The sequence below is a fragment of the Callorhinchus milii genome, unplaced genomic scaffold (genome assembly GCF_018977255.1).
Source record: "Callorhinchus milii isolate IMCB2004 unplaced genomic scaffold, IMCB_Cmil_1.0 Scaffold5, whole genome shotgun sequence".
Lineage (NCBI taxonomy): Eukaryota > Metazoa > Chordata > Chondrichthyes > Chimaeriformes > Callorhinchidae > Callorhinchus > Callorhinchus milii.
This window is the reverse complement of record NW_024704746.1, coordinates 11,004,653-11,148,831: the sequence shown is the minus strand read 5'-3', so window position 1 is coordinate 11,148,831 and position 144,179 is coordinate 11,004,653. Positions and strand designations below refer to the sequence as shown.

The 144,179-nt window shown below is 39.5% G+C and overlaps 4 protein-coding genes across 10 annotated transcripts in view; 3 read left to right on the top strand and 1 right to left on the bottom strand.

Moving 5' to 3' along the window:
- The window catches only part of LOC103180040 (regulator of G-protein signaling 5-like), a 22,396-nt gene extending 8,306 nt beyond the window's left edge, over nt 1-14,090 (bottom strand). The window contains 2 exon segments of the mRNA NM_001292127.1: nt 1,969-2,079; nt 14,023-14,090. Of these exon segments, the coding sequence (NP_001279056.1) occupies nt 1,969-2,079; nt 14,023-14,066 (155 nt within the window). The 5' untranslated portion in view covers nt 14,067-14,090.
- A 35,151-nt stretch (nt 14,091-49,241) lies between these two features.
- Nucleotides 49,242-64,802, top strand: uap1 (UDP-N-acetylglucosamine pyrophosphorylase 1). 2 transcript variants are annotated; one of them, XM_007895651.2, is made up of 10 exons: nt 49,242-50,065; nt 55,483-55,687; nt 55,888-56,063; nt 56,290-56,462; nt 56,941-57,134; nt 58,515-58,655; nt 58,756-58,944; nt 60,968-61,015; nt 62,636-62,702; nt 63,080-64,802. In XM_007895651.2, the coding sequence occupies exons 1-10, from the start codon at nt 49,792-49,794 to the stop codon at nt 63,170-63,172; spliced, it is 1,560 nt and encodes a 519-aa protein (XP_007893842.1). In that variant the 5' UTR covers nt 49,242-49,791; the 3' UTR covers nt 63,173-64,802. The 2 variants fall into 2 exon arrangements, with proteins under 2 accessions (XP_007893842.1, XP_007893843.1); XM_007895652.2 differs by lacking the exon at nt 60,968-61,015.
- A 3,475-nt stretch (nt 64,803-68,277) lies between these two features.
- ddr2a (discoidin domain receptor tyrosine kinase 2a) lies at nt 68,278-116,131 on the top strand. Of its 4 annotated transcripts, none has more exons than XM_007895648.2 (18): nt 68,278-68,417; nt 72,126-72,236; nt 94,527-94,641; nt 97,085-97,187; nt 97,833-98,061; nt 98,593-98,740; nt 99,436-99,541; nt 102,264-102,450; nt 104,319-104,562; nt 104,794-104,865; nt 106,533-106,669; nt 107,281-107,488; nt 108,229-108,452; nt 108,970-109,097; nt 109,954-110,151; nt 111,180-111,414; nt 112,704-112,853; nt 114,499-116,131. In XM_007895648.2, the coding sequence occupies exons 3-18, from the start codon at nt 94,563-94,565 to the stop codon at nt 114,643-114,645; spliced, it is 2,595 nt and encodes an 864-aa protein (XP_007893839.1). In that variant the 5' UTR covers nt 68,278-68,417; nt 72,126-72,236; nt 94,527-94,562; the 3' UTR covers nt 114,646-116,131. The 4 variants fall into 4 exon arrangements, with proteins under 4 accessions (XP_007893839.1, XP_007893838.1, XP_007893840.1 ...); XM_007895647.2 differs by having other exon boundaries at nt 72,071-72,236; XM_007895649.2 differs by lacking the exon at nt 72,126-72,236.
- Nucleotides 116,132-123,526: 7,395 nt separating this feature from the next.
- hsd17b7 (hydroxysteroid (17-beta) dehydrogenase 7) lies at nt 123,527-131,355 on the top strand. 3 transcript variants are annotated; one of them, NM_001292109.1, is given in 9 exon segments: nt 123,552-123,773; nt 125,287-125,490; nt 126,286-126,378; nt 126,481-126,595; nt 127,179-127,373; nt 127,812-127,916; nt 128,015-128,071; nt 128,735-128,833; nt 129,492-130,055. In NM_001292109.1, coding segments are annotated over 9 exon segments (1,035 nt in total). In that variant the 5' UTR covers nt 123,552-123,708; the 3' UTR covers nt 129,594-130,055.
- Nucleotides 131,356-144,179: the final 12,824 nt, after the last annotated feature.

Below are 144,179 nucleotides of genomic sequence, written 5' to 3'. Positions count from 1 at the left end.
GACACAGGAGATGTAATTCCACACTAATGTGTTTACACGCAATGCTTTAGGGGATGTTGCCAAATGAACTGGATTTTAGTCGCCTTGATGATTGAAACACAGGCTCGCCTTGAGGCTACATCACTCCCAGTGAGTAACAGGACTTAATTGAAGCTGTTTGCCTGGACCTCAACACTTTAATAATTTTATAAGCAAGTCCACACAGAATTGGGTACATTCACTCCCTTTGACATCCTAAAGTTTGATATGTTTTATCATTTTCAGGACAAAGAAGCTCACAGCAGAGGAAAGAGGAAAGTGTGAGGACAAGCCACCCTGAGTCATTTTATGCACTGACCCAATGGCTGGCTGAAGGTTGGTAATGGATTAACAGCCAGTTGGGTTCCCTGCACTGCTAGCTAAAGTACATTGCCATCATGAAAGGCTGCCATCTGGCAGCTCAGCAAATTGCTGCAAGGCACCCAGTAAGCCTGGGACTAAACCTTCTGAGCAGCGAGAGGATTGGCTCCTGTACATTTCTTTCATTCTAATTGTAGACGGAATTGCTTTCTTCTCAGTGTTGGGTATCAAGAAATGATTTTGAAGGTGTTTTTTCTGGAAATTCTTTTAAGAACTACACAATAACAGCTGGACTCAGCACTATACTAAAGTCTGCTGGATCTGAAATGCAACGTAAATAGAGTAAATCTGGACCCAGATACATTTTCTCCTACATTGTGTTGTGGAAGTGGAGGGGGTGCATACGGAGGGTTAGATCTGAGAAGAAATTAAATAAGTTTGTTGAAATAGCTGAGATAGTTACCAAGAGTAATAGCATCCAGAGAAATGTGCACAGATACGGCCCTGCTTGCAGTTCAATTTTCAGTCATTTTCACTAATTATTTTCTGGCAATGATCTAAGATGGGAGGTAAAGGAATGAGCTTCCATCTCCGGCCTCCATCTCTAATTGAAATTAGACGCATGAGTGCAAAGTGCCCTGACATATCCCCAGAACTGAAATCAAAGAACCTTGTTAACCATAAAACTTCAAGTGGACCACTCACACTCGAGCCATTAACCTATTTAACTAAATAGAGTAATTTGCTAAGTTTCGTTTGTGTAATATGTAATTGCGCAGGTCAGTATGGTCGAGCATGAGCACAGCATGGAACCTATCAGTAAAATGTGCCAGTACTTCACCATGGTATGAAACCCTGAAACTTGTTGATCTAAGAGCAGACACCTATCTACACAGAGGGAATTTTCCAATCCTTTAACTCCTTCGAGGCCAGGGATAGTTCAAAGAAATTCTGAAGAAAGGAACAGCAGGATATATTGAAAACAAACTGATTTCTCCTCCTCGAAATGTTGTACTTTAAGAATTGAAAGAATTTTGATTCAAGGTCCATTTTACACAAAGGGACATATTTTATTCACTTCATGTGTGAGAGACAAATGAGCTCAAAAGTTCACCAAACGATTGTCTGTGTAAATCCAAGGCCAGTTTCCCACATAGCTTCTGTGTTCACTTGCTTACTGTAAAAGGTGTAGCCTGGTGCATGCAGTGCTTGGAACCCTAAGTGGTTTGCAGATCAAAAAACACTTGTATCTGTTAGTGTTCTTAGCAATAAGTACTGATGGAGCAGTGAATCAAACTGCAATGGCTGAAGGGGTTATCAAGGCAGTTCTGCAATATTATATGAGGCAAGCAGACAGATGGCACAGTAAAAATGACATTAATATTCTCAGCAGAGATGTTATCTGACAGTGTCCTGATCTGGGTGGAGAAAAATGTTATAAGTGGTTGTCCCTGCTTGGTGCAGAATGTGTGTTTCTCTAGTTCGGTTTCATAGCACTCATATACAATTAATACAAGATGACACTGATAGATGTTTTCAGCAATAACAATTGCACTCTAAGATGTGACAGATACCAGAGTGCCTGCTGTTGACTCATTAGAAGAAATGTTCTCAATTACGACCCATTACCTCTGGGGCTTGCTGAACTTCTCCGGTTTCTCAGAGTAGGGGATGATGTAGTCATTGATGTTTTCTGGCTTCAGCAGCAGGATGCCCAATTTTGTCTTTATCCCTTTGGCTCTGGGAAGACAATGTGGAAAGGTTAGCAATGTCCATTTAATTGTATTTAATTGAAAGAGGAATAGGCTTTTTGTGACAATAGGCCCCAAAGTCTGGTGATTTGTCTTTTGGTGGGTTGCCTAAATAGTTGGCAGAAGAGATTGTGTATAAACATTGACTGGTTCAAATATTGCTCAGTCTTCTCTTATGACCGTAAGTCATATTTCACACTTTTTCAATAAATGGCATAACTAGCAATTTTTGATATTGGAATAGCACCTTTTACATCAGGATGATGTCTCAAAGTGCTTCACGTGATTTACTGTAAAGTGGAGTGACTGTGTATTTGTAGGTGAATGCAGCAGTCCAATTGCAAACAATAACAACAAATTGCATTTGTATAGCACCTGTCATATCAGGAAGACATCCCAAGCTGCTGGGCACACAGCAATGTCCCACAAACAGCCATGAAACAAATAGCCAATTGTATTTGGGGCATTGTTGGCCTGAACTCCAGGAGAAACTCGTCTCTTAATGAATACTGTCAAGCAGTGTGAAATATCCAACTGAATAGACAGATGGGACGTTGGTTATTATCTCATACACAGGATGGCAGCTCTTGACAATCCAGCATACCTCCAACATCATCTTTAGACTATGTGAGTTCCAGTCCTTGAGCCGCCAACCTCCTGACTCAGAGGTGAGAGTGCTATCAACTGAGCCAGGCTAACATTATTCTATTTAACATGTATTCTATTTAAACCACAAACTGTATTTAGACATGTTTACAAATATCTGTAGTTCTATTATCATGAGAATGGAGGAAATTTTAGTTACCCTGCGTGAAGAGCACTATATAAATGCAGTTGCCAAACCAGCTACGACATGGTAAAGAATATTGACATTAATTCTATACTTACATGCTAGCTGCTCAGACGAAAACACTCCGTGATAAAGTTGAAATTTTCACTGACAATTAGGCTGATGCTTTACATAAAAAGAAACTAATAATAAAGGCATGTATATTTGAGCGCTGTTTAATGGTTGACAGGGATGTGCAGGATTGGAGAGTCAATTTGTATAATCCCTAAGATTGAAGGGAGACTGAGACATCCTCTCAACATGAAAAACCTTATATCAAAGTCAGGATTATTATTATCAAGTGACTCCTGCTGGAAAGTAAATGAGGATAGCTGAATATGATTAGGCTCTGCTCTACCCATGTAATTTCAGTCTCATCTGCTGTATAATTCTATCACAGCAAAACTCAGAGAGTTCTGAGTGTTCACAGCTCCCTTTAAATGAGCTGCATATTCGCACAACTGAGCAGTGTGTAAAATGTGTCAGGGCCCATTTCTCTCCTTCTTCACACCACCCTCATTCCGTCCCACATTCCGCAAGTTAATGGGTAGATTTGGGATTAATTCCTTACCAGAGAGTCTCTGCATGTTACCACTCCAGAGTGGAAAACCTACTTATGGATACTTAATAATCCTGGCTAGTTGAAAGATAAACAAAAAGGTTTCACTGTACAGGAGAAATTGTAAACCCTGTGGGATATTTTACTACCTTTAACCAGATCTGCCCAGAATGCTGAAAGGACGTATTTTAGTTCATGTTTCCTGATTGTTAAGTATGATATACAGGCTCCACTTGCTAAATGCTTAGGGGATGAAGAGTATGATACAATACAAAATTACATTTGTATAGCGCCTTGCACGTCGGGAGACATCGCAAGGCACTGATGAAGATGAAGAATGGAATGAGAAAAATAGCAACATGTGCATGCAATTGGGTCATATTGACTATGTAACAAACTTGGCAAGACATTTTTTGTTGAGATAACAAATTCCATGGTCTGCTTGTATAATGTGACCATCTAAAAAGTTCTGTGCCTGGAGCTTAATATGGTGACACTGACTGTAACAGAAAGACTTTGTTAACTGAATATTAATGAACGAACCCAAAATTCTACTTAGTCTTAACCTTGAGGCTATTGTCTTGAAGTTTAATGCTGTGCAGAATTTTTGAAAATTCTTTATTTCAGCCTCAATTTGGAAACCAAAGTTATGAAATTCTTAAGACCAATGCAAAACGGGTTTCCAAATTAAAGCTGAATTTAAAAACTTTCTGAAATTCTGCAGGATCCTAATTTTTCAGGCAAAAGTCTTAAAGCTAAAACCATGTTAAATTTCAGCCCTCAGATCTTTAATAAATAGTTACTGGAAAGCAAACATTGACTGACAGATAGGAATTGTATATAATGCCAGGTAGTGTGTAATGGAGACAGACGGGAAGCGATTTCAGTTCATGGGAACTCTGTGTTTGGATCGAGCATCTGTTACCAAGAAAAAAAAATTAAATTCATAGTGTGTACCATTAACTTTGCCAACAGCTTATAGGGATGACGCAGGAACATGGCCTCGCTACATGCTGTACCATTTATTTGCTTTTGTCACATAGTGTTAATCTTGAGCATTTTGTTAATGAAAGCCAGAATCAGCTTTGTTTGTATTTTTCTTAAACATTCTCATACTCTCAAAACTATTATTTTCCTTCAACTATGTAACAAAAGTGATGGGAGTAACATGCATTACATGCACACTATGTAATGTAGTACACTAATGATGAGCATGTGCCTGAGCATGTCCTGTTATCTGAGAATGTAGGAAAACTGGAACAGGCAGGGATCATTCAGCCCAATAAGCCTGTTCCTCCTTGTTAGACCTTGGCAGATCTTGGTAGCTCTGCCTTTTTGCCATACCTTTTAATACCTCTACCTACCCATGCATCTGCCTATCTGTTACCTTTATCCAGTGCTTATATGGGGACTAATTTGCCATATTTACAGACTGGATTCTGTAAATTTAACTGGGAAACAGTTGCTTATTTTGCTCCACATCCTTTTTGGGGGGACTTTACTGACTGGGAATTTGCCAATTCATTGCTCGCAAATTTCACAAACTAGAAATTGTGAGGCAGTAGTAGCAGCAATTAACACAACAATCTACTTTGCGAATTATGTACATTCAACCCCCTCCCCTACCATATATATATATATATGTACTGAAGTTCTGGATGACTATTAATTGCTTCCATTCTCTCTTGTTCTCAAGAGGTATGGCAACCATGAGAAAATAAGCTATTTTCTATTCAATGAAGGAAATATCTTTTCAGGGTAAGAATAGTTACCAAATTCCCCAGTTACTAGATTCAGTTAACAATCAAATGTCAGCATGAAATGGAAATAACATTTCAAAATGACTTATTCCGAAAAATGTATTTAGTAGGTAGGTTTAGTAGGTTTAATAGATCGCAGCTGTCCAATGAATGTAAAACAAAGGAACAGTGTTTTTTTTTAGACAAATGCACATGGAAATCCATTTGTATAGACCCTATTGAAATCCATGGCACAGAACTTTTTTATTCTCAACTGTTTGTTTTACATCAACTTTTTTAACAGATCACTACACATGGGATAGTACAAAAGAAGAAATATTATATTTCCACAGACTTGGGAACATTTGGAATGATTTTGTATCTAGCACGGTAACCACCAATTCCCAAAATTCATTCCGATTGGAGAACAATAAATTCCTTTTTTCCCTCATCCACAGGAAACTGAAACGTTTTTTACTCCTAAAGGAAACATAAATTCTTCCTTATTTACTTACAATAAAACCCTCAAAACCTGATCCGAGTGAGACAAGATTGATTCTACCCTAATCAAACCTGACCAAACAAAGTTGGATTTATTTTCTCTGCTATCCCAGATTTATGATCTTACCCTACAACATTTCATTTGCTTGTCTGCTTGCCTGAAAGCTAACTAGGCTAAGTACTGAAATGTGGTATTACAAGTAGTGTATTCCCGTACTTTTAATTGATATAGTGGTAACTTAAAATGTAATTGGAGTTGACTACTCTTCTAGTTAATTCTGCATATTCCAAGATTATTCATTATAAGTAAGTAGATTGATTGAAAGGCAAGATTGGAAATTGTGTTCATCAATTCACCTATTTAAGCTTAATTCTTGATCAAGCATAGACTTGATATCAGTTGATGGTTGATCTTATCAGCAGCAAGTTTGGAACAATTTTTATCCCTTGTTGATTTCAACTGGAATGGAATACTGAATTTATGGTTTCTCCTTGGTTGGACATACTCTATTTCTTAAAAATAATTGTCAGTATTGTGAATCCTCTAATCTAATTCTAATGTTCACCATTCTTCCTCTAAAGAAGTAAACTTGTGTTATGTTCATGCCAACTTGTTTCACCTTTAACATTCTATCTGTCCTTCAGTTGCTGGTTTATCGTTTGGCCCGTTTTTTTCAGTCAGCTCTATTTTCTCTTTACCTTGTTCTTTCTCTACATCATTGACCTCCTAGACTCGATCCTTATGTTTGCTGATAACTCACCTCTATGTTCATCAAAGCCTTTCGGACTGCATGTCCTCTATGCACAGAGTGAGCCTTAATTCTTGGAGACTAATGGGTGAATTATTAAATCTCAAGCTCCTCTATACCATTCAATGTTGTTTCTTTCTAGTCCTCAGACACAACTTTTTATATCTCTCCCAAGTCTAACCAAACAGCTGTCACCTCTTACATTTGTGAGCTCCCGTCCTTCTCTTTCCTCTGCTACTCTTTGCAGTTTAGGTGGTGTATTGCACAATGGGTCTAGTTCCTTCACTCACGCTCTTATTAACCAAATATTGTAGGTAATCCTTACACGATTCTAATACTTAGCTCAGCTTCTCCAAATGTAAATACTCTCCCTACTCTGTGCCTAGCACCAGCTCTGTAAATCCCTTCAAGATGCTAAAGGTGTTATATGAATGCAAATTGCAGTTGTTAAATAATAATAATCCTTGATTTAATACAGCGCCTTCACGTCATGAGGACATCTCAAAGCACTTCATGGGATTCACTGTAAAGTGTAGCGACCTTGTATATGTGTGAACACAGTAGTCAATTTGTGCCCAGCAAAGTCTCACAAACAGCCATGAAGTAATTGATCAATTTTATCTGGGGAATTGTTGGCCAGGATACCAAGAGAAACCCTTATAGAAGAGTGATGCCTGAATACATCTTTGATCTGCACTTTTATGACTTGATGTCTCCTCCACTCGCCTACCAGGTTTCAGAAAGCATTTAAAATTTTAATTTGTTTAATTAATATTTCAGTTCAGTTGCTGCTTGACAGGAGTATTGACTTCTGGAGTATAGAATCATAGAATTATACAGCACAGAAGGAGGACATTCGGTCCATCGTGTCTGTGCGGCTCCTTGAAAAGAGCTATCCAATTCAATCCCACTCCCCCACTCTCTTCCCATAGCCCTGCAAACTTGTCCTCCCCAAATAATTATCTACTTCTCTCTTAAAAGCTGTTAACAAATCATCACCCTTTCAGGCAATGCATTCCAGATCCAAACAACTCGCTGTGCAAAAAAATTTCTCCTCGCCTCCCCTGTTTCTTTTAACAACTGTTTTAAATCAGTGCCCTTGGGTTACTGACCCACCCGCCAGTGGAAATAGTTTCTCCTTGTTCACCCTATCGAATCCCTTCATAATTTTGAAAACTTCTGTTAAGTCTCCTCTTAAACTTCTCTGCTCCAAGGAGAATAACCCTAGCTTCTCTAGCCTCTCCTGATAACTGAAGTCCCTCATTCCTGGTACCATCCCTGGTAAGTCTCCTTTGCACCCTTTCCAATGCCTTGACATCCTTCCTAAAGTGTGGTGCCCACAACTGGACACAATACTCTAGCTGAGGCCTAATCAGTGTTTTATAAAGATTCACCATAATTTCTTGACTTTTGTATTCTATGCCCCTATTTAAAATGCCTAGTATCCCATATGCTTTTTTAACAGCTTTATCTACCTGCCCTGCCCCCTTCAAAGATTTACTTATATGAACCCTAGGTCTCTCTGTTCCTTCACCTCTTTTAGGATTGTACCATCAGCTTATATTATCACTCCTCATTCTTCCTCCCAAAATGCATTTCTCCACATTAAACTTCATCTGCCACGTGCTGCCCATTTTTACCAGTCTGTCTATGTCTATTTGCAGTCTGCTAATATCCTCCTCACTGTTTACTACTTTTCCTAGCTTAGTATCATCTGCAAACTTGGAAATTGTACTACCTATACACAAGTCCAGGTCATTTATATAGATGAAAAACAGCAGTGATCCCAATACTGATCCCTGGGGGACATCACTGAATACTTCCTTCCAATCAGAAAAACAACCATTCACCACTACTCTCTGCTTTCTGTCTCCCAGCCAGTTCTGGATCCATGCTGCCACTGTCCCTTTAATGCCGTAGGCTTCTATTTTGCTTACAAGTCTCTTATGTGGCACTTTATCAAATACCTTTTGAAAATCCATATAAACTACATGAACTGGACTACCTTCATCCACTCTCTCCGTTTCTTCATCAAAAAACTCTATCAGGTTTGTTAGACATGATTTGCCTTTAACAAATCTGTGTTGGCTGTCCTTTATTAACCCATATTTTTCTAAGTGAAAATTTATTTTGTCCCAGATTATAGTCTCTGGAAGTTTCCCCGCTATTGACATTAGGCTGACGTCATCACCCTGAGCGGTATTCAGTACAGAGAACTGGTTTGTGAGTGTCACACTCTCAGGGGATTTCTGCAATGCCTGTCCTGTTTTCTTACCATACCGGGTGGTCACCTACTCACTCTCCTTCTGAACCCTCTGTGGCTGTGGGGTGACCACCTCCTGAAATGTTCGATCCATGAACTGTAGCGTAAGGACATTGCCGTATCTACTGTGGAGCGTTTTGTAGTCAGGCGAGAACAAAGCTGTGCACATGCTATCTTGAATACCAGAGAAATTTCTAATGTAAAAAGAAGATCGACCTGTCAGCTTCCCCTAAGTTTAAAAACATAAGGTTTGGAACTTTAGTGTGTGCGTTGTGGTACTGTTGGAGTATAATCTGCTCAAAACACATAGCTTGCTATTATGCACACATGCACACAGTCTGCCAGCTTCCTCCTGCTTTTCAGCGCCTTGAGACGTTCTCCTGACGTGAAAGGCGCTATACAAATGTAATCTTGTTGTTGTTGTTGTTGTTTCCAGCTAAGACTCTTCTTCCGATTAGAGCTTTAGCCTGCAGGGTTAATCGAGACTGAGTGGGGACACTCACAGGGACTCACAGGGACAATGATTCTGCCCCTCCAAATTAGAATTTGTCTCTCTGACCTAAACTAACTGATCCATCATCATCAGTTCCCAGGAGTGCTGCAAACTTCTCCGCCTTCTTCTACCTCTGCCACATTGCCTACCTCTGACTGAACCATACCCCAAATGCAACCCTCATGCATGTGTTTGTCACCTCCGGCCTGGATTACTCAAACGCACTCCTGGCTGGTTTCCCCAGCTCCACTATTCAAAAAATCCAGCTCATTCAGAACACTGCCACCTGCATACTTACCCGGACCAAACTCCGTACCCATATCTCACCAGTTCTGGCCAGGCTCTACTGGCTCCCCATCACCAAACTGATCGACTTCAAGATCCTCAAACTCGTATTCAAATCCATTCAATCCCGGGCACCTCCCTATCTCTCTGACTTTCTCACTCCCCAATCCACCACCTGGCACCTCCGCTGGACTGGCACCGGCCTCCTGCTCATTCCTCGCACCCTCCGTTCCACCATCGGAGGTCGCACCTTTAGCCACAACGCCCCAAAACTCTGGAACACTCTTCCTCCATCCCTCCGCCTTGCCCCTCTCTCCCCTTTTTCAAGTCCCGCCTTTCAACTATGCTTACGGTCACCTCCCCTCCCCACTGGCTCGGAGTCAGGCTCCGCCACTGTTAAGCGCTCTGAGATGCTACCCTGCGTGGATGGCGCTATATAAGTGCAAGCTGTTGTTGTTGTTGTTGAACCCGCCTGGCTCAAGAACCAGACTACCAACACGACCACAAAAGATTGATTCAATTCTGATATTCCATTCCCAAGCAACCTTGGAGCCAGCTCTGCTCCAAGGGGACCCCACTTACTCCCCCCCCCCCCCCCCCCCCCCACCCCACCCCGGAGGCTAAACTGGTAGAATTAAGCTGCCAAATCAAATTGATATTTAACTGAAAATGTTTAATACGCACTCTCTCCCTGGATGACCTCTCTATAAAGTGATGAATGCAATTATTGTCTTCAGCCTGAAAACAGTGAATTGAGTTTCTTCTGCACTGGTTCAGTCATCTGTATGAATGTACAAACATCTGCCGATTTATAGTCTTGTGCTTTCTCTCTCCCTTTCTATTTTTCGCTACATCCAACACATCATCCTATGTTTAGGGCTCTATATACATACATGTCCTAGTTTACTTGTACTTTCTCCCATACGTGTACTTGCTCCCATTTATTTCAGTATTATCTTCTCCTGAAGATCACTCACACCAATCATTGGACGTCACTGAAGACTATATTAAAGGATAGGAGCTTGTTACCATAAATCCAGTGATAAACACTTGCCCAACAGTTTCTATGCTGCTAAGAAATCCATCATGGATTTGAGAAAATGAGCCACTGTATCTTTGCACAGGTATGACATGGAGATGCACTGTGCAAAGTTAATATTCTACTTGTGAGCAGAGTTGGTTCATTCGTATTCTGAAATGGTCCAGATTAGATCAATCTCTGGAATACTGAATAAACCTAAAATACACATCTGTCATTTGAGATTTACAAGTTGTTTTGGTGCTGAACCCAGTAAATCAGGTTACCTGATGGTTCATTTTGTTTTATACAACATTGAAAAATAAAATACTCTTTCAGCTCATGCAGAATCCATCTAATACAAATCAGAAAAGCTCACAGGAACTGTATTCTTTATTTTATAAAGCCTTAGCTTTAGAACTGGTTTCAGTAATTGAGATAAATCCCATTCTACTTTATATATCTAGATGGATCGACAAGATACCTGTCTCCCCATTGCTTATTGTCTGAGGAGTAAGACATGGAACTTATTAAGGGATGTGCCTTATGATGATTACATCACAAGTTTAAAATAAATACTGGGTTGAATAAGTGTTTAATTACGTTCTGGTACAAAAGGGTACATAAAGAACAATTGTTTTTCTAAACAGTACATTTTTGGGAGCAGGTAAGAAAAAAAAGGTATGTCTGATGTTATTGTAGTTTCTCCTGGGGACCAGCTAACAATCTCCCAAATAAAATTAGTCACTCACTTCATAGCAGTTTGTGGGATGTGCTGTATGCCAATTATCCCTCGCATTTTGCTTACCAACTACAGTACAGAGTCACTTACTTTACAATGTATCCTGTGAAGAGTTTGAGACAAACTCCTGAAGTGACAGGAACTATACAAAACGTAAGAATTGTTTTTATAAATAAACAACATAATAATAATAAATGGCCCAGTACCCGTTATCACCAGTTACAACCATTCTGTACTCTGGACTATAGATTTAGATAATAATAATAATAATCCTTGCATTTGATATAGCGCTTTTCACGTCTTTTCAACCTCTCAAAGCGCTTCACAGAATAGACTGTAAAGTGAATTGACTGTATATTTGTGGGCGAAATGTGGCAGCCAATTGCGCACAGCAGTGTCTCACAAACAGTCGTGGATTGAAATGACCAATTTATTATTGTTTTTTGAGGGATTATTATCCCTCAAATAATCTAAAATCTAAAACATTACCAATTCATTTGTTATTTGGTATGTGCTATCCAGTTTTCAAGGCGAAAAGTCAACTTTCCAGGATGATCTTAACATCTATTATCAGTAACACAATGGGATCTGAGGGCAAAATTCCTTGTGTTCAAGATCATGAACGCTGATAGTACCAGCTGATTAGTTTACACCTATGTTTAGAAAAGTCATTTAAATCACCTATGTGTTCCTTTATCTTTCAGTTACAGCATAAATAATGTTGATCCAGAAATAAATTAAAAGTCCTTGTGGAGTCCTGTAGCTTAATGCTTAGAGCACTCGCCTTGCAAGCGAGAGGACCTGGGTTCGATTCCCGGCAGGGTGAAACTTTGGGCAAGTTTCCTTACACCACACACCTCTGTTTACCTAGCAGTAAGTAGAACCCGGTTAATTAGTCGATTGGCGGATCGTTTTTCTGAGGATAATAATCTCTTCAAAAATAAAATAAATAATAATAATTTAGTCACTGCTGTGTGCAATTGGCTGCCACGTTTCGCCCACAAAATATATAGTCAATTCACTTTACCGTATATTCTGTGAAGCACTTTGAGACATCTCGAAGATGTGATAAGGCACTATATCAAATGCAAGGACTATTGTTATTATTAAAAGACCAATATGTAGAATCCCCAGATTATGCTTCCGTTGACAATACACTCAGATGATTCATATTTGAGTCTTACTATATTTTTGCAGAAATATTGTTACCTGACTCTCTGATTTGGATTGTTTGCAAAGTTTAACAATTAAAGCCTTGATGTAGTTCTGTTACATTACTAACCATACATTTTGAAGATCTTTGATCTTCATAAATATAGCTGTGCAACAAAACTGAAATGCCCCAGTGTTTGTCATAATAATGCTTATCTGCATTGATACAGTTACAACAGTCCAATCTTCAATACTGTCTATGTGTTAATTGGCAGAATTAGCCAGACATTGATCTCTACACTATAAATGACTAGACTGGTGCTGTCAATATGCAGCAATGGTAATAATGATAAAATAACCAATATTTAAGTGACGACAGTAAGTGTTTAAATTATTCTGATGACTGTCTATTTTAGATGTTGCCGTCTGTCAAAATACAAGATGTTGGTATGCAGAGGTCTCATTTCACAGTATGACAGTCTGATTTGCAAAGTGAGACTGCTGGAATGAAGGACTATTATTCTCCATAAATGTTTAATAAGACCATGCGTAGGAAGATAGGAATGTTCTTGTATTATAATAAAACTGTGGACTGGAAATTCTACCTGGGTCTAGATTGACTCTATTGAGAATATTTGGCAAATTCTTAAATGACAGGCTTAATTTGAAACCAGTTTTCTTTAAGTTCTTAAGCAATACAGAAAATCAGCTTCAAAGGTAAGGCTGAATTAACCAAAGTCTGGTGCTCTGAAATGCTGTGTTAATAATAAAAGTAATAATAACCCTTGCATTTGATATAGCGTCTTATCACGTATTCGAGACATCTTCACAGAATATATTGTAAAGTGAATTGACTGTATTTGTGGGCGAAATAACATAATAGAGTCAATCCACACCCAGGTAGAATTTTACCACATATCTTCTGATGTCTCAGGTTTACGTGACATTTCCAGAGTATGCACTGGTTTTGAAGAGCTGAGCATTTTACTTCAAAATCTACAGCATAATCAATCAACACTCACAGAGGAATCATTGCTTCACTTCAATTACAAAGAAGGAAATGAATAGTAAACCCGGAACCTCAATACATTTCAACATCAGCAACCATTTCTAGGCTACACATTGGCTGTTGTGTCTGAAGTAAATTGCACAATTCTTTTCATATGCTTGTCACAATAACAAACTTCCATTGTTCCGAGGCGATTGCTCAGCTTTGTTCCAGTTTAGAAAATACAATCCTTTATACAACAGATGTGTTTTATACTCATTGGAATTGTCTACTACATTGGAATAATTTCATTACACTTTCAATGATTCAAGTTTAAAACACAGTTTCCTATGATCATCCTTCCATCTGACATTCCACACTAAAGATGCTTCATTCCTGCTAAAACAAGCAGGAGATTTCAGTTTTTGCTCAAAACTTTAATTTGTCTAATATTTTGAACAGTGGGAATAGAAATTGCATTAACTGCTGAATAAAGTGTTTCTTTTTGATTTATAACCTAAATGCTAACAAGACCCTTTTTCTTTTCTTACTGTGTAAAATAATCCAAAACATAGTTAAATAACCACACATGGCTTAAACTGGCCTTTGCTCACCTTTCAATGCATGTTGCTGGTAGCCCAGCTAAGCCTTTGCACATTTTGCCAGCTGCTACTCCTCTGGTTTGTAGACACAAATCAAAGTCTGTAAACTTCAGCTCCTTCTGCAGTCCCCCTGTTCTGCAGTGGGATTATATACAGACTTTGCTGGATTGGCGCCAGCCTGTCAGCCAATTAAATTATTCAAAAATAATTACAGTCCAGGGAACACATCTATGCCTCACTGTAAAGAAGAGCTGCAGACCACAGCCTCCAGCAGCCAAAATGAAAAGGTCAGTCAGTGGCAGAAAAATCATCTTTGCAAATATCACTTTCCATTCAAGATCAACCTTTCTAGCTCTTCCTAAACCTGTGTTTAGGATAAAATCTGGTTAGCCAAAATGGGGATTTCATTTTATGAAAGTGATCTTCAGCAGAGATTTACTGTTATTTAATAACAATAATAATAATACTTGCATTTGATACAGTGCCTTATCATATTGTTGAGACATCTCAAAGCGCTTCACATGAATGTACCATAAAGTGCATTGGCTGTGTATTTTGTGGGCACAACAATGTCCCACAAACAGCCATGGAGTGAGTGACCAATTTTATTTGGGGGATGTGTTGACACTGGGAGAAACGTCTCTTTTCGAATATAATGGTCTCAAGTACTGGCTCTTCAGTACTTTGAAAGTTTTCAGAATAAGCTCCTGCATTATTAATAGTAAATAGTAGTGATGAAGAAATTCACAAAGACTTGCAAAAGATACAGCTGGTAATCTTTTTAAAAAAAGATTAAACCTCACTATCTCTAGGTAACCCTGGAGAAACCAACATCTTCACAGCACGTTGCTTTCTAATCCTAAAGCAATATAGCCAGAGACAATGTAATAGGAGGAGTAACTGTCCGTGAACAGAACAGTGATACAAAAGAATAATAAGTTGAAGAACAATGTTTTCTAGTGGTTAATACACTAAGTCTTAGACAATGGAGTTTTGTTTATTATCGTGTAGTTTACAAGTGATAAATGATAAATTGCTTGTTTCATCTTTTTCGTGGAGTGTAGAGGGAAATGCTGGGTTACATCATTGAATCTTGTACTCTGTTATTGTACACAAAACTATCTAGCATGGTAATAATAAATAATAATAACCCTTGCATTTGGTATAGCACCTTATCCTCAAAATGTCTCAAGGATTTACTATAGATTGACTGATTGTGGATTTTGTAGGCAAATGCGGCAGCCAATTTGTGCCCACAAATGCCCCACAAACAGTTGTGCAGTGAATGACTAATTTTATTGTCTTGAAGTGGGTGGAGGTGGAGGCAGGGTAGACAAGAATTTAGCCTCAGTGTGAGACCTACAGTTGACCCTATGACTTTCTGGTTTGGGTTCAGTTCTGTCTGTCACAACTGTAGATCTGCCAGGCCACCCAAAAGTTATGGTTAGTATTAAAAATGTAATTTTGATTAACCTTGAGATTTGCACGTTTATATACAGTGACGCCCTGTTGTAAGAACATCCTGTTTTCCCAAGAAAATTGGTTCTAGAAACAGGGTGTTTATCCAACAAGACATTACTGTTAAATAAGGTTATTTCACAGTGGACCTTTAAAATGACAGAGTTAAACACAATTAATTTGAAGATGCTTTAAAACAGTGGTCAAAAACAATATGTTATATACCAACGTAAGAAACCATCCAACGAGAAAATGTATTTCTTCCCAACAACCTGGCTCCCTGAAAAACAATGGCTAATCCAGACCCTCAGCCACTCTGTCTCCTGGGGATTTTGTATTATTGGTGTTCCTTGATCCACAAAGGGAGTCAAACTAAAACTCCCAGAACATTCCTCCACTGCACAACTCCGCTGTTCAATTCTGGCCCATTAACACAACAATAACAACAAAATTACATTTATAGAGCGCCTTTCACATTGGTAGGACGTCCCAAAGCGCTGAACAGTCAGGTGTCGGGGCCGAGCATGGGGGAGATGGGGGGTTGTAGGGGTGAGGGAAGGCAGAGAGGTGGGAGGGAGACAAAAGGCACGGTCGAAGAGAAAGGTCTTGAGACTGACCTTAGAAACTAATGTGCTGTTCTGTTGCTTGTGCCCTCTTGTTCTGCTGTTCTGGGCTCACAATCTCAGTCAAACAGTTTGCTGACATCAATATGCCTCTCAACATTTTAAAGACCTGAATCATATTCTACTGCAGTCTTTTTTCCTAATGAATGCGAGTTCAGCTGCATTGAGTCGTTTTGGTTTTAATCAATAAAGATCCAAATTCAAAGTGCCTAACTCATTTTCTGAGCATTGTAGATCATAGAAAGGATCAATAATAAGCAAGCCATGTTCGTATTTGAACAGCCTAATAAATAATAATAAAGAGTATGTCCTTGGCTATTAGTACCACATTCACTAGGCATGTCTGCAAGAGGGAATTCATATCACATTCACACTACTGCTGCTCAAAAATGTTTCCTTTCTAATCCTTAATACAGATAATTGGGCAGAGTTAGCAAAATGCACAATGAATCCCTACATTCAGTAACTTGGATCTAAACTGTATTATGAACCAATAGTTTCAAAAAAAAGGAGCGTGCCCGATATTTGCCAATTCTCTATCAAATCAACAGAATAAAAAGGCTGGATTATTCATAGGTTGGCAAGGTGACTCACCCAACCATCAAGGAAGAGAATTCAGTGGAGTGTTGGATACCAGGGAGCAATTACATGAAAAGACTCAGACAGTGTAAGTAGCAAGAGCAAAATGTGATCAATATAACCTTTATCTAAATGGCCAGTAAAGATCACAACCTTTACTTCACTCCCACATATTTGTGAGTTTTTCATGGAGTATATTGTAAAGATTAAGAGGACAGGTTTTGTGGCCTGTAATAAGCAAAACTGTGCATGCGACAGCCGTTCTGCTCTGTGTAGTCCATATGTCATTGATGTCCACAATGAAGGTGTCAGGCCATGTTTATTAACTGATGGTTGTTTGCCATTAAAGATTTTACTAGATGTTCCCTAAGTAACTTATCACATCAATTAGTAGAAGATGGCTTGGGTCTGAGAGTGCATGCAGTGCCTCAACTCAGTCAAGCCTCAGTTTTATAAGCATGAGACATCCTAAACAATCCCTGAAAGAAAACGTTTTGTTCAACTCACGTCACGTTTATATAAGCATGATGGATAAATTATCTTTTAATGTTTGTTATCTTTTCCATATGTTTAAATTAGGCAGATCAACATAGTTTGCTTACTTATTGAAACTGACATATTTCTGTTTTGGTACTGACTCCGCTTGATGTATCTTGTTCAGTTTCAGTAAGTTGTAGAAAAGCAAACAAAATCTGGTGAACTGTTGCTCAGTACTTATATAATCTTGTGAGTACTAAAGGTTGTTTCTGATAAAGTCAAGTCTTTAAAGCTTTAACACATCCTAGCACTATTTTTTTTAAAAAACGGAGTGATAAGTGAAACTTGTAGGTCAGTCTGAGCATGATCATTCTGATTGTTATCAGCATAATAAATGATGTTGTTTGTCGTTCTCAGCTCTGCTGATAAACATCGTAAAGCTGCTCTCGCAAGAAGTGGTTTCTGCATTGCGTGTCCCAACACTTTCTACTGCACTGGCAGCTCTGTGATTATTTTAGAGAAAGGTCACTTTATGAGGTTGGTTTGGAGTTAAACCAAAGTCACGGTCAAAGAAGAAGGTCTTGAGATAGGCCTTGGAGGAGGCAAGGAAGGGGGTGAGACGGAGGGGTTCCAGTGGAGTTCCAGAGGGTTGGGGGGCAGAAAGACTGAAGGCTCAACTGCAGATGGTGGAGTGGGCAGGCAGCATGGAGTAGACAAGTGCCCACCAAGTGGAGAGGTTGGTAACATTTTAGTAGATCACGGAGGTAGGGAGGAGGAAAACTGTAGAGGACAAGGATAATCTGCATCTTGTGGAGGGAAGAATTGGGAAGTCCGGCAAGCAGGGAGTTAGCATAGTCAAGCCCGGACTTAATGAAAGCATGGATGAGGATCTCGGCAGCTTGAGAACATAATGCAATGAAACTGCGTAAATCCAACCATCTCTCCCAGAAATGTTTTCAATTTGCTTATAGCAGACGACAAAATGTAGTTCAGCTAGGGATTAGGTGTGATTAGCGAAGTTATAAACCGTATCAAAGCATTCAGAATAAATGATGCCTTCAGCTTGCATTGTTTGAGTTCATGTGGGAATTGAAACCACAGCTTAGCTGGCTGTGCTTTTAACAGTCCCATCAAGCATGCCTCTGTTCATCTGAATGAGATTCTGAATATCAGATTTTATTTCTGGGAGGAGGGAAGGTGGGTGGAAAATATATTTCAATCTAAGTTTATATAACAAATGAGCCAAAGGGCCTTCTTCTTCCATACCTCTCTTGTGGCATTGTAAAAATACCATTCAACCTATTTAAATACCCTTCTTCCACAGACCTTATCCATTTCATGGAATCTACCCCTCCATTTACTTAATCACTGAGGGAAACCGCAGTATTAATAATTAATGAGATGTTAACCGAGATCTTGTCTGCTTGTTCAGGTGGACGTTAAAGATAATAATAATAACAATAATAATCCTTGCATTTGATATAACGCTTTATCACGTCATCGAGGCGCCTCAAAGCAATTCATAGGATACATTATAAAGTGGATTGACTGTGTATTTTGTGGGTGAAACACAACAGCCAGTTTGCGCACAGCAGCGTCCCACAAACAGCGATGGAACGAACTGCATATACAACATATAAAACAACAAAATATGTGCTCCAATTTGGCCAGCGTTATGAAAAATATTTATTGGTAGTAATTAATATGAAAACAATTCTGACTTGGCTGAATGTATTGCAGGTTGAGCGTGCAAGATTCAGATAACAGCTTTATTAACTTTCATTGAACAAAACTTCTGAACAAACAACAAATTTAGATAACATACTATGATGCCGAACAGCCTCTTACCCTCAACTGTTCCCCACCCTTGCTCACAATAGATTGGCTCTGTATTTGGATTTTTATTGTAAGTGATGTCAACAATGTTAGATCCATTGGCACTGTTTGTAAAGAGAAGGGAGTTTCTCCCAATGTCCTGACCAACAATCCCCCAGATAAAAATTGGTCATTCACTCCATTGCTGTTTGTGGGACATTTGCTGGGCGCAGCTTGGCTGCCACATTTGCCACAAAAGCATAGTCACTCCACTTTACAGTATATCCTGTGAAGCACTTTGAGACATCCTCCTGTCGTGAAATGCTTTACCAAAAGCAAGGATTTTTATTGTTTTATTGTGTATCTAAAGTGTTAGTGTGTGTATGTATGAGTAATTCTGTGTATGCAAGGTTTCCCAATTATTTTCACATATTTTTTAGTTATGTACGATGGCTGCACTCAATTCACATTCTGTGCTGTACCAATATTTTGGTCGCAAAGTACAATATGGAGTCCTGTCCTTTGAGACATCTAGAAGATGTGATAAGGCGCTATATGAAATGCAAGAATTATTATTATTATAAAATTGCCTGGTGGAAACTTGGTTGATTCATTCCATAAGTTGACCACTAACTAACTTGCAACCTCATGGAAAATTGAGGCCAAGAAGTTCAATTCACTGCGGGACATTCTGCATTTTTGCTCAGTCATTTTAATGCATGAATCATTGTAGGTTATTAACAAACCCATGGAAGATATGAACCAGCTTTAAAAATCGAAACCGCTAATACTCCAGAAACCAGAAAAGCGTCTTGTATTAGAGCAGCAATCTGGAGACTAACTGGAAGCCAATTTTCTGTGCTCGGTTTCTTCTTTGATGTTTCCTGTTCCTAAAATATCAATGTTGCAATCATGCATATGGATTTTTTTTATCTTGGTTAAGTTCTTTCTGAGTATACTTTGTAAAGGCAGTTGAGGAATTTGGGCACCTCTCCTGCAAAGTACGAAATGATTTGGGCAGGATATTGATTGACCAAAGCATAAACGCAATGCCCGACCACTGTATACAGTCACGTTTGCATACAAAATATACAGTCACTACCCTTTACAGAACATCTGTGAAGTCTCGTCCCCCGATGAGAAAGGAGTATATCAAATGCAAGGATTATTATTATTATGTTCAATTTGAACAGAGGGCACTCCTCAGTTTGCACAGTACACTCTCTGTGTTGCACACTGTGGGTAGTAATATAGCTGGAAAGATAACGTGTAATGGATACCACATAGTTCACAAGGTTTCTAGACTTTTTGCTTCTTGTAGTGTAGAAAGTGCAAAATGACAAACAAAGAAGCCAAACTCATATTAACCATTGTTCTAGTGACTATTACATTTTATCTGAATAACATCGCCTGTGAATTGGATATACAGGGGAATTAAACGATAGATTCTGCCTCTGTTGTTATTGTGGCTCTGGCCTGTGATCAGACTACAAAAACAAGAGAAAAAATGGAGCAGAATAAAAAGAAACATCTGTTTCTTCTGAAAGCAATTTATTTTGTGTGATTAGAAAGGAACGAATTCCATGATGGGTTGACTGTAAATGAAGAAACTAAATTTAAGTTATTTTTTTATTATGGGATTTAGAAAAGGTCAATTTTCAGTCATCTGCCTGAAAAATTTAACTTGCGTTGAGTGTAATCTTTGTGTGAGAAATGTTTTGCATTGGTGCACATTACCTTTGACCAAATTCTTGAGGAAAAGCACTAATGATGTCATCCAACCAGTACATCAGTAAAACACATGCAACTCAATCCCATCTTATTTCCTGTGAGATTGATTTCCTTTCAGAATTTACCAACTACAACCAAAAGCAGTTAGAGTTCTCAGTCTTCTCACTAGTCTGGTGAAGGGCGCTATATAAATGCAAGTTGTTGTTTGGTTGTTTTCTTTGAAGAACTCAAATCAAACAGTGCCCGAGTAAAAGCTACAGGAACTGATATTTATGACATTATATTGATCCTGATTTTTTTTAATGGGGTGGGAGTTGGGGGAAGAAGTGGAATAGAGGGTTGGGGGGAAGAAGATTGGTATAAGGCTGCTTTTATACTTACCTGCCTGGCAAAAGTGAGGAGTATCTCTGCAATAATGCCTTACTGAATACCCGTCAAGTTGTAATTGATGCATACACAACCTGCTGTTTCCTCTGGAATTTGCAGTTGCAGTTGGCTAAACATATTCAATGATAATATGAGTTGCCTAGATTCAGTGTGTGCGTAAATCTAATGTGTGTATGTGCGTGGGGGTAAACCTAGAACTGGCCTTTTGTCATCTGCGTAGAACTATTTAAGTGTGCAAAGTGGTGTGATGATCCTCTGTAACACAACTTGGTGTAAAAGCTTGTAGTCACAGTGCAGAGAAACACCAATAAGTTTCACTTAGTAGTTCGTCATAGTGGGTACACAAGTGCAATTTCAGCACCATCTTCACTGTCAAGCTGGGAAAGGATAAAAGCAGAGAGACTCCAGAGGGAAGGGAAATTGAAAAGTGGATTAAACTTCATTAGACAGGACACCTAAACATAGAGTGGGCCCGATCCATGATGATTTCAATATAATCGTATCTCATGGTTTAATCTGAATCTTGAAAGGAAGGACCTGAAATATTCAGCATCAAAATGGAGGTTCAGTATCTTTTAATGCTAGAAATCAATATTTAGACAATTTAACATATGAGACTGACAAGCACAGACAGGGTGGCATCCGATCTCAGAGTTGATCATAAAGAGCAGACAAGGAAACGTTGATCTCATCCAATTTACAAGTAATATAAACAAAACAAAACTTAAGATATGACAGACTTTCCTTTTATCTTGGAATCAACGATAACATGGCAGAACTGTAAGTTGGTATAAAGCACAAGTCACAAGGATAAGTAAAATCTGATAAATTGGAAAACAAACATTTCAGAACACAAACATAAACAAGGATACAAAATAGCATGAATTGTTCAAGTGACCATCTATTTCAAAGCAGAATATCAGTTTACCGCTGTGGTAAACCTGAACCTAAAACTTTATAAAATCATGAGGTCTAATTTGCTTAATAAGGAATTTAAGCCACAGAAAGAGGGGCTTCTTCCAATAACCACACTGGTCACACTAACCCGCTCTGTTCTGACATAATCTGCTTCCAAGGGAAGTTCCCACATGTTGATTCTAATCAGATTCCTTGTTAAGGAACACCATTAAGAATTACTGCAAATTAGACCCCACTAATATTATATAGCAACAGAAATGAACTACATGCACACAATATACCTGGCATCCCTGATGCTTTTGTTGCTCCTCTTCAACCTCGCCTACGGTCACCTTCCCCCTCCCCCTGGCTCGACATCGGGCTCTGCCGTTGTTAAGCGCTCTGAGACGCCGCCCGGTGTGGAAGGAGCTATATAAATGCAAGTTGCTGTTGTTTTGTTAATGTTGTATTTAGCAAGTTAACTAAATTGGGCATTTAAACACCATTAATGATAGCTTATGGATCTTTCTTGATGATGACCCTGTTTTAACAATATGAGAGAATACCACACTTTCTACGTAATAACTGTTTTAAGAACTATATGGTCTGCAGTTTTCCTTCTGTAAAATAAAAAAACCTGAATTTGTTTTTGCTAACAACTCTAATCCGAATTTCTTGCTCTCTCCTGTATCCCTGTGTTTTCTTCCTATTAAAATGTTTATTCAATGCCCTTTAAATATTGCTCTGGTCTCAGCTGCAGTAATCACGTGTTGCAAAACATTCTAGTTTATGCTAACCCTCTGCATGAAAACATTTGTTTCAACTTCCCCCTGAACTCTTCCAGTGATATTCCTAAAGAGCATGGCCCTTAGTTACCCCCTTGCCATATGGAAATGATTAACAACAGTTCATCACTGAATTTATATGAAAAAAAGGGATAGAATTTAACTTCTACTGTCACACTGTCCAATGGGCATGTACTGGAAATGCAACGCTACTTGTATAATGCTGTACTATTTGTGGCTGATACAGACATAAAGTTTTCGATTTAGCTTTCACCTAAATTCATCATTCATGCCTTTTGTTAATTCGAAACTTGAACGCATGGAATTCCTCTGAGACTCCCTGATCCCTCCCTACCTATTTGCACCATGCAATGCAGACCTCTCAAATCTTGCAGACGTGCTGTGACCTGAGAACATCGAAGCAGTTGTGTTCATCCAGACTCGCTGGAACCTTGTGTGATTAATTTGATTTGAGGGCAGAAAATGGTGAAAAGAATTTCTTTGAATATCCATTCAAGAACGCAATTCTGATTCTGTGGAAATTTCTGCTTATCATTACAGTTCACACAAGTGTTAAGTACTGAAGACATTATAATTACTTGACTCATAATCCATCTCAACCACCATTACTGGGCTATGGACTACCAAATATATGATTATAATCCTTGCATTTGATGTGGCAGCATGAGACGTCTCAAAGTGTTTCATAGGTGAAACTGTAAAGTGATGTGACTGTGTGCATTTCATACCTGCCAACCTGGCAAACAGGACCTTGTTTACTGTCTCATCCAATGGACAGAGCCTGAGACAATGCAGTATACCTCCTGCACTACATTGGAGTGTCGGCAGAGATTATATGGAATCCAATTCCCAATGTGAAGCTTTTCTAAGCATTGTGATGGGAATCGAAAATTGAATGTAACCATGTTTATCATTGATGTATAATGTCATGAAAGGTGGTTTTCAATGTGTATTTGTACGATCATGTCTACACATGGTTCAAAGCTCATCGATTTTTAAATCTTCCTGTCTTTCTCTTCCTTAATCTCTTTAGCAACCCTGCTTTAGTATCTTTCTCCTGCTTTCTAATCTTGTCCATCAATAATTCCCTATCTTTTTCTCAGCTCCTTGATCTCTGTCTTTCTGATGCCTTCATGTTTTTTCCTAGACTTCACACAATCTTCAACCATCTATTCACCCACCCCCTCACCTACCCCCAGAGAGGATCCATTATCAAGATAGCTACTTTATACTTGTAAACCAATCAGTTGCTTACTTTGATGGTTTGTTTAGGTCCTTAGGACTCAAATGTAAACTGATGTGTAACAAAGCACGTTTGTGCAATTATTTTACTCTTGACTGAGGCCTCACAGTTAAACATTTTGGAGTGATTGTGCCAATAACATTTCTCAGTTATGTTTTTAACCACCTCCAAAGATAAAAGACTGTTAGGAAAAATTACATTGTAAATGCATTCTTAGAATATTGTACAAACATCACAACATAATATTTGTGTCTGAAAGACATTGTTTACCTCAATAAATAAATCTGATTCTATTATTCTCCAAACCAGCTGCTGTGGTCTATTATTCCCATAGTTTTGATATATTGAAAGTATTCTTTTACCATAATATTCCTTCAAATATTACTCATTTACAAGGATAAAGTCTGTCAGTGTGTCCAGTGTATCTTCTCAATGACTGAGGTCATCTTCTAATTTAAAACTGGCAAGTATTTTCCAGCTGCTGCCAGCTGCTTAAATTAGAGTCTCAGAGGATTCATGTTGGAACATTATTAAGTACTGCAGCTCAGTGCTGTTTTGATATGTTTGCAGAGCAAATGTATAGGAAAGATATATGGATTAAATTTGACTTTTATTACATTTTCGGGCAAAGTAAATAATGCATCCAATTTGGATCAACACCAATGTAGTAGCACAGAGACTCAGGAATGATATTTTCCATCTGTTGACTGGTTATTATTTTTATAATACTTTTACATATATAAAAGCACAGCAGAGAGAAAGATGCAATACCAGTGATCCTAATATGATTTTGATGCCAATGTAAACCTCAAGACTGAATGAGCTAAATACATCTTACATGAGGTTTTCTATTTTTGAATATATTTTCTTACCTAGTCTGCATACTGTATGCTGTATGCTGATCTATCTCATTTACTTAATGTATGGGCACATCCTGGTATATCTTGCTATGCAATCATTTTCACTGTGTTAATTAATATTTTTTTGTGATGTATTTTGCCATGCAGCATCAAACATTTATGGGACATTTTCATACGCAAATTGCTGCCCTCTATTCTCTTACAAAATATACAGACTCACCAGTATATCCTGTGAAGCGCTTTGAGACGTCTTGAAAATGTGATCAAGCACTACATAAAATACATGAATTAATATTATTAAACCCTATTTACACTGAGGATACAACTAGTATAAACCCATTTATAATTTTCAGTTTCCACCTCAAACCTCAGAATTAAAGTGTACCTTAGGTAAAACTTAGTTATTCGGGGCTTTTTATACCTAAAGAGTGAAAGGGTGCAGGCTCAATAGCTATACCTCCAGTTGCTCTTTGCTTGCAGTTTCTTTGATCTAAATTTCCAAGTAGAAATAATGTTCTAGATATATCCTTACAATTATGTATTTACTTTACTTTCAGAAGATGATTTTTTTTCTCAGGAAGACAATCCAAAACATAAGTAAACATTTTGGGTTCAAAAGTTAGTTTAAATCTCAGAGGATCAAACAAAAGGATTTCCTCTTAACATTTGGAACTTTCAGAGCCAAAAGTCAGTAGAACAAATTCCTTGCTTCTAAGACTAAACAGGACTGAGTTGCGTACGTGCAGTTGTCCTTGATTTGATTTTATGGTAACACTCAAAATCTGAAGGCATTTGTTGAGTGTGGTGTTTGGTTTTATATTGCTACAAATGTACTGGAGTTAGCTAACCAGCTCGCTACATTATTCAAGTCCTGTTTCAGAAATTGAACTAACTGTTGTTTGTATTTTTCTAATTCACACCCATATCACTTTCCCTGCTCAGTAAGTCATCTGGTTCCCTCAGAAGTACCCAAACCAAGAGTAAATTTACTGTATGAGGAGCCAGTCTGTTCTGTAAGTCAGTAGCAAAGTAAATTATTCCTTACTTAACTATGATCCTGTGCTCTGAGTCCTCTGTCTGCATTGTACAAAATTCCTTTCAATGTTCATCTATTATAATAATAATCCTTACATTTGGTATAGCTTCTTTATTGTCAGGAAGATGTTACAAAGCACTTCACAGGATTTATCTTATTATTTTCTAAATTAGGATTATATCCTACAACGCCATTTATTCTTAATTTCTAATATGAACAGGATTACCTTTTCAGGTTTTCTTCCTAATTCAAAGATCAGAATTATTTTTGACCCTTTCTAAATCCTTTTCACAGTTGCTATGTTTTTGCAAACGTAAAGAACACAACTGGATACGTAATGCACGGTACTGTCATGTCAATCTGTCACAGTACTGTCATTAACAACTTGTAAACTAACCATGTTGTTAGGACAGTGAAATATTAGCTTCACTCTACCTCTCATCTGACCAGCAGGCAGGGAGGTACAGTTGCCGACACGTAGTACAAAAATAAGTGGAAAAATATTTAGTTCTTCAGCTCTGGCATTCTTCACACTAATGAGCTCAGAATTGATTTTAAAAATAAAGGCAAAGAAATAAGCTTTTGTTATAACATTTGTGCTGTCTAAACACTGGGCATATTTTGGCATATGGTTATACATTATTCATATATCCATATAGAGTTCTGATGAAAGGTTTATCGACCTGAAACGTTAACTCATTTTCCTCTTTCCATAGATGCTGCCTGACCTGCTGCATGTTCCCAGTGACTTCTGTTTTTATTTCAGATTTCCAGCATCTGCAAATTTTGCCTTACGTTTTTCATGTTTTACAGGTCTAATTCATGGCCATCTGGTGGACTATTGAAACTGATTTAATAGGAAAATGGTGCATTTATTTTGTAATTTCTCCACTACAGTCAGATACCAAGGCTGTCACTTTATTGAGGTTAATAGTAATTGTGCATGTCTGCTTAAACTATTCCTGGTGGATACTGACATTGTCAGATTAATGAAGTGTGACATTGCCTCATTACAAACAGGGCCATTCATAGTGCAAGTGGAAAAATATACCTTTAAATGCTTTTAACACTTCTTTCTACTCACAATTAAGAGATTAATAACCTTTTTTTCAAAATCATCCAAAACCTTTTATTGAAATGTTTAGACATTTTTAGACTTGCCGTGATGTATTCATATTTCGCTTAGTTCAAGTTTGATTTTCATTAGAAAATAGGAGATGCAAAATATTGGGAAAGAAATATAACAGTGGAGAGAGATTTGTAATTCCAAACAAATTCTGTCTGTAAGTTGCCTTTGGGGACTTTTAATTTTAATAATAATTAAAACGCTTACTTTTGATATAGTATAATGCTGAATGTTCCAAAGTGCTTCACAGAGTTTCTGTAAAAATTTAGTCACTGCAAATTAGGCTGTCAATTTGCGCATAGCAATACAACCTTTTTTCTCTTTTCAAATTTGAACATCCATCTAAAAAGGTATACAGGACCTCAGCTTAATGTATCGTGTGAAGGGCAATACGATACTCCCCAGCACTAGTTTGAAGTTTTAGCCTAGATTGTGAGTTCAGAGACCGAACATGGGGTTTGAAGCCAGAACCTTCTGACTCATAGACAACAGTGCTACCAACTGAACCAGGTTGACACCTCAGAATGATAATTTTTACAAATGGCCCTTGAAAATAACAGTGGGTGAAGCACTTCAATATAAATGGTGTCCTTCATAGTTGTTTTTTTCATTAAAATGCATTAACCAACATGCTTGGGAAATACAGTAAATCAGTTTGGTCTTGAGTATTGTTTTTAAATCATCCTTTTATATCTTTGGAAAGGTATGGCAGTGCCTCCTCCATTCTTCGAATAGACAATGGCATGATTTTCTACTGACAAATGAGGAATTGGGGTTAAAAAACACTGTAATCATTCTCTCCCTTTTATCATAATCCAGTTCCATCTGACTATTTCCTCTATAGACACACAGAATGGAACTTTCAGGATGAGAACCCCATTTTGAGAGACTAAAGCCTAATGTGAATCAGGAGGTATAATTTGGGATATTCCAAAACATTTGATTTTTCCACTGAAGGAGCAGGTTGTTGTGTATGCTTATTGTGTGCTGTTTTAAAGATTCACACTTAAAACTGACATATGGTTGAATGATCCATGAAGATGTGGGAAAGGGGGAGATGACTCTTTTGAAGAGAAGGTACAAAGCTTTTCACTGTGAAGAAAAAGATAGCAAAAATGGTTTTTGCTACAGAAAATGTAATTTTTCATGTGGTGAAGTGGAATACTGTGATGCCAGGTGCTTTGTAGCCTCAATACAATTACTGATAATGAATCTTCGATTTATATTATAAGAGCACAATCATGGAGCAGAGCGTTACTCAGGCAACGGGTTGATTGAAGCGCGTGATGTGTATTGCAGCCAGTTCCCTGAGTAAGAATATTACAGGCTTTGTATTAATTAATCTTCACCAAAAGAAACATTTATTTTTTAAGTGAATGAAAAGCTTTTGCTAAATAATAACAAGAATCCTTGCAATTTATATTGCATCGTTGAGACGTCTCAAAGTGTTTCACAGAATATATTGTGAAGTGGATTTACTTTGTATTTTTGTCAGCGAAATGCAGCAACCATTTGCGCACAGCAGGGTCCCACAAAGATTGGTGGATTGAGTGACCACGTTTTTTTTAGACATACGATGATGTAAATTCTGCCCAAATGTACTAATGGGTCATTTCCATGTAATGTGTTCATGACAAAATGTCGCTTTGCATAACCAACAAAATGTTTCACAAAAATATGGTGCCTTTCCCATTAGAAGGATGCATCATAGGACATATTGTAAAGTGTTGTGTCTTTACCATCTCATCTGAAGAATGGCACCTCTGACAATGCATCATTCCCTCCCCCGTACTCCATTAGAGTGCTTCCAGTGAGCTCGGCTGATGTTGTTCCTTTAAGTATTCGCTGTTGATCTGGCAGAGCAGAATCAAAATGCATCAAATCCAAACCAGCACCAATGTGCCTGGTTGGAGGAAAATTGTGCACCACCGTGAGACATTTTCTACCATGAATTACCATGAATTTGGATAGTAAAGTCACAGTACTTTGGATTATGACCTGTTATGCATCCTTCTGATGGGAAAGGCATAATATCTTTGTTGAAAACAGGATGCAAATTTGCCACACAATTGTTTGCTGCCCTATAGTTTAGAGAACTCTGGCTCTAGTTTTGATATCCAAGTAGTTGAACATGTGAAGTGGCACTCCGAATTTCAGAGAAAATTTGATAGGCCAGAGTGCTGACCCCTCTGAACATTTACATGAATTTAACAAGACTTCCAATTTGAGGAGTGGTTCAATTTGCACCTTCCATACCTTTCGTAACAATATTTTGTCTTGTATTTCAATTGATCTGTATACCAAGTGGAGCATTTTGCAGCATTGCAATATTTGAATTTTGTGCAAAATTCCAATTTTAACAAAACAAAAACCAAATAACATTTATACGGTATTCTACATTTCCTTTCTGAAATGGTGAATCAAAAGTATTTCTGGTGGTACCTTTGTGTTTATTTTAAAAATATATGAAATAATGGAAGAAGGATATTGGAGTAGATTAAAAATGATTCTCTCCAACATCTAAAATTGAATTAGCTGTGTAGACTTAATGTCTCCTGCAGTCATTAACTTCTTCCTCTGATCTTTCTTTGCAGATCATAATAAATACAATTTTCCACAAATAATGCAATTACGATATTTTAATCATTGTACCATATTCCAACGTACTGAATATAACAAACTGTTTAAACTTATTGCAACACATTTATATATCTGAGGGAATATCCATGATTGAATGAAGTGAAACAGTTAAGATTGAGAAACATCTATGTTTACAATCAATGCTGAATAATTGTGCAAATATTATGAAATTCAATTATTTTAATTATGTACTAGAATTAAACTAAAGTATGCCAACTTTTATAACACATCATGTTTGCGTGCAATTTAAGATAAATGGAGTTGATGTGAAATGCCAAGTGTTCATTATTTATAAATGTTACGAATATAATTTAAACACAGTACCTGTCAAAATGATTTTTTTAAATGACCCTCAGAATTTGGTTATGTTGGATTTGTTGCAATGCTCTTAAACTTATGATTCAAACTATGGGCATTTCCAAGGGACAAAACTGAAATGAATTAAATTCATATTAGGATAAGATAACCATTGGGGCAGATTGAAAGATTAATTGTTTGGTTTAATTGGCATCAGAATCACTATGTTCAACATATTTAACTGTTTGGGAAACTATGTTAATAATCCGTTTACAAAACGGTATTAAGACTGGAAAGTTAGATACAAGATTCACTCTTCAGGGACATGATGTTGATTAAGTCCTAATATTTCATTATGCTTATTTTTTTAAACGTTCTAATAATCATGTATGAACCTCTCTTGAATGCTCAAGGATTTTTGCATTAACAAACTAAACATTTTGCATCAACAAACTACAATTATACTGGTAAATCGTATTTTGATGCCCTGCTTATTGTTTTCCCCTGAGAAATGTTTATCTTTAAAAAAATTACAAGTACAGTACTGTATCTTCAAATTCCACGTCTTGTGAAATTGTTGCAATTTAAGGAGGGAGTTACTGTCAATCTCCTCTGACACTCCAGCAACAGTTCTCACAAGCAGAATTCATCTCTTGTGATCTAGGAACCAGTGCCTATGTGTAGTGGCCCTACCAAGTATTTGCACAAGGAAATAACAATTACCCAGTTCTAATTTGTCTGCGTATTGGTCATATACGATGCTGACAAACTTTTGAAAAGGGCAGATATTAACTGACCATCAAAAAAGAAATGAATAGGCTAAAGAAGATATTAAATTTATTCCCATAATATATACAAAACTAATAATTTCGATACAATTTAGTATCATATCAAATTGAAAGTAAGTAAATCATAATTTATCCATTTACCTGGAGCCCATTTGTCATTTTAAAAACACATTTGCATTGCAAAGAACCTTTTAAAACACTCAGTAGTTTAGCTTTTTCCCCTTCTTGCAGCATTTGTCGGTATTGGATATGGATTCTCCTCAAGCCTGTATCTGGCACTTGCTAATTTTGGATGATTTGCTACTACTTTTCTGACAAACAGAAACCAGAAAACTATCTATGCTTATGATTGCACCTTTCGTTTATACCAAAAACATTCCAACAACACAAAGGGGTTGGCACATTTATCAAGGCAATATTAACTGTTAGAACTCATATAAGTTAGAAGATGCCACAGATCAGTCAGGGTTGTCTGTTTATTCTTGAAATTAAGTAATAAATCTGCAGGTAGAAAGGGTTCAAATTATAAACCATTCCCATATACTGTAGTTTATCATTGTTGTGCTTCAGAGAGGAAGGAAGGATATTTGGATCCATGGTCACAATAATCTGAGTCCTGTAGCTCAGTGGTTAGAGCACTCGCTTTGCAAGCGAGAGACCTGAGTTCAATTCCAGGCAGAGAGAAACCTTGGGCAAGTTTCCTTACTCCACACAGAGCCTAATAATAATCCCTCCAAAACCAAAAACAATAATAAATTGGTCATTTTCAATCTACGACTGTTTGTGGGACATTGCTGTGCGCAATTGGCTGCCGCGTTCGCCCACAAATATACAGTCAATTCACTTTACAGTGTGTTCTGTGAAGCGCTTTGGGATGTCCTTCCGACGTGAAAAGCGCTATATCAAATGCAAGGATTATTATTATTATTATATCCATTCAATGTTAAACAACAAATTTATAAAGTATGTACATTTTTAAGATTTGATAAAAACACCTCTTTAATCAACATACTATTATAGAATACAATTCTAATATTTTAATGGATTTGTGTTTCTAATACAGCTACATTTCTACGAAACGTCATCTATTTATTTGGAGGAACGTTTCATTGATCTTATCAAGACAAACATGTTGGAAAAAATGTTAGTCTTAGAGTAAGCAATTATGTGAAAACCATAGAGCAACGTTGTTGCACAAAGGATGGTTACTGTAATAAACCACTTCCTTTCACATCCTTCTTAAAATAGCAAAAACACATTAAAATGTCTTGTTTCTGTATATAAATGTTATCTGTTGAGTATTTAATGAAAGTTTAAGGCTATTAAAACCAGTACATGAATCAACAGAGATATCTGTAATTAGCCTTGTGTTTGGTATTGTGGTAAAACAGTATTATAAACTGAAAATGATAGGAATTAAATTACAAGATAGTAAACCTTATTTACACTCTTCACCTTTCCTCCACATTTCTCCTGGGCTCAGAACTTAGATAACTACATGAATAATAACCGCTTGAGCAGGGTACTTTATTTTCGCTATTATCCCTGGAACATTATCCCAGCATGTGACTCTGCCTTCAGGAAAAGTGAAAGTGAGACATCATTAACACCATTCAAAAACCATGGACCAGTTATCATCTAAGTTTGACCATGTGTAAAGTTGAATTCTCCGATGTTCAACCCTGAACATGAGGCTTCACAGAGAGAAAGTCTGGCCTAGATTATTTGTGATCTTCTGATTTCTTCCCACCACTTTGGCAATAGATATGTCTGCAGGTAAGAACTGGTTTGGACTTTTAGTTTTATTTTTACTTTATTTGGACTGCTCCCACTATTGGATTACAAAGATTATCAAGATTACAAAGAAGAAAAATCAAGAGGCCCAACAGTGGGAGCAGTGCCAAACATTTTTAAATCTTCATAGAGCTGATTTTCAAATTAATTAATTTAGAGCATGCTTTACTGGTATAGATGCAGTGTATACAATATTTATACTTTTCAATTTTTAAAAATTCTTCAGGACAAGCTGTTCTCTAAACAACAACTTACATATTCAGTATAATAATAATCTTTGCATTTGATATAGTGTTTTATCACGTTGTTGAGACGTCGCAAAGTGCCTTGTCTTTCTAGTGCCTTGGGAGGTCCTTCAACATCTTGGGACATCCTTCCGACATGAAAGGCACTATAAAAATGGAAATTTGTTGTTGTGCACAGAATATATTGTAAAGTAATTGACCGTGTATCTTGTGGGTGAAACACAGCATCAATGGATGTAAAACTGAACATTTGGGATAATTTGTTATATTTAATATAAAAGATAGAATTGGCATCTTTCATACCAATGCTATATTGCCTTTTAATCAAAAGATGAAGAGAAAATATTTTATAAATAGAACAGCTATACCATTGAGACTATGCATAAAGCAGAGCATTGAATCAGTTTGAAAAAATCAGAGCATCAGTACAATTGTTCACAATTAATTACATTTGACCGTAGTTTAAAAAGCACACGCAAGGTTCAGAAAGAATTTAAGTAAACCTTATCTCAAGATCCTTAGTTTTTTGATGTGCATAAAATCATTGGCAATGGCCAGCAAAGTTTATTTCAAAATGAATTGCAACCAGAAAGGAACTGTGGAATGCATCACTGTTGTTAGGATAGGTAATTGCCCATGCAAAACCTCTAAAACACTTAAGGACCATATGGTCCAGATAAGCTGTACTTTTAATAAAAGACCATCCATTCGGCCCCTGTTAAATAGCGATTATGATCAGTGTGTTGGAACTTGGAAAACCACAAATATGAATTTTACTCATTTCCGAGCCTAGTAAAATTTGGTTTGTTACAATTGATAACATCAAAATTGACAATCACTAGCCGAGACATGCTTGATTATTTTTCTCTCTGTCTCAGGCCAGAAGGGCTGAGCTACCCAGCAGAGAGTCATCCCATTCAGCTCATGTTAACCCGGCAAACCGAAGCCTGGACAAGCAGCGGGAAAGCTTGCCAGACATCTATATCAATGGCAAGCTATGCGGTTTTAGCTGGTTAGACTGCAGCAGTTACCCCAACGCACACTCTGGGGTCCCCAAGCATTGGCTGTGCCTAATACTTTCTGGAGTTAGGCAAGCAGGATGTGTCCCTCCAGGGAGAGAGTGCCCCATTCTATTCCAACAATCTATCTGGAATTTCCATGTGTAGGTGGGATGTATGGAATTCCCAGCTTGGTTTGGATACTCTTAAGCAATGGTGATGGATTTCCATGTGTCAGACACCCAGCTGACCAGAAAAATTCTGAATTAGCCTTACCATTGACCATGACCACACTATTGAATAGCCTATCGGTGCTCTCTGTATTGCTCAGATATGAAGAATGGCTTCATGGCTGAGGTATCAGAGAGCAAAAAGAAAGAGCCTTCAGGAGCGGACGATAATCAAGAGAAAGAGAAAATATCAGATTTAATGGTTAACACATGCTCTTTCAGGAGTCGTGGTTAATTATAGGGGAAGAAAAGAAACTGGTTACAAACATGATAAAAGTTGGTAATGGAAGGTGGTTCAATTTGTTTTTACAATAAAAACATTTTGAAAAGAAGGAAAAAACAGTATTCATGTCATAGCCAGTTTTGTCACTATGGCAACAATGGAGCTGCCTAAACTGTGCCCTGAATCACGTTTTCCCTCCACCATCCCAACAGGCAGATGTAACACCTTTAAGTGAGAGTGGAATTTGAAAAAAGTCAGCATGTGGTTTATAGCTGGGACACGTTCCTTTTGAGACCTGCAGTGAGTGCAGTGGAACCACTGACCTTTCTCACATTGCATCTCAGAGACCATGCAACAAAATACACATCAAATCCTGTTTTTTTGTATTTTGTCTTCAAACTAACCACAGTTGAAGAGATTGCTTAAAACATTACTGAAACTTTATATTTGGTTTGAGTTATCCATATTTTAAATACAGTCCAAGTTTCATGCTACTATTTAAGTCTGTTATTTCCTGCCTGATGCAAAGTATTGTAACTCTTGTTCGTTGCAGCCTTTAGTATTATTCTTTACGGCTTCCTGTTGAGTACTGCGAGTCTCCTTCGATTGCAATACAGCTTCAGAGGAGTCAGAAATGAAATCAGAGCTGTACCAGGTCAGCCTGAGATGAATCCAGTTAACCTTTGTATGAATTTTGCATTTTAAGACCATGTGCCATTCGTTTACTGTAGTTTAAATGTCCATTCTGCATCAAGTGCTTGCCTTTTTTTTCATTATTTTTGAATGTTTTGAGTTGTCAATCTCTTCCCTGAGCAGATAATAAAAAAAGCATTCAGTGTTACAGGAGGCTCTCTTCAAACAGGCGCATTGGCACAAGATAATAATCTGCAGCAAAATCCTTAATGTCATTTTTGAGGTTGTGCAAATGTGACTATCCAGAACAAAAGAAAACAATTAACCCAACAAAAGCGCACAAATGCCCATCTCCATGATTAAGAAAGCACAATCAAGGCAGATTTTAGTATAATGGTATCATCCGAGGAACTCCCTGCATTTAAAGCTGCCTTAAATGCATAGATTAGCATTTTGAGTGCAGGTAAAAGATGGTCATTAAGCTAGAAGAGGGCATTTAGATCCTGCCTTCAGGACATAAAATTCTACTTATCCTAGTTCCCCAAATTCTAAAGATTGTGCCGTGATGCTGATTGAAGTGGAAGTGTTATTGAACTTGGAAATAATTAAGGAACAATAATAAATTATTGGCATTTCATAATATATTGAACGCATTATAAAATACCACAAAATTCATCAGTTTATCGAAACTCCCTAAATCACAATACCTACTTATCTCACTTGTGAGAACAATTATGTACTCAAGTAATTACAGTGGTGAAGAACTACCTCCAAAGCAACTTTGTTTTACCATTCCTCCTGGCGCTTCATTAATAAACTTGGTCGGAGGTGCTTGCCTGAACCACAAGGGCTAACACTAAGTTCAGTCTGCCATTCACAGCTCTGATGGATTTTGTCAGGTTTGGATTGTTAAGTGAAAGGGCCATTTTGTAGCCATTGTGGAGTCCTGTAGCTCAGTGGTTAGAGCACTCGCTTTGCAAGCGAGAGACCTGAGTTCAATTCCAGGCAGGGCGAAACCTTGGGCAAGTTTCCTTACTCCACACAGAGCCTAATAATAATCCCTCCAAAAACCAAAAAAAACATTAATAAATTGGTCATTTTCAATCTACGACTGTTTGTGGGACATTGCTGTGCGCAATTGGCTGCCGCGTTCGCCCACAAATATACAGTCAATTCACTTTACAGTGTGTTCTGTGAAGCGCTTTGGGACGTCCTCCCGACGTGAAAAGCGCTATATCAAATGCAAGGATTATTATTATTATTATTATATCTCTCTTTGAAGAAAACATATCTGCTTGGGTTATTGGAAGACAGATAAGGTGCACTGTAGCAGTTTTAAAAGGCAGCATTTTTTACTGCAGAATTAATGTGTGCTGAACATCATTTCAAAAGAACATATACAGCATATCCTGTGGAAATGCTACTTTACTGCATTCCCTTCTGCAAACCCAGAGGTAAATTTCACGCTTGTACTCCTCCCTTTGCAATCGCTTTCACAGGGATAAACAATAAAATAGCTGTGACCAACTTCTACATCAAGGATAAATTTATTTACATTGCTGCTTCAGACAGCTGGGATTATCTGGTAAACAACATCAGTTCATTGACGGTTTTATGGGTGCCTGAAGTTAGTGTTAACAGAGCCACGTTTTTCAGAGATGGTGCATGCAATACTTTATGGCTTTCTGACGTACATTGATTGCATAATCCCTTGTGTTCAACATCCCATATCTCAAACCTCGATGGTTTGATTCTTTTGCCGTGGAGTCAGTAATTTTCCAGGACATGAAGCTGTAGATGAACTTTCCTATGCTGCTGTAAAGCAAAAAGATTATTTAGCTTTCTGTAACATTCATGATTTACCATGAAAAGGTAAAAGTAATAACCAAGAAACTTTTCGAACCTCATTTTTAAATAATTGTATGTTACAGTATTAAATATACAATCAGTTGACTTTATAGTATTTTTGTAAAGCTCTTTGAGACGTCTATATCAAATGCAAGGATTATTATTATATATTGTATACAGTGTAAGAAGATTCAGCATTCTATTAGAGTTTCTCCATTAATTACCTTTTGAACTCATCCATTGTCATATCAGATAGACTTTACATGCAATGCAAATTAAAAACTGCATTCTTTACCATGCCTCAACTTGTCTTGTTAAATGTACTTGTGTAGAATTCTGATTATAGAAAATATAATTTTTTTTATTATTCTTTCAGAATCTTTACAAAGGGAAAAGTGGGAAAGTGAGGCAGAAAGGGAAAACAATTCTGACCAATAACCTTTTGCCTCACATTATTGTGTACTGAAACACTTCATTCTGGCAGCTGAAATGCTGTGTTTGAAATTCACTTACGCAACTAACAGTCTTAAAAATTGTCTCTGTATTTTGTTTGAGGGGTTCTTGAATTGTTTTTATTTCAGTTGTGCTTAGGTCACACAAAGCTGCACAGATGTGCAACTTGCCTAAGTATAGAAGAAAAGAAGATGGTGCTATAAATCCTAACTTGAATGTGTGCTTACAAAACCACTTGGTTCTTAGCGATATAGCATGGTGCAGTGGGAGCTTGCTCTAATTCAGTACGCCTGCTCCACAGCGCTGTGAATTAGGGCCGATAAAAATGTTTAGTTTTGACATTCTGTACAAGCATAAGAACTGAGTGTTTTAATATTTTTGACTTTACTTATGCCTCAGGGGCAATCTGACCATTCAAAGGAAGTGGGATCCATTTTGTTCAAAACTGGTATTGATTGACTTAAAAATGTGGATCCAAATGATAATTTTCCATCAATCGAGAATCCAGACTTGTATTGGTTTATAGGGACAACCAGATCAACCTTTGACATATTTTTCATCGAAGATGATGGTCTCAGTAAGACAACTGCGTTTTGATAAGACAAAGCTGCCAGTAATGCCTCACAAATTACCATGGATGTTTGCATGCTGGAAGCATTTTGGCTCAGTTTGTGCTTTCAGTTTTTATTAGTCATTTATCATCATGACCAATAAAAACTGAAAGCATTAAAAAGAGACTGTGATAGATCAATTATTACAAATAGTCAGTTTGAAGACCTTTTTCTCAATTTGTGTGCTGAACATTGCAATTTGCTTGCATTGTCAGCAAACATCATTATAGTACAATCAAATTGAACATGCTCTCCACTTAAAAAAACTATCATTCTTCTGATCATTGGTGGAAAGATTCTATATTCTTCTCACTACAATGCATTTTGTAGTTTCTAAACAAATTCTAGATAAGAATCATTTTACCAGCTCGCTGAAGGACTGACAGAGATATAAATTACTGCTGTGTTTATACTGTTATTTTGTTGTAAATGATAACTCAATGACTGTACTGAGTTCCGCTTTGTGATAATGTTTCATAAAACTGGGTTGTTTATGAATAAAGTTACTGCTCACTTCTCCAAGGCTAAAAGAACACACTGTACTGTGACTCAGGTGATCCAATACTGATTTGCACGTCACAATATTGCAATGCTGAATGAGGGAAGGATGTGGGAGGAAGGAAAATCTGCTATTTCATTTGATTTAAACAAACATCTTATGTGAAAAAGAACACTAAATTCAATACATTGCTGTGAAAAATGATTAGTTTATTGAAGAGAGATGATTAATTCTAAAGACAATGTCAGTGATTTCTGAGTGCTACTGTTATGTGCATTACTAAAGAAATGTAAAAACTGAACAAGCTATTCTAGTCACAGATGTCAAAAACACTGACAATTCTAAAGCATGTAGTCTAAACTGTTCCTTTAGTTGTGTGAAGACCCACCTCAAAATCATCCTCTTCAACCGTGCTTTCGATCTCCCTGCTTCCCCCCCTGCCCTCCCCCACCCCGACCCTCAGCTCGGGTCCGTAACTCTGTCTGTCCAGCGCCTTGGGACGTCCTCCCGACGTGAAAGGCACTATATAAATGTCATTTTGTTGTTGTTATTTTCCAATACATTACGTAGAACTGAGAGGTAATGTATAAAGTATAGCTGTGAGGCTAAGTTCAAGATCTAAGTGTCTTTTTTTAAATTGCGTACAAGTTAAAAGAGAATTAAACAGAGTCACTATGCCATGTCAAAGAATAAAAGGAACAAAGTTGTTTATTTTACTAAAAGACATTCTGCCAAATTATATTTCCGTATGGAGATTGTTCAAGTTAATTCTGCTTGTGCTTTCTTAAGTGAACAGATATGGACCACGATGAACATGATTTGACATTGCAGAATAGGACAAAAACATCCGCAACAAGTCAGATCACTTTGTTCTTCATACAGCAGTATAATTTGATTTTCTAGCAATCTAACATAATGAGCATTAAATATGAACAGTGGATGTGCAAGACTCTAGGAATCTGATCAAGAGATTAAAGTGATGTTTTAAGGTACATCACCCTGACCATTTCCCCCCTGCTCGGGTCCCGACCCAATTGTCCAGCGCCTTGGGACATCCTCCCGACGTGAAAGGCGCTCTATAAATGAAATCTTGTTGTTGTTGTTGTACAAGAATAAAACAACAGCAGTTTAGATTCCCAGGCAGGACAAAACTTTAGGCAACTTTCCTTACTCCATATGCCTCTTTACTTTCTAGTAAATAGAAACCTGGTTTTTAGTCGATTGGCAGATCACTTTTCTGGGGATAATAATCCCTTCAAAACAAGGATTTGGTCACTCAATCCATGACTCTTGGTGGAACACTGCTGTGTGCAATTGGCTGCCGTGTTTCATCCACAAAATACAGTCAATTCACTTTACATTATATTCTGTGAAGCACTTTAAGGAGTCTCGAAGATGCAATAAACTGCTATATCAAATGCAAGGATTATTATTGTTATAACATTCATATAAATCCCTGGCTACCTTGAAATCTGTTAAATATTAGTTAAATTTGCATTAATGGTGTGAAAGGTAATATCTGTAATCTGCCAATGTAAATTAAATAAAAAATTACTTAAACTTGCATGAATGAGTGTGAAAGGTAATGTCTGTTCAAAAGAGCCACAAAAGAGCCATTTAGGACAGCTATACGAAGAGTAGAAAAGTTACCTCACACGAAGGGCGCTCTATATATTCAAGTCGTTGTTGAAAGGTGCTATAGAAATGTAAATTGTTGTGATAATGGACGTGCTTACACAATGTATAGTAATTAAATTTAAGAGAAAACATTAAATAATTTCCTAAATTTATGATAATCCTAGCAAATTGATGTTTTAGAGTTTTGAACAAATAGTGGAAGGATGTTATTGTTTTAATATGTCAATTACAATACGTCAATCATCATGAAATGTTCAATAATCTGTTAGTCCTGAATGTAGTTTCAATTTTGTTGAACTAGTTTGTTTTATAAACAGTAGAAGCAGAGATACTAAGGACAGTGTAAATGCAACTTTAGGATGCAATGTTTCCTTATGTCTTTATAAACGCAATGTTTACAAACTATTTATGACCACTCAAGGGAGCACATGCACTTAGGGATAGCTTTCAAATGAAAAACTCATTAAGCTCTAATATTGTGCAAGCTTTATCAACATAAGGATAAGTAATAAAGTCATTTTGAAGTATAGAGCTTACAGAACGTAATCCTATTAATGTAGCACCAAGTAGATCTTATTTTTTGGTGATAAGAATTATTAAATTGCTTCACAGTTCCCTGAGCTCTTCTGTCATTCAACTCCCTGAAAATTGTTAAATTAGTGTTAAATCCAAACATTGTTACCATTTTTTAAAAAACCTAATAATGCAAGAGTTCATAAGATTGCAAGATTGTTCTGAAGAAGAAGGCTCTCATCCTTTAAGAAAACCCATCTTACCATCTTCCTATAACGGTATTTCCTTTCAGGACTGAGGAGCCCTAGCTTGACTAATCATTGCTCATAGCTCATTCTGCTAAAATAAAGAAATATCCTTGTTGCTCTTTATGTTGCCATGACCAGGACAACTATATTGAGTACTTTAAGTGCGGCCTGACATATAGCTTGAGTATGGCACCTGCATTTCTATGGTACAAGGAAAGCAAGAGTATCCAGGTTGGTATACAGCAGTCAGTGGGGGAAGAATACTCCTCAATGTCCAAATGCTAAAACTACTGAACAAATCCCCAAATTACACAATTTGAGCCACTCAAAATGTTTAAGCTCAATTCGGATGTCATGTCTACTCCACTATTCAATCAACTGTTGTCCCTGCATACAAAGTGACCTCAGCCGTAATTACTTTCCATGGTTACATAAGTTAATATTCTAGAAAGGCTTGCTTTACAGTGCCATTTATAGAAGATTCTGTGGGAAAACGAAAAAGAAATCAGTCCTCTGGGGTACAATCTGCTAGTGTTATCTTGTATCTCTCAGGGAAATAAACGGAAAACTCATGGAATTCATTAAAGCCAAGGTTGAAGAATGATCTCATTGGACTTTTGATTTAAAAAATCTTTGCAGAATTACATGTTTTGGCATTATTAAAAGATAGTTAGGTCTCAGGGTGAATGTAAGACCTGTGAGAGTTCTCGGAAGGAGAAATGTAAGAAATAACTTTTTTGAGAACAATAATTCAAGTATAAACTAAGAGTTAAACTTTATTTCAAAATGATCTTTGATCAGCAGTAAAAGCTATGAGATTTTTACAGATAAGAATTAAAAGGTACATGGAACGTTTTAAAAGGTTATGTTGATTAAAAGGAATTTGTGAGGGGGATATTGGGGGAAAGTAATTTCAACCAGATGCTTATAAACTTTGTCATGCCACCTAGTTAAAATTGAATTTTACTTAGAAATGTTTGGGTATAATTTGGGGTAAATTGATTACTGAAGTGCCCATCTTTGAAAATGAACATGTTGATGAAAGATTCAAAGCATTTCTGAAAATATTAAAATAACCCTGGTCATTACGCACTTTTGTGTGAAGTTAATCTTGGCCTGCAAGCTTTTAACTTCTAACTATACTTCGGTTTTAAGATTTCAGAAAAAACTTTGGAATTTTTTTTTACTCCTTGAATGGACAACGGTATGCCTTCATTATAGTGTCATTTCAAGTGTCATTTATGCAAATTACTATTGCTATTGGTTCCATCTTCTTTATTCTTGTGAAACAAATCTTAACACAAATCAAGAATATATTGCAGTAATGCTTTTTTTAAGGAAAATCCATAACTCAGTTGGTAAAGCCACTGCATGGAGTGAAACTTAGCCATACAATAACTTGAATTCATATAGCACCTTTGATATAGAATAACGTCTCAGAGCGCTTTAGAATGATGGAATTGGTTGCTGAGCAAAGGAGAAAAGAGAGGGAGAGGAGGTGGGGAGTGGGAGGTGACCATAGGCACAGTTTTAAAGTAGGATGTAAATGCAGATTTGTAAAGACAGATGGTGGGAGCAAGATAGAGGGATAAATAATAATAATAATCCTTGCATTTGATGTAGCGCTTTATCATATCTTCAAGACATCTCAAGGCGCTTCACAGAATATACTGCAAAGTGAATTGACTGTATATTTTTTGGGCGAAATGCAGCAGCTAATTGCACGTAGCAGTTTCCCACAAACTGTCAATGAGGGAGTTCAAGAGTTTAGAGGCATAGTTGCTAAAGGCTCAGCAACAAATGGTGGTGCAGAGGGGGTTGAACATATGCAGTAAACCTGAGTTAGCCATGCAGAGGGGGCAAGCAGAGGAGTGGGATAGAAGATTACAAAGACAGAGTGCGTTAGGGTCTGGAGAGGTGAAGGTATATAATCAGACTGAAAAGAACCCGCATTTAATCCCTAGGCTGTGCACAGTCTCAGTTAGGTGGCATTAAGGTGACTAAAATTATATTCAAGGAGCCCGGATTGGAAAATAAGTGATCCGTCTCTTGGTCACTTCCAGTCCTAGCCACTATTCAGTGAACTTTCTTTGAACAGTACTAAACAACTACACAGGGATCACCCAACACAAATCGGCAACTTCAGAAAAAGAAAAAAAATCCTTATTTCTAAGACACTTGAAAGCACAGTTATGTAAAGACTAAACAGAAAACTATGCCACATTTTTATAGGATGCATCAGAGTAGCCCCCCAAGATGCTACCCTGAGTGAAGGGTGCTATATAAATGCAAGCTGTTGCTGTAAATTTATCTACAAGTGACACTAATTTGCTGGTAACATGAATCAAAAGAAATATATCCGTTTGATATATGGCAAAATCCTTTCTCGAAAATTATCTGTGGGAAAGAAAAGAACTTCTGAACAGCTGTTTTACATTACAGTTTGGTTAGTAGACCATTGACCTACATCATAAAGAGGGCAAATTGGTCACTTCATCTGCATCTATTATATGCATAACATTTATGCCAATACAGATCTGCCGGGATTCTGTTTGTGTAATTATAGCATTAATTAACCTAACAATTTATAGCTTTTGCATATTCTACATTTCCTGGAAACCCCAGTACAAACTAAAAATGTATCTGAGATGATAATCTGAAGTGTTTACTAATTTAATAGAAGTTAAATTATGGGCAAGAAATTTCTCATGCTAGTAAATGTAGGGACATTTATACTTAGTTATACTGCTGAGAGTGAAGTGGGTTCCCTCTGGTAGTACAGAATAGAGTTATTGAGAGGGAAGCTGAATGTAAACTGCCTGGTTCACATTGTTTTCAAACAAGCGAGGATCCACCCACCCCTCCCCAACATCTTCCACACATACAATTTTAGTTTTCCATGGACATTATTAAAGACTGACTCTTTAAAAGTGATGAATGATGTTCCATTTAATGTTCTGGGCCATTGAAAACTTGAGGGCAGGATGTGATTCACGCCTATTGCATTTATGCTGAAACCACCTCTTCCCAGTTATAAGTTGTAGAGGCAGAATAAACAGGGATGTTTAAATGAGAGATGGTCAGGTACTTATAAGGGATGTGGTAAAAGGCAGTGTGCTGGGATTAAAAGATTTGCCAACATCTAATAAAATTGTGGAAGAGGCTGAATAACCTTGTTTATTCTGCCCCTACCTCTTCAACTCCATCCTGAAGTCTCCCTCCCTGACTCCCTCCCTACCTTTAAAACCCATTTTAAGACTTTTCTTTTTGACCATACTATTAGTTATCTGTCTCCCCCCAGCCCCCACCCCTTCCTCAGCTTCCCCTAACCGCTGATTGGGCTCTCAGCCAAATCTGTGAAGCGCTTTGAGGTATCCTCCCAACATGAAAGGTGCTGTACAAATATAAGATTGTTGATAGGCTAAATGGTCACACCAGGTGTGCCTGTTTTCCTTTGTTCCTAAATACACAAGAAATGGCTATTGACCAAGGAAGTGATCAAGCATTTTCTATTGCATCATACACAATATCTATACACAACTGATTTAATCTTAAGGAGTTGAGTAAAATATAAAATATAAAATATTCAAGAAGCTGTAATTGAAGTAAGTCAGTACCAACTGGGGAAAAATTACCGATCTAGAGATACTCCTTCAATGTTTGCCATGAAAATAAGTACAATATACAGGCAACAAGATATGTCAGTATGATACTGCATAGGCATTGTACTTCTGTCATTGGGTTTCATCATTCGAACACACACAGCTCATATTGTCGATAGTCCTGAACAACTGAAGCAGTACTTTACAACTACAAAAGAACCTGATTGCGATTACGTTTGAGAAAAATAAATGATGATCATCTTAAGCAGAATCTGTGTTTATCCTTTAGGAACAACTTCAGCTACATCAACAGCTGCATGCTTCCCAATTAGATAACTGAAAAACTCAGATGTCTTCCTGCTTCAGACAGTGCTCAGTGTTGGAACTTTAGATACATCACAAGAGTCCTTGTTGCATTCAGTTTTATTTCTACAATTCCACACTTTTCAAAACCTGTACAATTTCCATCATGGATGCATACGTGGGTGTACTTATCTTGGCAATATTAAACGCGAGTGAATATATATGAATATTATTAATCATTATTTTCACAAATCATTTTGCTGGAGCAGTGGTGCCTGAATGCCCCTCGACCCATTGCTGTTACCTGATTATGTGGTAATATTGTAGCATCAAATTATTTCAGCTATTCCAAAATCAGTGCATATACTGCCATCAAGTGGTATTTTTATGTTTTGTGCCTTCATTGCAAATGTCAATGTGCTACACATTATCAGTGCACTCCTGATTACTTGTCCAACTTCTAGTACTGACCATAAAAACATGAAGTTCAGGCTACATGATTATTAAATATTCTCAAGGAGTGAAGAGAGTGCATATCCAATGATCTGACCTGTTGGTACACAACAAACTAGAGATTGGAATACTATGAACTTCCATGGCACAATTTTTAAAACTGCAAATAGTATTTTTAAAATTTATGTTGTATCATTTTAGTAGCTAAGAATATAGAGCTTTTTATACAGCAAACATCAGGTTCTTTCTGATACTAGTAAGCCATAGTCTAGTGGGGAGAAATTCCACATGGGTTTAAGATACCTCATGTAGTATATTAGGGCATCCCTAATTTTACAAATTGTTGAATGTGGATTTTATTAAGTGCTTGCTTTCAAAATTAAGGCTGCATTTAAGAATTTGCCAAATTCTAGATACTGATATTGAGACACAGGTAGAATTTCTCCCGATAGATTGATATCACATTTTCGAGATGTCTCAAAGCTCTTCACAGAATATATTATAAAGTGAATTGACTGTATATTTTGTGGGAGAAAACGTGTCAGCCAATTGCACACAATGGATTGAGTGCCCAAATTATTATTTTTTTTGAAGGGGTTATTTCCCCCGAAAAAGCGCTCCGCTAATCGACTAAAAACTAGGTTCATACGACCTGCTAAGTAAACAGAGCCATGTAGTGTAAGGAAGCTTGCCTAACATTTCGCCCTACCTGGGAATTGAACCCAGGTCCTCTCGCTTCGGAGGTAAAGGCTCTGACCACTAAGGTACAGGACCTCAAAAAGTCTTAAAAGTTAAAAAGTACAATATTCTGTCACAGGGCACTAAATTAATATTTTGGGTTGAATACAATCTTCAATTTCTTCCAACACATCTCTAGCTTTACTAGCTTTGCATTGGCAGTTTATAAATCCTGAAAAACACAAGTTGCACTTTGAGTCTCAATTCCGTTTACAAAAACAGGAGAACATTTTCAAACATCTCACCCCACCTCCTCTCACTGTGAAATCAAAATTGAAAAGAAGATTTCAGCCACGTAAAGCAAGTTTGAAAGACTTATTAAACATTTATTAAATATATATTGTCCACAAAATACACTGTCAATTCATTTTACAATATATTCTGTGAAGCTCTTTGAGACGTCTGAACAACATGATATGGCACTATACCAAATGCAAGGATATTGTTATTTAAGCAACCAGATGGGATGATCTCAAAGATACAGAAAGAGTGAAAGATACTGTAATAATAATCCTTGCATTTGATAGCGCTTTTCACGTAATACTGCTGGGAGCAGTCTTTTCTATAGTATTCCTCATTGGATACTAACTCAAGCTCTAAGCACATAATGAAAAAATTATTGTAGCTTGTGAATAATGCAGATAACCCCATCATAACCCCCAATATACTTAAAAGTGAATTGACCGTATATTTTGTGGGCAAAACATGGCAGCCAATTGCAATGGCAGTGTCCCCCAAACAATAATGGATAGAATGAACAAATTATTATTTATTTGTTTTTTATTTTTTGAAGTGATTATTACCCCCGGAAAGCAACCTGCTAATCGATTTAACCAACATGCTACAGGACTCCAAAAAGTCCTGTAGGGTCCTGTAGATAATTAGATTCAATTTGCCAAATGTAAAGTTGACATAAAAAAATCCAATTAAGATGTTTTCTTCCAGCATCTTTGGCCTTTTCATTGAAGCTATGCAAGGTATTCTTTTGACATAGAAAAATCATTTAAAAAATTGTCAACTGACCGATGCCCTGATGTCCTCTGGCAGAGGTGTTTAACCATAGTGCTTAGTGCCCTAAAATGTCCTCTTTTCCAGAACCAGAGTAATGAACCTGGTGACAAAAAGGAGACTCTGTGAGAGACTGAAAATGAACATAATAATAATGCTAACAATTATAGTGCTCAAAGTGAATCTCAAAGTGCTTCACCCTATTAACTTGAAAGTGATAATATTTTGTAGACATTTGGGGAACCAATTTTGCGTCCCACAAACAGACAAAAAGAATGACTGGTTTTATCTGAGGGATTGATTAAATACAAGGAATATTATTATTATTTGCCTCGGAATTTTAAGGAAGGAAATTATATGCTGTGCGAGTTAAGAATGAGGAAACTAAAACTCAGTCAGACCTGAAATACATGTTTTAGATTCTGAAGAAGCTACAGGAGGGATTTGCAAAAGAATCGGTATCAAGGGTGTGTGTGTGGTAAATTGTGAAATGTCCACAATGATACATTAGAATGGCTGCATCATGTGCGTTTAAGATTTCAGGCAATTTATTTCATCCACACTCAAAAGTTTGATTGAACTGAAATGGTATGAACAAAGGCTCCTGACCATATTTATTAATGAACTGCTGAATTGAGTTGCTGTCCTTGTTTTTTAAAAAAAACATTGAGCAGGGTCCACTTTTGACTTCTTTCCGAAACCAGTGTTCTTCTTCCCCTCCCCACACTGAAAAGTGATTTGTGGGTTATGCCACATTGAGGACAGGGCAATGAAGATGCAACAGACATTATTTCAGCAAAATGACTGGGGTTCCATTTAAAGTGGTACACATTGTGTTAAGTTGCTGATGAGCCTGGGGAATCAACGCAACGTATTCAGTGTCCAGGCACACGATTATTGAACAGTAAGACAATAATGTTACGAGGATAGTCAGACCAATTTGGGCCTATAATAATAATAATAATGATAATCCTTGTATTTGATATAGCGCTTTTCACGTCGGGAGGACATCCCAAAGCGCTTCACAGAACACTGTAAAGTGAATTGACTGTATATTTGTGGGCGAACGCGGCAGCCAATTGCGCACAGCAATGTCCCATAAACAGTCGTAGATTGAAAATGACCAATTTATTATTGTTTTTGGTTTTGGAGGGATTATTATTAGGCTCTGTGTGGAGTAAGGAAACTTGCCCAAGGTTTCGCCCTGACCTGCCTGGAATTGAACTCAGGTCTCTCGCTTGCAAAGCGAGTGCTCTAACCACTGAGCTACAGGACTCCACAAAGGTAGTGCTTTAAAACCACTCTGGTTGCACCACGCACCAATTTCTCAGACTGTGGGTGGGCTAAGGGTTCATTCTATTCATACAGACCATATATATATAATTCTCTAGAATATAGAAGAATTAGTGGGGATCTTATAGAAACCTATAAGATCAAAGGGCATAATAGAGTAGATAGTGGGAGATTGTTTCTCCTGGTTGGAGAAACTAAAACCAGGAGTCACAACCTTAAAATCAGAGGCCACAACCTTAAAATCAGAGGCCAGCCCTTTCACACTGAGTTGAGGAAAAACTTCTTCACTCAAAGGGTGGTGAATGTATGGAACTCACTACCCCAAAGGGCTGTTGACGCTCAGTCGTTGAACATATTCAAGACTGAGATAGATAGATTTCTTATTGCAAAAGGTAGTAAGGGATATGGGGATAAGGCAGGGTCAGGTTATTGGCTGGAGTCAGATTAGAAGATCAGCCATGATTGAATGGCGGGGCAGGCTCGAAGGGCCGAATGGCCTACTCCTGCTCCTACAAGTTAAGAGATTTCTCAAGATTAGTTAAGACAATTTAGTTACATAGGAAATGTGGGAAAAAAACGCATTAAAGCAATAATCTCAAAAAACTCAAGATTGGCCCAGTTTACTACTCTCAAAATTCACACGTGACTTGACGTTACACTGTCGAAATTGCCCGAGAAGATTAAACTTTTACATTTTCCGAGATTATAACGACAAATAAGCCTCGCGTGCGACACGCCGCCTCGTCGCGTCTTCGAGAGAGGCACTGTACACAGGATATGCAGTACAGTGCACGTTTTGCGTGGGCGCAACAGCGATGAGACGAATGACCGAACCGGGAACATTTAGTCACTCCAGGCAAAAAGAAAACCAATGGAATAATGTGAAATAAATGTATGGTGGTGGGGGGGTTGTAGAGAGGAGGTGGGGGTGGGGGGGGGGGGGTGGAGAGGAGGTGGGGGGGGGGGGTGGAGAGGGGATGGGGGGGGAGGTGGGGGACACAGTGTAACGTGTGGTTTGATTACGCTACAAGGCACCACCACCACCACCAACCACCCTTTGCGGAGCTGCTCGGGTTTCGTCGTGGTGGGAGGCGGGGCACTCGGAGGCTCAGAAGCCGCCACGTCAGGGCATGGGAGAGGGAGGGAGGGAGAAGGCGGGGAAGACACGTTGCGCCAAGTGGGGTCTGGTCTGTGAGTGGCTGCCGCCGAGAGGCTCGGCTTTTGGACCGAGTGGCTTTAAATTAACTCACTGTGGGCTTGAAAACCCCACCGTTAGAGTGAGAGAGAGAGAGAGAGGAGAGGAGGTGACACCTTTATGAAGCCAAGTGACAGTGACACTGCTGCTGTACTCACTCACTCACCGCGGATCCGGGGCCTAAGGAACGGGCTGTTGCGGGTGGGTTTACACACAGACGGAGAGAGAGAGAAAAAAAGAAAGAGCGAAGATTATCTGACATTATATATATATATTTTTTTTTAAAAAGTGAGAATAACGCGTCTCGACGTTCGCTGACCCCCCCAATTAAAAGTCTTCGGGAGAGGAAATCCATCCAAACCGTATTATTAGAGAGGGAACAGTGAGCTGACGCTCGGTGTTGGCCGCCGCGGGTTGAGGTTTGGTCTCGAGGAGCGAAGGTTCTGGAAGCGGCGGTTTAACGGCTCTCCCCCCCCGGGCGGCGGTTGGGAGGATGGAGGCGCGCGCGCTGCACGAGCGGCTGGCGCCGGACGGTCAGGATCACCTGCTGCGCTTCTGGGGCGAGCTGAGCCGGGCCGAGCGGGCCGAGCTGCAGACGGACCTCGGCGGCTGCCACTTCCCCGACATCCTGCGCTTCTTCACCGAGGCCGTCAAGCTGTCCGGGCGCCAGCGGCAGAGGCTGGACGACTGCATGGCAGCCGTGCCCAAGGAGGCGCTGGGCAGCGTGACCAGAGACCGCGAGCGGCTTCGCGACTGGGACAAGGAGGGTGAGTGACTGACTGACTGACTGCAGCCCGACCGTGCCGGGGGGGGGGGGTTAAGGGGGCTGGAGGGGTGTGTGGGGGGGGTTAAGGGGGCTGGAGGGTGTGTGTGGGGGGGTTAAGGGGGCTGGAGGGGTGTGTGTGGGGGGTTAAGGGGGCTGGAGGGGTGTGTGTGGGGGGGTTAAGGGGGCTGGAGGGTGTGTGTGGGGGGGTTAAGGGGGCTGGAGGGGTGTGTGGGGGGGTTAAGGGGGCTGGAGGGGTGTGTGTGGGGGGTGGTGCTCCCCACGGGACATCGGTCCGAGTTTACTCCACGAGCAGAGTTTATGGCTCCCAGTGAACTGCAACCATCTGACTCTGGGATTTCCACGTGGAGGTGGGATGCAGGATGTGGTCCTCAGTTTGGTTTGGATACTCTTTAAGCATCGTGATGGGTTTCTTCATGTGTCAGGACACACATACACACTCCCCCCCCCCGCCCCCCCCCCCACCTCTCCAAAACAACTTGCGTCCTCTTAAGAGCAATTGCTTTGAAGCACTCTCAGAAAATATGCTTTTGGAAATTAAGTTAAATTAAATTTGACGTTGTTAAATCAGCGCTGGGTGGGCGGGTGGGTGGGAGGGGCGGCTGTGGCGGGTGGGTGGGAGGGGGCGGCTGTGGCGGGTGGGTGGGTGGGAGCGGGCGGCTGGCTGTGGTGGGTGGGAGGGGCGCCTGTGGCGGGTGGGTGGGAGGGGGCGGCTGTGGCGGGTGGGTGGGTGGGAGCGGGCGGCTGGCTGTGGCGGGAGGTTGGGAGCGGGCGGCTGGCTGTGGCGGGAGGGTGGGAGCGGGCGGCTGGCTGTGGCGGAGGGTGGGAGCGGGCGGCTGGCTGTGGCGGGCGGGTGGGTGGGAGGGGGCGGCTGTGGCGGGAGGGTGGGAGCGGCTGGCTGTGGCGGGCGGGTGGGAGCGGGCGGCTGGCGTGGGGGGGGTGGGAGGGGGCGGCTGTGGCGGGAGGGTGGGAGCGGGCGGCTGGCTGTGGCGGGAGGGTGGGAGCGGGCGGCTGGCTGTGGCGGGAGGGTGGGAGCGGGCGGCTGGCTGTGGCGGGAGGGTGGGAGCGGGCGGCTGGCTGTGGCGGGAGGGTGGGAGCGGGCGGCTGGCTGTGGCGGGCGGGTGGGAGCGGGCGGCGGCTGTGGCGGGTGGGTGGGAGGGGGCGGCTGTGGCGGGAGGGTGGGAGCGGGCGGCTGGCTGTGGCGGGAGGGTGGGAGTGGGCGGCTGGCTGGCGGGAGGGTGGGAGCGGGCGGCTGGCTGTGGCGGGAGGGTGGGAGCGGGCGGCTGGGGTGGCGGGAGGGTGGGAGCGGGCGGCTGGCTGTGGCGGGCGGGTGGGAGCGCCTCACCCTCTTTCGCCTCGTTCACGTCCCATCTGAAGTCCTTCCTCTTCGACCATGCCTTCAGTCAAAGAGCTCGGCTGAATTCCAAGTCTTGAAACTGAGTCAGCTGACGCCTAAATGGTCACTACATGTGTATTTAAAATAATAATTCACTGAAATCTACAAATTTAGTTTAAATAAATCCAGTTTCTAGTGACCATCTAATGCTACCTGAAGGTTTTTGAGAACAGAATCTGACTTCTGGACATCTGGCCAAGATGACTCAAGTGCATAGTTGCACTAGACTCTCCCAGTCTCTTGAGTCCATTGTCATACATTTTGCAATTTAAAATTAATCCATTCTGAGGGTAAAGCAATTGCTCGGTCATCCAAGCTTCAATTTTATTTTTTTTAAAACAACATCAATTAACCACATCAGAGGTTGATTTGATTAGTCGGTGGCAACAGGATTTGGAGACCACAGAAGTGAGTGCAATGACAACATCTGGTGTCTTTACAGCCAACGTACATAGAGCTGCCTGAGGGTTTATTTTGTTTTATTGTCTGTCTGTGTAGCGAAAAACTCCAATAAAAGTGCAGTATCTATTCCTGTCCAGTGGTGGTTTGGTACACTGTGCTCTGATTTATGCCTCCATATTCGTGCCTCCTGATTGACTGACAAAACCATTAAAATGTGCAAGTAGACTGCATTTTATAAAGTGACAGATTTAAGAATGATTTCTTATAAAAGAACCATTCCAGTCACAGCTGTTATAACACCCTTACATCTGAGGCACGAATGAGCAATGCAGTTAGCACTATGCGTCATTGCCTTGAATCATAAATCTTATTATCAGGGTGTGTCTTGAGTGTTCAAAGGTGGTTAGGGACAACTTGATATAACACTAATTTTAACACTACCTCTCCCCTCAGGCTGCTGAAACTCTTGTTCATGCCTGCTCCCCCTTCAGGCTGCAGATAATCCAGAACTCTGCACCCATGTCCTCTCCCATACTCCGTGACCCCATCTCCCCCACTCTCACCCGACTCTACCGGCTCCCTATCCTTCAGAGGATCCAGTTCAAGATCCTGGTCCTCACATGCAAAGCCCTCCATGGCCTCGCCCCACCCTAACTCTGTGACCTCCTAACCCCCTACCATCCTGCCCGTTCCCTCCGCTCAGCCAGTTCTGGCCTGCTCCACATCCCCTGACCCATCCGCCCCACCATTGGCGGGAGAGCCTTCAGCCACTCTGCCCCCAATCTCTGGAATTCCATCTCCCAGTCACTCTGCCTCACCACCTCCTTAGACTCCTTCAAGACCCTCCTCTTCGACCATGCCATCGGCCACCCCCCTTCCCCTCCCCTCCCTTACCTCCCCAACCCCAGCTCGGGTCTGAAATGCTGAAACTCTGTCCAGCGCGTTAGGACGTCTTCCCGACATGAAAGGCGCTATACAAATGTAATCTTGTTGTTATTGTTGTTCTTTAATTAAAATTAACATTTCTTCATTGGCACTAGTGCAGTAGTTGGGGGACTGAATTCTACACTAAAACAAGTTCTTTTTCAGTAATAAGTTTCTTAGTTAAAATGTAGTCAAAAACGATTGATGAATTTCTCCTCTGGTTGTTGAGTTAAATGAATCCTCAAGTAAACTTTAGTTCCCTGTGTATATGGACTTAGCGACTTAGAGAACAAAATTGCAAATGCAGTTGATGTTGGCATCAGAATGTTTTACTGCTGATGTGATGAGTTTGTAAAGTCAGTTTTTAAAAACTACTCTGCAGGTTTAGCATTTTGCTCTGCTATTGATAAAACTATCATTTTATAGTGTTGAGCCAGGTAACTGAAATTCCCAACTCCTCAATTCCGTATTATGGCTATACAGGCACAATGTTAGCTTTAATAATGTAATAATCCTGAACTGTTAAGTAGAGGGTTACAATAAAACCCTCAACTTTACCTTTGCTTGTTCTTTCATCGCGTTTAGCCATTTTGGGTACAGTAGAGCCCCACAAACAACAATTCAGTGGATAACGGGAGAATTACTGGTCAGGCTACCAGGAGAAACTCTTTTTCTAATAGTGTCACCAGAATCGTTATCTTCCATCTGAACAGGCAAATGGGGCACGCAATTTAACATGTCATGTCATCCAAAGTAACGTATCACCCAATGCAGTACTCACTCAATCTTGCATTGGAGACTATAAGCTCAAATCTTTAGATAGGGATTGCATCCACAGCATTCTGACCTAGATGCAAGTGTGCTACCAACTGAACCAGACCTGACACCATCCATATATATCCGGAGGGTTGAAAATACATCCTCCACAATGCTCCAGTTATTGACTTTGAATTAGGTAAGCATTCCACCCTAAGGGTAAATAGTACAGTTCCTCCTCTGTAAAGTACCTTAGGTTTGAGTGGGGAAAGTTTTTTTTAAAAAAATAACTTTGTACAATATGCGATTATCATGGTGAATGCAGTATTTCAAAGGCTACTTGTAATTACTGGTTAAACCCCACTGTGTTACTGTATGATCATAAGCAGAAAGATGGAGACATTTTTGGCCACTCCTGACTGGTTTTGCAGCCTTTGCTATTTGTAGTGAGGAAAAACTGGTCTTGAGTATTGTAGAAACCCCAAAAATGTACTAGTGTGCTATCGTTGAATAGTGAGATGTGGGATGAGCCTTATTTCGTCACAATGAATTGTAATTCTACGTGGTCATTAATCCTTAGACTAGAAGCGAGTTTGTGGAAATTTATCTCTCTTTAACTTTTGTTTGTTTTCACCTTGTACATGGATGTTGGAAAAGGAAAGCCAAATAGGAGAGAATCTTTTGCTTTTGCTGTTTTGTTAAATATAAAATTGTACTTTGAGTCACAATTTGAATTAAAGCCCATCAAAACGTCTAAACAAAAGTTTTAATACATTAGTTACAACTGGAAGGTCACACACCAGGGTACTGGAATGCAGTAGGCTTATTCAACTCCAAAAACTCTCCCTGGAGAAACTGAATTGCAACACTTGATACTGAAAAACAGAAGTGTGCCTTGATAAATCTCGTCAGCAAACCAGCCTAGTTTTTATTGAACAAAGCTTCTTTTTTAAGTACGTGATGGGGTGACTTGGATAAATCATTGGCCTGTACAGTCTAATACATTATGGCCCAAAAGTCAAACATTGCATTGCCAACAATTTCACAAAAGTCGTCTCATTTTCTTGGTCACTTTTTTAAGGAGGTTTACGTCTTGAAAGATTATTTATTACCATGAAATTTAAAAATGTATGATTGCATGTATTTTGATTATACTTTATTAACTGCTATAGTGAATGTGATGTTGCGCCTTGGGACGTCCTCCCGACGTGAAAGGCGCTATATAAATGCAATTTGTTGTTGTAATCTGATTTTTGAGATTTGTAAATGTTTAACTTGAGGAATTCCAGGATTATGAGCAATAATTAAATGTAGATGAATGGAGGGACACTCAATAAAATACGGTCCAAACATTTACACCTTCTGCCTTGCCTTACTGCCCAACCCTGCATTTGTGACATTATCCTACAGGAAGGAGCAATATAACAACAACAAAATTACATTTATAGAGCGCCTTTCACGTCGGGAGGACGTCCCAAAGTGCAGTCAGGTGTCGGGGCTCGAGCATGGGGGAGGGGTGGTACAGGGGTGAGGGAAGGCAGAGAGGTGGGAGAGAGACCAAAGGCACGGTTGAAGAGAAGGGTCTTGAGACCGGCCTTGGAGGAGGTAAGGGAATAAGCGAAGCGAAGGAACTGCGGGATGGAGTTCCAGAGTGTGGGGGCAGAGAAACTGAAAGCCCAGCCACCAATGGGAGACATGGAGCAGGGAGGAGCCCGCTGAACAGAGGGAGCGGGCAGGTTGGTAGGGAGTCAACAGTAATCATGTAAAAATAAAGTTGTTACATGATTAAGAGCAGTTCAAGTAAAGGTACAAAGAACACATTCTATTTTGTACAGCTTTTATTCTGCAATATCCATTTGTGCATTTTGCTGATGGTTTACTTAAAGCTAATATCTTTATTTTTCCCTGTGCATCTATCTTAGGCCTCTATCAAATTTCTGAAGGGAAAGTAGCTGTCCTGCTTCTAGCGGGTGGGCAGGGAACACGTCTTGGAGTTACCTACCCTAAAGGAATGTATGATGTTGGTTTGCTGACACACAAAACTCTATTCCAAATTCAAGCTGAACGTATTCTGAAACTACAACAGATGGCTTCAGACCAGTTTGGAAGGAAATGCACTATTCCATGGTAAGCACTGTACATCTATTTCAATGGGTAATCTATTGCATTATAAATGTAAGAAAAACCTATGTGTATAAGCAAATATGTATAGCAAAAGTCTAGTTGTATTTTTTTAAGCTCAACTTGCAGTTATTTCATAAATGTTAAGTCTCTTTGTATTATAATTTAGAAATTAAAGTCTTTTTTTAATTTATCCATATTCCTAGGTATATCATGACCAGTGGTAGGACCATGGAATTTACAGAAGAGTTTTTCATTAAGAATCACTACTTTGGTTTGCAGAAGGAAAATGTTATCCTTTTCCAACAGGGAATGTTGCCAGCTATGACTTTTGATGGGAAAGCCATTCTTGAAGGAAAAGGCAAAATTGCAATGGCACCAGGTTGGTATCATTTAGTATTTTTAGAAAAACAATCTTGCAGGAGGTCTGATCTGGATAGAAAACTACTTCATTATCATTTTACAGTATGGAATATTAATTCCAACCTTGTAGCATTTTTGCATTTTGTTAAATTTAAAACTGGATCGACGTGCAGAATTTACGTGTTTTATAGTTTTACTTCGTATATTTTTAAGCTGCTCAGGAAAATGACATTTGCTGTTCACAGACGGAAATGGGGGGCTTTACCGAGCACTTGGAAACCAACAGATTTTGGAGGATATGGAAAGCAGAGGAATTGGTTATATTCACGTATACTGTGTTGATAACATCCTTGTTAAGGTGGCAGATCCAACCTTCATTGGCTTCTGTGTGAAGCAAGGAGCTGACTGCGGAGCAAAGGTACATGTATGCTTTCATGCTGTTTCAGTATCATGGCATAAAATGATTGTAAACATCATAATTTTGACTTTCTCAGCTATTTTATAGCTATCATTTGGTTAAAGAACTCTATAAAGCATATCATTTCTCTGTTAGAGAACAAACATTTCTTAAACGTCAGATTTAGTAATATTGGAACTGCCATTTTCAAATGAATATAAGTAGGAAATTTTTGAAATAAAAATCATTTTGGTATAATTTGTAGTTCTGTGATATGGAAGTATGTTTTTTTAACGTAAAAGTAATCAAATTGTTAGCATTACCATGACCTAAACATATCCTCCAAATTCAATAGCTTTGTGTTAAAGTGCTCCTGAGTGAGTTTCATCCATTGTTGAAACTAATGGTGGAAAGTAAAGCTGCCTATTGAGGGACCTATACATTTGAGCACATTCTATGAAATTCTGGTGTTCTAACATGTTTTTTGGTTAATCATCAGGTGGTAGAAAAGACAAATCCAACTGAACCTGTTGGTGTCGTATGTAAAGTAAATGGCCTGTATCAGGTTGTAGAATACAGTGAAATCACCCTGGCTACTGCAGAGAAGAGGAATGCTGATGGACGTCTAACATTTAGTGCAGGAAATGTGTGCAACCACTTCTTTACACTGCAGTTCCTAAAAGATACTGTTAAGTAAGCATAAAATACTAATTTTAGTTAAATTCATTCTGTAAAACGTGATTGTCTGGTGCATCTGTTTTGTTGAGGATTTTTGATCAGACGGTCTATGAGACGAGATTCATAAGAACATAAGAATTAGGAGCAGGAGTAGGCCATTCGGCCCCTTGAGACTGCCCCGCCATTCGATAAATTCATGGCTGATCTTCTGACATAACTCTTAATTACCTACCTTATTCCCATATCCCCTAATCCCTCTATTTTTAAAAAATCTATCAGACTCAGCCGTGGAAGTGTTCAAGGACTGAGCATCTACAGCCTTCTTGGGGTAGTGAATTCCATAAATTCAAATTAATAATAATAAAAATTATGTTTATAAAAGTTGCTCCTACCTTCCAAAATGGTTTAATGGCAGTTGGAAGAAAGATGCAAATCTAATTTTATGAGGACTGAATAGCAGAAAGTAATTGAATTACAGAAAAGACCATATTGAATAGAAAATTGGAACAAAACTGTGACAACAGACAAAGCTGTTTGAAAATGTTTGAGCTGGATAAATTACAGTAAGGTTGTCTATGTTTGTTTACTGCAATACAATTTATATTGCATTTTTCCCAGGATAAACTCCTTTCACAGGAGTAACTGTATTTTGTGGGCAGCCAATTTGTGCACAGCAATATCCCACAGGCAGTATTAAACTACAAGTATTAATTTTTTTTGTCAGTCTCGGTCCATGAGCTGAAAATTTACAGAACCATTTGGCCAAAAGACTACAGAGCTGTCAACAGCACACTCCATTGTCAAGACATTTTGCATGTTGTATTGGGTGAAATGGTCTGTGTTCCAAGGTTCCTCTTGATCATTATAATTTTTTTTAAAATTAGTGCAGTTAAAATGAATAGATTTTCACTGAAATCTATGTCTCTACAAAAGAGGTGTAAAGTGCTTCTAATAATTTATACAGCAATATCGATCATTTTGTCAACATGTACTTGAGTTTTATTGCCACTCACTTAACTAGCACTGCAACTATATATATTAAATGAATATACTCATCTGCACATCACTTTCTATTACAAAATGCAATGATAAAACATTGAAGTGCCATTATTTTTTCATCAGGTAATAGGTTTTCTCGTTTGTACTTGCAATCAAACTTTACATTGTACCATAATCGAATGTGACGAATGTGTTTTTGAGTGAAGAAATTTGCCAGCATCTTAATCATTTGAGTGCCATGTTTTGTCTATTCTGCGTGATGCTACTGTTGAGTTAGCCAGTACGGGATATATTTAAATGCAATACCTATCCTTCCATTAATCTCCACATAGATATTTTCTTGAATGATTTGTTCCTTTACACATTATTGAATCTTTTTGTTTGTTTTTCTGTCAGTATTTACGAGCCTCGGTTGCAGCACCATGTTGCTCAGAAAAAGATTCCTTATGTGGATGACCGGGGGCAGATAATTAAACCAGACAAACCTAACGGTATCAAGATGGAAAAATTTGTATTTGACATCTTTCAGTTTGCAAAGTAAGTTCTGTTTTTAGTTAAGCTGCCCATGTTAAAAGGCAAGCTAAGCTTGCATTCACAGTTTTTGCATTGCAATACTGATTAAAGTTTACATCTGTAGGAAATTTGTAGTGTTTGAAGCTTTGCGAGAAGATGAGTTTTCACCACTGAAAACTGCAGATAGTCAGGATGGAAAAGACACTCCCACCACAGCACGTCAAGCCCTGATGTCTCTGCATCATCGCTGGATTCTTAATGCAGGAGGCCACTTTGTGGATGAAAATGGAACCAGGATTCCTGCAATTCCCAGGTATCCAAGGGATAATTTCTGCTGTAAAATTCTCCTTGATATCGGTTGATCTTTCTAAATACAAGATTAATTTCTATCTACTGTGGAATCTGTTTGATCCAATGCTTACCATTTGAATTAAACTTTGGACAGGAGAGAGCTTGGTCTGAGTCTCAATATCTGCGATTCATTGATGCTGACTTGGATTGCCCAAAACTATGCACGTAGTAACAGTACTGGATCTATATGTTCTTAATGTTTCTGGAACAGTTGAAAATTAGCCCATAAAGATTTGGTTTTGGAAGCATTCTATATTGAAAAGAACAATTATTGTCTAATATGACTCTGCATGTGTATCCCTAAACCTTATCAAAATGTTTCTAAAGTGCCATAATAACTGCATAAGCAATTCACTTCTGTGCCTAAAATATGGCGACTATGTTTACAAAATTTAGAATGACATTTGTAAATCACTCATTATAAATTATAAAGTCATTATAAATGACTTAGTAACTGGCTGACCATTAAAAGGCCTTGAAAATATTAAGCGCCGCAAACATAATCTAACAGAGATACACAGTCCCGGCTGATCAGGCCCAGACAGTGAGTGGGGTTTATTTAACATCTCATCTGAAGTATGGCACATGGAGTCCTGTAGCTCTCGGTGGTTAGAGTGCTCGCTTTGCAAGCGAGAGACCTGAGTTCAATCCCAGGCGGGTCAGGGCCAAACCTTGGGCAAGTTTCCTTACTCCACACACAGCCCTAATAATAATCCCTCCAAAACCCAAAACAATAATAAAATTGATCATTTTCAATCCACGACTGTTTGTGAGACATTGCTGTGCGCAATTGGCTGCCGCGTTTCACCCACAAATATACATACAGTCAATTCACTTCACAGTGTGTTCTGTGAAGCGCTTTGGGACGTCCTCCTGACGTGAAAAGCGCTAAATCAAATGCAAGGATTATTATTATAATAGAGCAATTTGAGTGATTTACAGATTTACCAATGGCATTTTAAAACTACATTTTTTTTTAAAAAATTCACTTAATCCACAACTATTTGTAGGATACTGTTGTGCACAATTGGCTGATGCAGTTCCCTAAAAAAGTAGGGAAATAAAAAACAAATAAAAAAAATTCACTTTGCAGTGTATTCAGTGAAGTGATTTGAGACGTCTCAAAAACGTGATAAGGTATTATAGCAACTGCAAGTATGTTTTTTTTAACTTGTCTATCCTTAAGTTGCAAACTTTTAATTTTATAATTAATTTTTCACTTTGTTAGGTCCATTTGTATGCCAGTTGTGACTTGTGTAGATGGCAACTCTACATCAGTGAGAGTATATATTACAGTGTTCTACAGATGATCAATTATGTTCCCATTGTCTAGGGGAAATGATTTATTTATAGTTATTTTAACAACCTCCTATTTAAGATGCATTACCTTGACTAATATAATACATTTTATTAATGTAATTAGTGAGCTAATGTGCAATCCAATATAACTTCAACTGTTTTCTAAATACTTTATGGGAACAGTTGGTGATATTTAATACAAGTGACAGAGACTGTCACACAAGTGAAAACACCATTTGTACCATTTCATACATCGGCTTAACTGCCACCATTAAATAAACACAAAGTGACACCAGCTGCTAGTAAATTCTGACTGTTCATCTGTTAAACTTTTATAACTGCTGAATGAGCGCTATCATTCATTGTGCTATCATTAGTTATTTGCAACTAGTTTCACAATTTTTTTGTTCTGTTTGTGAAATGTCTGTTTTATAATTCTGATTATTTAGAATGTCACCTTGTCAATCCATTATTCAAGTTTTACCCTGTTGAAAAATCACAGTTTTTTTTTTTCAGGGGAAAATCAGGACAAAACTTCTAATATAATCCATGTTTGTTATCCATTATCTCTATTTTGGTTTATGCAGTATTTTGAACCCTCGTTCACTGAGTGTAACATTATGATCTTGTTGCATTTTTATTTAGTTTCCATTTCCATTAATTCACTCTTTGTTCCTATGTGGCAGTTCTACAACTGGAATGTCAGAAGCAGTCACTACTGATGTCAATGACAAGTAAATATTTTGGGTCCAATTTAATGCATGGTGTTGGGTCTTGCTGCTTTGGTGCTAACCCATGATAGATTGGAGTGAAAGGCTTGCATCGTTTTACTGCCAGTGAAAAGCAAACCAGATTATAAATTGCTGTTTGTGTATAATCCTAATGGCATTAGTTCTCACTTATGAATCCTATGCCTTGTGGTAAACATTTAAACAACACTCTTGTGGATTATTTAGGGCCCGTTTGTTTGTGAAAGTTGATGTATTGTGGTTCCAAGCATCTTTCTAGAATTTGTTATTGAATGCAGCTGTGTATATCCTCCTAGATAGTAGGAGAGTTGAGAATAAAATTGATCTCTTTAAAAACGCAGGGGGTGGTACGTAATCAGAATTTTTTGTTCTTACAAGCAGTCCATTTTCAGATGGCTTGTTTTGCTATTGAATCTTTTAAAGTCCAAACAAATGTTTCAAAAATGTTTCCTCTAATAAACTGGAGCTTTACCAACAAGAGAGCTGTTTACTTAGTACAAAGAAAAACTGACTTTATCCCCCTGCATTCTGAATGCCAACAAACTAAAATAGAATTACTATTTAGTTTTGTGTGCTCAAGTACACATTTTTTTTATTGCAAGTTATTACATTATCCACAATTCATTTTGTTCATTCCACTCAACAATTGGATTAGGTGGAGTCCTGTAGCTCAGTGGTTAGAGCACTCGCTTTGCAAGTGAGAGACCTAAGTTCAATTCCAGGCAGGGCGAAACCTTGGGCAAGTTTCCTTACTCCACACAGAGCCTAATAATAATCCCTCCAAAACTAAAAACAATAATTAAATTGGTCATTTTCAATCTACGACTGTTTGTGGGACATTGCTGTGCGCAATTGGCTGCCGCGTTCGCCCACAAATATACAGTCAATTCACTTTATAGTGTGTTCTGTGAAGCGCTTTGGGACGTCCTCCCGACGTGAAAAGCGCTATATCAAATGCAAGGATTATTATTATTATTATAGGCAAAGCTGTATTTTACAATTATATCCATTTTTCTTTCTGTCATTTGGCAAATGTGATTTTTTAATAAAAAATATTAAAGCAAAAAATCATGGTATACTAATGGAAGGGAAAGAAGACCTAGATTCTTGTGGGATGAGAATGCTGTATATCCATTTTTTCCACATTAGTTAATTAACAATTAATAAATACAATTTGTTGTGCTTAAACACTGGCAGTTGTAGGTAAATACCGGCTTCATTAGACTAGTGGTGAAAATGACGGGCACTAACAAAGGATTGCATGTAGGAAAGCAGTTCAGCATGTTAACTTGGTCTGGGTAACTGATAAAGAATGGTGATGGGATTTTGTTTGGGTGGGGAGGGGGCTGGTCATTCAACAATGTTATGTCTATCCATGTGTGTATTAGAGTTGCTTTCGAGTTGAGTAGGCAAGAATAATAAATTAGAGTAATTGTTATCATAATGCCTATTGTTTTAAATTCTGTTCATTTAGCTTAAGTTTTTAAAATTAAAATTTCCTTTCAGGCTTTATCCATTTTATACAAGGTGGTTACAGTGGTGGAGAGGGGTATCTGCTCATTTTTTGTTTTCCGGATTGGTTAATAAGTTGTGTTTTCTTTTCAGCCTAAAGGAGCTGACTGATATTCCAATTAAATGTGAAATTTCTCCACTGGTATCGTATGCTGGGGAGGTGAGTTCTGTCTGTTTTAATTCCACTGTAGCCAGTAGTAATTGTTCAAATATTACTTATATTGCAAGCATTTTGCTAGTCATGCACTGAAAGTTGAACTGATGTTTGCACGTAAGTGCAGTAGAGTGAAAACAGCTTTACTTTAAGGCTCCATACTTCATTTTGCTCTAGTTTTATTATAAAGAAAACAACAATCCATACTAAATGCATTCTGATAATATTGGAAGTGTAAATGAGTTCAATTTTATTTAACTCAGAAATTGAAGACAATCTCTATTTGATTTTATAGAATTTTGTTATTAACTGCTTTATTTCAATGGACCTTCAGCTCAAACATATCTATGGTTTGTTAAAAATTAAACTGATTTGTATTTCAGGGCCTGGAAAAACGTGTTGCAGGACGAGAATTCCGGCCTCCGCTGATTATAGATGAGAAAGGGGTCCATGAGTTGACAAAGAATGGGATATAAAAATGGAGAGATGTGATTGATGCAGCAGACACTGCAGTTATATGAAATTATTATATTTTTAAGTCAAATTTGTGCAGCATGATTTAACTGGGACCATGTATACACAATTCCAAGATTGTAGATGGCAGTTAATGTATATTTCTCGAACCATGATTTAAAGATTTGTTTTATTTTCTTCAAAAGAAAAAATAGTAAACTATTTTATAGTTTTAGTATTTAAATAATTTGCATAGCTTTAGAAACTTATTTTTTCAGTAGAACCTATTCCGTGGGTGTTGCATTTTTGTAGTTTTCACTTTTGGCATTTAGCACCTGAATATTGCACATTAGGCTGTATGTCAAGCAATGTACTGGATTGCTTTTTAAAAAAAACTTTTTTTTTTCAAAAATATTCTGTTTGGTGGCAGTATAAGCTGATCATCAATTATAAAGACTGTCATAACAAATTGCCTTAATGGCACTTGTAGTTGAACAATATATTGTCACACAGATTCTATGTCCTATATTTACTGGTCTCGTGAAGGAAGAAAAGCTGAGGGCAGTTCCTCTGTGTGAAGTATATCCCTCAGAGAGTTCTCAAATATTTATCACCATAGAACTTGGGTAAACAAATCAATAATATATTTAATACCATTATCTTTATCATAATGATGCTAGCCTTTTGAATTTCTGCTTCTTTAGTCTGTGATGTGGTGGATGTTACTCTGCAATAACATCTCAAGAGAAGCTTCACTGGTAATGTTTGGCCCAAACTAGGATTGATCAAAAGTCACCGGCTGCTTATTCTGCTGATGGAAGGCCCTCTACGGTTATATGAGACCAGAGTCAGTTGTAGCCAATTTGGCTTTAATTAAAATCAGCAGAAATACTGTCAGATGTTTTAACTTATGTGATTAGTTTCTTGAGGAAGCGGAGGTGAAAACTGATAGTCTCTGAGAGGGTTAAAATGAGGATATTTTATACCAGGATAATTAAGTACTTCACACAAAAGGATCTCCCTCATCCCAAAGAGCTTCTTCTCTAATATTGTACACATGATGGTTTTCAATTGGTACTTAGTAAGCATATTTTGTATTTTAAACTGAATGTTTATTATCTAGTTCCCTAAACTGATAGTACTGTTAAAAGATTTTTAGTATAACTTTTTTCTATTTTCTATGACTTGTCCTGCCTGACCCATTCTCAACTTTAAACGATAATTTGGTCGATGAGGTAAGCGCAGTAGCATAAGTTAATTTTTTCTATTGTAAAGAGCTTTCACTGTAAAGAAAAATAGATCAGAACCATCACCATTAGAAAAATGAGGACCCTTAGGAGGCTGGCTCAGCAATATTGTTGAACCAGACCTTCCATGGGCTGTCTTGTCTGATGTAAAGTCTAAATATCACTAAGGTAACTCTGACCATCTTTCATCATTGTATTGGTCACCTTATAAAACTGAAGGGGTGCTTTTGTACTTTTATCAATTTATGGTACGTTTCTTTAACTATGAATGTAAATCTTCAATCGTGCCGAGATGCATTCTATACTTTGATACATGGCTTTTGCAGCAGTATCAAGTTTAAGCAGATATTTGTCCATTTTTGGTCATCTTTTAGTGAAATTGTCAAATAAAACCAATTGTAATTTTTGTGTGTGTGCTTACTGATTTTTGTTAAGCTGTTTCTCACTTCTGAAGGGAATTCATTTTATAGTTGTCTCAGTTGGGAGCACTTTATGCATCAAGATCAGAAGGGTGTAGGAAATCCCACACCATAACTTAAGCTCATCATGACATTGCAACACTGGGGGAGGGCTGTTATTGGGTGAGATATTAAAACCAGATGGCCATTAAAGTTCCCATGTCCTGGCCACCAATCTTCCATCTGAATTTGATATTTACTTGTTGCGAAGTCTCGGAAGATGTGATAAGGCGCTAGATAAAATGCAAGTATTGTTGGACTTTACTGGTGGAAATGCCTAGTTTAGTTAGATGGATAATTGTCTTAAAACCAGAAAATCAGACTGGAATTTGATTTATTGGGGTCTGAGGACCCTAATGGTCTAAGAAAAATATCTGCAGATGATTCAGAAAGTCCATCCAAATACAGTAATGAAAAACAGATTTGGATCTTGTAAGAAATAACACCAGTAGATGGCAGATGCAATTCAATGTGAGTAACAAGTAATAAGGGAGTTTTTAAAAAAAACACAAGAGGGCGTATTTGTTTCATGATGGTCTAGGCTGATCATTTTGAACTAGGGGTCTAGTTCGGGGAACTAGGAAGCAAGGCGAAGGCACAGATGGGCAAATTGATCGGGCTGAAGGAGTGAAAGGTGAATTATTTCCGGAGGAATGGGGTGCACTTTGTTATATCAGCAATTTGTTACCAAAGCGAAACCAAAACTGGGGCGAATTATTAATTGTTAGTGTAACCGTAGTTCACTTGCGCGCTGATTCCAAATTCCAAACCTGTTCCATTCTAGGTTTATAAATGGGAAAGGGATAATGTGTATATTTGAATGAAATAACTATCACAAAGAACTACAGTTGAGAGTACTGCTGTGGAATGATTTATTTTGAAGAGACAGCTTCCCTGTCAGTTTTATGATTACTTTTATTGCCTCAGAAAAATCTCTTGCTCTGGTACCGATAAAATTTCATTTCATACAGCTAGAGACTCATCAAGATTCTGCTTTGATTTTGTACTTTTGGTCAGTCAGAGGCACATCACCATCCTTAAGAGTATCCAAGCCAGACAGAGTTCCACATATGCACGCCACCTATGCATGGAAATCCCTCTTTATCCGAATGCGTGCACTCTCCTGAAAGACGCATGCTCTTTTCCTAACTCTGGAAAGTAATAGGTGCAGATGGGCAAGAGCTAAGACTTGGGGACAGCAGTGTGTGATGGGATACTTGTGGTATCTTGCCATTGCGAACATTTTCTGGCAAGCTTCCTGCTGCTTGTTCAGCTAGGGACATCTTACCCATTAGGGATTTGGCTTTTGTACAGAAACTGCCATTGCTACAGAGGTGATATCCATCAACATTATTAATTGTAATAATTGTACCAACTAAGAGTTTTGTTCTGATGCTCACACCATTGACATTTCACCTTTTGTTACCTTGACTGCCAAAGCAAGTCACCAATCCCACCCAAAAATAAGTTTTGACACTGTTTCCCAAGATAATTAATTGCAGTCTTCTTCAGAATGACACTGAAATTCTCTGTTAGCTTTCATGAAGCGCTTTGAGATGTCTCGAAGACGTGATAAGGCACTATATCAAATACAAGGATTATTATTATTAAAGAGGTCACCACATCTGTTTGGCACTTCCCCTCTGGAATAATTACTGCAGCAGAGGAAGGAAGTATTTGAGGAAGATGGAGGAGCTGTTCTTCATTGCACTGGCACCGCATCTAAGTACACTGACTGTATAAATGCAATCCTTCACCTCTATGGCTCTTAAACAAAATACACACTCTTAATTATGTTATGTTATATATATATATTGTAATCAAAACAACCTTGCATTTGATATAGTATCTTATCACGTATTCAAGACATCTCAAAGCGCTTCACAGAATGTACTGTAAAGTGAATTGACTGTATATTTTGTTTCCGGAGGGGGAAAAAAAGTTTAGAATCATGATCACTATGTAGTGACCTTTACTGCTTACATGTGGATGTTGGGGAACCACCAGATTTGGCTCAATTGAAGCCCACTCTATTTTTGTGTGGGCCGAAACAATGAGGCTATTCAAATGTGTGTGGGTGTGTGTGTGTTTGGAGAATGGTGGGAGAGCAGTGCACTTTACTCGACCCCAATCCTGTTCTTACTCAAGTGACCAGAAGCACAATCTGTTTGGTTTGCCCCTTCCAATCTTGCTACCCCAGAGTAACAGATTGATTATAGCACCAGTCTCCATATGCTTAGATCAGCTAAGTCAGCACAGGCTCAAGGATCAAACCGGGCATCTTTCTAAGTCTGATTGATTCAGTACAAACTCAAGCGTGCATTTATCCACTGAGCCAACATCGGCGATGCAAATCATTTTAACAGGTACCAGTTAACACCAGTAGGAATATTAGCACAAATAAACTATCCACATTTAAATCAGTCCATTTAAATACAATGGTAGCAGTCAGGAGGTTAAGAGTTAGCAATTGTGCAGAAGCAATGTCGTTTCAAAGTGCTTCACGGAATATGTTGTAAAGTGGATTGACTGCGTATTTTGTGGGCGAAACGCGGAGGCCGATTGCACACAGCAATATCCCACAAACAGTTGTGGATTGAGTGACCAAATGTTTTTATTATATATCATTTAACATTGAGCCCAGATCAATTCAAACCCATCTTAGGGGGTGAAGAGAAAGCTTAAATAGTGAGTGATAACTGTTCATATATTAAATAACTTCAGATTAAATAACTTTGTCTAATCCAAGAAAATATGAATTGCTTGCTGTAATTCTATCCCATCTGTTGCGCTCTCTCTCGGAAAATTCAATTGAGGTTTGTTTAATTCTGAAATCGTATTCAAACTGGTCAATCGTTTGAATCTTCAGACAGACGTAGTCAATGAGAAAAAAATACCTTTGCAGATTTGATTCAAAAAGCATACGTATCAGTTTAACGATGGGCCGAAGTATTTTGTTTTCAGACTACAAGTATATGAGATCCCATGAGTGCAAGTGTCATTCACTAATTCGAAGCACATTGTGTTTTTCTTAAGTAGATGTATTTGGAGTTAAAGGGAGTAACATGGTTAATTCGAAATCGATACACAATGAAGATTTTAGGGATAAAATGTTAATATTGCAGCCTCATTTCTTTCCTCTGTTACAATTCATTGTTTTGAATGAGTTGTAATCTTGTGACTAATTGTATGACCTATGGACGAACAGTACTTCACATTCAGTGAACAGCCTCCACTGTTTGTTATTACCATGGGCAGCTCTTCCCTTGGGCAGGAAAATGGGTCAAAACCACTGTGATTGGCCATAGTCAGCACCTCTAATTGAAACAGTCTGTGTTACTCATGGAACTCTGGGATCTCTGGCTGTCTCCCAAGAATCCCCAGAATGTTAGCTTTTTTTTTCCTTTGGAGACATCTTAAATCAGCTCAGTTTGTGACAGAGCAAGCACGGGGATTCTTAGAAATTTTAAAGTAGACATATATAAGTGGACACGGTGCATCCAAAAGCTTCCACAAAAATCTGCCAGTCGTCCATGCTGAGGAATGTGAGCTTTGGGAGAAAAGTAAGTTTTTTTTTGTTTTACTTTCTTTGTGAATCATTGGCCGGCTGTACTTGAATGTTCGTTTTTCTTTCTGAGAGAATCTTTGAAACTTATTAAGGCATAAATAGAGTGTGATCCGGGGAAACTTAACGGTGGACGGAGGCACAATATATGTAAGTTTCTTTTCACAAAGATAAAAGTTCTGAAAAGATGGAAAAACCTTTTGGTGGTAAAATTATTTTTTTATTGCTGTCTGCATGGCAGGCATAGCCAGTTGAGCATCGACAGCACAGAGCCTCTGGTTCTCCCTGGGTTTGCTCAGCAGGTTTTACATAATTTTGTTTTCAGGTACCATAAAGATGGTTCCAAATTTGTATACCCTCAATTAACATACAATTAAGATACTTCATCAATATGCTTTTATGTTGTGTTGTCTGCACGATTCACAATCTTTTTCCCACAACAGTCTTTTTTCAGTCATGTTGTCTTTACTTACAAACACCGGTTCTTCTGAACAAATTGTGTATTACAAATAGCTTTTGCAGCTGCTGACTGTTTCTGTATACTGTTACCTCCATGTGCAGAATCAGGCTCCTTCACATTTTTTTCCTGGCTTTATTCTTGGTGTGCAATCGAGCCACGGTATACGTCTCCAAAAAATCCCTCAAAAAAAATGTGGTCACTAAATCCATGACTGTTTGTGGGATACTGCTGTGTGAAACTGGCTGCCGCATTTTGCCTAGAAAAATACATAGTGAATACACTTTACAATATATATATATATATATAATATATATATTATATATATGAATCGCTTTGAGATGCTCATCACTCAATTATTTCCAATTATTGATTAAGATTTTACTTATTACAATATTCATAAACTGTGGAAAGTAAACAGAGGGTGGAAATGCAGGCTGGGCTCAGTGGCACATAACACAAGTATGTCTGTAATACGTTTATGATTGTTCCGTACATAAGGAAAAATGAAATGGATATTGAGTTTTGATTGACTTATTGTCAAAGAAGCTGGCATTTCAATTAATAAGCAGACAAAGGTTAAAGTTAACTATCTGTAGCAAAAAGGTTTAAAAAATCAGGTAATAAAGGCAGTAGTAACATACATCCGTGTTTCCAGACATTTTGTAGCAAAGGACTGTTGAAGTTAGAAAATGTTATAAAATTTAGCTTCAAAAAAAAACTCGGCATTCCAAGAGAGCAAAGTAATTACCGTTCTTTTCCCCACACATGAGGACAGTTCAGAATATACGCCTTATAGTTGGTGCAGAGATGTTTTCAATTTCAAAGCCATAAGTTAACAAACAGAAAACAAGGGAAATGTTGTAAGGTAAAGTATAATTGTTAGTTAAATCATGATTTGGTGGCATTTCTGACATATCGTAAATTGTTCCAGAATTCATTTTTACTTAGACTATTGAGGAAGATAAATACATTGACATAACTCCTTAATAAGAGAACCGTGGGAACTCCACTTCAACACTATCTACCTTAAGTGCAGAAGCTTCTCAGGTCAACATGACAGACTAGTGGTTACTGGTAGGAATCTACATGATGTGACTCAGATTCTCAATTAACCTGCAAAAGTTTTATTTTGCATCATAAATTCCTGGTTAAAAGCCCTAACGGATAGACTGGTCCCCAGCTGGACAAACAGAGGGAAGCTCGCCAGACAGGGCTTTCAGTGGCAGTTTATGCGACTTTGGATGGTTAAACTCCAGTAGTCCCCAGCATACACTCCAGATCTCCAAGCCTTGGCTCTTGCTTGCTACCCTGTGGTAATACCCTCTGGAATCGGGTAAACTGGGTGCATCTCTCCAGGGAGAGGGTGCACATCGCATTCCATTCCAGACAAGGGAATTTCCATGTGCAGGTGGCATACATGGAAATACAGAAAGCGCTTCACAGGATGTACTGACCAATGGAGTGACTGTTTATTAGTAGGCAAATGGGGCAGCAGAATTGCGCACAGCAATGTCCCACAAACAGCCATGAAACAAGTGACCAATTTATTTGAGTCATTGATGACCAAGACACTTGGAGAAACTCTTTTCAAAAAGTACAAAGGAATCTTTAATGTCCACCAGAACAAGCAGACGGAAGCTCGATTTCATGTCTCTTCGAAAGGACAGCACCTCGGACAATGCAGTGCACTCCCAGCAATGTACTGTACTGTCAGCCCAGACTGTGAGCTTAACGTCCCGACTGGTGGGGAGGCATTTTATAAGACGGAATGCTGGTAATAAATTAATTCTTAATTTAATTTCCTAAGGCTTAAGATTTAATATCTGGTGAAGCTGGTTTGTCTGAAATTGAAACTCATTACCAACGACTATAAAGACTCAAGAAATGAAAGACAATTTGGGATTCAAGTCCAGCATCTAGTTTACACAATTCTAAGCATGAAACTGCCAAATATGTGGCACCTTGTTGATAGGTCTGAAGTGTAATGGAAGTGTTATATTACCACATGTGAGGATTGGGTTCCAATATAGAGGCAGTGTCAGCAAGTACAGGAGTTATTGGAATCGTAAGTGATCTTCATCTCTTGGTCTTAATTCAATCCTGAATTAAAATCGCTAATTATTTGTATTAATCGCTTTTTATAATGTTTGCAGTTATTGGGTTTTTATTATTAGGCGGGAGGACGTCTCAAATTGCTTCACAGGAATTACTGTAAAGTATAGTGACTGTGTCCCAAAAACAGTTAATATCCATATATCAATCCTTCTACAAAAGTTCTAGTAACTGTTTACCTTTCACAGTGAAATGTCCATATGATGAATGCAATATTCCCCCAACTTCAGTGCACATCTGGCCTTACTTTTCTTGTGACAAACATCTCTTAATTCAAGCACATCTGAGACGTCTACTTGGAAAATGCTTGTCTAATGTTCAGCACTTTATAATATTGATTTACTGTTTTGCACATATCATAACATGTAAAGGCCAGCAATTTTTAAATTCTTTAAGAATTGAAGAAAATTAACCAACTTAATACTGAATTGATGAGTTATCCAAAATGTTGCACCATCTTAAATTTTAAGACTAAGACCCCGAGGAATTTCATCCTCAGCAGAATTACATTACATTACTACAGTACTCTTCTCACTGTTGTCTCCATCCTGCCTGCCCCACCTTTTACTGTAACGTGAAATAAAACTGTCACAATGATAAAACTTGGACAGAGGAATCAAAAAGATATGTAGAGACTCTCAATCTATTGTCGGCTTTTACATTTTTAACAAATGCACATCCATAAAGTGATCATTTATCCAATTGGGGTTTCAGTCTTCATATCTACCTTGGCAACACTACTTTCTCTTTCCCTCCGATGCCTGTTTTAAACACTCAAGGACCAATTCTATTCTGTTACAGTGGCTACTGTTAGTGTGAGATGCAACCAGATTGCTACACCCATTAAAAGGTACCTAGACCAGAGAAATCAGAGTTCAATTATTAAATATTTACTCAAAATCCCCCGAAAAGGAAGGTTACCCCAAAAGAAGTTATTTTCGTGGACTGGATATCCAGAGAGCAAACGCCTTTGTAATCATTTTGGGGATAAATAAAATCATTTTAACATTTTATGATTTGGCAATGTTCTTCCGTGAACTTTTCGCTTATTATTTTTGACCTTTTCGAATCACCAAAAGTTGCTGAGAGTTCCGTTCTGAGAAACATCTGCTTCAAAGACACTGTCATCCGTAGTGTGAAATCCAAGTGCTGGACCGAGGAATATGATGGAGAGATACCTACAGGTCAGGATTGTTCTGCAACAGAAGTAACTCTTCTAGCGAAATGCTGCAAGACATCTGGACTGTAAGTAAAACAATTTCGAGTCAGGGAGGGGGAAGAGCAAATAAAGTTGCCAATACAGTGCATATCAAGCATTGCAGTTTAGAATTGAGAAACCAGGTTTTGTAACTTTAATTATATATCTGTAAACTTGCAGTGTGAAAGGATCTCTGTTTCTTGATCACAGGGCGTTCTGGCAATGATTTCCCTCAGGGACAGAGATTATAGTTTTTGCATTCAATCGTCCTCTCTTTCTCTCTACCACATCCTGTTCTTGAGCGCGCAGATTTCATAGTGCCCTTTTTCTCATGCAACAAAACTGTTTTTTTTTCATTTCAAGTCAATTTCTATTCCATTTACAATCAATTTTATTCTAGAGCCTCTTAAAAAAATTTAATAGTTGAAGTTGAGGGTGTTTTCTTTCTATAAGGCGACCAAAACATTTCTGATCTGATTTATTATTTTTTTATAGAGATATACACATATATATTAAAAAGTACAAAAATACAGAATATAATGACAACAAAGTATTCCTCGATATGGTATAATCCTTAAGAACCAAGCAAAGTGATGAACAACAAATTTACATTTGTATAGCGCCTTTCACAATGTGTGTGTTGAAGGGTAAAGAAATCTGTTTTGAGAAAAAATCACAGAAGTTCTGGCGAAATGTGAACATTCTCAAGGGTTTTATAACAGCAGATGTTTATTTATTGGTTCACAGTTTTATTTTCTATTCTAGGCAACCCCAGAGCCACAAAGCTTCTGTGGCTAATGGGATGAGCAAGAAGTCTCCCCTAGACTTTAAACTATGCTATTCTAATGCCGTCCATAAGGAGGTGCACAAGGGCTGCCCACGAGTATGCTCCTAAATTATTTCTTTCTCAACTTGGTACCTCCTACCCTGCATGAGGTTGACATGGAAAACCCCAGCAGTGAAAGGGGATTGGTCCCACCAAAATGAGTTATTCAACACATCTCATCATCCTATGCCACTGCGTCAGAAACTGTGGAACTCTTTCCCTCAATCCCTTGGCCTTGCCTCCTCTCTCCCCATTTTCAGGTCGCACTTGAATACCTTCTTCTTTGACTGTGCTTACTATCCCCCTAGCTCGGTATCGGGCTCCCTCACTGTTAAGCGCTCCGAGATGCCATCTGGCATGAAGGGCGCTATAAAAATCCAAGCTGTTATTGTTATTATCATGCAGACCCAAGTAATGTATTCCCTTTATTTCATGGTCTGGTCCACGCCTTTATCACCTCAAGGCTGGACTATGGGAACTCTCTCCTTGCCGGCCTTCCCGGCACCTCCCTCCACAAGTTGCAGGTCATTCAGAACTCTGCAGCTCGTGTACTGTCCCGCACCAGGCTTCGGGACCACATCATTCCCACCCTCGCTAGCCTCCACTGGCTCCCCATCCCCCAAAGGATCGAATTCAAGATCCTCATCCTCACCTACAAGGTCATTCACGGCCTTGCTCCCTCCTACCTCTCTGACCTACTATCCCCCTACTTACCTGCCCATACCCTCCGTTCCTCTGGCTCCGGTCTGCTCCACATCCCCTGCCCCAACCGCCCTACCATCGGTGGCCGGGCCTTCAGCCTCTCAGCTCCTAGGCTCTGGAACTCCATCCCTCAGTGCCTTCGCCTTGCTTCTTCCCTTTCTTCCTTCAAGGCCGGTCTCAAGACCTTTCTCTTTGACCATGCCTTCAGCTCATCTCTCGACTCTCTACCCCCTCCTCGCTCCTTCCCGCCCCTCACCCTGACCATTTCCCCCCTGCTCGGGTCCTGACCCAACTGTCCAGTGCCTTGGGACGTCCTCCCGATGTGAAAAGTGCTTTATAAATGAAATCTTGTTGTTGTTGTTGTCTGCGATATCTCTAAAACTTAGTGAATGCTGTATGGAGACAATAACAAGGGAACATTACTCTTGTAATGGTGATCCAAAAAAATACATGCTAAAAAAAGAGTATTAGTTTCCAAGTTTACAAATGCAAACCACAGCATTCCTCTCTTATTTTAAATAACATGTGGTCTAGCTGCAGCTCTCATTGATCTTAAAAACAACATATTCTCAATGTTACCTGGTATATTTCTGTTTGCAATACCAAGCCAACTTTTGATTGCATTGTTGGAAGTGATGGTGACTGGAATGCTGATGCAATACTTTGACAGGACTACAATCTGAATTTTCAATGTGTAGATCCAAATAATAGAAAGCCCTTGCGATATTCAGTTTGAAATTTGAATTGGAACCATTGGATTTGCATCCAAATCTTTGCAATTTTCTATCCTAGCTAGAAGTTTACTCCATTGGCACCAACAAGGAAATCTAGAATAGTAGCAATTCTAAAGAGCGTAGCTTTAAAATCACATTCCTTTTCTTCCGTTACTTTTTTATTCCAATTGTTCTTTGGTTGAAACTCTTTGTTGCCATTATATTCTCATGACGTGCGCAACATTCGTGGTCAACTGCAGGTTATATTGCGCTCGGCAGTTAGTCTTGCTGAGTGGTTAGACGCCCTGCCAACTGATTCTAGCAGCTAGGAAGTGACTGTCCAGGTCTATGGCTGTGGCAGCCTGTTGCAGCAGTGGCTAGTGTTATTTTGTGAGCTGTCAAAGTAAGGAGGATGGGTGTGGAATCCTACAGATGATATCTAAACTATCTGTGGGCATCATTCATAGGGTATCAACTAGCTGTTGGCAATAGATCAGGAAAGGAGGAGACAAGATAAGGAGAATTTCAGCCTTAGCAGGGAGCTCTCCTAATTTTTGTTAGTACATTGACTCATATTGGTGGATGGTCAACAGGAACCTGAAGGATGCCATTGGAAGGAACCTTAGTGTTTGTTAATTTTTGGCACTAGGGAGGAGAATCTCCATGAGGAAGCTTAGAAGACAATGTCCTGAGTCCAGTTCTCTATCGTTTCACATGGTAATTTTCAGAGTAGACATGTCCTGCAAGATGTGAGATCTCTGGAGAATTCTATTGAGGCTTTGCGGGATTTCATTAATCCAAGAAGGAGAAGGTCTGATAAGCTGTTATATCAATCTAATATCCAGTTTATACTGTGCTTTTGGTGCTAAGAACCATAGGAAATCCAATATAAATCCAGCTTGAGCAGCACAACCTCAGTGGAGTTGACTTCATAGACCATTGGGCAGCAAGATATAAATGCTACAACTTTGCATTGACTTAGATTCTGCTCCAAAATTGCTTCTTAAAAGTTTACGTCAATCATAACCATAACAGCAACTTGTTTAAAATTAACACTAAAACCCAACAACAATTAATAAAATGTTGGGAATGAATTCAGTTGGACTCCTTTTTCCTGGCAGGAATCATTCTTCCCTATTGTTACTGTTTTTCTGCCAGATAATATTGTTTGATTCCAAAAGTTCACTTGTAATGAATTGTATTTTTGTAAAGATTTAAGACTTTTCTTTTTACCTGAGAACTGCTCTATGAATGTAAAGATTTTGTTTTGCATTTCACCCACAAAATATACAGTTTACAGAATATCATGTGAAGCGCTTTGAGATGTTTCATCGATGTCATCATGACCCAACTGTGCAGCGCCTTGGGACGTCCTCCTGACGTGAAAGGCGCTTTATAAATGGAATCTTGTTGTTGTCTTGTTGATGTGATAAGGAGCTAGATCAAATGCAAGGATTATTATTATTATTATTAAACTATTATTACAAACAAACCATTAGTTTGTTTGTTTTCTAATCAACAATGTACACTTACAGAGTGTTTTGCATACAGCATGTCTGTCTTTAAAATACTTTGCAGTTGACAACAGGAATCACCAAGCAAAGAGGGAAGGCATCTATTGCAAGCTTAGGCTGTCTAAATTGCTTTGCAAATGGCTTCCCATTATTTTCATGCTGAAAGTTTCCTGGAATGAACTTGTCTGAAATCCAACTGAAAATGGCATTTTGTATTATGGAATGTCCTGTGATGAGCTTTCCCAAAGGGAAGCACTCATAAAACACATCAGAACAATATAGATTTCAATCTCTCAAGTAGGATTAAGAGTATTACATTCTATTTTAACATACGAATGCTGTTTTTTTTTGTGTAGCGTGAGCTATAATAAGACGCAAACTTCCCATCTGCTTTGAAGCTGAAAGAGGTGCCTCTGTGGTCTTTTGTTTCTTGTTTCTTGTGGTTTGCGTTTCTGCCTTCATTACAATCAGGGTTTTTTGACTTGCAAGCCACAAATTCCAGGTTGGCAGCAGCAAAGATGGCAAAAGGTATCCATACAATTCCAGCACGGCGCTTTCATCCATTTCAAAGGCGCAGTTTTCAATAGAAAGGTTTTTTGTTGGGGGTTTTTTGACAGCTGCTGTTGGCCTGCAGGAAATTCTAACTTGCAAGCCAAAAATTCTCTGATGCTCCAAATGTTGCCGCAATGACCTGTGGTGGTGTTTGTTTACTGGTGGTGAGATATAGTGAAAGGATTGCCAGTTATCACTGCATTGGTGTCATTCACAAATGGGTGCCATCACCCTCTGCTTCTTTTCATTTTTATATCAATGACCATTCGGATTTTCAATATGAAATTATTCAATATTATTCAATCTTTTATGTGGCACTGACTCTCTGGGTTCAAATACACAAAAACATTATTGAATTGGGATTTAATCATTTTTTACATGAAAGCAAAATATCTCCATCTTATTCAAATCTTGCCCGAGGTTGATGGTAACTGTATAATAAATAACACATGTTTCTCCAGGCATTTCTTGTGTAAGGAAGGAATACAAAGCATCATCTGTCATGTGGAGTCCTGTAGCTCAGTGGTTAGAGCACTCGCTTTGTAAGCGAGAGACCTGAGTTCAATTCCAGGCAGAGGGCGAAACCTTGGGCAAGTTTCCTTACTCCACACAGAGCCTAATAATAATCCCTCCAAAACCAAAAACAATAATAAATTGGTCACTTTCAATCCACGACTGTTTGTGGGACATTGCTGTGCACAATTGGCTGCCGCGTTCGCCCATAAATATACAGTCAATTCACTTTACAGTGTGTTCTGTGAAGTGCTTTGGGACGTCCTCCCGACGTGAAAAGCGCTATATCAAATGCAAGGATTATTATTATTATTATTTAAGTCCTAGCCTGTTTGACTGGAGTCTTTGGACAGAGGATGGTTCATTGTTGTCACAGGCTGGAGTAGTTAGTCACTTCACATTCAACCACAACTGACAAGTATATCCTGTGAAACGCTTTGAGACGACCTCCTACCAGGAAAGACACTATATCAAATTTAAGGTTTATCATCATAATATATTATTAGGTGTTGTCTGATACCTCATCCAAATGCTTTTGCTCCTTTGGTAATTATCTTAAATTGATGCTCTCTTGTCTCTGACTCACCATGGCTGGAAATAATTTCTTTCTATCTATTCTGCTCAATCGAAACCCCATCGATGTTAAAATGTGTAAGTGGTACTTTTAAACATGAATTTTAGCAAAATGTTCATGTTGCTGTTTTGTCCTCTAAAAGATGTATCATCCAGTCTCATTTCCCTGGATATAGCCGAAGTTATCATTTGCATTGAGTTCATGTTACTGTCTGAGCTATCGACTCCAGTTTAAAGTGACTGTGCAAGAAGGGGGTGTTTATTAAATGAAGAATAGGGAGTTTTGGCAGAGGTGGACTTCTTCCACTGCAAGGTGTCTGTAATTCTGTGTAAGCTTGGTGTATCAAGCTTCAGTTTGGCTCCAGTAATATTCCTTATTGATATTCTGCAGAAAGGAATAGAATTTCTGTTTTCTATGGGTTATCACTGTCTTCCTTTAACCAGACTAACCACAGGTGCAAGAAGCCAGCCTTTAAGCACAAAGCATTCCTGAAACATTTGCCTGCTGAACTCCTATTCTCCTGCTGCTGCCTCGAATGATCAAGTCTTCTACCTGGAATGATGTTAACTTTGATACATTTGTAAATGTTGGAAGACATGCTCAACATCTTGCATTAGCAAACGATTTGCAACCTGACTAACCCAAACAAAACCATGTTAAATTCTGTGTTTTGTTTTTAAACAAAATGACCTTTTAGAAGTATGTGTGTGTTTTCAAATAAAGTAATAGTTTCTTCATTTAAAGTTGGCTTTCCTTCAGAAAAATAAATCCAAGTCTAAGCAAAGCATTACATGATTCCCAGCTTGAGCAAAAACAGGAAAAAGGGATGGTGTAATGCTAATTGCTATGTGAGTAACTTGGATGAAACTATTTGCTTTTCCATAATCTGCAAAAGTTGTTCAGTATTCAAGGGACATAAACTACAGAAAAGTTCTTTCTGTTGCTATTTTCTATCAAAAAAATATTCCTTACCCTCCCCCCTCTCAGAATACATTATACTCTCCCCCGATGAGGTGTCAAATAATTAGTCAAACAATCATTCAGTAGTTGTTAGAAGATTTTCAATCTTGTGGAAGTCTCAGATGCAGTGGGAAACATATCAGTAGTTTGTTCAAAGGAGATACCAAAGGCTACAAGTTGAAGAACCAGAAATAAACGTGAAAGATCAGGATGAAACACAACAGGAGTCAGAATTGATGGCAAGTGAGACAGATTAGCAATCTGTAGGATAATGGAGTTCAAGGAAAGTTACATTGAGAGGAGCTGAAACAAATGCAGACAAAGGTACAGAATTTATGTCTTTAATACTGAATATTTAGATCTGCGATGGTGCATTTAAAGAAAGTGTATTAAAAATGTGCTCTAAACACAATGGATTGGACTTTTACCCATCCTTCTTTACACCCTATTTTCCACATGTAGGAAATGACAATGACACTACGCACATCCTAAGAGTACAATACCCTGTTTGCATGTTAACACAGGATGAAAAGTCATTACATAGTCACTGCAGTTTTTACAAGTAGGGATTTGCTATGATGAAGTGTTTCATATTTTTGTGGCTAAACTCCACAGCCCTTAATAGAGCTTCAACTCAGTCAAGGGATAATGTTGATTCCAACAGGATTTGCAATGACAATAATCAGAAATTTCGCAACAAAATAAGAACAGAATGTGACCTGATATAAATAACTTGCAGAAAATTGAGTTTCAGGCTGCTTTGTGTCTTCCTCTAATGGGCGATTTCCTTTAGTACCACAAGGCGATCTCCAATCTCTGAATAAGTGAAATTTAAAATTGGAATGTGCTGGTTTGCCTTAACATGTAAACACATTAATTAAGAGAATTGTGGTGGTTGATGTGCAATAAGTAGTCAAATCATCTTTCTAATGGAAGGAGTGTTTTGTAGTTAAAAAAATATATTTCATTTGAATGGCATTAGTGTTATGAGGAAATAGGTCTTAAGCAAGTTTGCTTACTCCACACGTTTCTGTATACCTAGCTGTAAGTAGGAACCCAGTTGTCACATGGATACCACCGGCTCGTTCGTTATAGGAAAGCTTCCCCTGAGTTCCTCTGAGTGGCCAGCACAACACGCTAGGAGAGGCCTGGGAACAGATCAGAGCAGATCACTTTCTTACCTGGGAAATGGTTGTAACATGAGAGTGAATGGTGCCCTACAGGAAGAACTTAAAATAAAGAGCAGAGTCTAATTTGCGGCATTCGTTAATAAGCAACCTTGTTATGATTCCTGTCGAGTCAATGTAATTCCGCTTTGGAAGTAGATTACTTTAAAATGGAATTTGTTTAGGTTGGTGTGATATACACTGTAAGTCACTATCGTGATATATGTCACTATAAGGAGTCCTCAGATTCCTTGTTGAAGAACCCTGCTTAGAAATTAAACCCCAATATTCTTTAAAAAGTAAAAAAAAGATGTGCCGCATGGCTTGCTGTTTGTTTTTCTTTTTTTCTGCTAATCTTCATTCTGCGTTTTCTCAGAGCCACTGGATTTATCTGCTTTTCCTATAAATAACTCTGCCATTTTACTCAGTATGGGGTTTCGTGCAAAGATGGTTAGACATTATTAACAGCATCTGGATTCCTTCCATGGCAGCCTTAGTGCTTTAGGCAGAAAGTTGGGTTTCAATTGGGCCCCTGCACTGACTGGAAAATGCCTTGGATGCACATCTCAGGCTGAGAGAAAGGAGGAAAAAGTCTGCGAGTCAGTGCCTTAAGCAAATTAATATTCCCAAGAAAGCACTAAAAGAATGTAGTAATCTTTGTATTTAATATAGCGCCTTATCAGTTCAAAATGAATTAGAGAGCTTAAGAGTTATTTCTGTAAAACATAGTGGCTGTGTATTTGTGGGTGAATGAGGCAGCCAGTTTGAGCACAGCAATATATCGCACAATAAATTATGAAGTAAATGATCATTTCTTTGTTATTATCTGGGAGGAGTGTTACCCAGGACACTGAGAGAAACTCATTTTATCGAAAGATAAGTACCTTCGGCAATGCAATGCTCCACCACTATCAACCTGGACTGTGAACTTATAGTCCCGACATGGGGCTTGGAGCCCACAACCTTCTCACTCAGAGGCAAGAAAGCTACCAGCTGAGCCAGTAGCAGAGTACGGAAATACAATCTCCTTCACCGCATGCAAACAGTTAAAAGTGCCTTGAAGTACAGTACAAAAACTGTGCATTATATAAGGCATAGTCATACAGTATGGGCGCAATATGTTTTCTGTTTATACACTTTTAACTTTATAAAACATGATCTTAACAAACTGATACTATGTTTTATCGTTTATTTACATAAAAGGAAGGTTGTTTAGTGTTTCAAAACATTTGCTCGCTGTTTGCGAGTGCTCCATTCAAGCCTTATAAGCCTGTAGTGCAGACTTAACCAAAGCCAAGAAAAATATGAAAGTTGTTCAGGCCTGAAGGCATAAGCTGCCCACGTAATTATGCAGCTGGTTTCATTGGACCAATCCAGCAGACAAAAACCCCATAAACTATGGTAATATTGTGTTGTGTATAAAAAATCAACAGATTACCTGGCTTTGTCAGAGCTGGGCTCTCTTTCTTAGCCAGCCTCTGCTGACAGGAGCTGAGCTCTGCATTTAGCATGTGTCTTTCAGAGCTTTAGGGGAATTGTGCTCCGTGGGTTTTGGAAACAATTTGAGAGTTTGCAGAAGAAACAAGATCTATTAGAGTCCTGTTCTTTCACTCATCAAAGGTATGTGAAGCACATCACAGAACTTACTTCAACATTTTACTTGCTTCTTGTTCTGTTCTGCTGTGTTTCAAATGGTGTCCTTTTTGCCTTAACAACCGAGCTTCTGCTACTGTGAACTGTGAAGCTAGGCATGGGTGCTGGCACTTTACTAAACGACTCGAGTTGATACCGTACATCAGACTAAGCTTTTAAGATGGGCAGATGTCTGTCGTTGTTTGGTTGTTGGTGATTTGCTCTCAGTTTTTGCTTACGGATTTACACACAACTCTAGATGTTGCAGAAGCAAATTCGCTCAGAGCTCCAGTGATTTAATTGAAGTCTTGCTCTATGTTTCTATGAAAATTGCTTTCAATTGAAATTATTTCCCTCCCCACCGACCGCCCCCAATACTAAAGCTGAGTTACCGTATCGCAATCTTAACAAAATCCCATTGTTTTATGTCTGATAGTGCTGAGATGCTTTTCTTCCATTTTCTGGCTACTCCGATTTAAAATTGTACCGAGGATTTTCAGACGGTACTATCAGATGCGAGGAGACAATACTTGAACAATCGATATTAAAGTAAAATCAAATCATGTCCTCAGCATTTCAGACTCCCCAGAGACTCGCCAGTAAGGAAGTGGTTTACTGCAATTACCCCCCAACCCCACTCCCCCATACGCCTGAGCAAATCCAGTTTAAATACGATTGAGTCAACAATAACAACAAATTACATGTGTATGGTGCCTTTCACTTTAGGACATCCCAAAGTGCTGTAAGTCAGTGTTAGTGAGATCAATGCAATCCTTTCCTCTGCGCACTTCCAGAATCACCAGCAAAAACTTCAGATACATCGAATTCTGCCTCTATCATATCGCAGCACAGCACTGGAACCACCTTCTCAATCCTCAATACATATAGTGATTCATCTCGAGAAATCACAAGCTTAAAAAAACACAAAACACTGCAGATGCTGGAAATCTGAAAACAAAAACAGAAGTCTCTGGAAACCCTCAGCAGGTCAGGCAGCATCTATGGAGAACGGAAAGTGAGTCAACGTTTTGGGTCCACGGCACTTTGTTAGAACTGGGGCATGTTGGGAGGGAGAGGCTTTTAAGGGCTAACAGAGAAGGGGGAGGCAGGGCAAGGAAGACAACGGAGAAAATGAGGTTGTGTTCCACAAGCACAACCCTGAGCTTCAGGTTTCTTGCCATTTCACTTCTCCCTCTCACTCGCACTCTGATCACTCCATCCACGGTCTCCTACACTGTTCCAAAGAGCCACAGCGCAAGCTCGAGGAACAGCACCTCACTTATTTGCTCAGGACCTTACAGCCCTCTGGTCTCAATATTGATTTCAACAATTTCAGACCATAACAGCTCACCTTCCCTTCCCCATCTTCTGTGACCATTACCACATCATCTTGGTTCCAGACACACCTTTTGTCTCCCTGATCTGCTTGTTTGTTGCAGGTTCTTTTATCCCCCCTTTTGTTCTACGGTGTTAACACCTCTATTCCCCTGCTTTGTTGTAACCCCCCCTTTATTTTTGCATCATTAACACCTCTTTAACCCATCATCCCCTGTCCTCCACCCCATGTTCTCCTTTGTCTTCCTTGCCCTGCCTCCCCCCATTTTCTGTTAGCCCTTAAAAATCTCTCCATCCCAACATGCCCCAGTTCTGACGAAGGGTCGTGGACCCGAAACGTTAACTCACTTTCCTTTCTCCATAGATGTGGCCTGACCTGCTGAGTGTTCCCAGCCACTTCTGTTTTTGTTTTCACAAAATCAAAAGATTAGTTCAGATAAAGAAGGCCCTTCAGTCTATCTGATCTCATCCATCCAAAATACCTACCATCCTCCCAGCATCAAACTACTTTTTTTAAATTAGTCCAGTGTCCTACCACCTTTCCTGGCAAATTGTTCCAGTTATTAATTACCCTTTCCATAAAGAAAAACTTCCTGAAATTGTCCTTTACATCTCTAAACCTATGTTCTCTTGTTCTACTGTCTTGTTCCATCCTAAAGTATTGATCTGGGTTACTTTTTCCAATCAATCCCTTTTAAAAATTTGTACACCTCTCATAGAAATGGATAGTGAGACATGAAACACTGGGAAAGGAATGGAGGTACTCTGGGAGTATTGAGGATCAAGCTTCACATGCTACAAAAGCAGCTGTACTGATCTCTTTCCATGTTCTTCCCTATGTGTTACAAAGTAAAATGCCAATTCTTTGAATGAAGCTAACACTCGAAAAGGAAATTTGTTCTCCATTGGAAATTAATCCTCAGGATTTTGATTTGAAGGGCCTGCTCACGACAGATAGACTTTCTCTGCCTTTGCACTTTATTTATAACAGAACAGGTTCCAACAGGTTAGTATGTTACCTAAGGCACAGTCATGTTAGTTGTTTGAACGCTGGATTTGAAACCCTCATAAGTAAAATGCTTCCATGCCAGCATTGCTCCCTGGTGAATTGATGGTGTACTATGTCAGCAGATCCATGAAAAAGAAAATGAAAATGGGTGGGAAATGATCACTTTGAAAACCACTAATAATAATTCTTGAATAGTGCCTTATTACATTGTTGAGACGTCTCAAAGAGCTTCACAGATTACATTGCAAAGTGGATTGACTGTGTATTTTTGTGGGCAAAATGTTTTGAATTGTAGCATCTTACAGCCCTCTGAGTCACAGTCAAGCGCATTTTTTTTGTATGTCATTGATTTTTCAATTTCCTCTCAGGGTATGAGGCCTTGCCTTCTATTATTTATATAACCCATTCAATCCAGGGAAGATTCAATCTGTTCAGGTTTGATTGTGCTCTAAACCAGAGCCTGTGGCTTCTACCCTCCTCAGGATCTTGGACTCTGTTCCGATTGCATTTTTATGGTGTTTGGAAACAATACTTTTATACAGTACTTTTAAGTTTGCTGATGCAATAGGATAGAATGCTGTTGTTTTAAAATTGCCTGTAGCAGGCAATTAAACTATATGAAGAGCAAACTGAATTTAATAGCAGTTAATGTAGTTCTAGGAATTTGCTAGAATTAGTTTTGTGACCACATTCCATCCACATTACAGCGTGCTCTTCTACAGGTATTTTTGGTTACAGTGAGGTGCTCCTGACAACTCAATGTCCCTTCATAATGGAATAGAATGTACTGCAATGTGATTAAATTAGGAATCAAGGTCCAGTAACCTTAGAACAGCTCTAGCTCACAGCATCCGAACAAGAGAAATGTCGGATGGGAATTGTACGGTCAAGGATTAGTGATGTGGAAATCCGAATTCTCTGATGCAAACAAGCTCGCCACTTGGCAGGGATCGGGAGAGTCTGCTGTCTGCGAGTCTGCTGGGATTTCCTCAATGGTGCTTTTTCTCAAGAGCAATAGTTGTGTTTATCTCAAATTAGAAGCTTCTGCTTAACCTCTGCTGAAACAAAGATAATTATTCTATTCTGTGTGCTCCATGTTAGCATAATTGTTACTGTGAACAAACATCTGGCCTGCTCCCCATTGAGTAAGTTTCACAATGTATCTCTATGCCCTTCTTAATCGATGGAGAGCCCATTTTAATTTTAAATTTCTAATGTCATTGTTACAAACAATATTACATTTCTTTTTAAGTGCAGAGGGGAAAATTTACCGAGATTACTGAAAGGGTCAGAATAACACTCAGCTCAAATTCACAAATCGAATACATAAGTGCAAGGAGCAAAGATAGCCCCCAAAGTTGAAAAGAAAGCAACAAACACACAGATTGTCACCATTTGAACGGAGTCAATGCATTGCTCCTGGTAAATCTGAGTGTTTTTCAGTTTCACTGGAAGCTACCCCATGAAGTTAAAGAAATTACTTCACAAGTTTTAATCAGTATTGAATAATAGGGCTTTGGACACATCCAGCTGCAGCTGAGCTGCTACTGTATGACAAGGAATGATATACAAGTATTTAGCTTCATACTTAATACATTCAACATTAGAAGTTTATCTGTGAACCTTCAATATGAAAACTTCAAAACAAGGTACCCTTATCTTGTGCCTGCGTTCTTATGGTCAAGGTTAATAAGGCAAGACCACCAAGGCTTAAAAACTTCACAACATCAAATAAAAAGTCTTGAAACTGAATTCAGATTGCTTTGCATTTGGTTTGTTCCCCAGTAAGAGATATGTGCATATTACTGCACTGTTTATTTTATGGGCAATAGCTACTCATCTTGCCCTTACTAATATACAACATGACATTGCCATTAGTGACAGATTGTTACTTCACCATGCCAGAGATCATAAAACAATATTTTTTTTAAATAAGTACCAAGTCTAATATATGAGTTGATCTCAACTAGCAAGAAACATAAACACATCTCCAATCCCACCAAGTCTTATCCACCGTCATGATGAACTCAGTATTAGCCTACCTAGGAATATAGTTGCACCACAAGGTTGTTTGCAATTCCTCATCTCTGACTTTAATGAGCAAATATTTCAGCCAAAATGTTAGTGTGTAACACATCAAATCTGCTAAGAAATGTTACGATCTTCAATCCATAGATTATAAAATGCAAATAGCACTGTAATACTCGGTATTGAATCACTACAGGCTTCTCTGTATAATATGTGTTTTGATGACCCCTTTACTGAGGGAGAATCACAAAGTTTTTCTTGTAGTAATAAATCTTGCATAAGATTCCTGAGACATCATTATACAGAGAGCTGAGTAGAGTTACAAAATATTGTCCTGACATGTTCTTATCTAATCCACATGTGGGAAAGGATGGACTAATTGCTGGATTGGTTAGTAAATGACAACATGCAGTATTCCCCAGCTATAAAATACTGTCCAGTTAAAACAAGAGGAAATCGCTGTGGTCATTTGCCCTGTTTACCCTAGGTTGATTCTGTGAGGGCTGAAACCAGAGAAAAAAAAGGGTTCTTATAATAATCCTTTTATTTGGTATTAAAACTCCTTTCATGCTGCAGGATGTCTCAAAGCGCAAGACTTACTGTAATATGTAATGACTGTACTTGGTAGGCAACATTTTGTACTTACATGAAAGGATGTACTTCTGGCTTCTGTGGGCTTCAAGAAAATCCTGCTTGAGTTCAGGCGATGAGTAACCTGGCTTCACTCAGTTAGGAGGACCTTGTGGGTATAATGTGTGTGGTATGTGTATATGAGATAAGATCAAATTGGTCAAAAAACCAATTAGGACTTCTTTGTCCTAATTGATCTTGCAATTTTGTGATAACAGCATGGCTCAGGACTGAGACTCCATTAAACGGCCGTGAAAAGTCTGCAGCAACTTTTTAATTTTAAGATACAGGCTTGAAATCTTTCTAAACATTTATTAGGAAGTGATATGCTGATATTTACTCTTCTGTCTGCTCCCTTTATGTTCCTTTCCCTCCTGAAGACACAGCCTCTTCGCGATGCAGTTTCACAGATCCTAGCAGTCCAACAGAATCTTGTCTCGGTGGCCATTCTTTGGTCAATAGGAGACTGGACAATGTGTGTCATAATCAATATGGTGGGGAAAAGGGGGAATAGAAATTCCAGTCAAATCTAACAGTTTTCTAAGGCCAACATGTGCACAATATCTATATGCTCCCTCTTGGTGACATCATCCGCAGACATGGGGTCAAGTTCCACATGTATGAGGATGACACCCAACTCTACCTCTCTATCTCCACCCTCGACTCCAGGGCCACTACTTTGCAGACAGAACGTCTGTCAGACAACAAGTCCTGGATGAGAGCTAACTTTCTTCAATTGAACCTCAACAAGACCGAGACTCTCCTGATTGGCTCCCGTCAGCGCCTCCTCACCTCAGGCGCTGACAGTATCACCATCCATGGTTGCACACTCCACCTTGCTAAGCCAGTCCAGAACCTTGGGATCTTGTTTGACCCTCAACTATCCTTTCGACCCCACATCTGCGCCATGACCCGATCTGCCTTCCCCCACCTCCGCAACGTCGCCCGGCTCCGACACTGTCTCAGCGCAGGCCGCCGAAACCCTCATACACGCCTTCATTACATCGAGGCTCGACTATGAAAACTCACTGCTTGTCGGCCTCCCCAACTCCTCCCTCCACAGGGGGCAGATCATCCGGAACTCTGCAGCCCGTGTCCTCTCCCGCACTAGGCTCTGCGACCCTATCACCCCCATCCTTGCCCAACTCCACTGGCTTCCCATCACACAGAGGATGCATTTTAAGATACTGGTCCTCACCTTCAAAGCCCTCCACAGTCTTGCTCCCCACTACCTCTCCAACCTCCTAAGCCCCTACCACCCTGTTAATTCCCTCTGCTCAGCGGGCTCCGGCCTGCTTCATGTCCCCCGCCTCGCTCGCCCCCCTATTAGCGGTTGGGTCTTCCGCCACTCTGCACCCACCCTCTGGAACTCCATCCCACAGTCCCTCCGTCTTGCCCCCTCCCTCGCCATCTTCAAGACCCACCTCAAGACCCTTCTCTTCGACCGTGCGTTCGATCTCCCTGCTTTCCCCCATGCCTCCTCCTCCCACCCCGACCCTCAGCTCAGGTCCGTAACTCTGTCTGTCCAGCGCCTTGGGACGTCCTCCCGATTTGAAAGGTGCTATACAAATGTAATTTTGTTGTTATTGTTGTTTTGCAGCCGAGTTTGCTGCAAAATGATCAGCGGCTAGGACCCTAGTAAATTTTCCTCTAACTGAAAGACACTGAGGACAATTTGTTGCTTCCTCAATGCTCCCCAGTCTGACATCAGCTTACTCAACACAGCCCAAGGAATGCAGGTGGAATTTTCCTAATCAGTATATCAGTATACTTACTGAGTCTTGCGGGAGCCTGAAATTTACAAATTTGCTCTCACCTCAGAGAATATGACAGATTAATGTATACTTAGCAATATGGGTGTATTTGTGGTTTACTTTGTGGCCTAACCTCATCTCGCCACCTGACAGATTGTGCTGTGTTTCCCAATAACAGCTTTTGAGATTCATGCTGTTAGTCAGGTCGAGAATGGAGAAGTCTTGACAAGTTGAGCAGCTTTTGAAGTTCAAATGGTTCGTCAAGTTGAGATCGGATCAGTACATTGCTGGAATGACAGCATGTTGCTGCGGTTTCTAAACATATTTAAGAAAAAGATTTTATCATGGCTGAATGGATTAGCACATTCCAATGTTGCAGCCTCTGGGCCTTGCTATCTCTGTGGGCTGGTCTCGGTGAACAAATGTGGATCATGAGTTACAAAATTTTCATAGAGTTTTACTCCCGTACCCTCCTCCTTTACATTCTCGGGACTTTCAAGAAAGAACTGAATTGAATTTGAATATGAATATGAATGGACACATCTAAATCTAAATATTTATATTGATACTGTTAGTCAGTATAAATTCATACTCAGATATTCAATATCATATTCATATTCAAATTAAAAATTTATAAATATAAGTATAAAAAGATTGGACACCCCATCACTACACTGGAGTGTCTGGTTAGTTTTGTACTTATGGTCAGTCACCATCACGTGCAGCATTCCTGGGACAATAAAATTAGACTGATACTTTTTGTGGTTTGCATCCAAATCTATTCCAGTTTAAAGGAACTGATAGAATTTCCAGTTATCATGCCAGGAGAGGGGAAAAAATAAGGTTGCTGCGGTAACCGTGGTGTTTTGGGGAGAAAACAACTTACTCTTTGTCCATATGTTCTCCTCCTTGTGATTGGAGTATGTGACTGTGATATGATAAGACAAACTATACAGCCTGTGCCAACCGCCCACCCCCACCCCACCTCTCCACCCCCATCATTTTGCGGTGTGGTTCCAAACAGAGACCTGACTGGACATTTTCATTCAGCCAAAAACATCTCTCCGATTCGAATGGTTATGCAACCAACCCTGAGAACAAGGGAGGGGGGAAAAAATGTCTGGTTATTTGAGAGTTTTTTTTCACCAAGTAATTTATGGATTTGGGAAGTAAGGGAAAAGGACATGGCAAAAAGACTAAACAAACGTCTGGTTCATTTCATTTTATGAACGATACTGAGAATGGAGATTAAAGCAACAGAAAGTTTTTCTTCTAACTTTAATAACAGGGTAAGGATGTGCACAGTACTGTTTGGCATTGGCCAGCATGCAAACTATCTAGCATTAGGGGACTCCACTATAATGCAACCCTAAGGTTAAATTGTAGTAAAAATTAAAATTAATGTTTATCTATGTTAATACCAGAGCCAATAGAAAATTACAGAAATATTTGACAAAAAATTTCAGGGAAATTTGATACATTTTATGGAAAAATTGTGGTGGGGGGGTTGATTGGGGCATATTGAGAGATACATTTTGCTGCCAACTTACATTTTTCACTTTATTGATGAAAACTAAACATGAAGAAATGACACATACTAGATTGTTACAAAACAAAATGATTAATGCTTTCTTTAACAAAAACTGGGTGGTTCATTGGGGAAGGGGGAGAAAAACACTAGGGGAACTGCGGGGCTTCAAGAGGTCACCATCTCCTGCCTCTCGAGGCCTGCCACCACACACAGACACAAAGAGACACACACACACTACACACACACAGAGAGTGATACACATACTTCACAGACACAGAGAGAGAGATAGAGAGACACATACACACTCACAGCCAGAGAGTGAGACTGTGTGTGTGACACAAACACAGAGATAGAGTCACACTCACAGACACACTCGCAGACAGAGAGAGAGACACACTCACAGAGAGAGGAGACACATACACTCTTACAGACACACAGACCGAACACACTGTGTTTGAAACGTTTTGTAGCTGTGTTGGGGGGGTGGGTGGGGTGGGGAGGGTTATAGCAGATTCCACTTTTCTATTCGCAAGGGATAAAACAAACTACTGCGTCTAAGTAATAAGGACTTTATTCACTGATATATCAGGCCAGAGAACAGGAACTGTTCTAGTGACCTACATTTTCTAAAAAGGAAACCCAGCTTCTCTTGCCAAGAACCATGGGCCACTTAGATGGTGAAGTCGGCACTGTTATTCCATATGGCGAATGCTTAGAGGTGGAGTCCGTGGTTAGAACACAGCCCTTGAACTTCTGGGAGTGGGGATCAGATCCATCACAGATTAATAGGTTACGAGAGATGTTTTCTACATCCAACTCTCCCTAGACTTAAAGTTTTATCTGTGAAAATAGGTTTGAACACCCTCAATCTGGTTAATAGTGAATACTGGTGCTCAGATCAAACTAAACACAATTCAGTACCAATTAAGCACTGATCTCAGAGAGCCTTGCTTTAACCTGCCCCAAATGTGATTGCTGAGAATAAGGATCAGTGGAGCCATTGAATTAACATTCATACAATCTGCTGGTTGGGAAGGAGGGAAGGAAAAAGAATAAAACCAGGAGTGTTGTTGCAGTTCAGCAAGAATGTCACATATTAAACTAGACCATAATTCATATAAAGTCGCACCAGCATCACTCTTCTTTGCTGCTTTGATCCCATCAACAGGATTCCTCAGTAAACGTGTAACTAAATATGGTTTGCCTTAGTCAAACAAATAAATACCACAACTGTATCGGAGCAACTTAAAAATGTTTTGCTAAATGAGGAACAAATTAGAAAGTAAACAGTGCTGCCGTAATGTGGGCTTTACTTCATCTAATTTGGTGCTGTACCAGATCCTACAACGAAAAAGAATTCCATTACCTAATTCTGGGGTCTAATTTGGGGTATCCTTTAACCAGATACTTTCTTAAGGAATCCAAGTCATGCAAATACTCGTCCAGGTAACTATAAGGACATCACGCAACCTGTGTCTGACATATTCTATTTCCTGAGCATATATCTAGAGCGTGATCAGGAATTCCAATGGGATACTTTAACCCAGTCATAAAAAAGTTAGAATAGACCCCATTGTCAGCCTGTTTACTACAAAATACACAGTCATTACATTTTACAGTAAATACCCTGAACTGCTTTGAGATGTCCTGACATGAAAGGTGATGTATCAAATCCAATGATTATTATTGATATAGGATGCGATCATTTAGTGTATGGCATCCATACACCAGATACATTGGGAATTTCAAACAGGACAATGAATCAGTTGCTTCAGACTGTCCATTATGTGATTCTCATCTTTTATAAGGAAAATGTTTGAGACTCAAATGGCAATGGAATGTTTTTATGTTGATTCCCTTTCAATGGGCATTGCAGAGAAATATGACTGAGACTTTTCCCCAGTGTACAGATACAGTGACTTCTAAAGCTTCTACAGACAATGATAGAACTCTAAATGAGGAGGTCAGCAGGAAAGGAATAACAAATGCAAAACAACTATCTGTGGCCTCGAATTTTTTTTGTTAAAACAGAAAAGATCTTATAATAAACTAGGACGATAATTAACATCCAATTGCACAACTCGTCCCTCAAGTGGAATAGTGCCAACATGACTGGAATATATTGCAAACAGGTCTGCTTTCCATTAGTAGTCCTGGGCAGATTCAGAGTGGCAACGTTGTTTTGCTTTTTCTCAGAATATCAAAATAACTGAAGAATTTTGTAACCATCAAATACAGTCTACATTTCTTCTGCTAATGTTACTCTTATGTAAGCCTGTTTCCATAAGATGCTTGAGCACTCTGGGTCATTTATCCTGCATGAGGATCGCTACGTAAATGCAAGTTGTTGCTGTTGATGTTGACACCAAAGAACACAGAGTGAAGGCTTTGTTCCACTAAATGTTAATTTCCTGAAGATTTGAGGTGCTACAGTTTATATCTGTAATAAAACCATTACACCATTTTTAAAGCATTTATTGATTAGTACCATTTTAATGTTTGATCATTTTATATATTCTCCATAAAGGAACACATGTACCCCTGACAATGTAATCCCTCCAAAAACCAAAAACAATAATAAATTGGTCATTTTCAATCTACAACTGTTTGTGGGACATTGTTGTGCACAATTGGCTGCCGCGTTCGCCCACAAATATACAGTCAATTCACTTTACAGTGTGTTCTGTGAAGCGCTTTGGGACATCCTCCCGACGTGAAAAGCGCTACATCAAATGCAAGGATTATTATAATGTAGTGTCAGGAGTCTTACAAGAGGTACTGGGAGTGTAAGAGGTATTTCTGAGCTGCGCGGTGTTGAACTAAAACTTGAAAACAATGTGTTTAACCCCCTTGGTTGTTAGAGAAAGAGAGAACAAATTTAATACAGAACTGAGCAAGAGGCACGTGTCATTTACAAATGAACCCCACTGTATTTCTGGCTCAACCATACAGGTTGTTATTTTTGAAAATTAGTTCCAAAGGCTCATTTATCCCTTGATATTTTAGCAGGCTTTATTCCCTGTACAACACAAAGCACATGAGATAGTCAAACCATACAAATCCCAGCTGGTGTATAATCATTCTGTGCATCATCACACAAGTCTTTGTCTGCTTATACGCAGTTATTTGCAGTGCTGCCTGGTAGAGTTCACCCTGTCTCCTTCATTGTACTGTAGTCAGGTCTGAACACCTTCTTATAACTGTGAAACTATTCAATTTGTGATTTACTTTGGCTACTTAACCACGTGTGAGACTTGGTTTCACTTTAAGTATGCTAACACTATTTTCGGATCATTTTACTCTGGATAATGTATTGTTAGTCCGTTTGTAACCATATTTTTCTTGAGCCCTCAAAGTGAGGTACCTAGAATTGTAAAGTACAGTATTTTTCTTCAAACTCCACTTAATTCATTCTGCCTTGATCTCATCAATTGTCCTTGTAATAAGTTGGACATGAGAAGTCCTTCAGCAGCAGTTAAACTGAACTTTAAGTTCACGTGATTAGCAAGATGTAAATAAATCTTTGTATATCTCTCCTTCCCAAACATAAACATGTATGTGAATGATGTGCATTTGGGAATGTTGGGGATAATTCGGAAAAGCTGAAACTTAATTTCTGTGCTTTATCAGAACAATGAAATCAGTATTTAACTAGTGTAGTTCATAAATTGTATGTAACAGCTACAAACTCCATGTTGGCTAACTTCCATTGTTGGTGGTTTGGTTGGTGGCGATGGGATGTGGCTTTTTGCTGTTGTGCAGATTTGCTGCAGTTTCTGCGATCTGTTTGACATTTGCGAACTCTGACCCAAAATTGAGAATATCCTGAACAAGGAAAAAATGTTGTCCTATGGATACCACTGAAATGTTTTCACTCCGTTTTAGTAACAACTGTTTGCCAGTTGCCAAACAAATAATAAATTTGTAATGCAAAACAGAAACTTACTAACCAACAACATGCACCCATTAACATTCAGTTTCCCTGTTAACCTTAAAAAAGGAGGCGTATGGTTGACAATGTATTTTTAAAGAGAAATTGCTTCGTACAGTATGCTTTTGCAATCTTAGGGTCAAATGTTAATTGAGAAATTAAACTTTTTTTTACAATCTTATGACACAAGAAAGCGTAGATTGCATAAAGGCAAGGAAATTGTGTTATAGACCAATGTAAATTAGCCTCACGGAATTTTGTTTTTGGTCAGCCAGGTGTCCGACACATGCGGAAACCCATCATCATGCTTAAGAGAATCCAAACCAAACTGAGAATTCCATACATGCCACCTACACATGGAAATTCCAAACTACAGCGATGTAGTACATACTATCTGTTGGTTTACTACCACAAGTGGCAAATAACATGGAATGTATATTGAGCTATAAGCCAGCGAATATGGCAGAAAGTTGGGTCAACCATACACATTTTTTAAGGTTAACAGAGAAATTGAATGGGTGCATGCTGTTGATCCTCAGTAAAAGTTGTATCAAACAATCTGTGAAATGTGCTGAAAAATGGTGTAACAAAAAGTTTAGCGAGTGAATGTTAAAGCAGTCTCATAACCCACTTTAGTGTTAATTTAATAACAACCACAGATAATAAGCACATAATGATCTATAAAAATGAGATGTATTTTTATTCAGTTATCAATAAATTAATTTATTTCATTTTTAAAAATTGTCTTTATATTACTGGTAAACATGGTTAAATATATAGGCGTATAGGGACCAGTTAGATATTTATTCTTGAACCAACGGAGAGACATTAAGATGCGGTGTTATACAGGTAAGAGTGTTACACACAACAGAACCAGCAAAGATAGACTCACACAGGAAAAGTTACAATTAAAGACGTTGCTGTCGTTATTGGTATCTCAGCACTGACTTGCTAACTCTTTCCTCAGGGCTGAAAATCTGCTTCTTCTCTTGAGTCGATCTCTATGTCTTTTCTGACAATGCACTTGTTGTTGTTGCTGCTGCTTCACTGGCTCGGGCTTATCCAGGCTCAGGTTAATCCAGGTAAGGTGCTGACCATATTAGTTCTTCCTGCTTTCAGCAAATCCATGGGTAAGCATTCTCTTTTACTTAATCAGCTGCCCCCAAATTCCACCTGGTTTCACCCTTAAGATTATTATCTTAGCATTTCAGCTTGTGCAGAAGTTTGGCAAATCCTTCAATTTATTCTTAATTTGGGTGTCAGTTTTATCGTTCTTAAAGAAAAGGGCTGTGGAAAAACACCTATAAAATTAAGATTGGATTTAAGAATTTACCAACATTCTGAGAAATCTGTATTCGAAGATAGGCCTTCCACACAAAACAAAGGTTAGGCTAATGGAGCCATTATATGTTCATGTTTGCACATTGCTATGGGTTAAAACTAGATCTTCTCAGAGTGTGTGAACAGTAATTAATTCAGATGTTTTTCATTCGAAGCGGCGGAGCCGAGGATTTTTTTGGCCGGGACATTGGGAGGAACTCCCTTTCTTTTTCAATTCCGTTAAGGGATCTTGAACATCCATTTGAAAAAGAGCACTCGGCATTATATCAAATGGAACTTTGTGTCAGAAAGAATACATGCCAGACATGGAAGGGTTTCTTTTTTTTAATCTAAATGCCGTGGTTTCTGTTTAAATCCTCTGTTTTTGTTTTCAGAAATTACTGTTGTTATTATCTGTAACTTCTGACATTAACTGGCTCTGCTAAAACTATTTTCAACATCAACCAAGTCTAATAATGATAATATATGTGTGCTGGAGCCAGTGGTAAGACAGCAAATATTGGGAAACAAGTGGTTCATTCATCTTGAGTTTTTTTCCTCACACTGTTGCCAATGCCTACAGTGTGGAGAGCCGGCTGAGGATTTTACCAAATAGCTGTAAAGGTAGAGCAGAGCCCAGTAGTTTTCCATTCAATGCATTCAAAGCTGAACGTGTCCTTTCATCGTGCTTTAAACTGCACAAGCCTTGCCTTGCAACCGCCTGCAGTGGAGGTGCAGGCTCAAAGTGTAGTCTCTTGTCCTAAGGAATGACAGCAATGTGCAATGGACTCAAGGCTGAACTGCCTTGAACCTGGTTATATTATGAAAACATATATTGAAAATGCATGGAGCATGCAATATATGTGGGCTCAGCTCAACTCTCCTCTTTTTTGCCTGTCTAATGTCAAAGTGAGGAACCACTTTTCAAACTAGCTTCTTCTTTACATGTCTGCATTCATTTCACAAGGGAGCCTCGATGTGGGACTTAGAGACGAGCGTGCTACCAACTGTGCCAGACTTGTAACACCTACGGGTTAGCCTTGTGTTAGACACGGTTTGAAAATAGAAACTCAATAGTGTTACAAGAAAGGCAAAAGGGAAAGTGCCCCATTTCTACATCACAGTCATAGGCATGAACTGCCAATTAAGTGAGCACAACTACATATTTAACTCTCAGACTGCCATGTCCAGAGAAACTGCTCCAGCCATTCTTTAAATAATTCTCAGCTTGCACACCCCGATGTTGAAACAAACCCTTATATTACAGTAAATACAGCTGTTCAATGTTAGATATAGCTTTGATACTACCATAAATGGCTGTTTGTGGGACATTGCTGTGCTCAATGTATCAAATGAAAGGATTAGTAGTATTATTATTATTATAACTACTCATAACTACTTATATAAAACCAGACTAATGCTTAAAAACTGAATACCAAATACTAAAGGCTGGTTGTATGAAGATACTTTAGATAATAGGTTGGACCCATGATGGAATCTGGCTCCCACACTCCCAGAATTGAGATAAAACACTACTTGTTTCCAATATGTTTACCCATTTTAAAATGATTTTCTTTCCTCCTCATTGGCTGTCTTTCCTCCTTCCCTCTCCCAGCATGGCTTCTATGCCGTCATTATTCTCTACCAACCTAGTACAGTATGTGGTGGACATGAACAATGCAGGTTGACTCATTCCCCCTTTGGAGAAAAGCTTTGGCTCTGCTCAGCACTCCAACAGCCTGGCCCAAGATCAGGGACTGATCAGTAGGGAAATCACACACAGAAGCCTCGATCCTACCTCTTCACAGCAAAGTAATCTTTGCCGAGCAGGCCAATCTGACCTGGCCTGTTTCACATTTCCCAGCCTTGTGGGAAATCTACCCATGCAGCTTTTGTCAAACCATTCACTGGTTTCTTTATTAAACTTCCTGAAACTGAATCCATAATCATAGTCACCAATCAAGGCATTTTTGTATATACTGCAGTGAACTGCTGTGAATGTGCTTTCAATGGTAGCAGTTTTTTTTTCTGTGGATGTTACTCTCTTGTTCCACAAGATCTCAAACCAATCACAATGGGACTGGGTGGGAGGCTGTTGAAGGCATTTGCCAAGAGCTTGTGGGAAGTATAGTTTACCTGGGAGAGATGGAGACTGCGGTACAGAATGATGTTAAATTCCTGTGTGTTTTGTGGTCTCACCTCTAGCTGTGTGTCGCTATCCACTTGGAATGTCAAGCGGGCAAATCCAAGATGAAGATATTACAGCATCCAGCCACTGGTATGACTCTACTGCAGCCAAATATGGAAGGTGAGTGAGTCAGTGCTCTGCTGAGAATCATTAGTGTATTCAAATAACCTGTTAGAGTAGAGTAAGAGTTTACACAGTCAACATATGGTATAGAATAACAGGAATGTAGGTTTCTGTCCAAGACATGATCATATTTAATGTCTCACTCACAGTGTTACAGTGATGTAACAGTTGATTGCTAACCTGAGACCTCCTATATACCGTCAATAACTGAACACAATTTGTATATAACCTAATTCAGATATCGTTGTACCGATACCCATCTCAAGCTCTTATCTGTGCTTACTGTCAGTACACATCAAAAATACTGTTCCGGATTGCCGAGGTTAGATCTTAATATTTTAGTACATTGTTGATCACATGCAATGAATATGTCATTAGTTTTTGAACAAGGTCAGAACATGTCCATGATTTCTTGGTGTTTGCAAATAAATGGTTGAGTTTGAAATCTGTAGTTACTTGATGTTGAGAACACTGTTGTAATCCGGGAATCCGTTTGCTAAAAGCATTAACAAGAGAGACCATCAACTCTCCATTTTCACAAGATCCTAACAAAAAGACCTTGTTTGAGACCTAGAATACTGCCACCTTCTTTAAGATTCGAGAAACTTAAGATGTGAACCATTGTGTTGTATACTTCCGTAGGCTTGATTTCGAAGAAGGGGATGGAGCCTGGTGCCCAGAAGGTCCAGTGGACCCTGAGGATATGGAGTTCCTTCAGGTTGATCTACGAACATTGCACTTTATTACGCTTGTAGGAACTCAAGGACGTCATGCCGGAGGACATGGAAATGAATTTGCTCAGATGTATAGGCTCGACTATAGCAGGGATGGAAATCGATGGAATTCATGGAAAAACCGTCATGGAAAACAGGTGCGTTCCACAACTGTGCATAATTTTTCGGCCTTTGGCAAATGCATTAAAACTCCATGTTAACTTTTAGTTCTATGACTTCAAAATTAAAATGGTCAGAAAATATATTACTCTTCGAAATACAGTAGCAATTCAACACATTCCTTCACCACAATAGTCTGAGGTCATTTGTCCTGTCAAATTTTCTCCCCTCCTTACATGAAGGCAGTGAATCACACAATTCCACAGGTAGCAGCGGAACTCTGGTAATAATAATCCGTGCATTTGATAGAGGCCTTATCATGTCTTCGAGATGTATCAAAGCGTTTCACAGAATATACTGTAAAGTGAATTGGCTGTATATTTTATCTAGTCTTTATTGTGTACCTTGATATTGAATGTTAACCAAAGGGCAGAGAGGCGAGGAGGAGAGTGACAGATTAATAGATTAATAGATTAATAGTCCTAGCCCGACACACATACACATGCACTTTCCAGCAAAAACCAAAGCTCAGCCTCACCTAAATCCTAACTGTTTTGTGGTCCCTTTAGGTGATTGAAGGAAACGTGAACCCCTATGATCCTGTACTGCGAGATCTGGAACCACCGATGATAGCCAGATTTGTGAGGTTCATACCAATTACCGATCACTCCATGAGTGTGTGCATGAGAGTTGAACTCTACGGCTGTGAATGGTTAGGTGTGTGCTGAAACAAACTTATACAATCACACTAATCCAGAAATTATTTCTCTTTTATTTTGATTGAGATAAAGGCAGATCTAGGTCAACACCTCAGGTTGCAGAGTTCGACAGCCACAATAGAACTTGACAGACACAACCAAGATTAAGCGCCACAAAGGAAATTCGCAGAGTTGACAAACTTGTAAAACTTCTTCAATTCTGACAATTCCACATGGCACCCAGACACATGTTTTGCTTGTCTTTCTTTTCTTTAAATTAATGTAATTGTGCCACTTCGTTTGAGACCTATCTCGTACATGATGAGAATATGATCAATAATAGAAAAGTTTTTTTTTGCCAAAATCTCTGTGACCTGGGCCTGAGAATGTCTGAGCAGTTTCTATTTTGCCAAATTGCAAAATGACATGCAGGACAACTGTAATCAAACAATTTTCCATCATTATCCCAAGACTCTGAAACAAATACTAGGCCTCCTTGTGGACACAAACCTCAAAACTGTTACAATGCTCTTGAGTTGGCAGTGTAACAGGCTACAAGCACGTCTCATAATCGTCAGTCAGTCTGTTTTTTTCAACTAATTTAGAGATCCCAACCACAAATGTTGATATAAACTTTGTGAAAATGTATAATAAAATCTTAGTGACCAGCAGATGAAATATATCTTTGCATATCAGTTGTATTTTCCTTTACAGATGGCTTAGTGTCTTATAATGGTCCTATGGGCCATCAGATTGTTTCAGCCGGGAGCCCTTCCGTTTATCTGAACGATACAGTGTATGATGGTGTAATCAGCTCAAGGTAAGACATTTGCATGCTGACATCCATTTTTGCCATTTCACTGCCATGTGCACTAGGCAATGAGACGGCACTCCTTTTCCCAACACGTTCTTTGATTGAGGCACAGCCAGAAATGAAGGAAGCAACCTGGCAGAAATTAGGTATGGAATATTTCAGATAAGGAATGGCATGAAGGCTATCCACATTTGAAGAATGATGCTGAAAATATTTTTTTCCAAATCGCAGGCTTCTAAATGGAAACACCTTTGTGGTGACTAACTATTGGATATTCCTTTATGTAATCTTCTCTGTTAAGTTAAAATCTAACTGTATGAACAGATAGAATGCAAACCAGTCAAGTCCACCTTCATTGGAGGAGAAATTGGATAAAACCTCAAATTCATCTGAAAACTGCAGACTATATAGAATTTGGTACCTAAACAATCCTTTTTGAACAAGCGTTCCCAAGTGCTAGCAAGTGTAGTACTGAAGTTATCATTGGCAGTTTCAGCTGTTTATACTGAATGTATACTTTCTGAATTATGTGATTCCTGATCAAGTTTAATATTAAAAGAAGTGATATCGATCACATCATGTGGCTTCAGATCACTGAGCGCCATATGTATCACCAGCCCGTTATTAGCTCAACATGTAAAGTAGAAATAATAAAGAACTCTATCAAGCCATAAGATCCCACAAAGTAGTTATTATAACATCAGGAACCTGAGAGTCTAAGCCCATAGGGTTGAATTTTTCCAGTTTGACTTGCCAAATTGATTCAAAGTTAATCTTGTATCAATACTATTCAACCAGGTGCATTGTCCCAGATAGTTTGAGAAATTACACAGTGCCAATCAGTAGATGTCTATCAGTAGACTGGAGCAGACCATTGTCACGAAGTCCACATATCTACTGGAGCAAAGACATGTATTGCTTTCCTTCAACCTGGCAAGCAGAGTCACAATATTAAAATATTGGCAGAAAAAACTCGATAGAACAATAAATTTGCCATGTTTCTTACCCATAGCTATTGAGCGATTTGGAGCAGTGTGCGGAAATCTTTGTTTGAGAAAGAGTAGAGTTTTCTCAGAGGAATGCTTACTTGTGGGCAGTAAAACTTCTTCAAATTCTTGTAACTAGTTGATGGCAATATTTCTCCTGTGATTGACATCAAAGAAGTAATTTTCTTAGTGAACACACTTTAATTCACAATCAAATTAACTTTAATTGGTGATTCTTATCAAGACGGGCGTGGTTTTGTATTCTTTACATCAAATAGTACCATGGCTGTAATGGTCTTGAATTCCTCCCATAGCCCATCTGATTGAAGTTATAGATGCTGCTGTCTTGTTGATCTTTCCCAGTGAGCAACCAGCTCTGATGAAAGTAAACCTGCTCTCTGGGGAGCTTCTCTGTAAATGTGGGGCAGGCAATTCAAAGTAATTCTGCTTCTATAATTTTCTACAGAGCAACCTACAGATGGACAGATAAACAAAGCAATCACTAGATTCCCTTTCTTTATATTTCTATCATAGTTATTGTACCACACAAGGAGGGAGGGAAGTTGTAACCACATAGAAAGGATGTTATATATGCAGACTGCCAAAATGTTTTAATTTGCTTAGCCAACGGGAATTACCCGACAGATAGAAATCAGTGGTCATGCCCGCTATCACAGTCATTCTTACCCATGGAATTGATATGTCATTTGTTGAGCCTGAGCTATATACTGTATATGCTGGTTTTGTACTCTGATTTCTCTGATGTAACTCTAAAAAGAGAACTTATTGTAGCACTAGCCTCAGCCTGGAATTTCCTGAACTCTATTCATGGTTCTAATCAGTTGTTTCTTCTTGACCCTGCTCTCTGCAAAGTTAGATTTAAAATGGTTACGTTAGAGAAATTTTACCCATTTGCTGATTTCATCAAAGACAATGATAGGCTTCCTTTAGTGAAGCTGGACCATGGAGACCAAGAAATCCCTTGGTTTTATTCCCAAGATTAGCTGATTTTGGTTATAGTGACAGTTATATGTGTTATAATTGGCTTCGCTGCCCCTGGATTAGAAAAACAAAAATTGAGCCAGGTCTTCTGTGTCCAATTGCTATCCGATGTTCTCTTAGTGAGGACAGAGTCAGATTCAGCTGAAATGCCTTTCACAGTCACCAAGTCTGCAGATATTCACTCAATGAGAAGAATGGCCACCCAGACAAGTGGGGAACGAGACCCATTATGGGCTGCAGACTCAAGAAATCATTGTCAAAACTAAAGCTTCCTTTAGAAATAGTGGATGAAAATTTCACTTAGAAAAGAGACTGCTGTTTAAAACAACCATTTGTAAACGTAAAATATTTCCTGAAATGTAAAAAATAGTTGATAAGAGTTCAGTATAAAAGTATAGAAGACGTGAAAAGCGCTACATCAAATGCAAGGATTATTATTGTTATTTTTATTAGTAAATATTCACTTTTCAATGCAGTTCCACAGGACAATTACAGTATGGCAACAATTAGTGTAGCAAATCATTGTTGGGGGCAATAACAGACTTATTTATGTACTGCAATAAACCGAAGTGACTGAAGGACACAAAATTATTTTCGCTACAATGCTTTTTGTTAACACTGTAGCCCTTACAAAACACTATAAAGCATGCAATAGTGGCCACGTCAACAGTTTCATTCAAACCAGCTGTTTTGCTGCTGAGGATTGTGAATAAGGCTTCCTTGTATCTGTTTGCCCCCAGGAAGGTTTCAGAAGGACTTGGTCAGATGACGGACGGAGTCTGGGGCCTGGATGATTTCACACAAAGTCACGTGTACAACGTGTGGCCAGGCTATGACTACTTGGGGTGGCAGAACACCAGCTTTGAAAATGGCTATGTGGAAATTCTATTTGAGTTTGATAGGATCCGAAATTTCACAGCGATGAAGGTGCAAAGCCCTTTGTTTTTTCTTCACCTCCCACCCCACCCCCACCACCCACATTTCTTTCTTTCTTTCTTTCTTTCTTTCTTTCCTTTTCTTTCTTTCTCAGAATATCAGCAACAATTTTATTGCAAGTTTGACCAAAACAAGCGAGTAGTGGAAGAGGCAAAAGACATCTTCTTTCATCCACAACTTTGATGTGTAACATTTACTTTACCGGTCTGCCACTGGTGAGGAATTCTCCTGAGGCACTTCGCAGTCAGTGGTCAGGATCGAAAAGCGAGATTCCGTACGGACCTGCTTTCTAATGCTCCATCTGCTGGAATAATCTGAACATCTGGCCACGGAAAGTGAAACCCTCAAAATAGCATGTTTCTAACAACAATTTAAAAACAAGCAATATTTCCAACCAGTGGGAGATTTTGTAAACTGTTTTGAGTCTTATCAATAATGCATTAGATTGAATCAGGTTGAAAGTACTTCCTCTATACTTCTCCGTTAAATGCTGTGTGATAATTATTGGATTTTTAAAAAATATAATTTTCTTGCAATTTGGTATAGCAAAAGAAAAAGGTATGCTAAGTTGCACAACATCAGTAACCAGGCCAAAAAAAAAATAGCCAATGCTGTTCGAGGGAGCTCAGTAATGTATAATACAAATAATGTAATGGGTAAGTCCATAGCTCCCAACATCTGCAATTAAACAAAAGTCTACTGTTTTAAAGAGTCTGGTCGGACTCAGAATCTGGCATGCACAGTTCTCATTAAGCAAAAAACATTCATGGTGAGTGGGTTTACAGACAGTCTAGCCTGGGACCCAATGCCCCATATACTTATAGACTTGTAGTTACTTGCACTCCTGGCAGTCAGACACTTAGCCTCAGGAGTAATTATCTTAATAAAATGTGCAGTTTAATCTGGAAATGGTTTAGCAGGCTGCACCCTTCCCAATTTCAAATAATTAATTCAAATGTTATTTGGCACATCACGATTTCTTTGAAACTGGAATGTCCCTATATTCCAACTCGTATGAATGGAGATGTTTCAAACAGTTCATTATAAGGATCATTTCATTTTACAAGGCTTCACAGGCTGCAGTATCCTTGCGAGGATTATTATTATGAAGTATATTTCACTTTGGGATTTTTATCCCTCTTTTCCAGATTTTGGGGAAAATTTTCCCCTTTAGACTCTTTCACCAAAGTGATACGGCACTGTAGGCTCAGGTGTATGTAGCTACAATTTTCTCAATAACTTCCATACCAAAATGCTATTGGCTCAATGCTACAAGCCACATGTCTATTAGAAGGTTCTTTACAGAGGAGCAACAATCCCATGGTTTTCCTTGGAAAGCCTCTGTTAGCACAGAATGTTTATTTACAGCACGGAAGAAGGCCATTCAGCCTACGTGTTGAATATAAAGAATATAGAGAAATGGATAAAACTTGCATTGTGCTTGTGGCGAGCATGTCAGCCTCTCCTTGACCAAAACACTGCAAGTACAAAGATGTGGCAATCACTCCAGCACCTTGTTACTTTGTCACTAGTAAATCCAGTTGAACATTATAATCATCTCACATGATGCAAAAAAGAAATTAATCTTCCATTTATTTTTGTTTGAACTTTAGTCCTCCATTTGTGAAAACAAAATTGCTAATGAGATTCAATTAAATTTAGCATTTAAAACAAAATAATATGAAAATCTTCTATTGGCACAATTTGAACTGCTTGTTTCAACTAGGGAAAGCTCCCAATCGAACCAAATGTTTGGAGGGAGTAGATTAATTTATTTTACAGCTTGTTATTCTGGTACATGTTTGTTTCAGTTTGCTGAATAAATCCCATCAGTAGCCTTTACCCTTTCATGGCTGCAGGTCCATTGTAATAACATGTTCACGAAGGGAGTGAAGATATTTCGAGAAGTTCAATGTTTTTTCTGCTCGGAACTGGGTAAATGGGAACCAACCCCAGTCACATCAGTTCTGGTCCTGGATGACGTCAATCCTAGTGCCCGATTTGTCACTGTCCCTCTGCAGCAGCGAATGGCAAATTCCATCATGTGCCAGTTCTACTTTGCTGATACGTGGATGATGTTCAGTGAAATTTCCTTCCAGTCAGGTATGAATAATATTGACAATTTTTACATCTGATACACCACCAATCACATTGGGAGGTCATCTCCAAGTGTTTTAAGGAATCCCATTCAAAGTTGCTGCATATTAGACCTTGTCTTGTTAAAATGAAACTGTTTAATGCAAGTAGATGTTGCTTTATAATCCTTGATAAATATATTTGTTCCCTCAATGAGCTCAACTGGTTTCACGATAACAACACTGTTTTTCTTTGCAGACACAGCGATGTACAACACTTCAGGAGTTTACCCAACTGCGGATGTGGACAGCACAACCCACAGTGACAATGGTAAGATATTGTTAGATTTCCTCTAAAACATGAATAGATGTTCACAAGCATGACCCAGCTAGTTTTCAAAGAAGAATTACTCAGAATTCAGAATAAATTAACATTTGTTGAATCACAAGCCTGATGTATTTTGGGATTTCTGAATATCATCTGTCATGTGATATTGCTTTTTTTCTCTTTTCTCTTTTTTTCTTTTTTCTTTTCAGCGATGATGGTGCTTGTAAAATTTCTCCTTGCCTATCAGAATCTATCAGTACTAGTCTGGTGTGGCATAAGTGAGGTGCTACGAATTGTCCTGAAAGAACCTTGAAGGAAAACTTCCCAAATCCCCCTTCCTTTCATGGCATGTGCAGTGCTCAATATTCCCCATAGGGCGAGTTTCTAATCTTAACTATGAAAACGACCTTTCCCCTCTTGACTCTGGGTGCTCCCATGCTTATTTGGGTGCTCCTCTGCTCAGTAGTTAGAGCGCTCGCCTCACAAGCGACAGATCCGTTCGATTCCTGGCAAGGAGAAACGTTGGGCAAGTTTCCTTACTCCACTCGCCTCTATTTACCTAGCAGTAAATAGGAACCTGTTTGCTTGTCAATTGGTGGATCGCTTTCCGGGGGTAATAATTCCTTCAAAAAAAAAATAAATAATTGGTCACTTCAATCCTCAACTGTTTTTGGGACACTGCTGTGCGCAATTGGCTGTTGTGTTTCACCCACAAAATATACAGTCAATTCACTTTACAATATATTCTGTGAAGCACTTTGAGACATCCCGAAGACATGATAAGGTGCTATATCAAACGCAAGGATTATTATTATCATAGTCAGCTTAGAAAGAAGTTGGCTTGACCATTTTGTTGGCCAGATTGTTGTGTGTGGTTTGGCAAGAGCTGAGCAAACCTTTTAGTATCTCAGGGGAAGGGCCGAGTATCTGCGGTCTATGTTTCATCACGGTAATATATCTCAATTCAAACCATATCTTTCCATTGTGTTTTCTAAAGGTCTGTCAGCCTTTAGTACGTTTCCCCATTGTAAGTTACCGTGGATTTCTTCAGGCTTCTTGGTCGTATGTCTCCACTGCTGGGACAATGAGTAGGTTTCTGGTTCCAGTCTTCAAAATAATTTACATCAGTGTTGCCTTTTTTGAGACTAACTTTAGTCCTAAGTTCCTCAAACCTCAAATAAAGCTTGGGAGCATTCAATATTTGCTGTAATTGTACAATGATATGTGAAACACATATCTGATCATTTCATCACTCTGACTAAATATTTATATTCCCACTGCACTGAGTATCATACAGAGCCATGCTTGGAAATAGCTTCTTAATTTCCTTCAACAGAATGTTGTTCAGTGTGATTGAGGTGGAAAACATCCAACAGTTCTTTTCAGTAGAAAAGGTCATAAACATGGTGCTATAGAATCTGAAGGAACAGGAGATGGGAACAGGGAACGATAAAGCCTGCTGCACCCTCACTCAAGGATGAATCCTGTGATATAGTCTAAAATGGTAACTGTACGGCCCAGAAATGGGAAATGCTGTTGGGAAGAACAACATGTTGTTTTTTGTTATTTCTTTAGGTTTGACAACTTTTATTTTCAGTCTGTAAATATTTTAACCTTATTCATTTACACACTCGAACGTAACCATTCTCATTCTCCTGTTGTGTTCTTAGACATCAACCCAATGCACAAAGTGGATGACAGTAACACTCGAATCCTGATTGGCTGCTTGGTGGCCATCATCTTCATCCTGGTCGCCATCATCGTCATAATCCTTTGGCGTCAGTTTTGGCAGAAGATGCTGGAAAAGGTTTCCTAACTTTAATTAAGTTTCCTAACTCCTCATGTCTCTTCACATTGTTATCTGTCTGTAGCCAGGATGCTTGATTCTTTAATGGAACGAAGGTAATGGGCGCTCTGAAAGCATGGAAACAAATGGGCCAATGGATTTTCATCAACTGAAGGTTTCTTATGGAGTCCTATAGCTTAGTGGTTAGAGCACCTGCCTAGCAAGCGAGAAGACCTGGGTTCGATTCCTGGGCAAAACTTTAAGCAACTTTCCTTACTCCACATGCCTCTGTTTACCAGTAGGTTTAGCAGTCAGTAGGAACCCAGTTGTTAGTCGTTTGACTGGTCACTTTCCGGGGAATAATCTCTAAAAAAAATGTGGTTACTCAATCCACGACTCTTTGTGAGACACTGCTGTGAGCAAAATACGCAGTCATAATCCACTTTACAATATTGTATGTATTCTGTGAAGCGCTTTGAGACGTCTCCACGATGTGATAAGGCACTATGTCAAAATGCAAGGATTATTATTCATTATTAAGATGGGATAGGATAGTAAGACGGACTTACTTGTTGCGTAAAATGACCTTTTTAGACTTTGACTGTTCTTACGTTCTTCTGCTTTGCTCTTAGGCCTCGCGGCGCATGCTGGATGATGAGCTGACCGTTAGCCTCTCGTTACAAAGTGAAACCATCATGATAAACAACAAGTCTTCCTCCTCCAGCGAACAGGAATCAAACTCGACCTATGACCGGATATTCCCTCTCGGTCCCGACTACCAGGAGCCGTCAAAGTTGCTTCGGAAACTTCCGGAATTTGCCCTAGGTTTAGAGGAGCCAGGTGAGAATTAGAGAGCAAATCTTTGCGAGTGGCATAACCACTGAATTGTTCCATCTCTACAGAAATCTTTTTCCATTGGCTACACTATTCCAAGTGATTTTAAAGGCCAAACAAAGGGCTGACAAACCTTTTCACGTGGAAATTGGCCCCGCTTCTATTAACTAACAATATCAAGGCTTCTTTCCATTGTAAATGGTTTTCTTGACAATTTTATCATCACTAATTCACAAGTTTTCCCTCTCCTCCTGAAGGTGTTTGACATATTTTTCCTTCTCGTGGGGTTCAAGGACCACAGGTGCCAGTCACCCTCCAAGAACTTGCTAAAACTTTCTATTATTCATGTGCGAACCTGAAGAGTGAGTGTTTGTAAACTATTCTAGTCCCAGCTAAGCCTGATCATATCCTCACTCAGTGTGTGTGCACACACGCATCTTACAGCACAGGGAGGAGCAATACACGGTGACTAGAAACGGTAAACCTGGCTGATTTTCTCCTTCCCCAACATGAGTGCTGAGGCCAATTGTACTATGTAATCGCTGCCCCGACCCCGACCAGGTAACTCATGGACTGGACTTCAAACTTGCAAATAATGTCTGGTCCAGATTGCCCAGTGCTGTATTCGGTGCTACCCATACCCACCAGCGCATGGTGGGAATGACGGAGGGCAGCAGGTAACCCCATTTATAACCTGAAATTTCCACAACAGAATAAACTGAATTGAATGTGCTTTTCTGACTCAGGAAGCAGCAGCGACTATGCAAAGCCACTTGGAGGACCTCAGGACAACGTTCCACATTACGCCGAAGCGGACATTGTTAACTTACAAGGTGTGACTGGCAGTAATACCTACTCGGTCCCTGCTCTAACCATGGACCTCCTGTCCGGTAAAGATGTGGCTGTAGAAGAGTTCCCACGCAAACTGTTAACCTTCAAGGAGAAGCTGGGAGAAGGACAGTTTGGGGAGGTCAGTGCAATGCGTATGTGAATGTGCAGTTGCTTCTGTGTTGCTGGTGCTGTGCCATAGTGTAAATGGTTTAAAGATCAGCCACTTCTGGCAATGGATTGCAATGTAAATACAACATCCATTTAGCTACCTCACTGGAGCACAACAGAATACTGTGCCATGCTGTGCTGAGCCAGACATTGTCAGACATTCTCTTACAAAAAAATGCCGGGTGCTCTTACTGAATAGTACTGAACGGTGTTAAAATCTTGGTCTGTTTCACCTTAAAAGATACACACTGACTTTTAAATGCTATAGGAAAGGTTGGTGCTTCCTCTTTTTAGGTGTGTTCTAACCGTGGATAATACTGTTATCAAAATGAGTTTTCTTTTCTGAGTTTATGTGCTACTTACTTAAGATAATGACAACCAAAGGTGCAGAGCAGGAAGGTGGAATAACCATTGCAGGAGGGAAGCCATGCCTTGGGAGTGGAGAGCATTGATTGATAAACAATGAAGGCGCTTTCTGTTGTACTCAGGTGCACCTCTGTGAAGCAGAAGGAATGCAGGAATTTATCGACAAGGAGTTTCCATTTGACATCAGCGCTAACCAGCCAGTTCTGGTGGCTGTAAAAATGTTACGGTCGGACGCCAACAAAAATGCCAGGTAAAAGCTTCACATGTTTCATCATCCTTCAATCATTCCAGCAACTGCCAATAAGATTTTCTGTGCCACAGACCAGATTAAGGCCAGATTGCTGAATGACTTCACTCGAAGAATGTTTTGTTTTGTGCTAAAAAGGAAGTTGAGGTTGAGAAACATTGAAAGAATCCATTGTTAAACACAAAAGGCCTGCATTTCCATTGGTCAGCAAAGTCACTGGCTATTTTGTGGTGTTAAGGACTTTAATTGCAAAATATTTGGAGCCATCATTTTAAGTCAAAGGTGTGATTGTCTGGTTTTGTCGGCTGTTTTTGTACTTTGCTACACCTTGCTCTGAAAAACAGAAATCCACAACAGAGCTCATTCACCATTGTCATGTACAGCTTGAGTCTGCCTCCGCGATAGGTAATACTATCTGTTATCGAAAAGCACTTACAAGCAATTAACTTCCTTTCTAAAAACTAGTGATGGGCACTGTATAATTGCAAGTTGTTGTTGTTATGAGTAAATTTAAGTGCCCTAATATGGGTGAAAATACAATGTTTCATAAAGCATTCAATGTGATTGAATTTGTTATGCAAAATATCACTTCAATTTCATCATTTATTGGTGTGAAACTTTATTTAGTGGCTGAACTCCTAACCCTCATTCAGTGGAAACTTAAGGCATGCATGAAGGAGAAGGGAATAGAGGATATACGGGAGAAGCCATTACAAGGGGTGGAGGCTTGTGTGGAGTATAAACACCAGTACTGACTGTCTGGGCTGAATGGGCTGTTTCCATGTTATTACAGTCTATATAATTCCGCAGCCCACACCACCTTTGAATAAAGCTGTGATCAATATTTAATCATCTGCAGGAATGACTTTCTGAAAGAAATCAAGATCATGTCCCGCCTGAAAGATCCAAATATTATCAGGTTATTGGCCGTGTGCATCAGAGACGATCCACTGTGTATGATCACAGAATACATGGAGAATGGGGACCTCAATCAGTTTTTAACTCGTCATGAGCCAGAGAGCGCAGAACCAGTTGCAAGCAATGCATCGATTGTAAGGTGAGACTTTAGTTTGTAGATCCAGTCCAGCCAGCTGCATAAAGCAGTTTGAGACATTGTCCTGAGATGAAAGGCACTCTAAAGTATACATCGTATTTGTATAATCCTATTATAACATGCCTCAGTATAGCATGATTCTGGTGATACTGGAAGCATGGTACATCACTGGCTTCTGGGGATAATTGGTTGGATTCCTGCGCATGTTGGCTTGAGGCCCCACAGGCAATGGACAGGTGGTGATTTTTATAGAACACCACACTATTCCCGACGGAGAGAAACCTTAGGAGAGTTTCCTTACTCCGCATGTCTCTGTTTACCTAGTGTTAAGTAGGAACCCAGTTGTTAGTCGATTGGCGGAGTGCCTTCTGGGGGTAATAATCCCTTCAAAAAAGGGTTTTTTAGAAATAAAAATAATTTGGTCACTCAATTCATAACTGTTTGTGGGACGCTGCTGTGCACAATTGGCTGACATGTTTCGCCCACAAAATATACAGTCAATTCACTTGACAGCATATTTTGTGAAGCGCTTTGAGCATCTCGAAGACGTGATAAGCACTATATCAAATGCAAGGATTCTTTTGATGAAATTTCTCAAGGTCATAGCCTTAAGACCACTGCCTCAAAATGTAAGATCAGGCAAAATTTTTAGATTCAGTCTAATGGTTTTCCACAACTCTTAAAAGATTTGGGGCCTCGTACATTGGAGCTCAGAGTCTGTCATTGAGATGAATATCCAACAATAACTTGTTTACCAACGTCTTCAGCAGCTGAGATCAATTAACTCTACATAAGCTGACTGTGTAACTTGTGCAGTATATAAAGTAGCAGTCACCTTTTTTCCTGGCCCTTTGTTCAAACCATGGACAACGACCTACAATCAGTCCTTTGTTCTGTTTCATTCTGACCATTTTTATGACAGAAAGATTTGCATTTCATTCGTATCTGTGCTTTTCCCACCAACATATCAAAGTCACTGCACCAAAAAAAGCCACTGACCTAGTATCTGCCTTGGTTTCTTTTTATATCAGCCATGCCAATCTCATTCTGATGGCGATGCAGATAGCATCTGGCATGAAGTACCTGTCCTCTCTCAACTTTGTTCATCGTGACCTTGCCACTCGGAACTGCCTGGTGGGTAAGAATTACACAATCAAGATCGCTGACTTTGGCATGAGCCGCAACCTATATAGTGGAGACTATTATCGGATCCAGGGCCGAGCTGTGCTTCCCATTCGCTGGATGTCTTGGGAGAGCATTCTTCTGGCAAGTACTTTCATGCTGAATATTCAGATCTGGAGTCTTCCTACCTGGTAGCACCACTTTATTTAACCCTAGTCCACCTGGGTCCTCCCGACGTGAAAGGCGCTCTGTAAATGGAATCTTGTTGTTGTTGTTGTTGTGGACTAGCTAAGCCAGAACCAGCTCATTCTATGTATTTTCACCTCAGGCACTGCAACACTAAAAAGATTATATTATATAATCTTACATTATTTTACATCAATCTACTCAAACTATCAGGAATTACCCAAATCTGCTAAATATCAATGCAAAAACGTGTCTTTGAAGCAAACATGATTCATTTAAAAATCTTATTCAATGCTTGATCCTCAGCACTTTTTGTCCTTGTTGCTTTTCTTTCCTGCCCTCTCTCGCTGTTTTCTACCCCTTGTAACCTTCCTCTAGTTTTTCTACCTCTAATATATTTGCAAAGCTTTTTTCTCTTCTTTCTTCTAGCTGTACATTTTGGAAGGTGAGAGTAACATTTTTTTAAGAGGAAGCGTTTGGTTTAACCAAAAATTGATCATGTTTGAGGGAGATGTGGTTTGGGAGACTGATCAGAAGGCTCATATGTCTAAATACTGGCAGTGGAGTCTAAACCCAGACATGGTCTAGTTGGAGTGAATGGTCTGTTTCCATGCTGTAGTATTCTGCAATATTTAATTCTATGAAATGTTAACTCTTGAATATACAACAACAACAACAACAAGATTCCATTTATAAAGCGCCTTTCACGTCAGGAGGACGTCCCAAGGCGCTGCACAGTTGGGTCAGGACCCGAGCAGGGGGAAATGGTCAGGGTGAGCGGAGGGAAGGGAGGGAGCAAGGAGGGGGGAAAATGGTCAGGGTGAGGGGAGGGAAGGAGGGAGCGAGGAGAGGGAAGGGAGTCGAGAGGGGAGCTGAAGGCTCGGTCAAAGAGAAAAAATATAAACTGATCTGCAAATTTACTGAAGGTTTGACACTTAACTTGGGTCAAGCCTAATAAGCCTTAGAAGCAGTGGAAAATTGTAATCTCCTATCTTATTTGACGTCAGCATCAATTAAGTCCCTAAACTGCAATTTTCAACAATTGTTTTTCCAAAGTGCGATTTGTAACTAAGAAAAAATATTTTTATTTTAAATGAACAAAGTTTCTGTTCCACTCATTTTCCTCCTGTCACTATCCGTGCACTAATTTTATGAATATTTTTTATGCTTCAGTTATGGAGACATTCTTGTCTTGTTAAGACCAATACTGTACATGACCTTGTTTCATTTGCTTCCTTTCTATTCAGGGCAAGTTTACTACAGCAAGTGACGTATGGGCTTTCGGTGTGACCCTATGGGAGTCCCTGACTTTCTGCCGAGACCAACCATATTCCCAGCTATCGGACGAGCAAGTGATTGAAAATACTGGGGAATTTTTCAGAGACCAAGAGCGTCAGGTAGGGCTGCGGATGTGGACAATCTTGAATTTTTTATCTACCCGTACTGGTACAATGGCTCCTCTGCAAAATACTTTAAAACCCATCTGCCGCTCAATACTTTTGGAGATTGTGCAAATTGAGGCTATTCCATTGCAGATTAATCTATTTAAGACTAAGAGTAATCTAAGTTCACTTTGCCACTGGTTCTCTTCCAATGTTCCATTCGAGTTCTGCAGACACACAAAGCTGTCACCAAAAAACAGTCCGTTTTTATTGTTTTAAAGAGATGAAGCCACTTCTAGTAGCGCAGAGGAGATGTACACAAAACCAAGGCAACGTAAAGGGAGTGAAACTCAAAAACGATCATTGATCAACAAATATGGCCATTAAAAGATCCATTCCTGCCATCTAAACTGTAACACAATTTCCTGAGAACCAGTGCAATCTCCAGATCTTTATTGCAAAAGCTAATCCAGATGCAGGCAAGAGTCGGTATAGCATAATTCGTATACCTTTGAATTTGCAAGGCCAAAACAAATGTTTTTGCAGAAATTATGCCAATTTTTTTCTTTCTCAAAGAGGAACATTTCCCCCCATCCCACCACCTCCTCTCGGGTAAAAAACAATGAAAAACATCTTTTTAAAATTAATTGTAATTAAATATTTTTTACAATTCAACTGACTGATTTTTTTTAATATAACAAGCACTTTTTCATTAACTTGTGATCTTATCAAGTGTGAGGGATGGCAGTGCTTGCAAATTAAATTATTGCATCTAACGTCAGCTTTAAGCGTTCACAGAGTGGATACAGAGTACAGCTCCCTTTAATATGTGCCAGCAATGTACATAAACCCCAACCTATAATCAGCAATAGTCCTGCAATAGTCTTAATTTAAATCTAAATCTAAATGACTGTTTGTGGGACACTGCCGTGCGCAATTAGCTGCTGCGTTTCACCCACAAAACACACACAATCCACTTTACAGTATATTTTTTGAAGTGCATTGAGAAGTCTCAACGACATGATAAGGTGTTATCTCAATTGCAAGGATATTATTACTGCTATTAAATTATTGCCATTTCCCAGGCCACAATATTTATTGCCTCCCTCACGTAGATTGCTGTATTATTGGGGCTGGGGAGGTGTTAGCATCACATTTAGTCTTGACACTGAGTTAGCATATTGAGATCCAATTTGCAGTTTTCTGCTGTGGAACTGTGGCTAATCAGAGCTGGTTGAGACAACCCAGATTGTGGGACTTTTTCAATCATCATAGAGAAGGAGAGAGAAAGAGAGTGATATTTATCCATCTTTCTGAGTTGAGTCGCGGTATCAATGGTTGAAAAAAGACTGCACCACTCATTCCAACCATTTTAATACTCAAAAGTCTTGTGGACATGTTTGCTTATTAAGGGGACTTGACACTTTCAGTGAGTCTGGTTAAGAAGTTGAAGCTGCAAAGCTGAATCCAAATTTTAATTTGGAATGCATATCCCCACTAGCTGTGAACTATGTGAAAGAGCTTGGGTTTGCGACTTATTTGGATTTCTGGTGTTTACATTTGTGATGTTTTATTATTGTATTACAATGTTACACTGTCAGCTGTGTCCTCGGATTTCTCACAGATTTCTTTCTCTCCATTCCTTGTCCACTCCCCGTAGGTCTATCTCCCACAGCCAGCAATTTGTCCTAATACCGTGTACAAATTGATGCTGAGCTGCTGGCGACGTGAACCAAAGAGTCGACCCGCGTTTCAAGATATTCATCGCATTTTGCAGGAATGTGCAAGCCAGTCTGAAGCAGAGTGAGCTGCTTTCGAGGGATATTATATCAGAACAGCTGTGACTTTAAATGGACATCATAATGCCTGCCATTACTAGAGTACATTTCAACATATTTTACCGAAGAAGGTGCGGGATGAGAATCCATGGGTTCGAATGTTGTGGAGAAGAATGTGTGCTTGGCAAAGCAAGTATCGAGCAAAGTATACGCAAGTGGAAAGTATTTATAATTAGAAACAAAACGAAAATGTGGAAATTATAGCAATATGGCACAGGACAGATATTTCTGAGTTCTTGTTCAGTATTCATTCAGTTTTCCTATAATCCAATGGACATGACAGTGAAAAGCAGAACCACATCAGGTCAGAAGTTATATTGCTTCCTATTTTCAAGTAAGGTAAAAATGACAAGTAGAGGCTAAAAGAACAAAATCAGTTCTTGTACAGTAAGATATAAGTGGTTGGAATCCCACCCCACAAATGCCATTATTCTTAAAGTGACTGAACCATAGCGCTCAGTAATATTACAAGAGAGTTTGTAAATGCTTTTTTTTGAAATAGAAGGGTATAAAATGTTTGGTAAATTAATTGTTGGTGTCTTTGTAGGAATTTATTTTAGGACCTGTATCCAGTTGACTTCAAAGGGGTCTATTATGCAGTATTTCTGAATGATATTTCTTGATAAGAAATTTCTTGATAAGGTGCAGCATACATCCCATTCCTGGAAGGAGTTCCCACTTGGGCGATTTTGATTACTTTTTAAGGCATTCCTCTAAGAAATAGCGCAAATTAGACCCCCATTGTGGATACATTTGAGGTTTAGGTTATTTTTTAAAAGGAGCACTTTTTTTTTGCTACTAATGTTTAGGAAAAGGCTGGACTGTGAGTCCTTTTAAAGTGCAATTTAGTAAATACTCAAGAGTACAGTCGCTTATGGCTTAAGGATATGTATTAACAGCATTAAAAGTAAGTCTACTAATGCATGTTGCTCTCCAAGTTGTGACCAAGCAGTGAAGTTGCTGGTTTTAAGTTAGGGACCATTAAATGTTATTGTTATCTTTTGCATTTGGATTTCTGTAATTTGGTTAGATATTTTTGTTGAACTGTATTTAGATATTTATATACAGATTTTATTAAATATACATGCAAATACCGTTATATTTAAACCACCTTACTGACTGAAGCAAGTCACCGGGGCTTATATTCTTATTGTTTACCCCCATTCCATCTCCCTCCCCCTATATATACGACACATACGCACTTGCAAAGAACTTTGCAAATGTATTATATTGTTTCCCTCTGCAACTAATTCCAAATTCACCTGGATATTCCAGAAAGCCCTAAAGTCGTCTTTCTTATCATTATATTTTACCATTTTAATGTCTTGTATCCTCCCACACATGTGTACTGAGCATATTGATGGCTTGTAAAGTATGGAATAACAGATTGCTGAAAACTTTGTCTTTGTGGCATTCTGGTTCATATTAAAGAGTGTGTCTCATTAGCAAATTGGAGAGAGAGAGAGCAGCTTTGTAAAGTAAAATCCATCTGCTGTATAAGCATATAAAATACATGTGCTTTGTTGTCTGGCAAGGTCTTGTGCTCCTCCTTAAGACAGATTAGCAATACGGTACAGAGCGTTGGATGCAGGCTGGCCTGCACTACTAAATGGAAGAGGATGTGTGCTGATCAACAGCACCACTGGGAAGCAAGATAGGAGTGTGGGAAGTGAGAGGAATTTGGAGCACTCTCAAAGGCTCACTGTTTACTTAACTGCTTTGCTTTGAAGACTGCGCCTTTTAAAACTGTTCAAAACATGTTTTTATTTCAAATCATCCAACTCACTACTGTGTCCATTGCTATACTACTGTGTCCATTGCTATACCCGTCGCTCTGAGCTGCCACTCTCCGTTTGTGCACAATTCCAGGATTGTTTAGCTTGCAAGCCAGAAATTCCAGACAAATGCCTCTTTAATTCTTTGTCTGCTGGAGAGGAGGCAACAGGAGGGGGTGTAATTCTCTTGGCATTATTTCCCATTGCAGAGTAAAGCCCAGGAAGCAGCAGGAATTGTACATCTCTAGAGCATTCTGTACTTTATTAATTATAATAGTAATCTTTTATACAGATTCAAATGTGATTGTTTTCAAAGACACAAAGCTTAAACACTGTTAGCTATGTGCTGGGCCAATAGAAAAGTCCAGCCGCAAGTTTTCAGCGGAATCTGTTATAAACAGTGTATGCATGTCTCTCGCCTCCCTGTGTGCATATGTCTCTTTGTGTCTGAGTGTGTGTGTGTGTGTGTCTCTGTGTAGGCAAGTGTGTGTGTGTGTGTGTGTCTCTCTCTCTCTGTGTCTATGAGCATGTGTGTGGATCTGTGTGTGTCTTTCTCTCTGGTCTCTGTATCTGTGTGTGGTGCAAATATGTCTGCACTTTTCTATCAGCCCAGGCTATGTGTTAAGCTCTCCAGTGACTAGCTGTACACAAAGTGCACAGATGACAGTAAATTCACATGAGGTTTAGATCTCGAGCACCGAGATTTATGAGAAATATAAGTACATTTTTGTAGCATTTTAATTGTTTTATCCTAGCACAAACACCTGATGTGTGTGAAATATTCAGCCTTTGAAAACCCCATGATTAGTTTTATGAAACCTCTGTTTGTATATAATTCACCAGTGGTAGTGCATTGGAAAAATAAGCAACAATGATAATAATAATAATAATCCTTGCATTTGGTATAGCACCTTATCGGGTTGGAAGGACACATCAAAGCGCTTCACGGGAATTACTATCAAGTGGAGTGACTGTATTTGTAAGCAAACACAGCAGCACAATTGCGTACAGCAATATCCCACGAACAGCTATGAAATAAATGACCAATTGTATTGGGGGGATCGTTGGCCCGAGCAACAACTTATTGTAAATAGCATCCTTCATGCAGAAGGATACTGTCTCGGAGCTCTAAATACACTTGAACCAATAAATTGTTACAAAGAGAAAATTGGCTTCACAGAGTGGCAAATAAACAATCTGTGTGGCAATTGACAGCCCCACTGGAGTCTACAGCAGAGAAAATCCGGACAGTGGTTACAGAACAAAAGATAATGCATCTGCTGAATATTTTTCACTGGAGCTCAGAAGGTTAAGGGATGTCTTAATAAGTCTTCAAGATTATGAAGGGATTAGAAACCATTTATTTGCACAACGGGTGGTTGGATTGTGAATCATCTGCAAACAAACAGTGGTTGAAGCAGTCCATAATTTCTCTTAAAAAGATCTTTTTTGTGTGGCTCAGTAGGTAGTAGGTAGCACTCTCACCTCTGAGTCAGAAGGGTTGCAGGTTCGAGCCCTACGGTGCTTAGAACTCACATAGTCTAGGCAGACACTCCAACAGCAGTATTGGAGATGTTGGAGGTGCCATCCTTTGGATGAGACATTAAACCAAGGTCCCATCTAAGCAGTGCATATCACTCAGGCATTCCAAATAATTCAGATTGGACCCAGATTATGTAAATACACACAGCTTGTTTGAATCTCTGAAGCAGTTCAGTACCTATCTGAGTTTCATTAAAATACCTGTAGCATTTGGTCGTGCTAAAAGTATGCAGCGTTTTACATGCAGAAAACCAAACATTTTATATGGAAAAGTACAGTCGTTATATCAGCGGGATTCCCATCAACTTCAAATTTAAGTCATTTATTCCAATTTAAATACCTTGTACTTAATTCTCTGGGAAACAAGTCAAATTTCAAGGGATAGAAATTATGAAACAGATGAGGGAACAATGGAAAAGAACAGAGGCTGCATATGCTGTATCTTTGATGGTAGAGTTAAAAGGAAGGTGACCATAGGCAAGTTAATAGAGGTTCACTTTTAGGCAGTTTGGGAATACATATAAATAAGGGCCGAGACAGAAAGGTTGAGAGAGGGAGTTCCAGAGGTAGGGACATAGTGGCTGAAGACTCAGTCAGTAATTGTGGGGTGGAGGGAATGAGGAATGTGCAGCAGTCCCCTTAGTTTGCAGATTGGAGGATGCGAGCAGAAGAGTGAAGCTTGAGTAGATCACAGAGATAGAGTGATACGATGGTTGAAAGGGGACTGGTAGGTGAGGGTTAGGATCTTGAAGTCACTCCGCTGGAAGATAAGGAGACAATGAGGACTGCGGTGATGGGCATGCAAAGTTTAGTGTGGGTGGGCATACATTCAGCTGAGTTGTGGATGAGCTGCAACCTGCAAGCTTAACTTGTATCTTCTTGTTCCTTTGTCTCGATGCATCAAAGGTATACAGTGCTGAATTTATTTTCTCTATCCCATTTAAAATCTTATATACAGTACCTTCGTAATAAAGCCCCTCTGAGAATCTTATGTGTCTCACAGTTGCTCATAGCCTGGGCCAGTACTGCATCTCCAGTACTGGGCTTAGCCTCCTTCAAGTCCCGCCTCAAGACCCTCCTCTTCAACCATGCCATCAGCCAACCCCCTTCCCCTCCCCTCCCTTCTCCACCCCTGACCCCAGCTCGGGTCTGAAATGCTGAACACTGTCCAGCGCTTTGGGATGTCCTCCCGACGTGAAAGGCGCTATACAAATGTAATCTTGTTGTTGTTGTTCGGATAGAGAAATGAATGCACTCAACAGCTGTTATGAGCTGTTGCGAGAGGTTATTCCAGAACTGAGAGGTTGTACCTATCAGGAAATGCTGAATATGCTTGGACTCTCTTCTATTGAAAAGAGGAGGGTAAGGGGTGACCCGATAGAGGTCTTTAAAATTACGAAAGGTGTTGATAGTGTAGACATAGGAAAGATGTTTCCACTTGTGGGGGAGACCAAAACCAAGGGCCATCAATATAAAATAGTCACAAATTGATCAAATAGGGAAGTTAGAAGAAATTTCTTCACACAAAGAGTAGTGGGTCTGTGGAACATGCTACCACAAGGAGTTGTTGAGGCAAATAGCATAGATGTATTTAAGGGAAAGCTAGATATGTACATGAGGGAGAAAGGAATAGAAGGTTAAGTCGAGGGGAGCCGCTCAGCTGCCTTTGCCACTGCATCTGCTATACCCTCTCCATCTCCTCCTCTCACCCCCGGCCCTTACCTATCCCTTCCTCCACACCTTTGAACCTGTCTCCCCCTCCTCTCTCATCACCACCATAACTCTTATGAAACCCATCACTTGCTCCCTCGATCCCATGCCTCCCCTCTCCTTACCTCCCAGCTCCACCTCCTTGCTCCTCTACTCACTGACATTGTTAACCTCTCCCTATCCTCTGGTACTGTTTCCACCCCTTTAAAAACCGCTGTCATCACTCCTATCCTTAAAAAACCCTCCCTGGACCCTTCTCCACTCTCTAAATACCGCCCCATCTCCAACCTCCCCTTCCTCTCCAAGGTCCTGGAACAAGTTGCTGCTTCTCAGCTTCGCTCCTTCCTCTCCCACCATTCCCTTCTCGAACCTCTCCTATTGGGCTTACGTGCCGCCCACAGCACAGAAACAGCCCTGGTCAAAGTGACAAATGATATTCTGTCCATCTGCGAACAGGACTCCCTTTGTCTCCTTGTCCTCCTTGACCTCTCTGCTGCTTTCGACAACTCTATCCTCATCCACCGCCTCTCCTCTCACCTCAACCTCCACGGTGCTGTCCTTGATTGGTTCAGATCGTACCTCTCACACCGCCTGCACTTCATCTCCACAAACGGCTTCTCCTCTAGCCCCCGGACCGCCTCGTGCTGCGTTCCTCGGAGCTCTGTCCTTGGTCCCCTCCTCTTCAATATCTACATTGAAGATGACAACCTCTTGGTGACATCATCCACAGACATGGGGTCAACTTCCACATGTATGAGGATGACACCCAACTCTACCTCTCTGCCTCCACGCTCGACTCCAGGACTGCTGCTGTGATGACAGAATGTCTGTCAGACATCACGTCCCGGATGAGAGCTAACTTTCTTCAGTTGAACCTCAACAAGACCGAGACTCTCCTGATTGGCTCCCGTCAGCGCCTCCTCACCTCAGGTGCTGACAGTATCACCATCCATGGTTGCACACTCCACCTTGCTAAGCCAGTCCGGAACCTCGGGGTCTTGTTTGACCCTCAACTATCCTTTCGACCCCACATCTGCGCCATGACCCGATCTGCCTTCCCCCACCTCCGCAACGTCGCCCGGCTCCGACACTGTCTCACAGCGCAGGCCGCCGAAACCCTCATACACGCCTTCATTACATCGAGGCTCGACTATGAAAACTCACTGCTTGTCGGCCTCCCCAACTCCTCCCTCCACAGGCTGCAGATCATCCGGAACTCTGCAGCCCGTGTCCTCTCCCGCACCAGGCTCTGCGACCCTATCACCCCCATCCTCGCCCAACTCCACTGGCTGCCCATCACACAGTGGTTGAAGATCCTGGTCCTCACCTTCAAAGCCCTCCATGGTCTTGCTCCCCCCTATCTCTCCAACCTCCTAACCTCCTACTATTCTCCTCGCTCCCTCCGCTCAGCGGGCTCCGGTCTGCTTCGCGTCCCCCGCCTCGCTCGCCCCACTATTAGCGGGCGGGTCTTCCGCCACTCTGCCCCCACCCTCTAGAACTCCATCCCGCAGTCCCTCCATCTCGCCCCCTCCCTCGCCACCTTCAAGACCCACCTCCAGACCCTCCTCTTCGACCGTGCTTTCGATCTCCCTGCTTCCCCCCCCCCGCCCCGCCCCAACCCCCGCCCCCCCCACCCGCCCCGCCCGCCGTCCTTCACCACCCCGACCCCCCAGCTCGGGTCCGTAACTCTGTCTGTCCCGCGCCTTGGGACGTCCTCCCGACGCGAAAGGCGCTTTACAAATGTAATGTCGTTGTCGTTGTCGTGGTTGTTGTTGTTGTTGCTGTCGTTGTGCTTTGAAGGCTTAGTTGAGGGCAGGAGGAGGCTCACGTGGAGCGTAAAGACCGGCACAGACCAGTTGAGCCGAACGGCCGGTTTCCGCGCCGCCTCCTCTCAGGGATCCCTAACGTCACATCACCGCGACCAGCGCACGGGGAAGATAATATTTTCCGCCGCGTTTCTACTCAAAAAGACAAGTGAGTGCAAAGCGTATTGTTTTACCGTGTGTTTTTTTTGGGGGGGGTGTGGGGGGGGTGGTGGGGGAGGTATCATTATGAGTATGAGTAGCGGATTATCTTATTGCTCTTCTGACGGGTTCGTGCACTGGCGAACGATTGGCCCCACAGGGGCACTCCTGAGGCTTTCACACTCGGGTTGGAAGCTCAGTCCCACATCGCTGAGAGGTGCGGCTGCGTTTCGAAATCGCGCGACCGCCGATGTTTTTTTTTTGTTTTAAAAAAGGCCGAAGCGGCGACCCGTAGATGATCGGCTCAGGCGGAGTGGCGTGAGGGGGCGGGGCCTGGGCCTGGGGGCGGGGCCTGCGGGAGAGCGAGGGAGAGACAGTGATGGTGATAGAAAGAAAGAGTGAGCAAAAGAGTGATAGAGAGAGACAGAGAGAGTGTCATAGGGAGAGAGAGGGGGTGAGTGTGACAGACAGAGAGAGAGTGAGTGTGACAGACAGACAGAGAGAGAGTGAGTGTGACAGACAGACAGACAGACAGACAGAGAGAGAGGGTGAGTGTGACAGACAGACAGAGAGAGAGTGAGTGTGACAGACAGAGAGAGTGAGTGTGACAGACAGACAGAGAGAGAGTGAGTGTGACAGACAGAGAGAGTGAGTGTGACAGACAGACAGAGAGAGAGTGAGTGTGACAGACAGACAGAGAGAGAGGGTGAGTGTGACAGACAGACAGAGAGAGAGTGAGTGTGACAGACAGACAGACAGAGAGAGAGAGGGTGAGTGTGACAGACAGAGAGAGAGTGAGTGTGACAGACAGACAGACAGAGAGAGGGTGAGTGTGACAGACAGACAGACAGACAGACAGAGAGAGAGTGAGTGTGACAGACAGACAGACAGAGAGAGAGAGGGTGAGTGTGACAGACATAGAGAGGGTGAGTGTGACAGACAGACAGAGAGAGGGTGAGTGTGACAGACAGACAGAGAGAGGGTGAGACAGACAGAGAGAGGGTGAGTGTGACAGACAGACAGAGAGAGAGTGAGTGTGACAGACAGACAGACAGAGAGAGAGAAGGTGAGTGTGACAGACATAGAGAGGGTGAGTGTGACAGACAGACAGAGAGAGGGTGAGTGTGACAGACAGACAGAGAGAGAGTGAGTGTGACAGACAGACAGAGAGAGGGTGAGTGTGACAGACAGAGAGAGGGTGAGTGTGACAGACAGAGAGAGGGTGAGTGTGACAGACAGTCAGAGAGAGGGTGAGTGTGACAGACAGACAGAGAAAGAGGGTGAGTGTGGCAGACAGACAGACAGACAGACAGAGAGAGAGAAGGTGAGTGTGACAGACATAGAGAGGGTGAGTGTGACAGACAGACAGAGAGAGGGTGAGTGTGACAGACAGACAGAGAGAGAGTGAGTGTGACAGACAGACAGAGAGAGGGTGAGTGTGACAGACAGAGAGAGGGTGAGTGTGACAGACAGAGAGAGGGTGAGTGTGACAGACAGTCAGAGAGAGGGTGAGTGTGACAGACAGACAGAGAAAGAGGGTGAGTGTGGCAGACAGACAGACAGACAGACAGAGGGTGGGGGAGACTGAGAGAGGTAGAGTATGTGGTAGAGAGTGAGTGACAGTGAGAGAGACAGAAGGAGAGGGACAAACACTGACAGACAGAGAGTGTGACACTCAGAGAGAAAGAGATCAAATGTGACCGTGAGACAAACAGAGAGATAAACACAATCATACTGAGACTGAGAGAGAGACAGTGACCCCGAGACTGAGAGAGAGAGAGACAGTGACCCAGAGACTGAGAGAGACAGTGACCCAGACATTGAGAGAGACAGTGACCCAGAGACTGAGAGAGAGACAGTGACCCAGACACTGAGAGAGAGAGACAGTGACCCAGAGACTGACAGGGAGACAGTGACCCAGAGACTGAGAGACAGTGACACAGACAGTTGCTGTGCTCAGGGAAAAGTGACACCCCATCTGTAACAGTACAAGTGAGACTGAGCAGAGATTCCTGCCACCACCTCCTTCAAATCCTAAGCGATGGCGGATCCCAGCACCTTGGCAACGATCACCCGGAAGGTTGTTCTCGTAACCGGAGCCAACAGGTGACTTTAGAGACAGGGTGTGGTGCAGGTAATGTCCCAGGTCCCTGGGTCACTGCACATTCAAGCTTCATGTCCATTCCAATGTCCGGGGAGCAAGATGGTCGATGGCTGAAGTGGGTATTGTGGAAGGATGAGGTCAAATGGGCAGAAAGGATCTTCTTCATCCCAATGCTCCTGTTTGGAAGAACCTAATATGCTTTCAGTGAAGAACTAGAGATATAATAAAGGAGTAATTTGCAGGGGTACGGGGAAAGAGGTAAACGGGACTGAAAGGATCGCTTCTTACAAGAGCCAACACACACATGATGGGCTGAGTGGCCTTCTTCTGCGCTGTAAATTCCTATGGTTCTATGGATCTCACACCTGGTTTGACCTGCCTTTCAGATACTTGCTTTTCCTCTTTTACATCTCCACCATTGCCCATTGGTGGGGGTTGGTGGGGGTATTTCAGAATTCCAGAGTTCAGTTAATTTTTCGGGCATCTTGTTAATTTCAGTCCTGTTGTGAAAAAAAGCTAAAGTTTTAAGAGTGTTGTTTTAGACTTTGTTTCTCTAATGTATCTCCTGATTCAGAGTTTACAGGGCCAAAGCGATTGTTTGTTCTCAAAGTCCATTGAGAATGAAAAAAAAACACATTTTGTTTGTGGTTTACAAGGTAACCACACAAAGGAGAGATGTAAGGCTGTCCTTACACTGCAGACTGTACAGTGTTTCATTTTAAATACAAATATTGTGGTTCAAAAGTATTTTAAATAAAAATGCTGTAGTTCCAAGTGTGAACTGTTTGCCCTTTGGGAGATGTAGATGCTTAAAAAATCATTTGTAAGAAAAATTTTGATTTCAGATGTTTAAACTCTGCCTCTTGAGAGCGCTTGCACTCTCACACAATTACTTTGCTATAATAAAATATCTTCATAGTAGAAACTGTACGTTTCATTTCCACCGAAAAAAGCTACCTTTGCGGTTCAACACGATTCCTTCTGGATGCACAGCCCCTGTGAGTCTGTCTGCAACTGGGTTCTTCTTTATTATAGAAGTGATATTAAGCAACATTGGGAACAAATCAATGGCACTGAGCAATTCTGTCGTTTTTTTTCATTTCCCAAGAAAATTGAACACAGAAAAATACAAGAGCATTGCTGATGTTATAATCAAACAGTAATGATAACTGAAGATATCTTACTACTTTTTAAAAAATTCTCCCCCATTTCAACCTTTGTGCCACCACGCAGTTTTCACCACAAAGAGGGAGACGGGGAAGACACTCAGGTGTATAACATTAATTTAATATTATTAATTTAATACCCAAAATTGGGCTGTGTGCGAATGAACTGGGAAAAGCAATTCAATTTCAGTGACAGTCAGTTGTTGAGATCCAAATTCATCAATTTCATCAACAGCTCCCTCTCCCTCTTGTGTGTTTCCGTTAGTTGAAAACGAATTGTACAAGTACCCTTGTTTGTTCATTTTTATCATCTTGCAGCCAGCAACCCTTTATTTTACCTCTTTCCCAGCGGCATTGGCCTGGCTCTTTGTGAGCGCCTGCTGGCCGAGGATGGAGAGATACACTTGTGCTTGGCCTGTCGGAACATGCAGCGAGCGGAGGCTGCCAAGGCAGCGCTTCTCCTGTCACATCCTGGCTCTGACATTAACCTGCTGAGGGTGGATGTCGGGAATATAAAATCCGTGATCGAAGCAGCGCAGGAGATAATGCAGAGGTATGGGGCAATGTGATTGTTAATGCAGAGTGAGGTGGAAATTCAGTGACAGCAAAATGCATTTCAAGTGACCACCAACCCAACAAATGAATCTGACAAAGTGTTTGCCATGATGTAACCAATAATTTCCTACCTTTTTCCCTATTGATATATGCTATATATTTCACTCTGAGTCCCCAGCCTCCTCACGTGATGTACAGTTCCATGAGCACTGTTTACCCTATAATCCTCTCCTCTGCGGGCCATTTTTGTGTTGCACTTACTAGGATCTCAATTAATATTCCCAAACTGATTTCAGGCAACAATTGTCAGTCATAGAGTAGTCCTTCAGTCTGGATTGCAATCAGATGCAGATCCTAGAGTTGAAAGGCCGTAGTTCTGAAGAACAGCACCAGCAAGTCCTTAATTTACTATTAACATTAAAGTAGTTTATTTGTAGCCCACTTGCTGAAAGGTAAGATTGCATGATTGCACTGTACGTAAACTCAGAAAGTCAGACATTTTTCACTCAATCACATGCTTATTGTAGGCTCATAGTGGCGTAGCTGTTAGAAGACACTTGGATCCATTCACTTCCCTGTTAATCCAGGTTTGAATCTCTTGACATTGAGATCTGCTTGTCCCATTGTCTTGTGTGATCATCAGAGGATCCAAAGTGTCATTGCAATCTGCTTTAGTCTTGTATTTGTTTCGTGCCTATGTAAAAATCCAATAGCAAAGAAAACGACTCGTCAGTTCATGAACACTGAACCCAAATTGCCTTTCATTAATTTGAAGTGCTTTGTATTGATGCAGGTATCAGCGTTTGGATTATCTGTACCTGAATGCTGGGATTATGCCCAATCCTCGCATCAATTTGAAAGCCTTCATCAATGGTCTGTTTTCCAGGTAAAGTACTAACAGTGTTCAGAAGCACTTGCTGAAGTGACTTTCCACATTGATAAGGAAATCTGTGCATTTTCCATTATGACTGAGTTTTTGTCTTAACAGCAAAGTTATCAGTATGTTTGCCACAGGGGAAGGATTACTTACCCAGGAAGACTGGGTCACAGATGATGGACTGCAGCAGGTCTTCATGACCAACGTCTTTGGACATTTTTTGCTGGTACGAATGCATTCATTTTGAACTCTGTCTACATTCATGTCAGAAGAGCAGTGACCATATGTCATCTCTGAATGAGATGTGTTTCACTTCCAGTGACTTATTTGGTTAAAGCTTTTTAACCCAGACACCCTGCTGGAATTACAACTAATCTGTCAAACCATCCAGTCCGTACTGATTTAACGGCATTATTTTGACATTTTCCACATTCTTCACAAAATTGCTCCTTGAATTGGAATAATAGCACCCTATTAATCTACCGTCCCAATGACCTGGATTTTCCAGTTTACCGTTTGCCATTCCTTTCCTAAAGTGCTTTAGTCATTATTGGGTCTGGTTTGCCCAGTGTAGCCATCACCTTCAGAGCTGCACTCAAGGGGCAATTCTTTCTGTATGAACCCAGAAATAGGAGAAAGTCTATATGTTGTGTACTGAAGGTGTGAGATCCATGCTTTGGCGCCTGTTCTAAGGAAGAATGGGGTAAAGCAAAAGGTCTTGTGAGTAACATATGGTGGGAAGAAGGTAAAACAATATAAAAGTTAAGAAAATATATTTCATGTTTTGGACTCAAATGTTTCTTTTCTAGATACGTGGCCTAGAACCTTTATTGGGTCAGCCTGGGTGTCCGTCGCAAGTAATTTGGACATCTTCCAACAACGCAAGGAAATCTGCCTTCAGTCTAACTGACTACCAGCATGGTCATGGCCAGGAATCCTACAGTTCATCCAAATATGCAACTGATCTGCTCAGTGTAGCCTTGAACAAACACTACAATAGCCAGGTGAGCTCAGTAGCCTTTGTCATAGATCACAGGCCAATCACTTCTACTTCTAAAGAGCTGGTACCTTCCATTGAATGTGAAGTGTTTAGGTAGTTGCTGGTATGAATGCGTTAATTTTGAACTCTGTTTACTTTCATGTCGGAAGAGCAGTGACCATTGGTAGTTGGCTGCTTCACCTAAATACCTGAAAAAATGGTTCCCAGAAAAATCTAAAAGGCACAACTAAATCGATAAACCCACCCCAAGCACACGTGATCTGAAACATTGGAAGTTGAATGGGATAGGTGAATAAATGCCCTGTAGAAAGACTTACTGGCTTCTTATTATTGATTTGCATCTCTAACAATGAAATGTTTCTAAACCTGTTTGAGTATCTAGAAACTAGAAGTGTAGACTGTAATTTCATGTTCTAAATATAAAATGTCTGCATTGTTTCAGGGCCTGTTTTCCAGTGTGATATGTCCAGGCCTCGTGTTGACTAATTTGACCTACGGCATCCTACATCCATTCATCTGGACTTTACTTATGCCCATTATGTGGCTGGTGAGTAGAATTTCTGTCTATATTCAAATTCTATGCCACAAATGCAGTTTCCAGCGCTAATTTGAGTCACGTTTCTGTTGCTTATATTTGCATTCTAGATTCGAGTCTTCACAAACTCATTCACCCTCAATACCCAGAATGGAACAGAGGCACTGGTATGTAGAAAACGGCAGCATTGGTAATGGTAAAAAAACTGTATGCACCAACCACTGTGTTTTACATGAGCCAATACTTTGAAGGATGTTATTCAGCTGAATCATCCTGTGGCTCAGTTCGTATAAAACCTGGAAGGTTCCTGGTTCAATTCTCCCATCTGTGCCGTTGGGCAGCATGGAGAAGGGAATCGACTTCTCAAATCTGGTCGAATTTCAATGTCTTTGGGATGTCCTTCCGACATAAAAAGTACTTTACATAAATGGAACTTGTTATTGTTTATAGTCATTTTTCAGATTTCAGGTATGGGATATCGAGGCAGAAATTATGAGAGGCTGAACAACAATATAAACATTATCTCCATGCCTCACAGAGTGGTTCAGGCTGTCAATTTAGCATCATTAGATCTCCTCATGAACATGGTTTGGGAACCCAGAGAAGAAGCTTGTCACAGAGCAAGCTGGTAGTTCATTGTGCTTTCTCTATTTGAAAGGGAGTTTTAAGCATTGAATGTTTATCTCAGTTTGTGATGTACTCTCGGAGGAAGAGGAGTTCATGACCTGCTGACGGAAGTACCACATTTCAAAGTTTTCACTTTCTTTGATGTAAGATAAAAGATTCTCAATAATCCTGTCATTTCTAATCTTTTTTTTTCTCTTTTGTAGGTTTGGTTGTTCAAACAGAAACCAGAGTCATTGGACCCCTTGGTGAAGTACCACAGCTGCACATCTGGATTCGGGAATAATTATGTAGTCCCAAGGAAGGTTAGATGGCACTTTATGTTCCACTAGAGGAATACAGTGAAGATCCTCATTGTTATTTATAAATTTTTATTGCATCTTTTATAATAAAAATTAACTTCATATTGAATAGTTTCAGCATCTTGGGACGTCCTCACGACATGAAAGGCGCTATACAAATGTAATCTTGTTGCTGTTGAATAAAGCCACACATGGAATTCTCTTGCAATATCAATTTATTTGAAGGCTTGTCCATGTGGAACCGGCACTAATTATTAGTTTACTTATTCTTTCTGCCAAAGCATACGTTTTTCAGATATTTCTTTAAGCAGATATTTCTTTACACCAGCACAAAGCCCCGAAGTGTCTGCCTTCAAGAGTTTTTTTGGGGGAAAAATATCCCCCCTCCTCTTGAGCAAATTAACAGCTAGTCCATTTGCAGTTCTGTAACCTTCATAGCATTTCTGAGACTTTTTCGTATCTGTGAAATGGTCACAAGGCCATGGGTAATGTGAAAAGAAACAACGAAATAAGAAGCAGTAGATTACCTGTTATTTAATCTGTACTGTACCGTTGTAATTTTACTTGACCTCAGTAAAACACTGTCCTAAACATTATCGAAATCCATTGCAACTGACTATTTGTTTGCACTGTTTTGACAATGATTTGTTCTCTTCTTTAGATGGACCTTGACATTGAAACAGCTGAAGCATTTTATAAGAAATTGTTAGAACTGGAACAAAACACGAAGAAAAATGATGGCGTGACTGAAAACTACAGATAGCTTATTAAAATACAATATCAATAGTTTATTCAACAAGCTCTCTTTGTGAAACATACTGTTGCAAAGCTGAAGTTTATCTTAAGATGACATTACATATGTCTAAGCACTGGTATAAACTTTTTGACTCTGGGATCAATTTTCCCTTGATTTAAAAATAGCTAAAATATTTCAAGATAAAAGAGTATTTTATTGTAAAGCTTTATTGCTGTTAGTAGGTAGCATTATTCCACTGCAGTGGCAGAATTGCTGTACATAAGTGCTATTGAGATTTATTTCTCAGTAACAAATCATGTTTTACTATATGTCTCAACCACATTCTTGGGATGAGATCAGTTTGTCCTGTACTTGTCTGTGAGATGACTATTGATTCAGCATCTCCAATCAAGTGCTTTCTTGTGGATTTTAGATGTTGCAAACTAAAATGTACAAATAGACTAAACCTCATAAATGCATGTAAACTTTCCTTATGCTGGAAGCGTGTTTTCAGTATTCATGGTGCACCAAAGTATAACAAACTTTAAATTCCACTGTGTTTGTGGATAGTCTCCGGTGACCCACACAAAGAGAGGAGATAAACAGACAGTTCTCTCCTAACCCATATTAACACGGGTCAATCTTTTATAATGATTATGTTATAAAATGTAAATAATTTACCTTGTTGAGTCCACCTATATGTGTAGTCTTTAGAGGTGGGCGGCAGACGGGGAGTAGCTGAACGATGGTCAAAGGGATTATCCTTTGTTTTTTCTGAAGTATTTTACTTCAGGTTGTCTACCGGGTTAGTCAATTTATTTCCAGCAGATTGACGATCGCAGCCAAATGTGCTCTTTCTACATCAAGTCAACAGGAGGAGCCCTAAATTTTCTCTTACCTAACCCAAGGTATAGGGTAAATTATCTTGCTCCCTACTGCCTCCCCGGCTGTAATGGATTTGCAGAGTGCTCGTGCTTGTAGTTTATTATTTTAAAAGGTTTGGTGAACAATTCCAACTTCTTTTCAGTGTAGATCAAATTCAATAACTCTGAATTTGGCCTCACTTGGCAGCTGCACATTACACATTAATTTCAAGGACGTCAAATCACAGGCGTTTTTTCTCTTATACACTGAAGTTAATGTGTTGAGAAATTAGGACAACAAATCATTGGTGCTCAGTAACTTCAATTGTTTCGGCAGTAAGACTAAACCATGTTGTAAACATCAGGAAACGATTGCACAAAGAAGCAGAGTTGGACGAGCTTTGTTGTACAAAACACATCCTAACTACCATTTCATTTGCTGTAATTTGATTCCCTTTCAGCAATTTACTAATCTGGTTTAACTGTAATTTATTTCAGACTAAATAAAGCAAATGCAGCAACGTTTTTATTTAGAAATACACTATTGAATACTACAGTTCATTCTACAGTCAATCCTGTGAAGCACTTTAAGAGGTTTTGACGAGTGTACAAAAACACCACGTCAATTGCAAGGATTATTATTCTAGCCAAATAGGAACAGCTCCAGGCTGTATATCTTTCACATAACAGGTGTCATCAAAGTGTTGGAGGAAGGAAGCAGTCCAAAAACGAGAGTGTCTGCAAAGCAGTAAAACTAGTATTATTTTGTGATTGATAGTAAAATGTCTTTCTTCATTCCATTAAAGACAGCTTCCCCGATCCTGTTATGTTTTGCTCCTGCTCCCTTCCTGGTTGAGGGAGAATATTTCTTACTACAGTAATAAAAGTAACATTTTCCAACATAATGAAAGTGAAACCACTGTAAATGTAGAAGAAGGATGACACATTTTTTTCATCGCTCAATATTCCCTAGTCTCCTGAACGTTGACTAGTGCTGTGGTTGAAATCAACAGATGCTGTGTTGTTGAAATGAATGGTCTAGTGCTGTTGTTGAAATGAGAAGACGCACTCTCTAATATCTTACCCAAGTAAGGTACATTGCTAATGTGTGAGCCTAGATAATGATTGTTGGCAGACTACTGATATGTGCAATACATCATTAATTATTTGTGAGTGGACATTGTTTTCAGCATCACGTCTGCAGTTTTAACAGAACAGTTCTGACATAAGACAACAATTACGAGTTGGACTGAATGACATCTTTCATTATTAACCACGAGTTTCCTTATCTTAAAATAACAGTACTGATGAGAACCAAGACAAGCACAATAATAATAGTTATCCAGAATATTAAAGCAATGGCATAATAGTGGTCGCATAACCCTCTTATGGAGCAAGATGTGAACTGGGATCTTACGTATTGGATGAATCTTTGATGTAAAGTTGACACGTTTCTAAAAAGCCCAGTCCTTTTTACATAAGGATTATTAATCCCTTCTTTGATCCTCAACGTGAACTGTTGAATTTTAGTCTTGTTTAAATGCTTACTATTTTCGGTGTTTGTTAGATTTGATGGATTTACAGCTTGTTCTTGGGAAATACGGTTGACAGAGTGAATGTCAGAGGAGACTTGTGAGATCCATGTTGTTACACTGTGACAAATTGGACACCTTGGTGCTCCCAAAGAACCATCTGAATCCTTCACCACCTGAAATAAACCATTGAGCCATTTACACAATGAAAATACCCTTGACAATAATGTTTTATTTCTATGTAAATATTACATTAATAAAACAATTCATACCCAACATTGAGTATCATGTGGATCTTTGTTCTTGCAAGTTTGATAGGAGTTCACACCTAAATAAATGAGGTAAATTGATAACATATTCTCATTCCTGTAAGAGCAGAACACAATACAATTACCAAATGCTTGCAACATTAGTTACAGGCCACAGAGAAATAATATGTCACCAATTTCAGAGAAGTCACTGCCAAATTCTGTTACCAATACAAATGCGACAAGCGGGTAGGAAGGAAAAAGAGTACTGTGTTATTAAGTTTATCTTAGAAAATGTGTGCAGGTTAACTGCATCTCCTTGAACAGTAGAAGTTGTATTAGATGCTGCACACTGAAAAGACATGGCACAAACAAATCTACAGTTAGCTTTGTGCTAGAAAGAAAACCCGTGGTCTTTTAGTGGGAAATTAGTGGGAAAATTATTTTGTAGAAAACATAGATAACATATGGTATCCATTTAGTAACATTGTACTTTATTGCACTAATAATAATAATCCTTGCACTTCGTACACCGCATTATTCAATTTTCAGAAAATCAATTGCTTCACTGAATTTAGTGTAAAGTCGAGTGACTGCGTATCTAGGTGGATGTACTGCACTACTAATTACTGGATCTAAATTTGTTTGCATTTGCATTTGTTATTGATTTACTAAATACACTGAATGATCTATATTAATAATAATTCTAATATTCACATTTGATGAAGCGCATTTCATGTCAGGAGAACGTCTCAAAGTGCTTGCCGGGATATACTATAAAGCATATTTATTTCATTGTTTCTGTCTGCATTCTTTTAAGTATGCAAATGCGAGGAATAGTATAAGTAACAAGGAAAACCGAGAATAAGTAATTTGTAATTTAGGTAAGTATTATGGGATGCTATAATAACTGAAATAAACCTGCTAAATGTCTTGGTATCAAAACGAATGATCTCTTATCTTTGCTAAGAGCATTACTGAAACGTAACTTTATCTTCCTGTTCTTCCAAAACCTCTAATGCAACAACACCAACAACGTCGGGAGGACATCCCAAGGTAAGTCTTATAATATAGGTAAGTCTTAATGGAACGCTATAATAACACAACAACAACTTGCATTTATATAGCACCCTTCACAGGGGGAAACATCCCAGAGCACTTGATATGGCGGGTCTGACCCTGAGCCAGGGGGAGAAGGGGTCTGGTGGGGGAGGTGACCGTAAGCACGATCAAAAAGAAAGGTCTTTAGGCGGGATTTGAAAGTGGGGAGGGAAGGGGGGAAAAGCAACATAAGATCGTGCACCCAGGTAGTCAGTAGAGGAAAGAAGTACTCAATATGGTGCAAGCAATATACCTTCCTTCGATGCGTCTGATCCAATGACTGAGCCGTTCCACTGGTCTCTATTTCGCCTCCTATCACTGAAGCAAGGAACAGCTGATAACGGTGCAGTACTGTCACCAGCCCCAGCTATGTTACTGTCCCGATCCTGGGAGGTTGCGGACTCTGGGACCGATGTTATCTCCTGATTATCTTCAGATAGGATCACAGGCCTGTGGGATGCTGATGGCACAGCCGTTGATACAGTAGCTGGGCCACAACAGGGAACATTAGCTGAAGCTGACAACCTGTTGCTATGAAAACCAGCCGGTGTGTAACGATTATCCAAAACAAAGCATGTCTCTTCCGTGTGCAGGAAATGCACGCTCCTCTTTCTTCCATCATTCTTTACTGCCTCAAAGTCATCCTTGCAGCTTGTAGTCTTAGGTAATGGAAATATCTTGGATCGGCAGTTCCCGGGGTTCATGCCTGTAATGATAACAGCAACAAATTACATTTGTATAGCACCTTACACACGGGAATGTAAAACTATCATCACTGACGTTCGGGATCAAAAAGCTTTTTGTATTAATGCCCCTGCACCTCTCTGCTTACGACTCCTATGAGTCAAGATCAAAATTGATCCGTCTAAATTGCCCGATTTCCATTTCCTCAAATTCCATTCAAGAACCAGAAAGATTCCGTTTACATAAACAGGGGAAATATGTGCAGCGTCGCCCTTCTTTCAGCATCAGCCCTGAGCCAAACGAATCATGAAATGTTAATGGCAGCCCTCCGTCTGGTTGTTAATACACAAACACTTCTCACATTACTGATAAATAAAGAAAACTAATAGTTTTCTCCCCCCCACAACCTTCTAATTTATGGATTAATTATCGCATTGAAACTCTACCTTGTGTAAACATCGATCTGCTTCTGCAAAAGGGTGTGTTTATTTTAGTTTGTCCTTTTCACTTGAAACTGATAACTCCCCATCAACCACCTGATGGACAGAGTGAGGGAATCTGAAAACTCGTATCCAATACCTGAGCACCAAGAGCCGTAGTTACCAGACTGAAGCTTCTTTGGTTTCACTGTGAACTACTTCAAGTGATCTCTTAAAACCTTGCAAACAAGACACTCAGAAATTTATCAGTGCTTCAGGTCATTCCCCAACAATAATTACAATTAATAATTATTATTATTAACAACATTAATGATTATTATTAATAAAAATCCTCGCAATTGATGTAGCTCCTTTCATATCGGAGGACATCTCAAAGCGTTTTACAGGGATTTAATACCGTAAAATGCTGTGCTTGCGTGAACCTTGTAGGGCAACTGTGAAGCTGGTTTATCTGAAAATGGTTTTATAGATTGTGGGTGCTGAACAATCAATCATGAGGCCTGCGTCTGCATCATTCTGAATTGCTTCAAGTGCTTGTGGCTCCTCCTGAAATCTTGAGAGCGAGACACTGGAAATATTCTCAATGTTCAACAAGAATGGTGGGGTAGGTGCTTTATCCGAAAATGTTTTTCTGTATCGACTTTGGGTGCCGGAACAGTGGCAAGGAAATAGTGTGACCCCCTTCATAGAATCATAGAACTATAAGTACAGAAGAAGGCCGTTTGGCCGATCATGTCTATGTGGGCTCTTTGAAAATAGCCATTCAAATCAATCCCAGTTCCCCGCTCTCTGCCCATAACACTGCAAACTTCTTCTCCCCAAATAATTATCTACTTCTCGCTTAAAAATGTTATTAAAGAGGCTTCTACCGCCCTTTCAGGCAATGCATTCCTTGTGCTAGCTGTAATTGTAATAACCCTAACTGTAATAACCTTAATTGTAACTGTGGCTTCATTGCAATTCTAAGATAAAAATAAGCACTTGAGACATGTCCCTAAGAATATAATAGCGCTATCTCAATCAGCTGATAATGGGAGCTGCCACCTTCCTGACTGACTATTATCTGATTTTGCACTTGAAGCCATCATCCTATTTTTAAATTAGATGATTTGGAAGCTCAGTTGTGAGTTAGTGGGCAATCTGGATTTTGGATTGAAACACCACACTAAAAGTACCATCACAATTTTTTAACCATAATTCAATGCATCTTATTAAAATCTCATTCTAAAGCTAGGCGAAACGATCATTCAGGATCTTTTGTAAATAAACAACAAGTTACAATTTTATGTTCATTTGTTGTTTGTCTTTTAATATAACCTAAAAAGCAGTTGAAGTTTACTCAGACAATATTTTACACTCTGGTTAAGCTGTGGGAAGGGTATTTCAGTTTATACTGTGAGTGAGAATTAGTAAATGCTCCAGTCGATTCCTAATCTTCTTGCATAACTTTTTAAAAATATCATGAAATAACCAGGATAATGTGTCTCTCCAAGTTAACACTGAGCTGATGGCAATGCTGAATGNTTTTTTGGCTTTCATTTGTTTTGAAACAATATACAATGCAAAGAAATTCAACAACTAACAATTCCCTAGTGTTAAGATTTAAAAACAAAACTGTGTGTTTTCAAAATTACATTCTACAATTTGAGATTGAGCAAGAGACCATAATACAAATAGATTAGTTTTAATTTTCAGCCTTTGTCAATTGCTTTGAAACTCTCAGTAACTCTTGTTAAGTTTTTAGCCTGAATTTTCTTACCTTGTGACAGCCTCAGTTCACTTTTGGTGAAGAATTTCTGTACCTTTTCCCCTCTCAAACATTATTATTTCAACTGCGTGCCTCATATTCCTACTGTAGCTTCTGTTATCAATAACAATTTACTGGGTTGAGACGTCATATATTTGCTACTTTTGTAAAAATAGCTCAGACATTTCTATAACTCAGGAAATCTCTCCTCGGATTACAATCTTAAAGCAAAAAGCAGAGAGGGTTACGGGGGACCAGAACATATTGAGATATCTTATCTCCTTTCTTATTCATCAATTCAGATAAGCATACTTTTCTTTTTGCAGAAATCAGACACAGTCTAATTGTATCAATGGACTGTAAAGTCAACCTATATCCGCTGTGTAAAGTGATTGATAGTGTAGGAAGCTTCAATGTTAAACGTGACTAAAATAAGGCTCAATATATTCATAGCTAGCTTATGGATTCTAAAATATTTATAACTCTCCCAATGTTTTTTGGAATCTAATCTTATGGAGGTACTTATTTGGAATTTGAATGCATTCATATTTATCTTGGCCAATTGCATCTGAAAAATCAGTAGGAGAATCGCAAAAGCTGCTTTTTTTCTCTCCAGTCAATGGAGACCTGCTGAGCCATCTGATTTCAGACTTAGGATCTGTGAGCTCCTCATTATCCAGCGTTTACAGACTATTCACTGACAATTGATCTGGATATTTGATATTGTCAGCTTCCTGTTAGCTTCCTCCGGTGTCCACCACAAGCTTTCCAGGTATTCCTAACCGTTCACAGAAAATACAACCACTGTATCACAATTTTCATAACTGTGTCTGATCCGAGTCCTTGATTTGAAGTTTACTGAGAACAGACATTGTTGATTCTTTCAAGAACAAATTAGACAGAATTCTGTTAGGAAATAATATGTCAAGGATACAATATACAGTTTGAGAGACATGTCATGTGACTGCCGGAATCGTGGAAGGTGAACTGGATGGACCTTGGTCTTCTTTCGTCTGGCAAAATTCTTAGGTTCTTAACTTATTAGACAATGATATGCTGTGGCATCTCTTCATAACTTAGATTTAAAATTTTGAAAGTTTCAGACACTTAGTCCAGTTTGATTCGTCTGCATTCAGACAGCCAGGGCAAGGATTGGACACAGTTCTGCTGTCTTCATTACAGCACTCTTGTTTTTTTTTGGTCGGTCGGTTGCCTGACACACCTATCACCATGCTTAAGAGTATCCAAACCAAACCTAGATTTCTATGCATCCCACCTGGAAATGAAAATTCCAGAAATAGATTGTTGGAATGCGCTTGTGAATGCACAGAATTGTGTAAAATTCTTAAATTTAATTCAATCTTGTAGTCTGTTTTCCTTAGTTGTTCAAAAGAACAGAGTACATTTGTATAACGTCTTTCACGTCCAGCGCCTTGGGACGTCCTCCCGACGTGAAAGACCCTAAAACAAATATAATTTTGTTGTTGTTGTTCCATTTAAAATACAGAAGATTGTAGTAATAATAATAATAATAATAATCTTGCATTTGATATAGCACCTTATCACGTCCCAAGGCGCTGGAAAAGAAGTGGCTTGCAAATTAAAATTGAATTGAAGAATGTGTTGCAATTAATTGTTAGCACAAAATAGCCTTACATGCTAGGACTACATGAAAATGCAAATCTATAATTTCTACAAATACATGAGACACACACTCAATGATTTGCACATAAACAGCTGCAGATTTGGGGAGTACATATAATAATATTTAGTGACAAATCATTTACAAAATAAATCCATTTGTCCCATAGCAATGTACAGATTGCAATTAGTAACTATAAACTCAATAAAATCCCAAATTGCCAGAGTGATGCACTCCAAACGTCTATAACAACTCATTTCATTGAACCATTACTGGTGAACAGTTTATGTGACTAAAGCTTATTTATTTAACATCTTTGGTCATTAACATTCACACTCTGCTCACTGTTCAGGCAGTTATGTGATTTCAAAAATGTCTCTGTATCACTTGAGGTGATGGATAAATATCACTATTGGTTTTATTTATTTACTATTTTTACTTGTTCATCGATATCATCCAGGCTTTCTATAGACTTTATCCACATTTTACAGCAAACCCTGCTTAAGCCTGCTAGCCAGACAAGGACGATGCTACCTATAAAAATACCAAAGGCAACAAGAATGAAAAAGATGTAGTCCTCAAAATCCAGAGGATTTTGGCAGATATTGATGATCTGTTTGAAGGCCTCAAGGACAGGTGTTCCAGCAAATTGTTCTGGCGAAGAGCAAACAGCACCATGATAATCTGTTTAAAAAAAAGAGAAAATAATGGACCTCTATTTATCTGTTATTGATATGATGATATTGAAACATGATTATTATTGCGAAACAAAATGATATATTGAGATAGACTTTTCTGTATCTTATCTCTCGCTCTTTACATTTCAACAAAATCATTTGTTTTATTGCGAAACCAAAGTGAAAAGGTAAAATCACTTTGTGCTTTTGACTCTTCAACAAGGTTGAAGAGTCAAAACTAAACAATGCCAATCTTCATCCATGATTCTGCAGCCCACGACCTCTGGGCCCCCAGCACCCCCAATCTCGCCCGACTCCACTGGCTTCCCATCATACAGAGGCTTCCCATCATACATGGCCTTGCTCCCCCCTATCTCTGCGACCTCCTAACCCCCTACCATCCTGCTCGCTCCCTCCGCTCAGTGGGCTGCGGCCTGCTTCACGTCCCCCGCCTTGCTCGCCCCACTATCGGCGGGCGGGCCTTCTGCCACTCACCCCACCCTCTGGAACTCCATCCCGCAGTCCCTCCACCTCGCCCCCTCCCTTACCTCCTTCAAAACCCATCTCAAGACCCTCCTCTTCCACCGTGCTTTCGATGTCCCTGTTTCCCCCCCTGCCCTCCACCCTCCCCCACCCCGAACCCCAGCTCAGGTCCGAAACTGTAATTTTGTTGTTGTTGTTGTTCCATTTAAAAAACAGAAGATTGTAATAATAATAATAATCTTGCATTTGATATAGTGCCTTATCATGTCATTGAGGTGTCTCTAAGTGCTTCACAGAATATACTGTAAAGTGAATTGACTGTATAGTTTGTGGATGAAAGAAGAAGGAATGATTGATGGATGAGTTTGGAAAGAGACAGAAGTGAGAATTCCATAGTCTTGAAGTTGTGGGAAAGAATTAGTTATAATAATAATCTGTGTATTTAATAACATATCTATCAAAACATCCCACTGGAATTACTGTAAAGTGTAGTGACTGTGTATTTGTAGGCGAACAGGGCAATCAATTTGCACATAGCAATGTCATACAAACAGCCATGAACTAAAATATCAATTTCACCTGGGAGATTGTTGACCAGGACACCGGGAGAAACCCCCTTCTTTGATAGTGTGTCAGGTACATGGGAAGTAGAAAGAGAGGAAAGATCAGAGGAGCAACAATCATATATTATATCAATATAATTTTATCAATCTCAAGACAATCATTTGTCTAAAGATTATATTTTTTAAGTGAGGGTTGACAGGCCTCAATACAACTATGCATCCAGAGAAGACAATTTAATGCTAAAACATTTAGCTACTTGAAATTTAACTACTGTAATAAAATTTAACTCTGTAATAAAATTTCAGAGAATTTGTTTTTCTATTTGAATTTCTACACCGCTGGCCTGGGTTATACATATATACAACTGCCAAGAGAACAGTGGGTTATCAACAATGAATAGCCTATACTGACATTAATAGTTTTGCAACAAGGAGGAATCTTGGGAGTGTGCAGAATTTTGGGCAAATGATCAGGACTTCATAAGAACACAAGATTGTTCTGCATGAAGAAGACCCTTCGGCCCATCCAATCTCATTCCTCCAGGACACCCACTCTTCCACCCGCTCATCAGTGCATCAAGCTGCTTTTTAAATGAGTAATTAAATTACATTTAGAGAGAGGTTCTTACATGGTCTACTGGATGGTCTTAAAGCACTTATTTTAAGACTTTCTTGTGCGGGGCAAAATCTTAGCCAAGTATCCTTGCTCCACATGCCTCTGCTTACCTAACAGTAAACTAGGAACCGGGTTGTTAGTCAATTGGTGGATTGCTTTCCGGGGGTAATAATCCCACAAAACAAAATTGGGTCACTCAAACCACAACTGTTTTTGGAACACTGTTGTGCACAATTGGCAGCCGGATTTTGCCCACAAAATGCAAAGTCTAATGCTTATAGAGACATCCTACTGACATGAATGGCACTATACCAAATATAAGCATTATTATTATATCTACAAAGTCTGGTATTTTTAACATGAAAAATCTCTTCATCTCACTGAATTCTAATACTTGACACCAAATTGTACATTTGAGTCAGAAGACTGTGGATTCAAGCCCTACACTGGAACTTTGAACTCACAGTCCTAAGCTGACATTTCACCAGTCCCAGGAGAGTACTACAATGTCGATGGTGCTGTGCTTTGGATGAGACATTAATCTGAGGTCCCTTGTGCCTGTTCAGGCGGACATTACAAACAAAGTCCCTACATTTTACAGTAAATTTGATACACATTGAAAGCTACTTCCCAAGTGAAAGGCAAGGTATCAAGTACAAGGATTGGTAGGATTGGTATTAAAATGGTGTAACAAAGAAATTCTGTATTATGCACAATTGTCTGTTGCGTTTTGCCCACAAAATACACAGGTCAATCCACTTTACAATATATTCCGTGAATCACTTTGAGATATCTTAACAATGGGATGAGGCACTATATCAAATGCAAGAATTAGTATTATTATTGTAATACTAATTCCATATTACCTTACCTGGAAAGTTTTCATTGTGATCATTGATCCAATCCACTAGGTCAGAGATATTGCACTGACAAATCCAAGGGTTATCAGCCAGAAGCAAAATTCTCAATCCTTCAAGTTCTTTCAATGAAGTTATGTTTAGAAATGTGAGAGCATTACTGCTGATATCAAGTTGCTGAAGCCCTTCATTTCCTGTAAAAGAGAATTCTTCGATGGTTGCTATCGCATTGTTGTTGAGCCACAACATGGTCAAACTCTTTAATGTTTGAAATGTCATTTGAGAGATAGTCGTCAAATGATTGTGGCTGAGATCTAAAGAAATAAGCTTCACAACATTGAGGAACGGGAGTCTTGAAATCTTTTCTATGATATTGTAGCTGCAGTTTAGATACACCAAGTCAGTCAGGTAGCTCAGTTCAATGAGTGGCAGGTACTTTATCTGGTTTCTTGAGATGTCCAGGTATCTGATATGAAATGGGAGACTTTGGGGAAAGTTTTTCAGGTTCTTGCTCTGGCAGCTCACCTCATGCTCCAGGCAGTTGCACTCTGAGGGACAGTTAGCACCAGTCAGTGCTATTCCCACCAACAGCACAGAGAGCAGCCTCAGGGGTCTTGAATCACAGAAACACATGTTGGTCAGTCAAGAGGGATGTCTGAACCAAATGAAACTTCATTGCTGCTCCTCCCACCAAAAAATAAGCATCCCATGGAAGGCAATGTTTTTTTTTTGGAAACCCCCCCACCCCCAAAAAAAAAAACAACAACCTCCTCACAAAGGAATTCACGGATCCTCCAGAGAGAAACTCATTGCACCTCACTCCTCATGGCTGAGACCTGAAATGGCAGGAGAGAGAGAGAGACCAGGGCTGAAAAGTTGAGAGAAGTCTGGTTGGGTGCTGTGGGGACCTCATCTCCTTTGGCTCCATCCAGTGTTACACCAGTTGCCAGTCAACCCATTTGTGACGTGTGCAGTGTGTGAACCTGGAGCCATTGGCGTCCCACGTCAGGACTTCCCATCCCCAGTCGCTCTTTGGGCAGTTCTTCGTTCTGAAGCCCCCAATCTCATCTCATCTCATCTCATTCGCTTATGCTCGACCCAATTGCTTTTGTGTGCAGGTTTTTTTTAAATATATCTATCTATATCCGGGTGGGGGTGGAAAAAAAAAGGGATGATTGATTGCAGGATTGCTAAATACAAATGCCCCCACTCCCCCACCCCATGTTTGGACAGTACATTGAGTCTTAAACCTATATATATAATTTTTTTTAAAATATGAGTCATTGCACAAGTGTATTTAGTAAAGATTGAATTATGTGAAAATCCCTGATTATGATTTTTTTTTGCTGCGAATCAGATTGGGGTTGGAATCTCACATCCGTGATTTCTGCAACCAGGACCTGGTTAGAATGCTGACTGTACACACAGACTCTTCAATGCAGGAAAGTTTTATTAAGGAAAAAATTGATCAGCATCAAATATAAGAGATGGGCATTAATGGATCTTAAAAGGCAGTTAAGAGGAACTTCTTTACGTGGCAGGTGATGAAAATGTAGACCCCGCACTTAAGACTCCTTAACTTTCAGACCTGTGGTTGAAGTGAAAAGCATCAACAACAACAACAACAACAACAAGATTACAACAACAACAACAACAAGATTCCATTTATAGAGCGCCTTTCACGTCGGGAGGACGTCCCAAGGTGCAGAGTATTCAGTAGGCAGCTTGAGGGACACACGCAAGCATACAATTATACAGTACAGAAAGAGGCCATTCGGCCCATCGTGTCTGTGCCGGTTCTTTGAAAAGAGCTATCCAATTCAATCCCATTCCCCCGCTCTCGCCTCATGGCCCTACAAACTTGGCCTCCCCAAATAATTATCTACTTCTATCTTAAAAGTTGTTATCGAATCAGCTTCCACCACACTTTCAGGCAAAGCATTCCAGATCCGAATAACACAAGGGAGAAAGGAACAAAGCAGTATGTATGGGAAAGAGGATTAGAATAGAGACCATGTGGAATATAAATATAAGCACAGACTAGTAGGGCTGAATGGCTTGTTTGGTGCTGTAATATTCTATATATATATTAATCGGTCACTCATTTCATGGCTGTTTGTAAGATGTTTCTGTGTACGAATTGGCTACTGCGTTCACCCAGAAATACACATTCACTGCTCCTCACAGTAATTGTTGTGAAGCACTTTGGGACGTCCTGACATGAAAGGCACTGTACCAAATGCAAAGATTATGATTATTATTATTAATAATCCTTGTAATTGATACAGTGCTTTTCACATCTTTCAGACGTCTCAAAGTGCTTCACAGAATATACGGTAAAGTGAATTGATGCATACTTGTGGGCAAAATGCAGCAGCCAATTGTGCACAGCAGCGTCCCATAAACAGTCGTGGATCGAAGTGACCAATTTTATTATTTACTTTTTCTTCAGAGATTATTATTATAAACATGTTCCACAAAACACACAACGTTCCACACGTCGTCTTGCTGCAGTACGTTACATTTCTCAAAACAAAGTGTTCTATGTGAAAGAAAGGTAGTAACATCCTGTTACTAAATAATAAAATGATGAGGTGCATATTTTCAACATTGCATATTTTTCAAGTAAAGCATAAAGAATGCAGATCTGAAAGTACGAGACAGTAAAATGGCTGAAATGAACCTCTGTAATACCAAGAGACTAACCTGGTGACATTTAACAACAACAAGAACAACTTGCATTATATAGCAACCCTCACGTGGGGTAGAGTCCCAGAGCGCTTCACAGTGGCGGAGCACAACACCAAGCTGTGGGGAGGAGGTACAGTCGAAGAGGAAGATCTACAGGCGTGACCTGAAGATGGAGTAGGAGGGGGCCAAGCGGAGGGATAGAGAAAGAGTGTTCAAAACCAGTACCAGACATGCCTGTTTAGAGGAGAATGCAGAAATGCCGCATCTCACAACATTTCCCCATTAAACTCTGTTCAGAACTTGCACTGTCACTGCTAGAGTCACCCAGTTGCTCTCCTTGACTATCAGTGGTTTGGGCAGGTTGTCGCCCATGCCAGCAAGTCTCGGCAAGGCTGAGGAGCAAATGTGTAGGTGCGGGTGCTCCAGAGAGGGGGTCTGGAGGAGGCAAAGTGCTTGGCGGAGCTGATGG

What these genes read in the sequence shown, in the direction of transcription:
- uap1 (XM_007895651.2), top strand. Translation starts at nt 49,792, where the DNA reads ATGGAGGCGCGCGCGCTGCACGAGCGGCTGGCGCCGGACGGTCAGGAT. An exon ending in CAAAATTGCAATGGCACCAG is followed by an intron (nt 56,064 to 56,289) that starts GTTGGTATCATT and finishes TGCTGTTCACAG; the next exon opens with ACGGAAATGGGGGGCTTTAC. An exon ending in TGGTATCGTATGCTGGGGAG is followed by an intron (nt 62,703 to 63,079) that starts GTGAGTTCTGTC and finishes TTTGTATTTCAG; the next exon opens with GGCCTGGAAAAACGTGTTGC.
- hsd17b7 (XM_007895646.2), top strand. Translation starts at nt 125,363, where the DNA reads ATGCAGCGAGCGGAGGCTGCCAAGGCAGCGCTTCTCCTGTCACATCCT. An exon ending in GCGCAGGAGATAATGCAGAG is followed by an intron (nt 125,491 to 126,285) that starts GTATGGGGCAAT and finishes GTATTGATGCAG; the next exon opens with GTATCAGCGTTTGGATTATC. An exon ending in TCTTTGGACATTTTTTGCTG is followed by an intron (nt 126,596 to 127,178) that starts GTACGAATGCAT and finishes TTTCTTTTCTAG; the next exon opens with ATACGTGGCCTAGAACCTTT.
- ddr2a (XM_007895649.2), top strand. Translation starts at nt 94,563, where the DNA reads ATGTCTTTTCTGACAATGCACTTGTTGTTGTTGCTGCTGCTTCACTGG. An exon ending in GAAATTTCACAGCGATGAAG is followed by an intron (nt 102,451 to 104,318) that starts GTGCAAAGCCCT and finishes TCATGGCTGCAG; the next exon opens with GTCCATTGTAATAACATGTT. An exon ending in GGCAGAAGATGCTGGAAAAG is followed by an intron (nt 106,670 to 107,280) that starts GTTTCCTAACTT and finishes CTTTGCTCTTAG; the next exon opens with GCCTCGCGGCGCATGCTGGA.